The following is a 144,179-nucleotide window of genomic DNA, read 5'->3' on the forward strand; positions in this document are numbered from 1 at the left end:
TGTTCAGCTAAAGATACTTGTAGAAGGTTGGTGGTGTTTTCCTGATCCTATTACTACCGCAGGCAGCTAAATAAGCTACAAGTTTTTTTTTTGCGAGCTCTGCACTGTGTTCACCTAAAGCTACCTGTAGAAGGTTGGTGGTATTTTCCTGATCCTATCACTACCGCAGGCAGCTAAATAAGCTACAAGTTAGTTTTTTGTGAGCTCTGCACAGTGTTCAGCTAAAGCTACCTGTAGAAGGTTGGTGGTGTTTTCCTGATCCTATCACTACCGCAGGCAGCTAAATAAGCTACAAGTTAGTTTTTTGCGAGCTCTGCACAGTGTTCAGCTAAAGCTACCTGTAGAAGGTTGGTGGTGTTCTACTACAGGCAGGCAGTTGATTTTGCTAGCTGCAGTATCAGTATATATATATATATATATATATATATATCCCAGCTTAGTGCAGCTACAGGCCATTAGTATGTCTGGAAGGCCAACAAGGAGAGGCAGACAGTCACAAGCCAATTAAAGAGGGTAGGCAGGCTCTGTGTCTAGAGGCAACAGTGCTGGTCATGGAGACGGTGCATCCTCATCAGCACGTGGCCGAGGGACACGCTTGGCCTTTTTTTCAGCAGCTGGCCGTGTTGAGCCGCAACATGCGGAAGACTTGGTCGAGTGGATGACCATGCCGTCCTCATCCTCCTCATCCTCTCTCACCCATGCTCAGGGTACTTTGTCTGGCAAAGCAGCTGCCAACACAGCCTCTTCCCTCAGCTCAATGGCATCAGTGACTCCTTCCCTTGCCCCACCATGTCCTCCTGAGGTGTCCCTCGAACTGTTTGACCACAGTGTTGGGTACATGCTCCAGGAGGATGCCCAGCGTTTAGAAGGCTCTGATGATGATACTGAGCTAGATGAAGGCAGTAACGTGAGCACGGACAGAGGGGGTGCCCAAGAAGGACAGCAATCTGGCAGTCATGCTCCCCCTGCTGCAGCATACTGCCAGGTTTGCTCCAGTGATGAAGAGGGAGGGGATGATGAGGTCACTGACTCAACGTGGGTGCCTGATAGGAGAGAGGAGGAGGAGGCACATCACCAACGAGGCATGATGCCCTCCAGGGGCCAGCCTAAGGGCAGCACACTGCATCACACCCCAAAGCTCCGCATGTGCAGGGCGCTGCTGTCTCTGCGCGTTATTCCAAAAGTTCTTTGGTGTGGGCCTTTTTTGAGATGAGTGCATCAGATCGCACCGCTGCCATTTGCAACATATGTCTCAAGCGTATCTCGCGTGGCCAAAACATCTTCCGCTTGGGCACCACATACTTGACCAGACATATGTTGACCTGCCATGCAGTTCGTTGGCAAGCGTATCTAAAAGACCCACACCAAAGAACAAAGAGGACCTCTCCTTGCTCCTCATCAGCTGAGATCTCCAACCCCACTATACCTTCAGTCCTCTCTGAGACCTGCACTGAGAGGAATGAAGGTGTAGAATTAGGTGTGTCACAGCCAAGTACTTGTGGGCAATCTGCTTTCGGTACATCAACGTCAGATTGTACCAGGCAAATTTCCCTGCCCCAGCTGCTGCACCGCCGAAAGAAGTTTGCTCCCAGCCATCCACATGCCCAGCGGTTGAATGCTAGCTTGGCAAAATTTCTAGCACTTCAACTGCTGCCTTTTCAGTTGGTAGACTCGGCCGTGAGTTTGTGGAATGTGCGGTTCCTCAGTAGCAGGTACCCAAACGCCACTTTTTCTCACGGAAGGCGATTCTGGCTTTCTACTGGCATGTGGAAGGCAATGTCTTGGCCTCGCTGGACAGGGCGGTCAGCGGTAAGGTGCATATTACCGCTGACTCATGGTCCAGCAGGCATGGACAGGGACATTACCTAAGTTTCACTGCGCATTGGGTGACTCTGCTGGCAGCTGGGAAGGATGCAGGACAAGGTGCAGTAGTGTTGGAGGTTGTTCCGCCACCACGCCTCCAAAATGCCACTACTAATGATTGTGACACACCTCTCTCCACCACCCCCTCCTCTTCTTCTTCCTCCATGGCCTCTTCCTGTGCTTTGTCCTCGGAACCAGTGGTGCTCCGTAGCCGAGGAGTCAAGGAGCTATGCAAGTATGCAGGCCAAAAGATGCCATGCGGTGCTTGAGCTGGTGTGCTTGGGGGACAGGAGCCACACTGGGGCAGAGGTTCTGTCAGCTCTGCAGGGGCAGGTTCAGAGGTGGTTGAAGCCACACCAACCTAAGGCAGGAATGGTGGTTTGCGACAATGGCACCAACCTCCTCTCTGCCCTCCGACAGGGACAAATGACCCATGTGCCCTGTTTGGCTCACGTCCTTAACTTGGTGGTGCAGCAGTTCTTGGGCAGGTACCCGGGCTTACGGGATGTTCTGAGGCAGGCCAGGAAAGTCTGTGTGCATTTCCGCTGGTCATATAATGCAAGTGCTCGGCTGGCAGACCTCCAAAAGGAGTTTAACCTGCCCAAGAACCGTCTAATCTGTGACATGACCACCAGGTGGAACTCAACGTTGGCCATGCTGCAGTGGCTGCACACGCAGCAGAGGGCCATCAATGAGTACCTGTGCGACTATGGCACCAGGACAGGGTCAGGGAAGCTTGTTTTTTTTCCCCACGCCAGTGGGCCATGATCAGGGATGCATGCACTGTCCTGTCATCATTTGAGGAGGCCACGAGGATGGTGAGCAGTGACAGTGCATGCATCAATGACATTGTCCCCCTTGTCCACCTGTTGGAGCACACGCTGCGTGGAATAATGGACAGGGCACTTGAGGCAGAACAGAGGCAGGAAGAGGAGGACTTCCTTAGCTCTCAAGGCCCCCTTTATCCAGACAGTGTTCCTGCGTGCCCGCCGATCACACAGGAAGAGGACGAGGACAAGAAGGAGTGTGTCAGTATGGAGGTGGAGCCTGGCACTCAGCATCATCATCAGTCTTTAAGAAACACATGGACTTGTACGTGGCTGGGAGGAGGTGGCTGCGGACCATGTCATCCTTAGTGACCCAGAGGACTCTGGACCGAATGCCTCAGCAAACCTATGCTGCATGGCATCCCTGATCCTGCAAAGCCTGTGGAAGGATCCTCGTATTCGTGGTATCAAGGAGAAGGACCAATACTGGCTGGCAACCCTCCTTGATCCACGTTACAAGGGTAAGGTTGCGGACCTTATCTTGCCATTGTAGAGGGAGCAGAGGATGAAACATCTTCGGGAGGCCTTGCAGAAAGGTCTGTGCAACACGTTCCCAGAGACTGGGAGGTTACAAACTCCTGTTTCTGGACAACGTGTTGCTGAGGCTTCGGTCAGTCAAAGAAGGAGCGGTGGAGAAGGTGGCCGTCTGACTGATGCGTTCAGACAATTTTTTAGTCCGCAGCCCCAAGGTATGATCGGTTCCAGCAACCATCGCCAGCGTCTGTTTTACATGGTGCAGGAATACCTAGGATCAAGATCTGACTTGGACACCTTTCCCACCGAAAATCCTCTGGTTTACTGGGTCTTGAGGGTGGATCACTGGCCAGAGCTTGCACATTATGCAATTGAGCTACTGGCCTGTCCTGCATCCAGCGTTCTTTCGGAATGCACATTCAGTGCTGCTGGAGGCTTTCTAACCGATCACAGGGTACATCTGTCCACCGACTCAGTTGATCGACTGACCTTCATAAAAATGAATCAGTCTTGGATTACCACCAGCTACCAAGCACCTGATGCTGATGTAACCGAATAATTTTTTTTGAAACCTCAGATCCCTTCAAAGACTGGCTATGCTGATGCTGAGTGACTATCCTGAGTAATTATCCTCTTCCTCCTCAATGATCACACTGATAGCTTTTAAGAACATTTTTGGTTCTGGGCGCCGCCACCAGTGCCTAAGGCCCAATTTTTCAGCCCCTGTTAAACAGGGGCATGCAATTACAATTTTTGATGCAATACATTGCAGCAGGGCTCCTTCCTGCATTCCAACTAGAGTATCTGTGAGGGGTGGCAGTGTTGTGGCACCAGCACCAGTGCCTAAGGCCCAATTTTTCTGCCCCTGTTTAACAGGGGCATGTAATTACAATTTTTGATGCAATACTTTGCAGCAGGGCTCGTTCCTGCATTCCAACTACAGTATCTGTGAGGGATTGCAGTGTTGTGGCACCAGCACCAGTGCCTAAGGCCCAATTTTTCAGCCCCTGTTTAACAGGGGCATGTAATTACAATTTTTGATGCAATACTTTGCAGCAGGGCTCATTTCTGCATTCCAACTAGAGTATCTGTGAGGGGTTGCAGTGTTGTGGCACCAGCACCAGTGCCTAAGGCCCAATTTTTCTGCCCCTGTTTAACAGGGGCGTGTAATTACAATTTTTGATGCAATACTTTGCAGCAGGGCTCGTTCCTGCGTTCCAACTAGAGTATCTGTGAGGGGTTGCAGTGTTGTGGCACCAGTGCCTAAGGCCCAATTTTTCAGCCCCTGTTTAACAGGGGCGTGTAATTACAATTTTTGAGGCAATACTTTGCATCAGAGCTCGTTCCTGCATTCCAGGGGTTGCAGTGTTGTGGCACCAGCACCAGTGCCTAAGGCCCAATTTTTCTGCCCCTGTTCAACAGGGGCATTTAATTACAATTCTTGATCTAATATTTCACAGCAGGACCTGTTTTTGCACCCACCAAGAGCAAGTGAGGACTTACAGTGTTGTGGCACCAGCACCACCACCACCACCAAAGGCCCAATTTTTCTGCCCCTGTTCAACAGGGGCATGTAATTACAATTCTTGATCTAATATTTCACAGCAGGGCCCTGTGAGGGCTTACAGTGTTGTGGCCACAACAACACCTAAGGCCCAAATTTCTGCTGAGTATATAGGGCAGGCCCCTACTTTCAAACATCCAACTTACAAATGACTCCTACTTGCAAACGGAAGGAGACAACAGGAAGTGAGATGAACCCCTAGGAAAGGAATTTCTCTCCTGTAAGAGTTAATATGGGAAAAAAATTTCTCCTTTCCACTTATGCTTTATCACTAGGGATGAGCCGAACACCCCCCGGTTCGGTTCGCACCAGAACCCGCGAACGGACCGAAAGTTCGCACGAACATTAGAACCCCATTGACGTCTATGGGACTCGAACGTTCGAAATCAAAAGTGCTCATTTTAAAGGCTAATTTGCATGGTATTGTCCTAAAAAGGGTTTGGGGACCCGGGTCCTACCCCAGGGGACATGTATCAATGCAAAAAAAACTTTTAAAAACGGCCGATTTTTCGGGAGCAGTGATTTTAATGATGCTTAAAGTAAAAAAAAAAAAAGTGAAATATTCCTTTAAATATCGTACCTGGGGGGTGTCTATAGTATGCCTGTAAAGTGACACGTGTTTTCCATGTTTAGAACAGTCCCTGCACCAAATGTCATTTTTAAAGGAAAAAATCTCATTTAAAACTGCTTGCGGGTTTAATGTCATGTCAGGTCATGGCAATATGGATGAAAATCAGTGAGACAAACGGCATGGGTACCCCCCAGTCCATTACCAGGCCCTTTGGGTCTTGTATGGATATTAAGGGGAACCCCGCACCCAAATTAAAATAAGGAAAGGTGTGGGGCCACCAGGCCCTATATACTCTGAACAGCAGTATACAGGCGGTGCAAACAAGACAGGGACTGTAGGTTTGTTGTTAAGTAGAATCTGTTTGTAATTTTGAACATTTTTAACGTGTTTAGCTCCAGCCAAAAAATCTTTTCTAAGCTTTTTGGAAAACATAGGGAAGGGTTATCACCCCTGTGACATTTGTTTTGCTGTCTTTCCTCCTCTTCAGAAGATTTCACCTCACTTTTTTGTCCCAATGAAAAATGTTTTTTGAAAATTTGGGTTTTTTTGTGGAACAAGGATTGGAAAGCATCAGTGGAAAGGAGAAATTGTTTTCCCATATTAACTCTTACAGGAGAGAATTTCCCTTCCTAGGGGTAGATTTCATCTCACTTCCTGTTGTCTCCTTCCGTTTGCAAGTAGGAGTCGTTTGTAAGTTAGATGTTTGAAAGTAGGGTCCTGCCCTATATACTCAGCAGAAATTTGGGCCTTAGGTGTTGCTGTGGCCACAACACTGTAAGCCCTCACAGGGCCCTGCTGTGAAATATTAGATCAAGAATTGTAATTACATGCCCCTGTTGAACAGGAGCTGAAAAATTAGGCCTTAGGCACTGGTGCTGGTGCCACAACACTGCAACCCCTCACAGACACTCTAGTTGGAACGCAGGAACGAGCCCTGCTGCAAAGTATTGCATCAAAAATTGTAATTACACGCCCCTGTTAGACAGGGGCAGAAAAATTGGGCCTTAGGCACTGGTGCTGGTGCCACAACACTGCAACCCCTCACAGACACTCTAGTTGGAACGCAGGAACGAGCCCTGCTGCAAAGTATTGCATCAAAAATTGTAATTACACGCCCCTGTTAGACAGGGGCAGAAAAATTGGGCCTTAGGCACTGGTGCTGGTGCCACAACACTGCAACCCCTCACAGACACTCTAGTTGGAATGCAGGAACGAGCCCTGCTGCAAAGTATTACATCAAAAATTGTAATTACACGCCCCTGTTAAACAGGGGATGAAAAATTGTGCCTTAGGCACTGGTGGTGGCGCCCAGAACCAAAAATGTTCTTACAAGCTATCAGCGTGATGATTGAGGAGGAAGAGGATAATTACTCAGGGATAGTCACTCAGCATCAGCATAGGCAGTCTTTGAAGGGATCTGAGATTTCAAAAAAAATTATTCGGTTACATCAGCATCAGGTGCTTGGTAGCTGGTGGTGATCCAAGACTCATTCATTTTTATGAAGGTCAGCCGATTGACCGAGTCGGTGGACAGACGCACCCTGTGATCGGTTACCACGCCTCCAGCAGCACTGAATGTGCGTTCCGAAAGAACGCTGGATGCAGGACAGGCCAGTAGCTCAATTGCATACTGTGCAAGCTCTGGCCAGTGATCCATCCTCAAGACCCAGTAACCCAGAGGATTTTTGGTGGGAAAGGTGTCCAAGTCTGATCTTGCCCCTAGGTATTCCTGCACCATGTAAAACAGACGCTGGCGATGGTTGCTGGAACCGATCATACCTTGGGGCTGCGGACCAAAAAATTGTCTGAACGCATCGGTCAGACGGCCACCTTCTCCACCGCTCCTTCTTTAACTGACCGAAGCCTCAGCAACACGTTGTCCAGAAACAGGAGTTTGTAACCTCCCAGTCTCTGGGAACGTGTTGCACAGACCTTTCTGCAAGGCCTCCCGAAGATGTTTCATCCTCTGCTCCCTCTGCGATGGCAAGATAAGGTCCGCAACCTTACCCTTGTAACGTGGATCAAGGAGGGTTGCCAGCCAGTATTGGTCCTTCTCCTTGATACCACGAATACGAGGATCCTTACGCAGGCTTTGCAGGATCAGGGAGGCCATGCAGCGTAGGTTTGCTGAGGCATTCGGTCCGGAGTCCTCTGGGTCACTAAGAACGACATGGTCCGCAGCCACCTCCTCCCAGCCACGTACAAGTCCATGTGTTTCTTGGGACTGATCCCTTAAAGACTGCTGCTGATGCTGAGTGCCAGGCTCCACCTCCATACTGACACAATCTTCCTCCTCCTCCTCCTCCTCTTCCTCCTCGTCCTCTTCCTGTGTGATCGGCGGGCACGCAGGAACACTGTCTGGATAAAGGGGGCCTTGAGAGCTAAGGAAGTCCTCCTCTTCCTGCCTCTGTTCTGCCTCAAGTGCCCTGTCCATTATTCCACGCAGCGTGTGCTCCAACAGGTGGACAAGGGGGACAGTGTCACTGATGCATGCACTGTCACTGCTCACCATCCTCGTGGCCTCCTCGAATGGTGACAGGACAGTGCATGCATCCCTGATCATGGCCCACTGGCGTGGGGAAAAAAACCAAGCTCCCCTGACCCTGTCCTGGTGCCATAGTCGTACAGGTACTCATTGATGGCCCTCTGCTGCGTGTGCAGCCGCTGCAGCATGGCCAACGTTGAGTTCCACCTGGTGGGCATGTCACAGATTAGGCGGTTCTTGGGCAGGTTAAACTCCTTTTGGAGGTCCGTCAGTCGAGCACTGGCATTATATGACCGGCGGAAATGCACACAGACTTTCCTGGCCTGCCTCAGGACATCCTGTAAGCCCGGGTACCTGCCCAAGAACCGCTGCACCACCAAGTTAAGGACGTGAGCCAAACAGGGCACATGGGTCATTTGTCCCTGTCAGAGGGCAGAGAGGAGGTTGGTGCCATTGTCGCAAACCACCATTCCTGCCTTAAGTTGGCGTGGCGTCAACCACCTCTGAACCTGCCCCTGCAGAGCTGACAGAACCTCTGCCCCAGTGTGGCTCCTGTCCCCCAAGCACACCAGCTCAAGCACCGCATGGCATCTTTTGGCCTGCGTACTTGCGTAGCCCCTTGAACGCCTACGGAGCACCGCTGGTTCCGAGGAAGAGGCCATGGAGGAAGAAGAAGAGGAGGGGGTGGAGGAGAGAGGTGTGTCACAATCAGCATTTTGGAGGCGTGGTGGCGGAACAACCTCCAACACTACTGCACCTTGTCCTGCATCCTTCCCAGCTGCCAGCAGAATCACCCAATGCGCCGTGAAACTTAGGTAACGTCCCTGTCCATGCCTGCTGGACCATGAGTCAGCGGTAATATGCACCTTACCGCTGACCGCCCTGTCCAGCAAGGCATGGACATTGCCTTCCACATGCCGGTAGAGAGCCGGAATCGCCTTCCGTGAGAAAAAGTGGCGTTTGGGTACCTGCCACTGAGGAACCGCACATTCCACAAACTCACGGAAGGGGGCAGAGTCTACCAACTGAAAAGGCAGCAGTTGAAGTGCTAGCAATTTTGCCAAGCTAGCATTCAACCGCTGGGCATGTGGATGGCTGGGAGCAAACTTCTTTCGGCGGTGCAGCAGCTGGGGCAGGGAAATTTGCCTGGTACAATCTGACGTCGGTGTACCAAAAGCAGATTGCCCACAAGTACTTGGCTGTGACACACCTAATTCTACACCTTCATTCCTCTCACTGCAGGTCTCAGAGAGGACTGAAGGTCTAGTGGGGTTGGAAATCTCAGCTGATGATACGCTTGCCAACGAACTGCATGGCAGGTCAACATATGTCTGGTCAAGCATGTGGTACCCAAGCGGGAGATGTTTTGGCCACGCGAGATACGCTTGAGACATATGTTGCAAATAGCAGCGGTGCGATCTGATGCACTCGTCTCAAAAAAGGCCCACACCAAAGAACTTTTTGAATAACGCGCAGAGACTGCAGCGCCCTGCACATGTGGAGCTTTGGGGTGTGATGCAGTCAATGTGCTGCCCTTAGGCTGGCCCCTGGAGGGCATCCTGCCTCGTTGGTGATGTGCCGCCGCCTCCTCCTCCTCCTCCTCCTCCTCCTCCTCCTCTCTCCTATCAGGCACCCACGTTGAGTCAGTGACCTCATCATCCCCTCCCTCCTCATCACTGGAGCAAACCTGGCAGTATGCTGCAGCAGGGGGAGCATGACTGCCAGATTGCTGTCCTTCTTGGGCACCCCCTCTGTCCGTGCTCATGTTACTGCCTTCATCGAGCTCAGTATCGTCATCAGAGCCTTCCAAACGCTGGGCATCCTCCTGGAGCATGTACCCAACACTGTGGTCAAACAGTTCGAGGGAATCCTCATGAGGACATGGTGGAGCTAGGGAAGGAGTCACTGATGACATTGAGCTGAGGGAAGAGGCCGCTGCTTTGCCAGACAAAGCACCCTGGGCATGGGTGAGAGAGGATGAGGAGGATGAGGACGGCTTGGTCATCCACTCGACCAAGTCTTCCGCATGTTGCGGCTCAACACGGCCAGCTGCCGAAAAAAAGGCCAAGCGTGTCCCATGGCCACGTGCTGATGAGGATGCACCGTCTCCACGACCAGCACTAGACACAGAGCCTGCTTGCCCTCTCTTATTGGCTTGTGACTGTCTGCCTCTCCTTCTTGGCCTTCCAGACATACTAATGGCCTGTAGCTGCACTAAGCTGGGATAGAACACCTGTAATTTTCTTCAGGTAGCTTTATATACTGTAACCAGACAAGCCTGCCTGTCAGTAGGAAGATAACAGGAACGGATCTAGCTGAACACTGTGAGCAGGACGCACTGTACTAAATGTAAATAGTCTAGCTGCCTGACCGTGGTACTAATAGGATCAAATAGAACACCTGTAATTTTCTTCAGGTAGCTTTATATACTGTAACCAGACAAGCCTGCCTGTCAGTAGGAAGATAACAGGAACGGATCTAGCTGTACACTGTGAGCAGGACGCACTGTACTAAATGTAAATAGTCTAGCTGCCTGACCGTGGTACTAATAGGATCAAATAGAACACCTGTAATTTTCTTCAGGTAGCTTTATATACTGTAACCAGACAAGCCTGCCTGTCAGTAGGAAGATAACAGGAACGGATCTAGCTGAACACTGTGAGCAGGACGCACTGCACTAAATGTAAATAGTCTAGAAGATAACAGGAACGGATCTAGCTGAACACTGTGAGCAGGACGCACTGCACTAAATGTAAATAGTCTAGAAGATAACAGGAACGGATCTAGCTGAACACTGTGAGCAGGACGCACTGCACTAAATGTAAATAGCAGGAACGGCTCTAGCTGAACACTGTGAGCAGGACGCACTGCACTAAATGTAAATAGCAGGAACGGATCTAGCTGAACACTGTGAGCAGGACGCACTGCACTAAATGTAAATAACAGGAACGGATCTAGCTGAACACTGTGAGCAGGACGCACTGCACTAAATGTAAATAGTCTAGAAGATAACAGGAACGGATCTAGCTGAACACTGTGAGCAGGACGCACTGCACTAAATGTAAATAGCAGGAACGGATCTAGCTGAACACTGTGAGCAGGACGCACTGCACTAAATGTAAATAGCAGGAACGGATCTAGCTGAACACTGTGAGCAGGACGCACTGCACTAAATGTAAATAACAGGAACGGATCTAGCTGAACACTGTGAGCAGGACGCACTGCACTAAATGTAAATAGCAGGAACGGATCTAGCTGAACACTGTGAGCAGGACGCACTGCACTAAATGTAAATAGCAGGAACGGATCTAGCTGAACACTGTGAGCAGGACGCACTGCACTAAATGTAAATTGCAGGAACGGATCTAGCTGAACACTGTGAGCAGGACGCACTGCACTAAATGTAAATAGTCTAGAAGATAACAGGAACGGATCTAGCTGAACACTGTGAGCAGGACGCACTGCACTAAATGTAAATAGCAGGAACGGATCTAGCTGAACACTGTGAGCAGGACGCACTGCATTAAATGTAAATAGTCTAGATAGAAGATAACAGGAACGGATCTAGCTAAACTGAATACAGTGTATATATATATATGCAACACCTGGGATGCATATATATACACAATACACTGTAAGTGCAGCTAACTGACTGACTGTTCTGCCTAATCTATCTAACTCAAATCAAATGACACTGTCTCTCTCTCTCTCTCTATCTCTCAGCACACCGGAACACACACTACACAGGGCCGCCGTGCAGGCGGCCTTATATAGTGTGGGGTGTGTACTAAATCCCCTGAGCCATAATTGGCCAAAGCCACCCTGGCTTTGGCCAATTACAGCTCTCTCTACTGACGGCGCTGTGATTGGCCAAGCATGCGGGTCATAGTGCATGCTTGGCCAATCATCAGCCAGCAATGCACTGCGATGCCGCAGTGAATTATGGGCCGTGACGCGCCACACGAATTTGGCGCGAACGGCCCATATCGTTCGCAATTCGACGAACGATCGAACAGCCGATGTTCGAGTCGAACATGGGTTCGACTCGAACACGAAGCTCATCCCTATTTATCACCAATCCTTTTTTCACAAAAAACTCCAAATTTTCAAAAAACATTTGTCATTGGGACAAAAAGTGAGGTGAAATCTTCTGGAGAGGAGCACAGACAGCAAAGCAAATGTCACAGGGGTGATAACCCTTCCCTATGTTTTCCAAAAAGCTTAAAATAGATTTTTTGGCTGGAGCTAAACACGTTAAAAATGTACCAGTTCAAAATTACAAACAGATTCTACTTAACAACAAATCTACAGTCCCTGTCTTGTTTGCACCGCCTGTATACTGCAGTTCAGAGTACAGAGCCTGTATACTGCTGTTTCCTTTTTTAATTTGGGTGCGGGGTCCCCCTTAATATCCATACAAGACCAAAATGGCCTGGTAATGGACTGGGGGGTACCCATGCCATTTGTCTCACTGATTTTCATCCATATTGCCAGGACCCGACATTACATTAAAGCCGCAAGCAGTTTTAAATGACTTTTTTTCCTTTAAAAATGACATTTTGCAGGGACTATTCTAAGCACGGGAAACACACGCCACTTTACAGGCATACTATAGACACCCCCCAGGTACGATATTTAAAGGAATATTTCACTTTTTTTTTTACTTTAAGCATCATTAAAATCACTGCTCCCGAAAAAACGTCCGTTTTTAAAAGTTTTTTTTGCATTGATACATGTCCCCTGGGGCAGGACCCGGGTCCCCAAACCATTTTTAGGACAATACCAAGCAAATTAGCCTTTAAAATGAGCACTTGTGATTTCGAACATTTGAGTCCCATAGACGTCAATGGGGTTCTAACGTTCGTGCAAATTTTCGGTCCGGGGGGTGTTCGGCTCATCCCTAGTTATTATCTTTACTGAAACAGAGACATAACATTCAGGGTTTATGTACAGGGGCTTCAAAGAAGAACTGCAGTCTGTTGACATAATTTGTAATAAAAACATCTTTGCCATTCTGAAGCTTCCCTCCAGCCACTTTGCATATTATTTTATATATACTGTGATTCTGTACTTGCCAAATATGCTGCAGAAATCTCCCTCCACTAAGTCTGGCTGCATCCATTTTAACTGTGGGCAGCTGAACTTCCTGGATTTACACAGACACACAGAGACACACCTCCGGCTCTGCAGCTCTCATTGGCCCTCTTATGACTCATCCCCCCTCTTATCCAGGCAAACTCTCACAAGAGGGAGAGAGAGAGGTGTGCATGATGTCATAACAAAAAATGTTTTACTATCCAAAGTTAAAACAACAAATGCAGAGGATTTAATAGATGGAAAGATGAAAAAATTACTGAAGTTCCGCTTTAAAGAAAATCAAAGAATGAACAAGTTTAGAGGGGTGCTGTGAACCAGAGTCCAGCCTGCTCCAGGAGCTTTTTGATGAAAACAGAATGGAACACTCTGACAGTGCCTGAAAGGATTATTGAACCATATGGGCAGCCCATCCTGTTCTATCCACTTGCATCAGCCTCTGTTCAGCATTACTAGTGGTGGTGGGTATGATGCCCATAAGCTGTATTGAAATCTTCACACTGCTTTAAAGGACTCCGGAGCAGCCAAAGCACAGGTGCATTAGGACAGTTAAGATAAATTTTGCCACATTTTTATGCTTGAAAATAATAATAATAGAGGTAACAGCAAATGTACTGTAGACACCTTATATTCTTTACGTTAAATGACTGTTTCTAGAATGTTTATGTTTATCATTTTATTCATTTAAAATCAATGACATTTAAGTGCTAAGCACTGTGTTAATATATAACGTAAGCACTAGGTGTCTTGCCCCCCGTCCTCCCCTCCAGGTCCAAGCGCGAGGTCCCTTGCAAGTGCGATGGACGGTGGATCCGCCTGGAGGGTAGGAGGGGATGTGCAGAGCCGGAGTGGTCGCTGCACGCAAATGCTTTTTAACCACTTCCCTACCCGGCCATAGTAAAATGACATCCACAGATGGGATCTCCCATCCTGGGTGGACATCATATGACAGCAAGAGCTTCTAGGGGGCGCGCTGCGTATGCCCGGCAGCCGCGATGTCCGCCGGGCACCCGCGATTGCCAGTTAACCGGGCCGGGTTAACACAGATCCACGTCCTGTCAGTTGAGAGGAGACCGACCTGTGTTCCCAGTATAGAGGAACACCGATCGGTCTCCTTTCCTTGTGAGTCCCGTCCCCCTACAGTTAGAATCACTCCCCTAGGAAACATTTAACCCCTCGTCTCCCCCTAGTGGTTAACTCCTTCCCTGCCTGTCACATTTATACAGTAATCAATGCAATTTTATAGCATTGATCGGTGTATAAATGTGAATGGTCCCCAAAAACTGTGTCAAAAGTGTCCGATGTATCTGCCATAATGTCGCAGTCATGGAAAAAAAATCACGATCGCCGCTATGACTAGTAAAAAAAATTAATAAATAATTATTTTTTTAAAATGCCATAAATCTATCCCGTATTTTGTAGACGCTATAACTTTTGCGCAAACCAATCAATATACGCTTATTGCGATTTTTTTTTTACCAAAAATATGTAGAAGAATACGTATCGGCCGAAACTGAGGAAAAAATTAGTTTTTTAAAAAAAAATTGGGATATTTATTATAGCAAAAAGTAAAAAATACTGTGTTTTTTTCAAAATTGTCGCTCTTCTTTTGTTTATAGCGCAAAAAATAAAAACCGCAGAGGTGATCAAATACCACCAAAAGAAAGCTCTATTTGTGGGGGAAAAAAGGACATCAATTTTGTTCGGGTACAATGTCGCACGACTGCGCAATTGTCGTTCAAAATGCGACAGCGCTGAAAACTAAAAATTGGTCTGGGAAGGAAGGGGGTGAAAACGCCCTGTATTGAACCGGTTAAACAATCTAGGTTATGTGATACATCCTCACTTTTTCATCTACTTAATGAATCTAATTTCCCCTGAAGAAGAGCAGAATGGGTCGAAATACATTGGGGTATTCATGTGGATATTAATGTTGATAATGCAATTGGCAAACTATGTTATCCTGAGGGTTTCTTTGCCATGAGTGATGTTCTATGCTGTTGTTTGTAACGTGAACCAGAGTTTGTATTTTATAATAAATCTACCATATATTTGAACCTATCTATAATTTCTAATGTATCCAATATTTCTATACAAATGTTTAAATGTTTTGCTGCTTAAAAAACCCCTGGGGAAACTTTTTTGAACTTTTATATATATATATATATATATATATATATATATATATATATATATATATATATATATATATATATATATATATATATATTTATATATATATATATATATATATATATATATAGTATCTCACAAAAGTGAGTACACCCCTCACATTTTTGTAAATATTTTATTATATCTTTACATGTGACAGCACTGAAGAAATGACACTTTTCTACAATGTAAAGTAGTGAGTGTAAAGCCTGTATAACAGTGTAAATTTGCTGTCCCCTCAAAATAACTCAACACACAGCCATTAATGTCTAAACCGCTGGCAACAAAAGTGAGTAAACCCCTAAGTGAAATGTCCAAATTGGGCCCAATTAGCCATTTTCCCTCCCCGGTGTCATGTGACTCGTTAGTGATACAAGGTCTCAGGTGTGAATGGGGAGCAGGTGTGTTAAATTTGGTGTTATCGCTCTCACTCTCTCATACTAGTCACTGGAAGTTCAACATGGCACCTCATGGCAAAGAACTCTCTGAGGATCTAAAAAAAATAATTGTTGCTCTACATAAAGATGGCCTAGGCTATAAGAAGATTGCCAAGACCCTGAAGCTGAGCTGCAGCATGGTGGCCAAGACCGTACAGTGATCTAATAGGATAGGTTCCACTCAGAACAGGCCTCGCTATGGTCTACCAAAGGAGTTAAGTGCAAGTGCTCAGCGTCATCTCTAGAGGTTGTCTTTGGGAAATAGACATATGAGTGCTGCCAGCATTGCTGAAGAGGTTGAAGGGGTGGAGGGTCAGCCTGTCAGTGCTCAGACCATATGCCGCACACTGCATCAAATTGGTCTGCATGGCTGTCGTCCCAGAAGGAAGCCTCTTCTAAAGATGATGCACAAGAAAGCCCGCAAACAGTTTGCTGAAGACAAGCAGACTAAGAACATGTATTACTGGAACCATGTCCTGTGGTCTGATGAGACCAAGATAAACTTATTTGGTTCAGATGGTTTCAAGCGTGTGTGGCGGCAACCAGGTGAGGAATACAAAGACAAGTGTGTCTTGCCTATAGTCAAGCATGGTGGTGGGAGTGTCATGGTCTGGGGCTGCATGAGTGCTGCTGGAACTGGGGAGCTACAGTTCATTGAGGGAACCATGAATGCCAACATGTACTGTGACATACTGAAGCAGAGCATGATCCCCTCCCTTCGGTGACTGGGCCGCAGGGCAGTAATCCAACATGATAACGACCCAAACACACCTCCAAGATGACCACTGCTTTGCTAAAGAAGCTAGGATAAAGGTGATGGACTGGCCAAGCATGTCTCCAGACCTAAACCCTATTGAGCATCTGTGGGGCATACTCAAACAGAAGGTGGAGGAGCGCAAGTTCTCTAACATCCACCAGCTCCGTGATGTCGTGATGGAGGAGTGGAAGAGGACTCCAGTGGCAACCTGTGAAGCTCTGGTGAACTCCATGCCCAAGAGGGTTAAGGCAGTGCTGGAAAATAATGGTGGCCACACTAAATATTGACACTTTGGGCCCAATTTGGACATTTTCACTTTACATTGTAGCAAAGTGTAATTTCTTCAGTGTTGTCACATGAAAAGATATAATTAAATATTTACAAAAAATGTGAGGAGTGTACTCACTTTTGTGAGATACTGTATATACATATATATATATATATATATATATATATATATATACTGTATATATTGTATTTATGTATATATATATATATATATATATATATATATATATATATATATATATATATATATATATATATATATATATATATATATATATATATATTTGCAGGCTGGATGATGGCTCTTTACACTGCATCAGATAACTTTGTAACAGGCACAGCACATGTGCATTAAGACATTTAAGATGAAACCTCACATTTTTATTCTGGGAAAGAATAATACAAGTAATAGTAATAATAATAAACATAGATGCCTTACATGTCTTACATTAAAATGACTATAATGTAAATTCTAAATCAATTACATTTACTGTAGTTTGTAAGTACAATGTTTTTTTTTTTCTTTTTGAAAAAAAAGAAAATATATTTATATTGTAATTTGGATGAGAACATACCTTTAAATTCTTCCTTTATAGTATTCCATTGATCTATAAAATGGATCACTAAAGTAATTTTCAAAACCTTCCTTTAAATGTAAGGAAAGCTCATATAGCGCTTAATGAATATTGTGATTATCCAGTCCCTCTCTTGTATTTGGCTGGCACATCATTATAATGCCAACCACTGATATTTTGTTCTTATAACTACCTCCCAAAGCACCAAAGTGAACTCATTAGATCCTCATTAAAAGGGGAGAAAGCTCAAATAAAAGTTGATTAAACATGAAATAGCACCGTGATACATTTTCAGCAATAGTTTAATGGACTATGCCATAAAAAGAAGTCAGAAGATTGGCAGTTTATGTACATAAGTCACCCAACTTACTGAAAGCAGTGCTCTGTCACTTGTTATTAGTACTTTCAGGCTCCATGATGGTTCTATAAAGTTCACCTTTACACTTTTGCTAGCACTGACATATTTGCTGTCCATTCTCCAAGTTCTTGGCCATATGTGATTAATGTCCGTCACATTTTGTATTTCTTTGCTTTGTCCTTGTAGCCCTTTCCATTTTCTCTATTTCACTGATCTCTATGTGTGATTTCAATGCACAGGGGGCTCCCATATGTTAGAAAAAAAATGGGTTCTGATTGGCCTACTTACTGGCAATCCTGTACAGTGCTGCTCACAGCAAACATGGAGGAAAGATTGATGTTACTATATTATTATGTTACTCATCCTTCACACACCACCAGATTTATATATTGAAATTTAGTAGGCATAAAGCAATCATTATATGCTTTGTTTAACCACCTTTATTATGCTAATGTATTTCAAACATCATTTTCAGTTTTCTTGCATCTATGGCTTTCATTAAAAAAAGGCAATTCTGAAGGTCCTTGTTTGGGCACTTCACTCAACAGGCATGGTCCATTTATGATCACCATTGGTAAACCTGCTATGAATAATGACACTCAGATGACTCAGGGGTGAATGAATGTGGAGACTAGAGATACTGGAGATCAGCAGTTCTAAGATAAAAAAAATAAATAAAAGTAGTTGTAAATCTTTGAAATGAGAAATTAACTAAGCATATCCTTCTGTAGTATGTAATTCCCTCTATCCAAAGCACCTAGTGCGATTTCTGTGTCCTGATTAACAGCCTTAACTGTGCATGTTTCCCAATGAGACTGTGTAGAGGAGGGTGTGTCCTCTCCTTCCACTCAGGTTTCAGATTACACTCAGCTCCCTGCTCTATGCTGTGTGACAACAGATACCCTGCCTTCTGTAGTTGATAAATGCTGTCTAATTCTGTATTTTGGAGGGCTATAGAGGAGAGAGGGATGCAAATAATCAGGTACAATGCATGTAGAAGGATTCGTTTAATCTCCGTGTATCACCTGAGGTCAGTCACCTCACTGAGTATATGTAAGGGTTTACAACCACTTAAAAAAAATAGTATATGTTGTATATCTTTGTGATCCAAAAAGATTCCAAAAAGATGTCTCCAGGATGTAGTGCTTGGTCCAAAAGCACAAAGATGACATTGGCATTTCCTTATACATCTGGTACCTGGTGGAGATACTGCCCCAATGGAAATACCAATAGGGAAACGCCATCTATGTGATTTTGAACCATGAGCTACATTACAGAGACATCTTTTTGGACTGTTTTTGGATTCTTTAACCTTTACTCTATCAATTAGACCTATTGAAGGGGATATATCCATTCTCCTCTGCATAATTATATATACCCATAAGTGTGGTGGGTTTTGCCTGATATGCAGTGGTCATAGTTCCACCTCCCTGGTTCAGGCTGCATGTACTCTTATTACTTTTTGACAGAAATCCATGTCAGTTCTCCCTGAGGAAGGTCTTTGTCCCTGCGAAATGCGTCAGTGACTTTTTGTATGAAATACCCACCATACCATCTGAGGATCCTTTCATCTGTAACTGATGATATATGTAACTGCAGTTCTTTTGTTTAACACTTATGTGTTAAGAATGTTTTTGGTTTTAAACTCTTTTAATCTGTTTGTACCAATAAAAATGTGAATTTAAATTTTTGGTTCAATGGATTCAATGTTCTTCTGTGTCAAATATGCAGGGATGTGGTACCAGTAATACCATGTGAATAATAGAGATTGCATTGTCACAGTTTCCTTCCCATTTTTTATTCTCACATTATAATAATGTCTGCTAATCGGTTCTGACATCACAGTTGTGCAATCTCACTTTGGGTCTGCTGTAAAACAATTAAGAAAAACAGCCCCCTTTTTTTTTTTATTTGCTCTGGTACAACAACAGTAGAAAAAACAGTTATAATAATGCAGTGGCGGCTGGTGGTCAAAATGTTTTTATTTTTTTTGAGCGGGGGGGCGACAAGCAGACCTGGCCACCTCAATCGCACCTCCACCCCCCCCACACACACACACACGTGATCGATAGCCATACCTTACTGCAGTAGAGGTGCGGGGAGGAGGACGAGGTGGCGATGCTCTGCTGCATCCGAGAGACTGCTCTTGCCAGGGCATTGCTTCTCCACCCGGCCAAACAGGAGGCGGGTCCTGAGACCCATCCTAAGACCCGTGCTAATCATATCTCAGGAGCAGCTTCCTGATTGGCTGGGAGGAGAAGCAGAAAGACATCATCGATCTGCACCCCGAGCCCACTCTTTTTGAAGCCAATTAGAGCCTCTATTCACGTGCTTAAAAAAAAACAACCCACATTGAAATCCATGCGTCCAGCACCCTGCATGGAGATTAGGGGCTGGGTGCATGGATCGGGGGGGGGGGGCGCAGCGCCCCTGCGACACTACTGGGCAGGCCGCCACTGTAATAGTGTTTATTTTTTCTCACCCTCCACCCCATGTTTCCTGTGATAAGGTCGACTGACAATCCATTTTTGATTCGATCTCCTCTGAACTAGTCCAGGCAGCAGCCACATTGTGACTTTTTGACTGAAATAAAATGTCTTTTGATGTGCATGCAAAGGGAGGAATTTATTATACAAAGGGATACATGTAATTACCCAGAGAATTAATTAAAATAAATCCAAGCTTAATTGCTAAAATCTCATATGTTTTATCATGTATGTGCCATTCTTGTTTTTTTAGTCGTTAAAATTTAAACCTGGTGATCCCCTCATTAACCACCTCAATATCAGGCACTTTTACCCCCTTCCTGCCCAGGCCAATTTTCAGCTTTCAGTGCTGTCACACTTTGAATTACGTGGTCATGCAACGTTGCACCCAAATGAAATTTTTGAGACAGATAGAACTTTCTTTTGGTGGTATTTAATCACCACTGGGGTTTTTATCTTTGCTAAACAAAATGAAAAAAGACCAAAAATTTTGAAGAATTTTTTTTTCTTAGTTTCTGTTATAAAATGTAAATAAGTAATTTTTCCCCTTCACTGATGAGTACTGATGAGGCTGCATTGACGGGCACTGATAGGCTACACTGATGAGGCTTCACTGATGGGCACTGATAGGCTACACTGATGAGGCGACACTGTGATGGGCCATAGCTGGTCACATTACATCTTGTATAGTCATGTATAGTCATGTCATGGGGGCATACATGAGTGGCCCATCCTGATGGATGTCATATGACATCCAGTCAGAACAGTAAAGGCCCCGCCTGGCCATCATTCTGCTATAGGCTGGATGGAAGGTGTTAAAATAAAAATAAAGGCTTTTTTTTTTATTTACTTTTGGATAGAGTAGAGAGAGATTAGAACACCTGTCAAGTTTTTGTTGCTGTCCTGCCCTGACATTTTTCATGTTTAACATTATCACTGAGAGTGAAAGTTTTGCCTTTACATCTACTTTGGGGGGGGGGGGGCTTGTTTATATGTGGTGACAACTTTGTCCCAATTTTGCTCTTGTGCTGTCACTCTATTGAGCCCTTGCTACAGAGTACAACTGGGGGAATCCATAGTGGAGAAGGATCTGGGGGTTTCGGTAGATCATAAGCTCAATAATAGCATGCAATGCCAAGCTGTGGCTTCCAAAGTGAACAAAGTCCTTTCTTCTATTAAGAGAGGTATGGACTCCAGAGAGAGAGAGATATCATTTTGCCCCTGTACAAATCATTATTAAAACCTCATCTGGAATATGCAGTTCGGTTTTGGGCACCAGTTCTCAAAAAGGATATCAGGGAACTGGAGAAAGTGCAGAGAAGGGCAACCAAACTAATAAGAGGTATGGAGGAGCTCAGCTATGAGGAAAGATGAGAGGAACTGAATTTATTCTCTCTTGAGAAGAGGAGATTATGGGGGGATATGATCAACATGTACAAACACATAAGTGGTCCATATAGTGAACTTGGTGTTGGGTTATTCACTTTAAGGTCATCACAGAGGACAAGGGGGCACTCTTTAGGTCTAGAGGAAAAAAGATTTAATCTCCAAATACGGAAAGGTTTCTTTACAGTAAGAGCTGTGAAAATGTGGAATATACTCCCTCCAGAGGTGGTTCTGGCCAGCTCAGTAGATTGCTTTAAAAAAAAGTGTAAATGAATTTAAACCTCTAACAGCACTACACTATTATATTATTTAAAGAGGCAGCTCTTAGATTTAGATCCATATTTAGTCCATAGGCGCAGTGGTGGAACTTCAAGTATAGGCGGAGAGAACTTGTTGTACTAATAGTCTTTTGCTTTAAAAAAAAGGCCTGGATTCTTTCCTAAATGTACATATAATAACTGGATAATAACATTTATAGGTAAAGCTGATCCAGGGAAAATCCGATTGCCTCTCGGGGGATCAGGAAGCAATTTTTTTCCCTGCTGTAGCAAAATGGATCATGCTTTGCTAGGGTTTTTCACCTTCCTTTGGATCAACTGTGAGTGAAGGATTGTGTATATGGGATTGTATATATTTTTTTTTTTACTGGTTGAACTAGATGGACTTGTGTCTTTTTTCAACCTGACTAACAATGTAACTATGAGTTCTAGTGGATGTGCCAACAGGCATGGTCCACAGCTGTCACTATCAGGAAGCCAGTCCATAGCAATGATATGCAATGATGTGCATTAAGACAGGAAGTGGATAAAAGCGGCTACAGAAGATCAGCAACACTGATATGAAAGAAAGGCTATAAAATAATATAAAGCAGTATTTTGTTGAAAAAAGTAGTATTTTCGGTGTGCATGGTGATTAATTAAAACGTCAAATTTCTCTACATTTTATTTACAGTAGATTATAGAGTAAGCATGCACACACTGTTAAATAGTGATAGCAATATAACAGAAAATGTATGTTTAGAAAGGGCACTAGGGGTTCTGAGTTTATAATCCAAGCTACAAGGAATGCTACCAGGGCCTCATCTTAGGGTAGAAGGAAAAGCCACTATGTGCTAATAGATATAAAAACAGATATTTATACTGGATGTATCTAGGGAGGGAATACGAGCAAAAGAAAAAACAAATCAACACACAAGAGGTTCCATATTACATTAAACATGGAAAAAAATATTTAATATATATGCTTCCAATGTATCTGTGAACTGTAAAAAAAAAAAAAAAAAAAACTCCACCTGTTTAATATAAAAGTCACAGGGAGGGAGGCACTCACTTGTCTTGAAATGTAGAGTCATATGTCTTTACGAAGTGCAGCTCATCTTTATCTCGATAATGATGAATTGTGCCTTGTCAGAACTGTGATATATTAAAATCTACAATTCTACATTTCAAGTAACCAGGTGTGTTCCCAAACAAAACACCCCAATCAATAAAATACAAGGAGTTACAGCACGGAGAGCATGTCTTATATCAAAGAATACAGTAACTTCAGGCATGCCTGCCCTTTTTGATTACTAACCTGCACTATGCAGTGGAAATGGAGATGTGAGTGCAGATCCTAAATAGCTTCCATTTATACAACACATCCGATATTAAGGAGGTGTAGCCACTTATTAACCCATTTAGAGAATACTCTTGTTTATAAAAAAGTATTGTATTGTATTTATTTGACATTTTTGTTTGGGAACCAACTTTGTTGCATGCATACATGATTGCTGGTGCTGTCCACCCACCTAGACGTTGTGTATTTTTCCACTGTGGACATACAATGTTGGATTTTTGTCTATACCTCATTTCATTTTCAGCTGTGTCTGTTTCCCCCATATTGGTACTGTGGGGTTGATTTACTAAAACTGGAGAGTGCAAAATCTGGTGCAGTTCTTCATAGAAACCAATCAATTGCAGTTATTTTTTTTGGCAAAGCTTAATTGACTACACTGAGGTTAGAAGCTGATTGGCTACTGTGCACAACTGCACCAGATTTTGCACTCTCCAATTTTAGTAAATCAACCCCATATATATTAATGCTGTTAAGAGTATGCTATAGTGACAAATAAGAGCATGGCAATCTGGCCAGCTGTGTCAAAGTGATACCTCTCTGGTCAGCTCCTACTCTTCCTTGCAGATTGCCAAATTTTTATTGCTAAACAGCATACTCTTAAGAGTATACAGGCATATAGCTGGAGGTGAGCTACAGACCAAAATCCAACAATGCATGTCCACCATAGGAGAAAACACAAAGTATATATACTGTGTATAACTCCTAAAACCCTGTGAAAAGTGCATGCAAAAGAAATAAAAATGAATGTGATGTGATCTAAATATATCTTCGGATATAATTCTAAATTCTCCTTGTTGATCGGATTCCATTAAAAGATCATAAAGAATGAGGGAGAAGTCATTTACAGATGGACTACATAGTGGGTTTCCCATACAGTGTGCATCCAGGAATTTATTAATGTGTGCAGGGATCATTTAATGTTTTAAACAGACACACAAACGCATACACACGCCCACACACAAACACTTACTGGACCTGAGAATTGCTAATCATAATAATAATTAAGCAGCACCAAAACCCTTAGTTCAGTATAAGGGTGTGTGTCCAGTTACTCAACTAGAAAAACTCAATGTTTAAAAAAATGTAAATGTACAACCTATTATACATACCAGTGTCTGTCTTGGCATCCCCACAATCCCACACCATCCGTCCCACTGCACTCTGTATGGAAGTACACACACACACATACTGGACCTGAGAATTGCCAATAATAATAATTACAATGCACCGAAACGCTAATTTCAATATAAAGGAAGGTGTCTCCACAATTAGTCAACTAGAAAAACTCACAAAAAATAAAGGATATAAAACCTACTATTGGTTACTGAAAAATATTTATTTGTGTAGAAAAATGTATATGTACAACATATTACACATGCCAGCATCTGTCTTGGCACCCCCATAATCCCACACCTTCCCTCCCACTGCCTCCTGTATGGAGAGTTAGACACACACACACACACACACACACACACAGAAAAACTTAATGGACCTGAGAATTGCCAATAATAGTAATTAGGAAGCACCAAACCCATAAATTCAGTATAAAGGGAGGTGTGCCCACAATTAGTCAACTAGAAAAACTCACAAAAAATAAAGGATATAAAACTTACTATTGGTTACTGCAAAATTTGTATTCATATGGAAACATTTAAATGTACAGCATATTACATATTACACATACCAGTGTCTGTCTTCTTGGCATCCCTGCAATCCTACATTCTTCCTCCCAATGCCCCCTGTATGAAAACATACGCACACACACAGACATAAATAGTACTGTATATATTACTAGAACTGCTATAAACCTGTGAAAATTGTATGCAAAACAAAAGCAGAATAACAAAAATGAGTGTGAGGTAGTCTAAATATATCTTTGGGCTGGTATAATGTATATATATATATATATATATATATATATATATATATATATATATATATATATATATATATATATATATATTAAAATTGCGTTCAACAAAAATGCAGAACAAAAATGAATGTAAGGTGGTCTCAATACTTCTTGATACCATTAAAGGGTCACAAAGTAATAATTTACAGATGGACTACAGATGAGATATCCTTTACAGTGTGCTCCGTGGAATTCATTAATTGAATGTGTGCGAGAAATGTATCAACTATTGCTTTTATAAGAATAATGTAAAAATGATATATATATAGATATATATCTATATATCTATATAGATATATAGATATATATCTATATATATCTATATATCTATATATATCTATATCTATATATATCTATATATCTATATAATATATATATAGATATATATATATATATATATATCTATATATATATATATATATATATATCTATATATATATATATATATAGATATATATATATATATCTATATATATATATATATCTATATATATATATATATATAGATATATATATATATAATATCTATCTATATATATATATATATATATATAATATGCTATAACTCTATTAATTGCTTGAAAAAGTAATGTATTATAATAAAAATGAATGTGGTCTAAATACACCTCGGGGCTCATAAATTCTTCTTAACGCCATTAAAGGAATGTAAAGCTTAAGAAATGAGTAATTTACACATGGACTACATGGTGTTTTTTCATTAGTCTGGAGGTCTCCTTTAACCATCAGGGTATGTGTTCTGTGCTGTGGTGGTTGATGAGCCTCCCTTGTCATATGGAGCACAGTGTTTCCCATTTCCCTCCGATTACGTGTAATGAAGCAGCAAAGTAGTGCTGTGGATAGTAGTGTGTGCTGAGATGTGCATCTTTGTCTTTGTCAGCGGTCCTGCCCTGCGCATGAGTCAGTGTTCTAGGCAGAGAGAAGAAGGTGTGCCACAATTGCTGCTCTGGCTCCTCGGCTAGACCTGTGGCGGTCATAGTAGCGGAGCGCTGAGCTGTGGGTCATTGCTGGGGATGCGGAGAGCTGGACTGCAGCCAGCCTCAGGCGCTCCGATGGATTTCCCGTCCGCAGCTAACCTGACTTCAGCACCTTGGACAGCAGCCTCATAGAGAACAGCGCCGGGCGCCTCCTCCAGCACCAAGCCATGGGTCTACCAGGCATTTAGGGAAGCCACCCTGGTCTCCATCCAATGAGGCAATCCCCGCTGATGGATATAAGCTGAGAAATGCCCTTGCCAGAGATTCTGCTGGCCGTTTTACTCATTGTCGTGTTTGTGGTGTCCCTACTCGCTAACCTGCTGGTGCTGATCTGCTTTTTGTACAGTGCCGAGATCAGGAAGCAAGTGTCTGGCATCTTCCTGGTCAACCTGTCCCTGTGCAATCTGCTCCTGACTATACTCAACATGCCCTCCACTTTCCTGGCCATGCTCAGCCACCAGCAGCCCTTTGGTGACTGCCTGTGCAAGGCTCTGGGCTTCTTGGAAACTTTTCTGACTTCTAACACCATGCTCAGCATGGCAGCACTCAGCATAGACAAATGGATCGCTGTGGTTTTCCCATTGAGTTACACCAGCAAGATGAGGTATAAGGACGCTGTGATCATGATGGGCTACACCTGGCTGCACTCTCTCACCTTCCCCTTGGTTTCCTTGTTCCTCTCTTGGTTGGACTATAGCAGCATGTATGCTTCTTGTACCTTACAGGTGCACGAAGCTCCAGAGAAAAAACGCTTTATGGTGTTCACCATCGTTTTTCACGCCGCCAGTTTCGTGCTGTCGCTGGTTATTTTGTGCTTCACCTACTTAAAGGTGCTGAAAGTGGCGCGATTTCACTGCAGGAGGATAGACATTATCACCATGCAAACACTGGTGCTGCTTGTAGACATACATCCCAGGTAATTCACTTATGTTTACCTGTTTACAGATGACTTGTGGTTGAATTTATATCTAATACATACTCCAATTTTTATACTCAGAAGATAAAACTTGCACACACAAGCACTAAATAAGTATTAACTGTTAATCTCCCACAAATATAAAGAGAGAAACATTTCTGGTATTTGTACTATACACCATCTTTTTGGAGAAATAAATACAAAAAGAGATTCACATTTTAGAGATATGTATTATACGCCTTCTCCAGCCTTTCTCAAGTAGGCTTCCTCCAGAGGTTAATAGGGGTTCCTTGAGCAATGAGTGATGTCTGCCTCTCAGATAAGTAACCACTGTCTCTAATGATCTTTTTAGCTATCTATAAAGGGAATTTTTCCTTCAAAGCACCAAGGTAGAGAGACCATTCTCCCAATGACCACCTATATAAGGGGACCTCTTCTCCAATGACCACTAATGAACGTGGGCACTACAGGGATATGTATTATTCACTTTCTCTCTCTAGCACATGCTTTCTCAGTTAAGGGTCTGTGGAAGCCTAAGGTTCCTCCAGAGGATGCTAGGGGTTCTCTGAGCAAGGAACAATGTCTGCCTCTCAGATAAGTAACACTGTCTCTAATGATCGTTCTAGTTATATGTAAAGGGAATTCTTCCTACCAAGCACCAATGTAAAGGAGACCTTTTCTTAATGCCCACCTATATAAGGGAACCCCTTCTAAACTGACCGCTAATAAAAGTGGGCCCTACAGGAATAAATATATTATTCACTTTCTCTCTTTAGAGCATGCTTTCTCAATTAATGATCTGTGGAAGCCTAGGGTTCTTCCAGGGGGTTTTGTTGAGCAAAGAGCATTTTCTGCCTCCCAGATAAGCAACTACTGTCTCCAAAGATTTGTTTAGCTATCTGTATAGGGAATTCATCTCACCAAACTCTGGTGGGAATTCTCCCAATGACTACAAATATAAGGTGCCCTACTCCACTGACCATTAGTGAAAGGTGGCACTTCAGGGATATGTACTATACATCTTCTGTCTTTAGACCAGTCACTATAAGGCCGGGTTCACATTTATGCGAATTGAATGCGGGTTTCCCCACATCCAATTTGCATAGCAGGAGCTTGTGACCGGCTCTCTAAGGGGGCACTTCATGGCTATGTACTATAGACCAGCCTTTATCAGCCATGGCTCCCATGGGTTGTTAGGGATACTATGAGCAATGAACAATTTCTGCCTCTAAGTAAGTAACCACTGACTCCAATGATCTTTTTGATCTATCTGTAAGAGCACCACTGAACACCAGTGTAAAGGGGCCTTTCTCCCAATGACCACCAGTGTAAAGGTGCCACTAATAAAAGGAGGCACTCCACTGGCCACCAAAGTGAGGAAGCACTACAATTTTCATTGCCTGTGTTTCTTTTTTGGTCATTATTATTATCATGGCATTCATTATTTTATTATAATTAATGTTAATAATATATTATCAGGGGTTTATTGAGACTTAAAGGTTATTTGAAGGGTTCCTCATTGTTAAATAGGTTGAAAAGGGTTGCTCTAGATAAAAACATATACATACCTACAAAGAGAGCAAAAGTTTGGGTGTATGTACTATATATATATATACTGCAGTGGCAGTGCGTCCATAAAGGGCGCAGGAGCGCCGCCCCACCTCTCCTGTCACTCTCTAATCATCATAGATAGATTCATGCATTGAATGAATCTATCTATGGTCACTGCTGACACCCCCTATTCAGGTGCCCGGCCCATTTTCTGGCGCCGGGCATCTGAATTACACCGGCAGGGGTGTTTTTTGGAAGCACCTGTTTAGAGCCATAGGCTCTAATAGGCGCCCAAAAATGTGAGAAGCGGGCTCAATGCTCTGCCTTCACTTCTCACTCAGCTGTATGTTAGCAAAGCGAAGGAATTCGCTTTGCTAACTTTGAACCGCCTCTCAGCCATTCAGGTTGCTGGGTCTGTGTTACCTGTCACCTGATTGGCTGAAATGACAGGCACTGTGATTGTACACCTATCAGGCGTCCAATCATAGCAGAGGACAAGAGGAGGAGCCAGGAGAAGACATCGGGGTCGGGGAAGAAATGGAGGACACCGGACACCGCTTGCTGCCTGCTGCCATCACCCGCTGCCCACCCGAAACAAGGTAAGTGCCGGGCAGACAGCGGGGGGCACAGTGGCAGCGCTTGGGGCACAGTGGCAGCACTTGGGGCACATAGGCAAAATTTGGGGCACAGTGGCAGCACTTGGGGCACAGTGGCAAAATTTGGGGCACAGTGTCAGCACTTGGGGCACAGTGGCAACATTTGAGGCACAGTGGCAGCACTTGGGGCACAGTGGCAACATTTGGGGCACAGTGGCAGCATTTGTGGCACAGTGGCAGCATTTAATGGGCACAGTGGCAACATTTGGGGCACAGGGGCAGCATTTGATGGGCACAGTGGCAGCATTTGATGGGCACAGAGGCTGCGTTTGATGGGCACAGTGGCTGCGTTTGATGGCACAGTGACTGCATTTAATGGGGGCACAGTGGCTGCGTTTGATGGGCACAGTGGCTGCGTTTGATGGGAAAAGTGGCAGCGTTTGATGGGCACAGTGGCTGCGTTTGGTACAATGGCTGCGTTTGATGGGCACAGGGAGGCTGCAATTGATGGTGGTTTTTTTTCAGAATTTTTCAATTTGTTTGCACCCCCCAAAAAATTTTGAGCACCAGCCGCCACTGATATACTTTATATATGAAGTATTTACCCACACACAGTAAACATTCATATATGTAAGCAAATGCCATCTAGCCATCATATAGCAATGGGTAAAGTCAACAATCAGTCATCATCTTTTTCCATGCAGAGACAGTTTTGCTTTTAAAACAGGTGAGGTGAAGATTACTGTTCAACACTGAAACAGGTAAGGTGAAGAAGATGATGGGTGTCTTTGGAATATAGCACTTTGCCTAATACCATTACACTTCACACTCTATAAGTCAAATCCTTATTAAAATATAGCAACAAAGCAAAAGGATGGGCACTGGGCAGTTGCCATTAGCTTCCTTCCAGATTTCAGCTTTTAAAAATGTAAAGCCATGATCACAAAGACTGATAGTTTCCAAAAGCTTGCAATGTTTTACACATGACTATTTACATTGTATTTTAAAGGCAATTGTGTTATAATAAAGAGGGTGTCAGAGAGTAGATTAGGAGATTCGTTTTGGCAGAAATAACACAGCAGTTGCACTTTTTAAATGGACAGAAATGAATAATAGTATTATAATGGTCAATACTGACTCATATATTACCAGAAGAAATTACCAATCAATGCTATTGGAATATATTTCACAGAAATACTAGTGATGATTTGTTATACATTAATTACCATCTCAGGGTAGCAGCAGAAATAAGGTTACTTTATAGTGTAGGAATTAAATACTTTGCACAAAATTAACAATAATTAAAAGCAAACCCGTGGATATGAACACTATACAAAGTATTAAAGTCAGAGGCTGTTATATTGATAATAGTTATTGTGTGCTTTACTATACTAGGGAAATAATGTAAATTATGTTTCATTTAGTTTATAAAACACGGGAGCAGTCAGTTCATTTTGACTTATTTTGTAATGTACCACACCACAGTGTTTCTGAAGATTAATACAGCATCAAATGAGAATTGCAGTATAGAGTAGAATTTTATGATCCGTGTTTAAAAGCTTTACTCTGCCGTATCACATAAAAATTGTACTTCATCATTCAGCATTTGGTTCTTATAGTTTATACACAGTTTCATATATATTGATTTTAAAACATTGTAATTAAACCAGTGTAAAACAAACAGTAATGAACCCTACTGTGCTTATTTGAACAGCAGATAATGTATTTGCATTGTTATACATGGAGTTACTTGCTTCCTTAATAGCGCTGTTGTATGGATTGCACCTTCGGAATACTCTAACAATTTTAACATTTGCTACATTTTGCTTAGTTTTATCTTTCTGATTATATTTATTTTGACAGCAAAATCATCAAACATGCAAACAGCATTTAATACCTCTCTTGTTCCATTATGGTTAATGTTTCTCCTCCTCCCCCACTGTATATTTGCAATTACGTATGCTAAGAGGGAAATGTAGACTATTATTTGCTTATCTGCACTGCCCTATGCACCTAAAGACATGTCCAACTATATTTGTGGCAAAAAGGCCATTTCAAAGAAAAGCGGATCCTGTGTTTAGTTGGGCACCCCTATTATTAGTAGTAATGTGAGGCAATTCTCACCTTCATGACTCCAACACCAGGCCTCCCCTCCTACTGATGTTTAAAGTATTTGTTGGGCTGAGGGCTGGTTCACACCAGCCACTATATTGAAACACAGGGAGTAGTGTGTGGTGTGGTGGGGCCGAGATCAGAAATCAGATTGGTGCATCACACTGTTTCTTTTTTTTTTAAACAAACTTTACTGATATGTCGCACAGACATTTCATAAAGTTCAATTGCCGCCCCGTGGTGCGAGGCAGTGGATTGCCTCATACTGCACTGATAAAAAAATACCAAAAGCAGTACAGCACACCACTGGAACACAGTGGTGTGAACCGGGAACACATAGGAGACATAGGAGGCGTAACCAAAACCCTCAGGGTCCCCAGTGCATGAAACCATAAAGGGCCCCCCTGACCCCATCTCGGGGTCCTTCCCACTGATCCAGGACCCTTTATTCCCATTGTGGGGCCTTTTATTATGGTCCCACCCCTTCCTGCATAGTTGCCAACCTTTCCAATAAATGTTCAGGGATGCATTTTTTTCTATGTGTTCAGCCAGCCATTGTAGGTGGAGAACATATCTTAATTAGGGTGGGCCATTTAAAATGGGCATGGTTCTACAAGAGCTATCTAATGCCATACCCCTTTGCACATCTCTATATCCCCCAGAATTCCTACGTACCCCTTTAGCACACCTCTATACCCCCTGCACATCTCTGTACCTCCCAATTAACCCCTGTACCCCTAGCACACTGCTGTAAACCCCCCCCCCCCAGCACACTTCTGTACCACTTTATTCATCACTGCACTTCCTACACACCTCTCTGCACCTCCCAGGATCCTCTGTAACCCCTGTAACCCCCCCCCCAGCACATCACTGCACGCCGATACACCTCTGCACCTCCTAGCATCCTCTTTATCCACCAGTATGCCTCCATATACCCAGCAAGCCTTTGTAACCCAGCACATCTCCACCCCCACACACACACACACACACCTCTGCACCTCCCAGCAATGTCTGTATTCTTCCAGCACACCATTGTACACCACAGCAAGCACCCCACACACCCCTAAGGCCCCTTTCACACAGGGCAGACCCATAAGCGGGATCTGCTTGCACAGCGGGTGATCTCTCCTCTGATTCCCGTTGAGCAAACGGATTACAGGTCCATGTCCACTCCACTGACGCTGAGTGGACACAGACACAGCCCACTGCTATCTTCGGGGTGGTCGAATGGAAATGAAATGGACCACCTGTCCATTTCCTTCTGACTGTCATCTGATCCATCTGATGGATGGGGAACTTTTAGCACATAGGATCGGATTGGATGGCTCCATAGAGAGCTATCGATGGGCCGATCTGGTCCACCTGAAAGACAGACAGATCGACCCGATCAGTCCACCAGTGTGAAAGGGGCCTAACACATATCTGCTCTGTACCCACTTGATGTACCCCCCCCCCACACATACACACACACACTTTCCCAATATACACAACAGTGTATTTCCAGCACAGTCAGATCACCCCATGGCCACTCACCGCACATTGAACAGCAGCTCTATGGTGCCAGCAGTATCTCTCCCTGCACCTCAGTTCACTTCAGCTGCAGTTCACTATGCAATGGGGGGGCCGGGAGGGGTCTCTGACCAGGGCTGATATAGACTTCAGTGTACAAACAGAGTGACTCGCTTGTATACTTAATCTGGTGCCTGCCCGGGTCAGAGGCCCCTCACCTCTCCACTGTATAGAGCGGGAGTGAACTGCTAGTCGGAGGGACATTCCACGGACACCACAGAGCTGCTGATCGCCCCCTCCCACCCCTCTACACTGCATAGTGAACTGCTAGCCAGAGGTAGAGGGGGAGATGCTGGGTCTTGGGGCTCCCCCACAGTGACAGAATGACAGGACCCGGTCGCAAGGGTGACTGCTGCAACCCTGGTGTTCCACCACTGATAGGAGACAATGAATTTTGCTCTGTTCATGCAGTGTGCCTGTGCAGCAATAGCCACCCAACGCAGTCCCACCACATGTGGTGTGAACCAGCCCTGAAGTTCATTCAAAAATAATAGTGTTTCTATGAGGAATCATACAATTTTATAGAAAACCAGTGCTTTGCCAATGCATTGTGAAGCAACAGGTTCACTTGAAAGTGGAACTAAACTCATCAATTTAACTGTTTCCCAAAACATTTACATTCAAGGAACACCATAAATGAAAAGCTTGTACTTTCAAACAAATTGTCAAGCCATCACATGTCTGGTGTCGTAACTGATCACATGTGCAGTACCATGGCAACTGCTGATCAAGCAGAGCCTAAGATGGCAGCTTCCTTGGCTTTAAAGGGTAGGAGAGTTTAGTTCCACTTCAGTGGCCCCCTTCCAGCAGTACATACCCACCCTTACTTTGCTTTTCTATTGCTTTATTGGCCCAGAGCAAAGAAAATACCTGAAACTGGCTATAGGAAATAGTGTCACTCAATCCTGTTCCTTTCATGTAACAGTGGGTTTGCTTGGCCTAGTGTTGTGACATGGGGGCAGGAGACAACTCTTTGTAGACCCCTTATAGAGTAAATAAGAGCTTGAAAATGAACCCCACCATCCAAAGTTTACTACTTACCTGTCCTCGATCCACATAGCTGTGGGGTCCATGGGAGCTGCACATCCCCTCTTTAAAAACGATTCTGGGTGAGCTGTGCAGTAGATTTGAAATTCATCCCTATGGGAAGGTCATCAACAATTTAGCCCAACTATTAAACTATTTCCCATAAGAATAAATAGGGACTCTACTGTACTGCGCATCTGCTGTTCAGCCAGCATGCTTAATAAAGATGGACCAGTGGTTTTTGTTAATGATGGACCGTTAAGTGGAAGACTTTGGGAAAAGGCAGGGGCAGTTTGTAGAGGGTTGGAAAAGATTTTAAAAATGATTTAAGTGCTGTATTCATTCTTTGCTCTTGGTGGCTGAATAAAGTGGCAGGAAAAGAAAGAAACTATGTGCAACATTAAATGACTTTGTCAGCAGATGGTGCCATGTGAGGAGGTCTTTGATGTGTTGCTACAAGGAGAGGCCCTGAACAGAAAGAGATTTCCAATTTATTTGACATCAGATTTAAAACAGATATTCTTAGATACACAACATGAAATACCTGTTAAGCTGAGCAGTTCCGTTGCAGTAATCTCTTTCTTGTCCAGTTTATACAAGTACCACAGCATTATAATGCAGGAAATGTTGAGAGAAAACAACCTGTTGCAGGTCCATTAAATAAACTGCAAGGATTTTCGCAAACTGCATTGCAGATTCTTACCTGCTTATGTTTTGCATGCATTAAGACAGGCCATTTCAATGACTTAAAGCAAATATAAAGACATATACTGTATAATGCCTCATTTAACTCAGATATTTATGAATTAAAAAAAAATTAACCATATTTTATTAATCTGTTTTATATTACCCTTTTGTAAATTATTTTATAGCTTGATTCTAATGGGTAGATTAAGTGGCAGTGCTGTAAGCAGGTCAGGGCTTGACACATTGTACAGTAGGGAGATAGGGCAGGATTTATCAGTGTGTTGCTGCTACTTTACTTTCCAATAGGGATGAGCTTGAACATCGGGTGTTTTCCCGTTCGCCGAACAGCGAACATCATGGGGTGTTCATGGGAAATTTGAGCGCCGCGGAATGCCCCATGATGCACTGCGAGATTGCAGTGCATTGCTGTATGATGATTGGCCAAAGCATGCACCTGACCTGCATGCTTTGGCCAATCACAGCGCGCTCTGCTGTGAGAGCCATGATTGGCCAAAGTGATTGGCCAAAGACAGGGTGCCTTTGACCAATCATGGCTCAGGGGGACTAAGTCCATACCCCACACTATATGAGGCTGTATGTATATATATATATATATATATATATATATATATATATATATATACTCTGTATTCAGTGTAGCCTATACAGACACCCCAAAAACTAATTTCAGGGAGGTGTGGCATTAAGCTTAAGCCATGCTACATATTGGGTGTGGCTTAAATGGTGTGGTTTAATAGAGTCTAAGATGATTTGCATAGTGCAGAATGTAGTAATGTTAAATAGGGAATATACAGTGTGGAGTGTATGGCAGTGGGTAGTATGTGCATGGGAGGAGTGTGGAGTGTACAGCGGTGAGTAGTATGTGCAGGATGGTGTCAGTAGGGCAGTGGATGGTGTCAGTAGGGCAGTGGATGGTGTCAGTAGTTCTTTATTTTTATTATTATTTTTTACAATTGTATTTTTTAAATTATTTTTTACAATTTACTTTTTTATTTTTTGTTTTTCACAATGATTCTGGGTGGGTGGGGGAGAGGGGGCGGGGTAGTGGACAGTGTCAGTAGAGCAGTGTGTCAGTAGTTTTTTGTTTTTATTATTTTCTTAATTTTTTTTACAATTTTGTTGTTTATTATTTTCTTTAAATCATTTTTTTAAATATTTTTTTCGCAGTGATTCTGGGGAAGGGGTGGAGAGTATGTGGCGGTGATGGTGTCAGTAGGGCAGTGGATGGTGTCAGTAGTTTTTATTTTTACATATTGTTTTTTACAGTTTAATTCTTTTTTAATTAACAATGCTTTTGAGGGGGAGGAGGTTGGGGCAGTAGACAGTGTTGGTAGGGTAGGGGGGTGGTCTCAGTAGTTTTTTATATATGTTTTTGAAAATTAAATTTTTTATAATTTTTGTTTCCAATTTAATTTTTTAAAAATATTTTTTGCATTTATTTTTTGCATTTATTTTTAATCAAACCTGTTGGGGGGGGGGGGGGCGAGGGCTTTGGTGAGATATCAGGGGTCTAAACAGACCCCTGACATCTCCTCTTTGAGACAGGAAAAGAGACCGAGGACATTGATTCCCCAGTCCTTTTCTCAGGACTGAAAAAGAATGGACAAAAGACAGAGGCTCCTGTCCATTCATAAACTGAGCAGAGTAACACACAGGTTACTCTGCTCAGTTTTCACATAAGCGATCTCACATGAGACTTGGGATGTCTGCCTATATATACAGTGCATTCGGTGGTTTACAGTATATAATACACTTCAGGCGGTGTATAAATATATATATATATATATATATATATATATATATATATATATATATATATATATACAGTTTAATATATATATACATTATATAATACACTTCAGGTGGTGTATCAATATATATACAGTCTAGTATATATATATATATATATATATATATATATATATATATACTCTGAATTCAGTGTAGCCTATATATACAGTGCATTCGGTGGTTTATAGTTTCTAATACACTTCAGGTGGTGTACACAGTATATAATACAGGATGTACAGTTTCTAATACACTTCATGTGGTGTACACCGTATATAATACTGTTCGCATGTTCTGCTGCGAACCGAGCCGTGGGGTGTTTGGCTCATCCCTACTTTTCAAACACAGGTTGGGTTGTCTATGACTAAACTGCATTGTTAAAACTGTCTGAAAGAAAATGAACTTTATTTAGTCAAGACAGTTAACATTTACTGTATTTTGTATGTAAATTCAGCTATTGGCTATACTTCCTTTTTAAAAAGACATTATCATGTTACCCTGAATCCAAATACACAAACATATGGGACACTGGATTCAGATTTTCTAAGGGTCACTGAAATTGTCATTGGCCACACTGGCTCCAGTTCAGCAGTTCTTCACAAAATGGGGACTATCGCCAGGAAAAGGGAAAGGACCCAGAGTTAGGAACCTACATACATGCTACCTAGTTCCAGCCTGTATACCTAAATTTGCATCACATATTCCTCAGCCTGTTTTCTCGGATGCGGTGAGGTAGGTACAAACCTCCATACAGTGCAAAAAAAAAAGTATTCACACCCCTTGAAATTTTCCACATTTTGTCATGTTACAAATAAAAAGGTAAATGCATTATATTAGCATTTTATGTGATAGACCAACACAAAGTAGCACATAAATGTGAAGTGGAAGGAAAATGATCAATGGTTTTCAACATTTTTTACAAATAAATACGTGAAAAGTGTGGTGTGCATTTGTATTCAGCCCCCCTGATGTCTCTACCAGCTTTGCACATCTAGAGAGTGAAATTTTTGCCTATTCTTCTTTGCAAAATAGCTCAAGCTCTGTCAGATTGGTTGGAGAGCATCTGTGAACAGACATTTTTCAAGTCTTGCCACAGATTCTCAATTGGGTTTAGGTCTGGACTTTGACTGGGCCATTCTAACACGGCCATTTTTTGGTAGATTTGCAGTTGTGCTAATCTCTTTCCATTTTCAGATGATGGATTGAACAGTGCTCTGTGAGATGTTCAAAGATTGGGATATTTTTTCTTATAACCTAACCCTGCTTGAAACTTCTCCACAACTTTTTCCCTGACCTGTCTGGTGTGTTCCTTGGCCTTCATGATGCTGTTTGTTCACTAAGGTTCTTTAACAAACCTCTGAGGGCTTCACAGAACATCTGTATTTATACGGAGATTAAATTACACACAGGTGGACTCTAGTTACTGGATTTTAGTTAGGGGCATCAGAGTAAAGGGGGCTGAATACAAACGCACACCACACTTTTCACATATTTATTTGTAAAAAGATATTGAAAACCCTTTATCATTTCCTTCCACTTCACAATTATGTGCCACTATGTGTTGGTCTGTAAATGGTGGTCATGTTCTTTAATCAAAATGTACTGAGCAGAAGTGTTTGGTATGCTGTTAACTCTATTTGGGAAAATCATATCCCCCACATCCCACTGTAGCTCTCCTCAACAAAAACACAGCAGATCTCACAAAGTTGCAATTCAAATTACTATTGCAGATTATCATCGCTGATAAACAAACAGCCACTAAGGCCTGAGAGACCCTGAAGCTCTTTCTCACAGAGACCAAAAATAAAATAACACAGGTCATGATCCAGGAGAAAATAAAGGCAACCTTACAAGATGGAATACCCAATGAGAGCACCAAACAAACGTCCAAGGTTTAACTAACCAAATTGATTCATAGCAGAAAAAAATCCAACACGTTTCGGGAGCCTAACATGCTCCCTCTCCATCGTTCTTTTCACTCACGGTGGAATACACACTCGCTCTCCTGAGGGTTTCAGAAAAGTGTCTTTGCCCCTAGAGGCTATACTAGTCATTCCAGATGCTAGAACATAGGCACAATGAGATATGTTTGTCCCCTGAAACCTTTTGGATTTTTTCTGCTATGAAGCAAATTTATATTATATATTTAATTCATATATTTAATTAATTAAAAACCTTAGTCTCTTGCATGTTGCAAGCGCTGTTGGTCAAGTTAGTATAATTGGGGTGAGGAGCCCTTTACAATGCCACCATCTCTTTGCCCCATTTTGTTTTGTAAGTTGAAGCTGTCATGTAATCTGAGTTAAGTGGGAGTGTTTAGTGGACTGATTGGTGTTTCAAAAATCTATAATCAATCCAACCACTGTAACAATAAAAATACTGCTGGGAGATGCGGCGAGCCAGTTACAAGATATGGAAATTTGGTTTCCATAAATCTCTATACATGTTTTTAAATAAAAGAGGAATTGACATTATATGTATATATTGTAACCTTTATAGTGCATACATACAATTTTATAAACCAGCGGTATAATCAGAAGCATTGAGAGCTGAGAGATAAGCCGAGTCAGGTCACTAATGAACAAAAAAATAAAAACATTTTTGAATCCTTGTAGCATTTGTATTTAACAGAGTTACTGTTTGGAAATGAACTGTGTCTACAGAATGCAACTTTATGTACTAATTATGTGTACAGAGTGCCGCATAAAATGGCTTTCTATATGCACTCACATCTGACTACACATTGATATGCTGCCCTACAGCAATAAATATTTTACCTCTACCAGTAGGGCACAATGACCTGAGGGATAAATAGATAGATGGAAAGTCAACTCTGTCTAAAGAATGCAATTTTATGGACAAATAATGTTTACAGGGTTCCCCATATTGCTCATAAACAGTTTTCTATATGCACACATGGCTTCATACAGTAAACATTAGCACTCCATGGCAAGGAAAAGTACACCAATCCCCATTGGGCACACATGATTTCCATTTTATAGCATAAACCAACCAAGATATATAATAAATAATATTTACAAAAATACATTATATAATCATCCCCACCACCACCCTTGCCTTGTAACACTGAGTTTATCAGAAAGGATGACTTGGAATACTAAAATTTGCTAAATGTTTGTTTTACAGTTTTGGGTTGACAAGTGTGGTTTAAATTATCCACTAGCATTCTATATTTAGGAAGTCCCCAGCTTGGCACTGTGCCTTGTGCATCAAAATGTCAAGCAAACCTGTCACATTATTCCTGCTGCAATCTGCAATAATATGTTATTAAAAGAATAAATACAGAAACAAGAGTGAGACTTCACAGATGGGGGCCCAGAACTGGGAATTCAACTAAAGAGAACTAGCTATTGGAGTCAGTGGAACATACGTTGTAAAAGATGCTCATGGGTGATTCAGCGTACCCATCACCCAGGATTGAAATGTTAATTTTGAGTGAGCCTGGTTGTATTTGAATTCTTGGAGCAACTATTTTTTATGTGTATTCACTTTAAGCATGCTGAGTTGTAGTCACCTTCTGGCTCAAGGGTATTGCTATATTTCCACCAGATATTTTGACATTCAAGTCCCCTTACTTCTATCTTCTATCCTTTACTGTGTAATCATACATAGTATCTGCCTTGCAGTGTGAAGCAGAGATGTTTGAGTGAGCAAAAGAGAAGACGGCAACGGGCGACAAAGAAAATCAGTATTTTTATAGGGTCTTTTGTGGTGTGCTTCGCTCCATATGTTATCACAAGGTCAGTATATTTCATTTTTTGTTGTTTTAATGAGTCAGTGTCTATCATCTGTTATCACTGTCTATGAGTTTTGGAGAAAAAATGTGTGCCGTATTATCGAAAATAACGGTCAATGTTATTTACCTTTTTTAAGTTTTGATGTTTTAAATTGTTGATATATACTTGTTTTATTATTATTATATAATTTTTCAAATACATTTTTAATACTTGATACACCCATGACATTGAATTTGTGGAGCACTCAGGGTTATATAAAGATAAAAACTCAAAAGTATCTTCTGCCTTTGTGACTATACAGTATCTCTCTAATTATAACTACATATGGGGTATACAGAGCAGTGGGGGGTTGGATAGGTGAGTAACTACTCTGACTCATTCAGCTGTGTTTTATCTGAGCTTTATTGATCTCTGAAAACAAGAAACTCCTTCACCAAAGCTGTTCAAGGACGACTTTGCTTTTAGAGTTTCCCTTTAAATCTTCCCCTACTTTTTCAGTGGAAGGTTCCTACCTAAATAATGACCTTCAAACCCACATCAGAGATCTTCGCTTTGTGCCCCTACCCAATGGCACCTACCCAATGCTTGCACTGCCTTTGCATAAAAAGACACTACCTCCATTTAGCTCCTAGTCTATGCATTTCTTAAAGGTAGGCACAAGTTATGAGTGAATAAGCAAAAACGGCTCCACCACCAGTTTACCTAACCCATAGTCCCATCTGTCCGATGATCATTTAACATTTAAAGTGGTACTAAACTCTATATGTGTAAGAAAATGTTAGTTGAAGAAGACCAGACTTACATAATATGCATATTCTTCTTAAAAAATTTACCTGATTTTGTTATCCAGCTGGGCCTCTAACCTCTGCCCCCACCTCCTAGTTAGTGGGCATATGTGCTCCTGGCCAGCACTGTGTGTGTCTATTAGAGTTGGACAAACAGTTGGAGCTAAGGCCCTTACCCGAGGATGCAGCTTGGCAGGACAGGAAAGGTTGGGAAGACGAGTGAGTGCCCCCCAAACCATACCAGGCCACATACCCTCAACATGGGGGGGTGCTTTGGGGTAAGCATCATGTCCCCATGTTGTCTTCCTGACAACCCTGGGCAGTGGTTATGGGGATCTGCAGGCAGATAGGTATAGGGTTTACTCCTCCCTTTTCCTCTCTGTGCCTTGAAAAAATATTCATACCCATTGGCATTTTCCATATTTTGTCATGATGCAATCAAAAATGTAAATGTATTTTATTGGGATTTTATGTGATAGACCAGTACAAAGTGGCACATAATTGTGAAGTGGAAGGAAAATTATAAATGGTTTACACAATTTTTTACAAAAAAAATTTGAAAAGTGTGGCGTGCATTTGTATTCGGCCCCCTTTACCCCTCTAACTAAAATCTAGTGGAACCACTGTATATACAGCATCTCACAAAAGTGAGTACACCCCTCACATTTTTGTAAATATTTTATTATACCTTTTCATGTGACAACACTAAAGAAATGACACTTTGCTACAATGTAAAGTAGTGAGTGTACAGCTTGTATAACAGTGTAAATTTGCTGTCCCCTCAAAATAACTCAACATACAGCCATTAATGTCAAAACTAGTTCAGCTGAAAAGACAGGTCAGAGTTTAGGATTACACCTAGTACCCTGGCATGAGGAATGGGATTAATGGTTACAAAATTGATCTTGATGGAAAAGTCATGGAGGAGGACACGGACGGTGGGGGGAATATTCTTATTAAAGTATGAAAACTGTGCCTGTGCTCAAACTATATATGGACCTAACTGTACCTATTATTTATTTCTTGTGATACTTAAATTGTTTTTCCCCCAATATTATAACTATTTCAATTTTTCTTTAATACTATTTTTGTTTTTTTCAATTTTAATTATTTTCTGTTTTTACGTAATTTAACACTTATGCCCTGTACAGACGGTCGGATTTTCAGACGGAAAATGTGTGATAGGACCTTGTTGTTGGAAATTCCAACCGTGTGTAGGGCTCCATCACACATTTTCCATCCGAATTTCCGACACACAAAGTTTGAGAGCTTGCTATAAAATTTTCTGACAACAAAATCCGTTGTCGGAAATTCTGATCGTGTGTACACAAATCCGATTTACAAAGTGCCACACATTCTCAGAATAAATTAAGAGACGAAAGCTATTGGCTACTGCCCCGATGTACGTGTTTTACGTCACCGCGTTTAGAACGATCGGATTTTCCGACAACTTTGTGTGACCGTGTGTATGCAAGACAAGTTTGAGCCAACATCCGTCTGAAAAAATCCATGGATTTTGTTGTCGGAATGTCCGATCAATGTCCGACCGTGTGTATGGGGCATTACTCTTTCTACATGGGAGTAACTGTTGGGCTTCATAAAACACAGACTATGTACACCCCTCACATTTTTGTAAATATTTAAATATTTTATTCTATCTTTTCACGTGACAACACTGAAGAAATGACAATTTGCTACAATGCAAAGTAGTGAGTGTACAGCTTGTATAACAGTGTAAATTTGCTGTCCCCTCAAAATAACTCAACACACAGCCATTAATGGCTAAACCGCTGGCAACAAAAGCGAGAACACCCCTAAGTGAAAATGTCCAAATTGGTGTGATCACTCTCACTCTCTCATACTGGTCACTGGAAGTTCATTATGGCATCTCGTGGCAAAAAACTCTCTGAGGATCTGAAAAAAAGAATTGTTGCTCTAAAGATGGCCAAGGCTATAAGAAGATTGCCAAGACCCTGAAACTGAGCTGCAGCATGATGGCCAAGACCATACAGTGGTTTAACAGGACAGGTTCCACTCAGAACAGGCCTTGACATGATCGACCAAAGGTGTTGCACATGCTCAGCGTCATATCCAGAGGTTGTCTTTGGGAAATAGACGTATGAGTGCTGCCAGCATTGATGCAGAGGTTGTAGGGGTGGGGGGTCAGCCTATCAGTGCTCAGACCATATGCCGCACACTGCATCAAATTGGTCTACATGGCTGTCATCCCAGAAGGAAGCCTCTAAAGATGATGCACAAGAAAGCCCACAAACAGTTTGCTGAAGACAAGCAGACTAAGGACATGGATTACTGGAACCATGTCCCGTGGTCTGATGAGATCAAGATTAACTTATTTGGTTCAGATGGTGTCAAGCATGTGTAGCGGCAACCAGGTGAGGAGTACAAAGACAAGTGTGTCTTGCCTACAGTCAAGCATGGTGGTGGGAGTGTCATGGTCTGGAGCTGCATGAGTGCTGCTGGCACTGGGGAGCTACAGTTCATTGAGGGAACTATGAATGCCAACATGTACTGCGACATTATGAAGCAGAGCATGATCCCCTCCCTTCAGGGACTGGGCCGCAGGGCAGTATTCCAACATGATAACGACTCCAAACACACCTCCAAGATGACCACTGCCTTGCTAAAGAAGCTGAGGGTAAAGGTGTTGGACTGGCCAAGCATGTCTCCAGACCTAAACCCTATTGAGCATCTGTGGGGCATCCTCAAATGGAAGGTGGAGGAGAGCAAGTTCTCTGACATCCACCAGCTCCGTCATGTCATCATGGAGGAGTGGAAGAGAACTCCAGTGGCAACTGTGAAGCTCCGGTGAACTCCATGCCCAAGAGGGAGTGCTGGAAAATAACGGTGGCCACACAAAATATTGACACTTTGAGCCCAATTTGGACATTTTCACTTAAGGGTGTACTCACTTTTGTTGCCAGCGGCTTAGACATTAATGGCTGTGTGTTGAGTTATTTTGAGGGGACAGCAAATTTACACTGTTATACAAGCTGTACACTCACTACTTTACATTGTAGCAAAGTGTCATTTCTTCAGTGTTGTCACATGAAAAGATATAATAAAATATTTACAAAAATGTGAGGAGTGTACATAGTCTGAGTTTTATGAAGCCCAACAGTTACTGCCATGTAGAAAGAGTAAGTGTTAAATTACGTAAAAATGGTATGCTACTATAGCGCAAAAACAGAAAATAATTAAAATTGAAAAAAAACAAAAATAGTATTAAAGAAAAATGTAAATAGTTATAATATTGGGAGAAAAACAAGAAATAAATAATAGGTACAGTTAGGTCCATATATATTTTGGACACAGGCACCATTTTCATACTTTCGGCTCTGTATGCCACCAGAATAAAATTAAAATAAAACAATCCAAATGAATTTGAAGTACAGAAATTCAGCTTTAACTTAAGGGGTTGAACATAAATTTCAAGTACAAATTTTAGGAACTGCAACCATTTTTATGCACAGTATGTAATTGGTAAAATGACTATAATCAGAAATAAAATGTTAATTTTTAATATTTTGTTGATAATCCTTTACTGGCAATGACTGCCTGAAGTCTGGAACCCAGGGACATTACCAAAGACTGGGTTTCCTCCTTTCTGATGCTTAGCCAGGCTCTAACTGCAGCTGTCTTCAGTTGTTCTTTGTTTATGGGTCTTTCTGCCTTTAGCTTTGCCTTCAGCAAGTGAAATGCTCAATTGGGTTGAGATCAGGTGAGTGACTCGGCCATTGCAGAATATTCCACTTCTTTTCCTTCAAAAGCTCCTGGGTTGCTTTTGCAGTGTGTTTTGGATCATTGTTCATTCATACTGTAAAGTGCCGTCCAATCAACTTTGCTACATTTGGCAGAATCTGGGCTCACAGTATATCTCTAAACACTGCAAAATTAATCCGGCTGCTTCTGTCTTCTGTCACATCATCAATAAACATCAATGACACAGTGCCACTGGAAGCCATGCATGCCCATGCCATCACACTGCAAACTCCACCATCTTTTACAGATAATGCTGTGTGCTTTGGATCATGAGCTGTTCCAAGCCTTCTCCACACTTTTTTCTTCCCGTCGTTCTGGTACAGATTAATCTTAGTTTCCTCCCTCCAAAGAATGCTTTTTTCAGAACTGGTCTGGCTTTTTTAGATGTTTTTTGGCAAAGTCTAATCTGGCTTTTCTATTCTTCAGGCTTATGAATGGTTTGCACCTTGTGGTGAAATCTCTGTATTTGCTCTTGTGAAGTCTTCTCTTGATTGTAGACTTTGACAATGATACGCCCACCTCCTGGAGAGTGTCCTCCAGTTGTCTGGATATTGTGAATAGGTTTTTCTTTACCATAGAGAGAATCCTGCGATCATAGACCACTGTTGTCTTCCATGGACGTCCAGGCCTTTTTATGTTGCTAAGCTCCCCAGTGCTTCTTCTTTCCTCAGAATATACCAAACTGTTTCTTTGGCCACTCCTAAAGTTGCTGCTATCTTTCTGATGGATTTGTTTAGTTTTTGAAGCCTTACAATGGCCTGTTTCACTTGCATGGACAGCTCCTTTGAACGCATGATGTAGGTTCAGAGCAATAGATTCCAAATGCAAATACCACACTTAGAATCAATGCTAGACCTTTTACCTTTCTTTAATTGATAAAGAAATAATGAAGGAGTAGCCCACACCTGGTGATAATACAGCTTTTGATACAATTTCCAATTACCTTTGGCCCCTTGAAAAAGAAAAGGGGGATGGCTATTCTTAAGAGCTGTAATTCCTTAACCCTTCCTCCGATTTGGATGTGCATACCCTCAAATTAAACCTGAGAGTGTGCACTTTCAGCCCATATCCATTATATACCTATAGCTTGAATATGTTTTGGTAACTACCTGAAAAAAACTAAAATTGTGCACGTGTCCAACTATATATGGACCTAACTGTATATCACAATAAGAACAGAGAGAGGCACACCGCTCCAGGCAAACTCAGGTGCAGAATGGATCACAGGTGCAGACCTCGGCTCACCACCGTGGAAGACGAACAAGACAAGGAATTGGTCGCACACTGGAACTCCAAATGATCTCAATGTCATCTTTATTGTCAAAAAAGGGTTGGACAGATGCAGGCAATGGTGGACGTTTCACAAGCGATAGCTTGCTTGTTCACAATGTTTTTTGTGAACAAGCAAGCTATTGCTTGTGAAATGTCTACCATTGCCTGCATCTGTCTGACCCTTTTTTGACAATAAAGATGACATTGAGATAATTTGGAGTTCCAGTGTGCAACCAATTCCTTGTCTTGTATATCACAATAAGCGATGAATCATGAAAAGATCTTTGTATTATAATTACCCTTCCAATATGGCTGCTGGCTTACAATGCTCATTACCACTAAAGACCATTATGAGTCCCCTAAATTGGCTGTCTTTCCAAAATGGCATCTTGTTTGGGTGAAGTTGCATCTTGGCATCCCTGAGGTCAGATGATGAGGTGTGATGATGAGCATCTCTCTGAATGGATGGGCGTGTGTGTGTGTGTGTGTGTGGCTAAAGTGTCCGGATCTATATGAATGAAGTGTGATGAGTGTGTTTAAAGTGTGTGTAGTCTTCCTATCCTCGTCCTATATACCATTCTGAACAATAAGCTCATAAAAATTTAATAAGTCTAGCTCAGAAGGTGGAACTTCTTTTAATTGGTTCATGTGGCTAAATATTAATTTGTTCTTTGTTCAAACATTGTCTCTCTTAGCTGTCAAGTGTCACTCTGTGTAACAATTTATTTTAAAAAACACACTTCCCTTCATAGGGGTACTCACGTTGTGTAGGTGCGTGAGTGCACCATCCTAATCAAGGTTATGCAATATAAGGAACACTAGTACGGCATGCGGTGTGGTATATCCTTCTCATCTGCTCCTCTGTGCTGGCCCCTCCCCATACGCGTGTTCGGCACAGGGATCACATGCCTTCATCAGGGATCCTTGATTTGGATGGTGCACTCACGCACCTACACAATGTGAGTACCCCTATGAAGGGAAGTGTGTTTTTTTAAATAAATTGTTGAACCTATTACACTATGGAGTTTATTTTTTTCCCTATTTTATGAATCGTGATGATATTTGAGCAAATTGGAGGTCAGCGTCTGTATACCCCTTTGAGCCGAGGAGTGGCTCCCATGCGTTTTCAGACATAGTTTAGTTACTGTGTCACACGCTTAGAGGTGAGCGCATTTGCCATTGGGGGTCACTGGAGAGCACTGAAGCATGCTTTATATACCTGTATACACGATTTTGGATGAGCACGATGGATAACATTGATGATGGACATTATATCTATGCACTTTGAATTTTGTCATTTATGAATATTGCGTTTATGAACTTTATGAAATTTATATATTATTTCACTGGAGGAGTGAATACACTTTTGATACTTTTATGAGCACTTGGACTTTATATCTTATGCATGTTGCACTTTAATTATTTATCACCGATTGATAGCACATATGATTGTTATAATTTTTATATATTTTTTTTATATATTTTTATTTGAAATTTTTATGCTCATATTTGCTTTTTGCACATGGTTACTGATCCTTGGTTTAGCGCAGACACAGTTTTTTGATTAACTTTATCACTTACACGGATATGAAACGTAGTTAGTGTTTGCTGCTTGCCTTCATTAGGACATCCACCCTAGAGGCATTAACCCATTTGTGGCTCGCAAGACCTTTCTATAGTTTTCCACTATATAACTACACAAGTCCATCTAACTATACATAGTGCCTTCAACCTTCGTGTAAACGTCAATCAGGGGTTATCTTTACACTCTATTTGGGCATTGGGGGTTATTTACTAAAGGCAAATCCACTGTGCAATACAAGCGCACTGCACGTGCACTTGGAAGTGCAGTCGCTGTAGATCTGAGGGGGGACATGCAAGGACAATAAAAAACAGCAGCTTTGCTTGCACATGGTTGGATGATAGAAATCAGCAGAGCTTCCCCTCATTTTAGATCTTCCCCTCAGATCTACAGCGACTGCAATTCCAAGTGCACTTGTAGTGCACAGTTGATTTGCCTTTAGTAAATCAACCCCACTGTGTATTTTTGCTTTGGAAAGTCAGTCTTTATTACTGGTCCAAGGATCATCAAATAAATTTCATTTAGCAAACATAAAAATAGACTTATCCTTGGCTTCAGGTGAGGAGGAAAAATACACATTCATTGTTTTTCTAACCAGTTCTGTAGGCAGGCTTGTTTAACCTCCCTGGCGGTATGATTATTTCAGATTTTAGGTGCTGAAAGCGGTACAGTTATTTTGCACAGAAATTGGCGTTTTATATTATAGCCCTGTAATTCTTAGGAATAATTCACTTAAATCTGTCCAAACCAGAGTCTAGTAGACATCCCGGGTATGATAAAGTTTGAAAAACAAAACAAAATCTAAAATTATAATATAATAAATAACTATAAGTAATTATAACAAATAATAATATAATAATAATAAAAATTATTCAATAATGTAATCAAAAACACTGAAATTTGCTCTGTTGCAGAATTGTCGCTTTCGTTACTTTTAGTGTTTGGTGACGGATTTCCCCACAAATCACTATCACTCAATTCTGCAAGTGATTCTAATTTATTATCGCTGTTTTCTAGCTGGTCTAAAGCCACTTTTGATGTAAAGGGACAGTTTTGGTTGCTATGGACAATCTCCTGTTTCCAGGCAGAAAGAACAGTTTTTATAATATAAAACTGCATGCAGGACACTGGGCAGACCACTAGGGACAAAGGGGATGTGTAATTATTTGATACAGTACTGTAATCTGTAAGATTACAGTATACTGTATCTGTACTGTGTGTTTTACTTTTTGAATTTGGCGCCGAACTCCGTCCCCGTGCGTTGCAACGCTCGCAGGGAACGGAGCTCGGCACTGTGAAACGAGCGAGACACGGCGGCTCGCAGATCACAGCGGGGAGACATCGCAGGCTCAGGGATACTGCTTTTGGTATTGAAAATCCACCCCGAGCCAGACTCGGGAATACCGCTAGGGGGGTTAAAGACCCCCAACAAATTGAGAACAAAACAGAATGTCTTTGTGTGACACTTACATGACTTCAGACCTGGAATTAACCCCCTTAATATTTTGGCCTAACCAAAAATGTTTTCGTTTTAAACGTCCATGTCTCTAAAAATGAAATTATGGAAATATAGCTATTCTTTCACAGCAGTTTTGGCAACAGCCAGCTTCCAAAGCAAAGAAGGTTGCAACAAAGATCCTGAAGCTCTGAGAAAAATCATCTGTTGGAAGATGGGGGAAGATGGTGCCATGCAGGACTCCTACAGATTGTCAGTGTAAGCTTTCTGCCCGTACATGATAGGGGCAGTTAGTTTCACAAAAACAGGAAGACTCAATGAACTACTAGAGCTCATAACTACAGTAGATTCAATTAGAATTTCAATTAGAATTTCCGAAATTCAAATTGAAATGCAAACTTAATTTTACATCGAATCCCAGACGAAATCGAACTGTAAACATGTTTCTGAAATCAAAGACTGTGTGTGTTAGTAGAGTACTATATCAAAATAATGCTGTTTTAGTTAAGCCAAAGGTGATTTAAAGAGTCATTGTTATCATTTGATGAAGATTTTTTTTTTGTTTGTTCACTTTGCCACATTCGAATCAGAAAAAGAAAAATCGAAAGTTTGATTCGGCCGATTTAAAATTTAGTTTCGAACGTTTCCAATCGAAAAAATTGGTAAATTGGAAAAAGACATAAATTGAATTCCTACTATGAATTCCAAATACAAATCCCAAATGCGAACTGAACGAATCAACCAAATGTAACAAAACAAATTAACTACATTAAGCGAATCCAAACGAAACAAAACATGCACATGTCTACTCTCAACAGCACCCTGGTAGTACATTGATAACTACAGACTGACAGCTGAAAAGACTGTCAATACTTGTAATTTATTAATTCACAGGGATCTTTCAATCAATGACGCGGCTGTGTGGGCAGAGCCCCACACGGTTGCGCTCTTTTCAAATAGTGACAGCAGGTATGGGGAAAAAAATCCCGGCTTGCTGTCACAGGAAGTGCAGAGATCGGGAGCAGCTGCAGGATCGGGAACATGTTACAAGTTACACTAAAAATGGGTGCAACATGTAACATGTTCCCAAAGGTAAACTTATCCTTTAATGCTTGCCCATTTACTGCATACTATTAAATTAAAGGCTTGTTTAAAAGGGATAGCACATATAACAATAAAGTGAAAAAGAAATTATGTATGCAAAACAATATGATTCAAATGCTGTTTGAGCAGTAAAAGCAAAAACTCCAGGCAAACAGACTAAATACACAGTTGAAATGCATGTACTGTATGTAAATTATTTTGACTACCCAAAGTTTTGTAATTAGTTTCAGTTAGTCTTGTGATTAACACAACTCTGCCACACTGCACAGATAAGGCGGCGACAACACTATGTCAGTATGCAAGAAAGATCCCCCAATATAATGGGATTATAACGTCCCAAAATGGAAAAGTAAAGTCATGTGTAGACAAAAGGTATATATAAAAGATATAACAAATTTATTAATACATTTTAAAAACTGACATACAACAAGAAAATGCTGGTGTGCAATAGAAAAAAGCCATAGGTACACAACAAATATGCGTATATTAGCATGATGGTATAAGCATATTACAGCTGAGCGATAACTGCTGTGAATCCTGAAACTCCAGCGCGTTTCATATTAAAGATTCCTTCTTCAGGGTCTTGATAGAAAGAAGCAGTGCAATTGTTCTATAAACAAACAGAGATATGTAATAACATACATCCTCAAAAAAGGTGTAAAAATATATTGTACATGTCTTTGTAATTTTACATTGCAGTATATACACACACACACAGTACACTTTCTGTACATGTCCTAAGATGGTACAAAGTGTAAGTACACCAGTCAACATAGATTTTAGAAGCCAAATGTGTCATCCATCAACCCACCAAGAGAGCATGTATGCTGCCAGAGAGATCCAGATGGAAAGAGGCCAAATACAAGAACCGATATAGGATAGTAACAAGCCTGTGTGGCAAGGAAATAAGACAAAGACTAATATGGTATGAAGACACCAAAACAAAAAAAAAAGCGATAATGACTTTTGCCTCAATTGCAAAGTGCAGTACCCAAAAATGCTATAGGAATGCAATAAATTCATCCACTATTTTAGTTATGATGCTAAATAAATCTAGCTATGTCAGTATAACAGCTTTCTGGACAGTAAATCAACAGTGTAAAATCCTATTTTGTTAAACAATAGACAGATTAAACAGAAAGAAAAAACCTTTTAACAGATACAATAATATATAGTTGTTGGTGTTTAAGCTGGAGTGTCCCCAACTAAATGTTGTGTTTTTGATAACAGGCTGTGGCCAGCCTGAACTTTGTTTATAGATGTTGTCAGGACTCTGATTACTTCTGCCTGCTGATGTTTAGTTGTCTCCAGTAGTTAGTGCAAGAAGTAACAATGTTTTGCGCTATGAATATTTATCTGCATTAGTCAATCACTGAGTGTTTTATTCCAGTGATATGAGCTGAGAGGAGAGTATAAATATTTTGAGCAACCTTTCAGAAGGGTCTTTACCTTACCTCCTGGGCTTTGACCTAGTGAAGATGCTACAATGGGACAGGCTTGTCTTGGGGCATGGGCCCTGCCAGGACCTGAGCCAAGGCTCAAGGAGTCTAAGCTGGCCTGTGTTGAGGTCTAAAGAATCAGGAAGATTGATACCTGTTTGGAACATCTTCATCTTTATCTTCATCTTCAGCTATGCTGAAGAATGTCCAAGAGAGCTTAGGCGAAGCTGCAGCCAGATGAACATTGAATGGAGGCTCATCTGTGCTCTAAGTGAAAGCAAACAAATAAATATGTAGACAAGATGAACAATAAAAGTGCTGAGTGCTGAGAAAATGAATATAGAACTCAAAGATGATGAATGAGCAACAATAGCAATGCAAACAAATAAATAATGTAAACAATATCAAGTTCTAAGTGCTAAAAAATGGATATCAACTCAATGGCAAATAATATCATAAATCCAGGTGAAGAATATCCTATATAAAGCATATAAAAATATATAAAAAAAATATAAAAATGAAGTGCTAGTGACAGAGGTAGAAGTCCAAGTAAACACAAGTCCTCAAGCGGATAATAATAAGCAAAGTGAGAAAGTGAGGTGCTAGACTCCAGTTAACACTCTGTGCAGATGCAGTAATGTGAACGGTGACTTGGTGACTTTTTTCTTTCTTCAGTGCAAACACACTTCTGTGTGCGATAGTCCCTTACCTTATCGCCGTAAGGTAACAGCGTAAAAGTGGACAGTACCAATCCAGAAATCCGGGATCCTGCAATGGATCACAGTAGGGGCTTCTACTTTGTGCACATCAACAGCGCTGGAAATCCTCCCAAGTAGGTTTATAAATGGTATGTAGAAAGAGAAAGAAGGGGTCCCGAATCGTGAAGTATGTAAAACTAGATCATTTTCTTCATTACAGCCAATGCGGGTACTCACATTTAAAAAGTAGGATAAAAACTAAACACCACGAGCGGCAAGCTCGCAATCTAACATCACTTTCCGTGCCTGTCCGGAAGTGACGTCAGATTGCGAGCTTGTCGCTCGTGGTGTTTAGTTTTTATCCCAACCAATGTCATTACGTCTCAGTGATTCAAGAGCCCAGAGTCTGCAGAACCGGAAGAAAGACCACGTGAAGATGGATGCCCTGTCAGTGATGACAGCACACCACTGGAGGTCTTCATTTCAAGGTAAGTCTTTCATAATGTGCTAGTATGTGATGCATACTAGCACATTATGACTTTACCTTGCAGGTTGTTTTTTTAGGGGAAAAAAACTGACTCTTCATCTCCCTCTCCCAGTAAATATTTTCCCCCACCTAGCAAAAATCCCCCCTCTATCAGCAACCAACCCTTTCCTAGTAAGACACCCCCCCCAGAAGACTTACCTCAGAAAAAAAACCCTCCCACCGAATGCCCATCTCAAATCAAACACTTACTAGACCTCATATAGAGTGGGGCACCCAGAGCAAAATGAGGGGAAATTCTACTAGCAGTTTGTGCAGTTAAACTACTAATGGTTTAAAACCAATTGTGAGCTGTATATGACTTACAGTTACAACTCAGATAAGAATGAAGATGGACAAAAAATAAAGAAAACATCAAGTTTGAGCCCAGTTTCAGAGCATCCTCAATGCATTCCAGACTAACATCCAGTTTTTCTAATGTGTGAGATCAGTAAACCTCTGAGAACATCTTTTGAGTGTAAGCTGTTTCATGGTCCAAAGAAATAGATCTGACACAGGTGCCAAGGACCAAGCAGTACAGACGAGTTCATGTAGTTATCAGTGGCATTACTGGCCCTTTGTATAGATCATTATTGAAGTAGAGGAACATGAAAACTGCAGAGTCTAGTAAAAAAAAATAAATAAAAAATCAGTGAACTTTTACATGATTCTAGAATCATTGCTGTCTTAGTTACTTAAGTAAGTAAGTTAAGTAATAGTAAAATCTTTAGTACATTTTTTTAAATGGGCCCCCTGCAGATGTTCCATATGTTCCATAGTATGCACTGCATACTAGCACATTATGACACAATTACCTTACAAACGGAGCCCTCCAGTGCTGAGCTGTCACAGGTTCAGTGCTTCCATCTTCGCCCGGTCTTCCTTCTGGATTCTTCTGTCATTTTAGGCCTGACGCTGTCTGCATTATGCAGAGTGTACTGTGCATGCGCAGTGACATAATTGCCTGGAGCTGATCTAAATATCAATATATGGCACAATTTTGGTAGATATTCACGGTATCTACAGGTAAGTCTTACTATAAGCTTATCTGTAGAACAGAATTATTTGAAAATATTAATACAACATTAGGACCCTCAAAGGTGCTGTAGCTTCTGGTCACATGGCTTTGTAATTTAAAGTGGTAGTAAAGTCTTATTGGACACTTGTACCTATAGGTAAGCTTACAATAAAGCTTACCTGTAGTTACAAGGAATATCTCCTAAACGTATACTGATTAGGAGATATTCAGTGTCTCTGAAGCCAGTGACGTCACTGGTGCGTGCTCGCTGAAGAAACGGCATACTCATGCTGTTCCTTCAGAGCTCTGTGTTGTGGCCAATGTCATTACGTCTCAGTGATTCAAGAGCGCAGAGCCTGCGAAACCGGAAGAAAGATCATGTGAAGATGGAAGCCCTGTCAGTGGTGACAGCACGCCGCTGGAGGTCTTCATTTCAAGGTAAATCTTTCATAATGTGCTAGTATGTGATGCATACTAGCACATTATGACTTTACCTTGCAGGGAGAAGATTTTTTTTTTTTAGTTAACTTTCCTTCCATTTTAAAAAGATCTCCCTCTGTATGCGAGACAGGAGGGAGCCCCCTGGTTTGATTGAGAAACCCCTGGCATGCATGCTTACAGTACTAAACAGTTGGGGCTCCCAGAACTGTAGATTACAAATAACATGTTGTCACTTTTTTTTTTACTGTTGTCCCTCCCTCTGATTATTGCACTTTCCACTAATATATGACCTGTGGCAGTGGAGCTGTTTGCCCTGGAAAATGGGATGGAGCTTAGAGGGATGAATCAGGGCTTTGCAGCTATTTAATTGTAAAACAATACTTTTCTTATGCTTAGGAGACTTGCTCCACTATGAAAGCCAGGAGCTTAAAGAGACCCAGTCACCTCACCTCTCCGACCCACTTATATTAAACTTTACTGCACTATCCCATTGTTCCTTCCTTCATCGGTGGCACTGCTAAATTACTGGTAATTTAGAGCTACGGGGAAGCATGTGACCTCCCGTTATCTAGTGCAATGTCACATTGCAGAGGGGGTGACATCAACACTCGCTTTTAAGCTCCAATACCATCCATTCACCTTACACATGGGACTTTGCATCAGCAGCAACCAAGGAAGGGGCGGCAGGGGAATAATATTAAGATTGGTATAGGTAGGTCAGATGTAGATTTTAAAAGACCCAATCACTTTGCCCTTAATGGGGTCTCTTTAAAGCAATTTTCCGCTCTCGATCATATATCCAAACTTACAGCCTGAATGCCACACAGCACCCTTAGTTAGTGGCATTTTCTTTACCCTTTATCCTTGCAAGAATTTTGACTCCCTAGAAAGCAGGGCAATCTAATATGTAAATCACAAAATTTGCAGAGAAAGCTAAGGGGTAGCCTGCCCCCTCCTCCCTACAATAGCTTCTCACTGAGGCCACTAATTACTTTGAAGAACCAGTAGAGAGTTCTGGAAAGAAAGAGGGGGCAGGCAACATCCCTGTAAAGTTTATTTGCAGCAGTTGACATTTTTATGTTGGAGATCAGAGTGCCCTAGGTTTTAGAGGTCCCAGGATACTCAAAGATGTGTACAAATGGCCAAACCTAGGTATCTAGCTTGGCTCTGTGTAGGTATAGGGTTGCTTTAAATTATATAATACAAAATAAAAGATGATACAAAAGAAAACCTACGTTAGACTTACCGGTAACAGTATTTCTACAAACCTTCCAGGACGGCACACCTGAGAGATGAGGGCTCCTCCCTACAGGAAACACAATCAACTGACAGCTTGTTATAAGTCCCCATTCTTCCCCTTGATCCCCAGTTTGTAATAAAGTAATCCCAAACCAGTTCACAAAGAGAATCATTCCACATAGGTACTCACCACCTAGTGTTTACTCATTTTCCCTCCATATAGGGCAGGAAGTAGGCCTGCTGTCCTGGAAGGTTTTTAGAAATACCATTACCGGTAAGTCTAATGTAGGTTTTCTCCTATCAGAAAAAGGAAAGGGATGGTCGGCACTCAGGATGACATCCAAAATAGTATTCCTTAATTAAATACATGTACTGAGCTGCAAAGATGACTAAGGACTAATGTCCGAAACGTGTAGACTGTTTTACAGCTCTGTACATGTATTTAATAAAGGAATACTATTTTGGATGTCATCCTGAGTGCCAACCATCCCTTTCCTTATTCTGATATGTTGGAGGTGTCAGCAGCCTCAAGGTCCGAGCACCGGGCGGAGCTTTTATGTGGGAAGGTTGCACCACCTATACACTTGTTTTCCTTGGAGGTGTTCACCTATCACCTTCCAGGACAGCACACCTGAGAGGATAATCAAGTAAACACAGGCCTACCTTCAAGGTGGGTCCACAGCTTGTATGACCTTCAGGCAGAAGGCCAAGTCTTGCTGTGACAACACTTGCACACAGTAGTGCTTCAGGAACATATCCTGACTGGATCAGGTGACCGCGCTGTGGATTTGTTCCCAGGAGGCCCCTGCTTTCTCAGCCCAGGAAGTTGCTAGTGACTTGGTTGAATGGGCCTTAATCTTTGCTAATGCTGAGACCCCAGAACCCTCATAAGCCAGGGAGATAGCTCCCCTGATCCAGGTAGGCTACGACAGTGGCGTTGTCGGAGCTGACCTGAACCCCTTGCTCATGATGCTTCCTTGAAAGGATTTCAGGGCTTCTCTCACCACTTTGAGCTCCCTGTAGTTGGATGACATCCGACCGAGTGAGCTGTTCCATTGACCTTGGGCTTTCTCCTTTCCTAGGTGGGCCCCCCACCCCCAGGAGCTGGCATCGGTGGTAACCTTTACCAGATCCCACTGCACCCATGGTCACCCCCCCTTTAGGTTGACGGGCACTGTCCACCATTCTAGGGAGGATAGGACATGAGGGATGAGTAATATCTCCTGGTCCAGGGACCTCTTTTTGTCCCAAGAGGACAGGAAGAAGAAGTGAAGGACTCTTGAGTGAAGTTGCACCCAGACTATGGCCAGTATACTTCCCGACAACAGGCCCAGAGTTCTTAGCACCTCCCTTCTGGAGCGTTACAGGGTTTTTATCAGGTCCCCACCTGATGAAGCTAGTTTTGCCACCTTGTCCTTTGGCAAGAAGAGCTTCTGTAGTTTGGTGTCTATCAGGTAGCCTAGAAAGGTCTTGACCTGTTCTGGTTTGAGGGAGGATTTTTCCATGACTGACATAACTTTGTTGGTGTCTGAACTGACTTGGGCGACTGATGGTCCAGAGATCAGTAGGTTGTTCAGGTAAGGAATCAGAGATATACCCTGGAGATGCAGAAAGGCTACTGCTTCTGTTAGGATTTTTGTAAAAATCCTTGGGCTTGCTGTTAACCCGAAATGGGAGGGCTCTGAACTGCCAGTGAAAAATCTCATCTCCGACGACCACTGCAAACCTCAAGAATGCATGATGATCCACGTGAATTGGAACATGCATCCTTGAGGTCCAGCGTTGTCATGAAGGCCCCCTTCATGAGGTTTTTGCGTATGGAGCAGATACTCTCCGCCATAAATTTTTTGTATTCCAAGAACTTGTTCAGGTTTCTTGGGTTTACTATAAGCCAATACTTTCCTGACAGCTTGCGAACAATGAATACATGGGAGTAGAATCCTTGATATCGTTGTTCTTTTGGTACGGGTACCACTACCTGCTGTTCTACTAATTCCTGGATACCATCCAGAAGGGCTGATCTTTTCAGGGCATCCCTGGGGGGGGGATATGTGAGGGGGGTTTTGCAAAAAACTCCAGGCGATAACCTTCTTGCAGGATCTGGCAAATGTAGGCTCTGTCTGATATCTTTTCCCACTGAGGGACAAAGTGAGACAGCCGACACCCCCCCCCCTCACCCTGATCTTGGCGTCACATTGTTTCTTTGGCACAGACCTTGGGGGAGAAAAACAATAAATTGTTCTTATACCTTCCCCTACCATAGCCCTACCTCCTGTTGAGCTCTTTTTTGGCTCTATGCTGCAGTTGCCCTGGGGGGGCCATGAACTTTTTTTTTTTATTTTTCCTTCTTGGGTTTTGCTGGGGATTTTTTACCCTTTTCTGAGGATCTAGCCAGAACATCGTCCATGCCCTGGCCAAACAGCAGTGAGCCTTGAAAAGGAAGTCCGCGTAGTTTACCCTTTGATGTAACATCTCCTTCCCAGGCCTAAATCCAGACAGCTCTTATAGCTGAGTTGATTAATGCAGCCGTCTTAGCCGAGGTTCAAGGTATGCAACAGCTTTTCATATCGCTGATAGGGAGTCAAGGATGTCATCTGATTTGGATTCCTGTGACTGATGTTTGGTCAGCTTCTCCACCCAGAAGTGCGCATTCCTGGCTACACAGGCTGCCGCTAAAGCTGGACCCATGGCTGATGTATTTGCATCCCAAGCCTTCCTAAGGAGGGATTCTGATCTACGGTCCATCAGATCTTTAATACTGCCTGCATTCTCAAATGAGAGGTCAGACTGCTTGGTGACTTGAGACAGAGCGGCATCTAGCTTTGGGAGCTTCGTCCTCGTAACCCTCCTTAAAGGGAATTCTCCCTTTTCAGGTTTTTTGTCTGACAATTCTCCTTTCAGGTTCTCTCCATTCCTGTAGGATCAGATCCTTTAGGGATTGATGGAGTGGGAACACCCTGGATTGAGCCTTGCTCAGCCCCCTGTATACCTTATCCTGTGCAGAAGTCACTCTAGGGGTCTCTGGGATCTCATCCATGGCATATATTGCCTGTAGGAGCCCATCCATATCCTCCAGGGTAAAGAGGTATCTCCTTAACCTGGCATCCTCCTGTGTCTCGTTTAGCTGGTCTGGATCCACCTCCCCATCTGAACTGTGGTCTGACCTGACTTCCCATTTCCCCCTCATCCTCCTCTTCCTCCTCTACTTGGGCTAGAGGTAGTGACTGTGAGGGTGGGAGGAGAGTACTGGGGCCCCCTCCGGAGAGACTTTTCTGGGATGATGGGCACTCTCTAGGGGCAAGAGCCTCTGGGTCAGGGCCCTGGGCTGTTGACTGCCCTATGGCTTTATGGAAAGACTTGACTGTTGCCAGCACTTCCGTCTGCATAGATGAAAGGAATTTCTTCATAAAGGCAGAAGCCTCTTTCCCTGCTAATTTATTAATACATGTATAGCAGAAGGGCTTGCAATGGGATTTTTGGAGCTTATCCTTACAGTTCCCACATTTTTTGGAGGAGCTATGCCCTGTTGTGGCAGGAGGCTGGGGCCTCCTGGGTTCGGCTGGGGGGTTCTGTAAGACAAGAGGTAGAGCATACATGTAATTTGCTCTGTTTCCCCTTAACTGTGGGCTTGTACTGGGAAGGGGGAGGGTAGCGTGATTAGTGAGGCCCAGCCTGTCCTGGCTGGTCCAGGAATTCTCAAACCCCTTAGAGCCAGGGCGACCTGTGAAAAGGACAAGCCTGCAGGTTAGTTCAGCCCTCTCTGGCTTAACTAAAACCTGTCTCAACAGGGGACCATCTGACCCTCCCCGGTCATTTGGTCTTTAAACAAAATAAACATGCTGCTGTGTTCGGAAGAAAGAGAATCCTGTTCTGGGGATCAAAGGGAAGGGTGGGGATTAATAACAAGCTGTCAATTGATTGTGTTTCCTGTAGGGAGGAGCCCTCATCTCTCAGGTGTGCTGCCCTGGAAGGTGATAGGAGAAAGTAATGTAGCTCTTAAGTTGCACATTGTATATATTTCTTAACTTACTGTGCCATAAAGAAAACTCTATCGCAATCAGTAAATCTTCAGACTGGGCTCTAGTAATTGTCTGTCCATTGGATGTGTGTGTGAGTGATGGGTACCTTTATACTGATTTATACTGATACAGATATCTTTGAACAGTCAATTTTAAAATGTATGTAAACGTTTTCATCATTTTAAGTAGTCTAGGAGATGGTTTAAATCATTTATCTGTGTCGTGCCATCTGTGTTCTTTTGGACAGGTTTCTCTTAACATCCCTGGCCCATGGACATGACAGGACATCTCTCTAAAGTGAGCAAAATGCCCACTTAGTAGTTTTGGATTTTTCATCCCTTTCAGCAGGGGCATTGGTAGGTTGCAAAAAGACCAGGGGCTTCAGCCCAAAGTCCAAGACCTTGGGCACAAGTGGTGGGGGGTTATTTGGCTGGGCGGTGGGGTTGTGTGGCGGGGGGGTAAGCTCACCTGCTGGTTGCTGCCTGGCTTACCAGTGACCATCAATGCTGACCACTAAACTCACCTGCATGACACACTGACCATTACACTGACCTACCTACCTGACATACATACACTGACCTACCTACCTGACATACATACACTGACCTACCTACCTGACATACATACACTGACGGTAATGACATACTGTACATATACTGACGGTAGTGACATACATACACTGACCTACCTGACCAGGAGACAGACTTCATGTGTCCTGCAGCAGCTCAGCCATGGTGTGCAGTGTGCCCATCATCATCACAGCAGGCAGCCAGAGGAGGAGAGGAGAGCCGCCCACCCGAGCGGGGCCCCATTGTAATTCCCACTTTCTGGAGCCTGTAGTGCCTATGATGGATTTCACACGTCCCGCGGTCCAGGCATTGGACCAGTGGGATGTCCATCATAGGTGCTGCAGGCTCCAGAAGGCGGGACCTGCTATGTCACTGGGCCGCACTAGGCGGCGCTCTGGATCAGATCGGTCATTGGCAGCGGCGCTCGGGGCTAACAATAGGATGGTGCATGCCTGAGACCCGGGGCTTTTTGGGGACCCATTCAGGGCTCCACCCCCCCCCCAGCCCCCTCTCCCGACGCCACTGCCTTTCAGTCTTGGTGACAGTGGTCAACAGGGAAAGTTAATTTATCTACAAGGACACAGACAACAGTAGAAACTTAACAGGGGGGGGGGGGGTCTAAGCTCAAACATTCTAAGCTAATGATCTCCAAACTGCAGTCCATGGGCCAGATGGGTTGGGTCCTTTGCTTACCTTTATCAAGCCCTTGTGGCCATATTCCTTCCACTGGAGCATATTTTCTCCCACTGACACCAAAAATTTGCGCAATTTCTCCCACTCTTACTATCAATAGGTCACTATTTCTCCCAGTGACCCAAATAATAGAACATTATTCCTCCTCTCAATTGACTACAGACACTAGTTAATTTTTAACTCCCACAGACACTTTCTACTCACACTGCTTAGCCCCACTAAAGTCTGAAGAACAGTGACCTGGTATTTTGAAAGTTTGGGAACCAGAACTGATGCTCTAAGCCAGGGGTCTCAAACTGGCGGCCCTCCAGCTGTTGCGAAACTACAAGTCCCATCATCACCCAAACATTTTTCATTAGTGGAGTGCAAAAACATTGTGAATTTTGCAAATAATACAATGTAGTACATCTTACTGGCCTGGCTTGGCATGAGAAGATACGCTGTTCTTTATCTGAAGTCAGTTAATATATGTAAAAATTAATATTATATTATTCTAAATAAAAATGATATTTACCAAATTTACAACATATAATTTTTCGGTGGGCAAAAAGGTTTTGATGCAAATACAGTTCCTCTTGAAATATTATTTAACATGGGGGATCGTTAGCTCCGTGGTAGATGCATTATTGTGCAGTGAGTTCACGTCAGACAGGCATTATAGTTAAAGGCCTGGTAGCTCACATTTATTAATAGGAAAAAACAAAACAAAAAGTCCAACAGAAGCTTACCCACATAGGGGTCTTCTCCAGCAAAACACACAAAAGCCAATGAAAGTGCTAACCAACCTGGCTACTCTTCAGCAGCACTGCTGCTATAGATACTGGTGCCTCAGACCACCAGTTCATCCAGGCCCTTCCCACCCAAGACTTTTAAGGATCTCCAAACTGCAGAGTCCCATCCGGCGATAGCAAAAACTGGAGAAAACTACCAGAGCAGTTTTCTCCATTTAAACTCTACACTTTGCAGTCTTGCAGTCCGCAGATATGCAAACTCTGTGTCCCTTTTCTCTCCATTTCCATAGGGACAGAGCCTCTCTCTGTCACAATCAATATATTATAAAAGAATCCTTTCTATAAAAAGATGATTGAGGATTTTATTATTTAGTTTTTCTATCCTGTTTGGATTATTTGATGCCACAAAGACTGCTGCAACATGGAACAACTGCATGTATTTCTACAACATTCTAGGTTTAAACTGGCAAGCCTGTTTTTCTTGGCAAGCTGTTGAAGTGCTACAGATTTGTTGTTTCATAAGTCCTCTACCATAGCAGATTTGCTGATTAAAATCCGTAACCCGTGAATTGACCTGAAATTTGCTTTTGTGTATTTGTAAATGCTAATCAGAGTGTGTGTGATTCAGAGATTCAAAGAGAAGTGGGTGTGAGTTTTGTGCTTCTGCTAATCCACAACGTGTTCAGTTTATTTTACCTAAGGGGAATACAATTAGTGATGAGATACAGACCATATTCTTTAGATTTGGAGAGGTCCACATTATCTGTGCATGAGACACAGTCCAATTGCCTATCCAGGAATTTCTTTTTTTTGCATCATCAGTCTCAACTTTCTAAAGTGCATTCGTTCATGGTGACATTGTCACACTATAATGATGATTACATCATCTCAATGGCCATGTCCATGACCACAATGGCATTTTTAATTTGGCTTCAATTTTTGGATTTTTTTTCTCATTTAATTCAGAAAAATGGTAAATGCCCATACTTCAGAAAACAAATAAGGCATGAAATTTAATACATAGGGGGTTGAATTAATAAAACCAGAGAGTGCAAAATCTTGTGCAACTCTGCATAGAAACCAATCAGTTTCCAGGTTTTTTTTTGTCAAAGCCTTATTGAAAACACTGAAGTTAGAAGCTGATTGGCTACCATGCACAGCTGCACCACATTTTGCACTCTGCAGTTTTAGTAAATCAACCCATTGTATATCTGCATTTTTTGATTGCAATAACAGAAGGGAGATTTATGCTTAAAGTGGTTGTAAAGGCAGAAGGTTTTATATCTTAATGCATTCTCGGCTTCATGTCTGAATGGACACAGGGAGCTGTGGCTCAGGCTCGGGTGCCCCCAGAGCAAGCTGCTTGCTCTGGGGGCACTCAACAGGAGGGAGGGGCCAGGAGCACTGCAGAGGGACCCGAGAAAAGGAGGATGCAGGCTGCTCTGTACACAGAGCAGGTAAGTATGACATGATTGTTATTTTTAACTAAAAAAAACAAGACTTTACCATCACTTTAATTCAAAGAGAAAAGGCATTCCAAACCTTGGGATGCGAACTAAGTTGGTATCATATGACAATGTATAATAAATTCCAATGTGGAGTTTTTTTTTTTTTACTTTTTCACATATTCACATACAGTAATCACTACTTTATAGTGATTATGGAAATAACGATTATGTGAATATGTGAAAAAGTTAAAAAATTCCATTGGAATGTATTTTATATAAAGTTTTTTAGACTCTGGTAGGAATGAGATTGGGCATGGGGGCATGTCATGCCTCATATGTGATAAACACTTGCATTTTTGTTTTGGAAGAACTGCTTGGCAGAAAAGCTAATGATACCCATTTTGTCTTACTGTAATCTCATATACTTAAACGGATGTTCAGGACAAATGGCCAAGGCAGATTGCATGATCTGAGCCAAAAATTAACCCACACAGATTCATCTTTAATATTTAATGGTGAGCACTATTGCCTTCCAACACTAGAGTTGTCGGTTTGGTTCACAGTGGAGATCCAGATTATTTTTTTTAGGTTCTGTCACTACTTATGTGGTGGAGGGCCTACCTTGGAGTTCTTTGTTTCTAGTACCCCCAAAAATATGCAGAGAAGCATGTTGTGTATGTATTTGATTGTGCAGATGCGGCAGGGGCTTTAGAAACTAAAACACTTTAGGGATAATGACTTTATGTAAATAACTGTAATTACTCAGAAAGAGTTGTGCAGTATGCTAGTGCTAAAATAGAGGAAAAAAATAGGGGGAAGGGGGGTTGGTTCAGTTTATCAGTATAGGGACTTCTACCAGTTGAACTAAACTCAGTGTTACAATATTTACTGATAACTTCGGTCTTGATTGAAACACCAACAAGGCCTTCTTACAGTTGTATAGAATTTCTAAAGAGAGAACTTGTTATAATAATGACATTGATGTGTGCTTATCCCACAAGAATTCAGAATGTGTGATACACACTAATTAGGATTTGCAGATGCACGTCTAGGGAACCCCAGTTTAGTTTCTGAACAGTTGCCCTTAAATGGAAATCAACATTTGTTTTAACTGAATATACATTCTGGGTTATAACTGGAAAATCCTCCTGAATGTAGTTTTACAACAATACTTTCCTAGAAATCCAATCAACATTTGTAATTCTAAACTACTGTTCATTTAGCTCCATAGTAATAACCAGTTGCCAGTGGAATCATTATTTAATCTGGAAATGCTTACTTTGATGAAGTAATTTAGTAAAGGAGTAGAAACTATTCACTTTGCAGATGGAATGTTTACAGGCCTGTCTGCGTCTTCCTCAATTCCTTGCAATCAACTTGGTGTCAAAGCCCTGGAGTCCACTCTTTTTTCACTGCAACTACTATCCAAGTAATGGCCACATACCAATGACATTCAGCCTCTACAGTTAAATCACACTTGTTTAATAGTAAAAGTAAATAGAACAAACATAGTCAAAACATAGCCAAAGTTCGGTAACTAGATCGGACAGTCAGACAAGCCAGAAAGTCAGGAGGCCAGGGAACAGTGTAGTGGAACAGTAAGCAGGATCTGGAGCCAGAAGGAATGTCATCCAAGCAAGTCTTTAACAGGAACGAAAAGATAGTCTCTGTGATGTTGACCAAGGCGAAGGCAGAGATCACCTGGGCTGGACGGCTTAAGTAGGCAGGACTGACAAGCAGGATATCATCAATAGGGATGGGTTGAACACCCCCCTGTTCAGCAGAACATGCGAACAGGCAAAAAATTCATTCGAACACGCGAACACTGTTAACCGCTTCAGCCCCGGAAGATTTTACCCCCTTCCTGACCAGAGCGTTTTTTGCGATTCGGCACTGCGTCTATTTAACTGACAATTGCGCGGTCGTGCAACATGGCTCCCAAACAAAATTGACGCCCTTTTTTTCCCACAAATAGAGCTTTCTTTTGGCGGTATTTGATCGCCTCTGCGATTTTTATTTTTTGCGCTATAAACAATATAATAATAAGAGTGACAATTTTGAAAAAAATGCATTATTTTTTACATTTTGCTATAATAAATATATCCCAAAAATATATAAAAAAACTTTTTTTTTCTTCAGTTTAGGCCGATTGTATTCTTCTACATATTTTTGGTAAAAAAAATTGCAAAAAGCGTTGATTGATTGGTTTACGCAAAAGTTATAGCGTTTAATAAATAGGGGATAGTTTTATAGCATTTTTATTAAAACATTTTTTTTTACTAGTAATGGTGGTGATCAGCGATTTTTATTGTGACTGCGACATTATGGCGGACATGTCGGACATTTTTGACACATTTTTGGGACCATTGTCATTTATACAGCGATCAGTGTGATTAAAAATGCATTGATTACTGTGTAAATGACACTGGCAGTGAAGGGGTTAACCACTAGGGGGCGGGGAGGGGTTAAGTGTGTCCTAGGGGAGTGATTTCTAACTGTCAGGGGGATGGGCTGGTGTGTGACATCACCGATCTCTGCTCCCAATGACAGGGAGCAGAGATCGAGTGACACTTGTCACTAGGCAGAACGGGGAGATGCTGTTTACATCAGCATCTCCCCGTTCGTCCTCTCCGTGAGGCGATCGCGGGTATCCCCATGGCGATCGAGTCCGTGGGACCCGCAACCCGACTCACGTAGCTCCCGGCCGGGGCGCGTGCGCGCCACCTGTGGCGCGCACGCAGTGGCACGGTGGAGAATTCAAATGGACATACAGGTACGCCCATTTGCCTAGCCGTGCCATTCTGCCGACGTACATCGGCGTGCGCCGGTCAGGAACCGGGTTAAAGTCTATGGGACACGAACGTGAAAAATCAAAAGTACTAATTTTAAGGGTTAATATGCAAGTTATTGTCATAAAAAGTGTTTTGGGGACCTGGGTCCTATCCCAGGGGACATGTATCAATGCAAAAAAAAAAGTTTTTCAGGAGCAGTGATTTTAATAATGCTTAACCACTTAAGCCCCGGACCATTTGGCTGGCCAAAGACCAGAGCACTTTTTGCGATTCGGCACTGCGTCTCTTTAACTGACAATTGCGCGGTCGTGTGACATGGCTCCCAAACAAAATTGATGTCCTTTTTTTCCCACAAATAGAGCTTTCTTTTGGTGGTATTTGATCACCTCTGCGGTTTTTATTTTTTGCGCTATAAACAAAAAAATAACGACAATTTTGAAAAAAATGTACCCCTACCGTTTCACAAAAAAAGTGTCAAAATGTTAAAAAAGACAAGAGACGGTTTTTTATCAATTCCTTTATTAATGTCTTCTTCTTACCCCGCTTCTTCTTCCATCTTCTTCTGGTCTTCATTCGGTTTTCTTCCTACATCTTGTTCTTCCCCCACTTCTTCCTCTTCTTCCTCCGATCCTCTGCCTCTTCCTTTGGTCTTCTCATCCGCATCTTTCTCTGGCGTCTTCTTCCTTGCTTCGTTCTCCAAACGATCCCCATCCACGCTTCTGTTCTGGTATGGATTTTGAGGGTGACCCCCGCGCCATTTTTTTTTATTTTGGCATGGGGTTCCCCTTAATATCCATACCAGACCTGAAGGGCCTGGTATGGAATTTGGGGGGACCCCCACGCATTTTTTTTTTTTAAATTTTGGTTCGGGGTTCCACTTAATATTCATACCAGACCCAAAGGGCCTGGTAATGCACTGTGGGGGAACCCCATGCTGTTTTTTTCAATGACTTTTGTGAGTATTGCAGAGACCCGACAATTCATTATAGCTGCCGGAGCTACCGCTAGTACTTTTAAATTACTTTCTTTTCCTTTAGAAATATCATTTTGCTCTCGGACTGTTGTAAACACGGGAAACATGCGCCACTTTACAGGCATACTATAGACACCCCCAGGTACGAAATTTAAAGGAATATTTCACTTTTATTGTTTCACTTTAAGCATTATTAAAATCACTGCTCCCAAAAAAACGGTCTTTTTTAAACTTTTTTTTGCATTGATACACGTCCCCTGGGGCAGGACCCGGGTCCCCAAACACTTTTTATGACAATAACTTGCATATAAGCCTTTAAAATTATCACTTTTGATTTCTCCCATAGACTTTTAAAGGGTGTTCCATGGCTTTCGAATTTGCCGAGAACACCCCAAATTATTCGCTATCCGGTGAACGGGCGAACAGCCAATGTTCGAGTCGAACTCATGTTCGACCCGAACAGACAGCCCATCCCTAATCATCAACACTGTGGAGTCACTGTGGAGAGATAGGAGCTGGCAATTAGCCGATAGCTGAGCGTCCAGCTCAGAGAAAGAAGGGCTGAGCCCAGCCCTGACATAGTCCCAGTAAAGTGTGTATGCAGTAAATAATGCTGCTAGTTAGATGGCCAGTCCCTATATGCTCAGTCTCTGCTAGCAGCAACAGGTAAATGGCAGCAATGTTCACTCTCCAGTCTCGGCAGACTGAAATAGAAACAAAGGTCCCGCTGTTCAGATGTCAGCTTACTCCCGGATCTGCCTGGAAAAACTCTGGTCCTCAGCACACAGCCGTAGGCTTGTAGCAGGCTGATGTGCACACAGGAGTACTGATGTGCACACCTCGGCCTCCTCCAGCCAAAGAGGAAATCCCTTGGTATACAGCCTGTGAAAGTACATCTCTCTCTCTCTCTAATTGTAGTCCAACCCTCCATTAACTGCCATAATAAAGCTTCTTTGCCAAACATTATCTTTCTTAATTCAATACTGCCAACCATCAATCCCCTTGAGCCCCATCTGCTTGTATGCTCCCAGTGGTGGATGAAGGCGAAGTAGGGTTGACCCACTCAACTGAAGTCCAGTGGGAGCTCAGTGTCATAAATCACTCTCTTTCTCTAGCCGAGCACCTGTCTACAATGTTATTCCTTTTCATTCTGCAGCTGCAGTATTTTCTGTAAAATTCGAGTATGATGAGAAAGAAGACAGTTGTGAAAGCAGACACCTCTTATGAGGGCTATGGCTTTAGGTCACTCAGGATATATTGTACCAGAAAGTATACCCAAAGCACAGGGCTGTCTTCTTTTTGCAATTTTGTAAAAAAATTAGCCCTCTCAAGTATATTCATCTCCAGTAAGAGACATTTGAGGTGGGCATTAGGTTACGTGACGTAGTTGGACAGATAATGCGACTGTGTGCAAGCTGAAGAAATGAGAACTTACCCAGCCAGCCACCTCATTGAAATACCAATCATCAGAATTAACTGAATTAGGAATCATCAGAAAAGAGCAACCTACCCAGTGTGACACCAGAGAGAAGCTTGATGTCCTATGTTTAAAAGGAACTTACATTTTATACACCTGTTTTTCCTAGTTCACCATGCTGGAAATCAAAGTCCTCTCTCATTCCTACTTTGTTTGCAATAGGCTGCTGGCAGGGAGTGGAAACATGACCAGTCACCCTTCACAAGGCGATGAAACAGCAGTCTTTATTATAGGAAACTCCTGTAACTCCACAGAGGCAAAGTGCCAGAATTGTGCTGGATTACTACACAGATCCATCTAGAAAAAATATCTAGCAAACTAGACAACATACATAGTCCTATGTAAACAGTTGCTTCTCCCCCATTCACAAATTGCTTTGGTAAAAACTTGTTTTTAAATTGATACTAAAGGATTTTTTTTAATAACAAACATGTCATACTTACCTGCTCTGCAGTGGCGGCTGGTGCTCAATTTTTTTTGGTGTGGCACACCTGGCCCCACCCACCAACCCCCCATTGCAGGATCAATCACTGCTTTGCTCGCTCATTGCTGGCCAGGCCGCCTGCCAGCCCTGCACTTACTCCATCAAGGTTGCAGCTTTGAAGGCTTCCTTGCTGCATCTCCTCTTGAGTCCTGGTGGTCGCTTCTCCCCCAGCCAATCGGGTCTTAGGACTCCTGGCCAATCGAGTCTCAGGACCTGCTTCCTGATTGGATGGGAGGAGAAGCAGGAAGACATTAGCGAATATTTATTCGCTAATGTTACACAAGTGGGTGGGCTCGGGGCGCAGTGCTCTGTTCCCGAAGCCTCCCCCTTTTTGAAGCCAATTAGAGCCTCAGTCTCTAATCATGTGCTTCAAAATAAAAAAAAAACATTGAAATGCATGTGTCCGGTGCCTTGCATGGAGATTAGCGGCTACACTACTGCTCTGTGCAATGCTTTTGCACAGAGCAGCCCAAATCTACATCTTCTTGGATCCTTCATGGGCCCTCTGGGCTCCTCCCCCCTGCTGAGTGCCCCATAGCAAGATGCTTATGATGGGGACACTCGTGTGTTTCGCTAGCCCCGCTCTGTGTGTCCATTAACACAGAATGGGGTTTTGCCCTGGCCCCCACTTCCTCATCACTGGCTGTGATTTGACAGCAGTGAATGGCTCCTGCTAAAGTGTCTGAGCCAATGAGGAGGGAGAGAGCCGGGAGAGCAGTTGCTCTTGTGCACATAACTGGTAATTATTGAGGGGGGTGCTGCACACAGAAGTTTTTACCTCCATGCATAGAATGCATGAAGGTAAAAAACCTTCAGACTTTAGAGCCATTATAACATTTGGAGAAGTAATTTGCAAAATCTAAATGACTGTACCAGAAATCAAGAAAGGAAACAAATATGAAAATAAGAGTGCATGATCTGCTGGTACTTACCTAGATTGGAGTTCTTGCTTTGGTATACTGAACAAAATTTAAAGTATATATTCTATCAAGCACCTAATTCTGTCAGCTCTGGCCCCCATTTTCTGTCAGCTCTGCGGTAGTATGTAAACCATCGTAGGTAGATAATTCTGCACAACACACAGAGCTATCACCAAAAGCTATTTTTTCTTATCTAATACTACAATCGCCACGCCAACCTTTCTTGAATCTAGGCCATGCATATATTTTACCTTGTTTGTCATATTTTTTACATGAACACTGTTTTTCTCTTTTCTAAAGATAATTTAACAGCTATTTATTTTGATTCTGAACCGTGAGTCTGCAGGGAGTTTTTAATGAGGGATTTAGCATATTGATTAGTTAACTAGCATGTTAAGTGTTGTTTGTGCCTGTTTGCCTAGAAAACATGTTTAGAATGATGGAATTTCATCGCAGTGACTGGTATGTGAATAATTTGCCTCGTAAATCCGGAACGAGGTGAGGGTTTTTACGGAATCTTTTTCATCAGTGTATTTGTGAGTGATGCCTTGAATTCACTAATGGCTTGTGGTAAAGAACAAAATGACTAAAGGAACACCTGAAAATCCTAAGCTTTGCAGCTGAAAGAAAAAATGTGCATAAGTAAACAAGAAAAAAAAAACCTACTACTTCTATATACCTAGAAACTGAGGCTGATTTCCTAAAAGATTTGAGAATGGTAAAACAATAAATTATGTAAATATTCACTTTAATTTTCCAAATATTAGTAGATGAAAAAAGTCAACACGGATTCGCTTTTCTCGTGGTTGGATAATTTTTTTTTAACAGTGTACGCTTTTATTAAAATCTGCAGAGTAAACAGACAAGTATAAAAGTACAAAGAGCATATAGAAACATGCATGAGATTAAAGTAGAAGTCCACCCTACGACTAAAATCCCTGCATCTACAGACATCCATGATCTAACAATAACCTATCTAGCCCTGTAAAGAAGAAATCAGTATACAGTAAAATCTTGAATTGCGAGCATAATTAGTTCCAGAAACATGCTTGTAATCCAAAGCACTTGTATATCAAAGCGAATTTCCCCATAAGAAATAATGGAAACTCAAATGATTCATTCCACAACCATTTATTCATAAGTTCTTCAGTTTATACTAGTCCATATAAAAATATTATAGCAATGTGATAGGTTGTGTAACCATAAAATGTCCATCCACAAATGGCAGCCTCCACAAGGGAATTATGCCCCGTACACATGATCAGACTTTCCGACAACTTTCTGAATTTTTGTTCGAAGGATGTTGGCTCCAACTTGTCTTGGATACACACGGTCACACAAATGTTGGCCAACAATTACGAGCGTAGTGACGTACAAGACGTACGTAATATCTCCATTACGAACGCTAGTTCTATCTCCGGCTCATACTTGATTCTGAGCATGCGTGGACTTTTGTCCGACGGACTTGTGTACACACGATTGGAAAGTCTGACAACAAACATTTGTTGGCAGAAAATTTGAGAACCTGCTAGCCAACATTTGTTGGTGTAAATTCCGACAACAAATGTTCGATTCCGCCAACAAGCTCACATCCAACATTTGTTGTCGGAAAATCCGATCGTGTGTACGGGGCATCAGAAGCAAAATCCAGCAGGAGCTACAGAGTATAAGAGAGAAGAGAGGCACCTCTTATGCTGCGTACAAACGATCGCACATTCCGAAACAAAATCCATTTTTTTTCCGACGGATGTTGGCTCAAACTTGTCTTGCATACACACGGTCACAGAAATCTTGTCAGAACTTCCGAACATCAAGAACACGGTGGCGTACAACACGTACGACGGCACTATAAAAGGGAAGTTCAGTAGCCAGTGTGCCACCTATTGGGCTTCTTCTGGTAATCTCATGTTAGAAGTTTGGTGAGAGACGATTCGTGATTTTCAACATCGTGGTTCGTATCTGGTTTTCAGTGCTTGCCCCCCCAAAGCGCAGGCGAGGTCTGTATAAAATATATGGAGTACTTTGCGGGTAGTGGGGCCATTGATATGCCAGAAAATTGTTAATGTGTGTAATGCATTACTGTTAAAAATATACATAATTTTCAGCACCATGAATGAATTTTGGTGAGTCACGAAAATGGCATGATTGTGGCAAATTATAAAGCACTGTGGGAGTTATTTACTAAAGGAAAATCCACTTTGCACTCCAAGTGCCCTGCAAAAGTGCACTTGAAACTGCACTTGAAACGGAACTGAAAGTGCACTTGTAGTGCAAAGTGGATTTGCCTACTGGGCACTTAAACCCCCCTCCTGCCCAGACCAATTTTCAGCTTTCAGCGCTGACGCACTTTGAATGAGAATTGCTCGGTCATGCAACACTGTACCCAAATGAAATTTTTATCATTTTTTTCCCACAAATAGAGATTTCTTTTGGTGGTATTTAATCACAGCTGGGGTTTTTATTTTTTGCTAAACAAACAAAAAAAGATGGAAATTTAAAAAAAAAAAAAAATCATGTTTAGTAGTTTGTTATAAAATTTTGCAAACAGGTAATTTTTCTCCTTCATTGATATGCGCTGATGAGGCGGCACTGGTGGGCACTGATAGGCTGCACTGATGGGCACGGATAGGCACAGATAAGGTGGCACTGATGGGCACGGTTATGGCGGCACTGATAGGCACAGTTATGGCGGCACTGATAGGCACAGTTAAGGCAGCACTGATGGGGACAGATAAGGCGGTACTGATGGGCACAGATAAGGCGGCACTGATGGCCACTGATGGGTGGCACGGATAGGTGACACTGATGGGCACTGATAGGTGACACTGATGGGGGGCACTGATGGGCGGCACTGGTGGGGGGCACTGATGGGTGGCACTAATGGGCAGTGATGGGCGGCACTGATGGGCACTGATAGGTGGCACTGATGGGCACTGATAGGTGGCACTGATGTGCAGCACTGTTGTTGCACTGATGTGGGCGCTGATGGGTGGCACTGATGGGTGGCACTGTGGGCACTGATGGATGGCACTGATTGATGGCACTGTGGGCACTGATGGGTGACGCTGGTGGGCACTGGTAGGCAGCACTGCTGCCTATTGCTGTGTCATTGGCAGGGGCAGATGATCGCCGTGATTGGGACTGATGTCCCGATCACGGCCGCCGGTGATCGGGTTTTTTTTGTCCTCCTCACGCTGTCAGCGCGAGGAGGAAAAATAGCCAATTACCGGCTCTGTTGATGTCGCATGATCAGCTGTCATTGGCTGACAGCTGATCATGTGGTAAGGGGTCGGGACCGACCCCTTACTCTGATCTGTGATCAGGCGAGTCTCATAGACTCGCTGATCACCGAGCGCGCCGCACGCGCCCTGCAGGGGGCGCACAGGCCGCTCGTGCACGGGACCACGTCAATAGACGTCGTCCCTGCAATGTAGATCCGCGCTGTTGCCGTCATTTGGCAATGGCCCAGATCTGAAGTGGTTCTATTACCCCCATTTCAGTGTAAACACCAACTTAGTCCAAAAAATTATATTGAGCATTGAAAGAAAAAGCCACACATTGTTGAGTAGAAAACTTTTTACTCTGTGCGCATTCACATGTGTGTTAGAAAATGGTTTTTGAACAAACCCACATATTTTAGTAATAACGTTGTTTTTGACAGTACAAATAGCCATTTTTGTGTTAAAACAGGCATGTTTAAAACCATACAATACACAACTTAGAAACTTACAAAGTTCAACTTTGACAAAGTAAAGGCAATATCCGACATTAGTATGTCCAAACTGTGTCGATATTGCCTTCATCAGATGTGGTGATGTCACCCCTGTGAAAGCCAAATTTTGAAGATGCACACAAATTGAGAGTCAAATTGGGGATTTCCCTCCTAATTCCATGCCTAATGTCAACATGTGCTAGCTCTCATCATGGGAATCAATGGACGTGTTTCCGGGGTGCAACCCCTTCCTTTCATCTACTTTAGTTGCGAGAAAGGGGTTGCGCCCCCAAAACGCGTACCTTGATAACCCGTGATGGCAGATAGCACATATTGACACACTGTGCGCATCTTCAAAATTTGGCTTTCTAAAAAATATATATAAAAAAATATTTAAAATGTGTGAAAATAATAAAAATACAAACAAACTGGAAGAATTTTGGGGTGTTTTAGATTCTGCCTAAAACATCAATGATGTTTTTGAGTCTTTTTTCCACATCATTAATGTCTTCCTTTATTCTTCTGTAAATCATGATTGCACACATGATCTCCCCTATGAGGACGTGTGCACTTGCACTTCTTCCACAGCATCCACATCACCTAAAATAAAAAAACACACCATGTATTATAAATATGCAGGCATCCATCTATTACCTGAAGCTGTGGTCTCAGATGCTCACCTGTTGTGGTCACTATTTCGCCCACTTCCTAAACCTCTCCTTCCTCCACATCTTCTGGTTGTGGTGTGGGGATGTGCTTTTCTTTAGTAGGTGGGAGGTCCCTGGTGTCCTCAGATGTGCATAAAAAAAGGTATACTTAGCACACAGATATTTGAGGCCAGAAATAGTAATATGGAAAATTGCTTGGAAGTGTAGTATAATTGTCTTTTTTGGCAGAGTTCCAATCTGAAGACATTATTTTTTTTCCCTTTATAAAGGTGGAATACTTACCTTTTTTGTACAATTCTCCTACATGGAGACACCCCTAGTATCCACTGGAGCACCTGTGTGGGACACCCTAAAAAGTTTGTTCTGGTGTCCCACACTAATGCTCCTGCGTCCAGATGTGTAAACAGCTGCTGAGTGTCCTCTGCTTACACTGAATCAAGCCCATCTAGACAACAATGTCATAAACTTCTTTTAATATAAATAGGCCTAAACAAACCTGGATCTGCCGAAAACATCCTGGATTTTAACCTGGATCTGCCGAAAACATCGTATTAGTGGGCGAACAAACGATGTTTACTACGAACGATTACTGTGCCCACAAACCTGAAACTTGCCATTTTAAACTGTACAACAGTAAAGAAAAGCACATGGAGCAGCATACAAGTAATAATAATAATAGGAACACACGACAACTACTTACTTTTTTGAAGAACTCTTTTTATGAAAGGGTTTTCTTTGAAAAAGTCAGTGACGCAACACGTCAGTGAAAAGAGCCGTGGTGACGTCATCTTCTGGTCGCGGCTGAGATCGGAAAGTTCCTGTTTACTTATGCTGTTTATCTGTTACATCAACTGTAAGTTACTACTAATTATATTAAAATTGTTATTGAAATACTGCACCATGGAGCCCTCCTCTTCCTTTTTCATGCAATTGAGCGTTGTTACCCTGAGAGTTTAATTGCTACTCTTTGCTTCATTGAAGCTGCTGGAGATCCTAGGACATCATGTGACTGTTCAGTAAAAAAAAGGTAAAAAAAGATTGATATCCCCCTGAGGAAGACACGCGACAAGCCCTGTGTTGCCACATGTAGGGGAGGGGCCAGGGCGGTGGAGGAGTCAGCACACACGCTCTCTGAGCAGCTGCTGTTACATAAGTTTTCAAGCCTTTTTACATTGGATTTTACTGTCTGCTGTAGTTTGGTGCCCTGGAAGCACCATAAAAGTGTGAGTACGCTGACGTTTTATCTGCAATAAATATCATGTCTAAATGATATTACACTATCCAGCCTTTTTTATATTTTTGAACCGAGGAAAGCATCATTGGATTTACCTATCATTGAACTTCAACATCAACTTCTTTCATTGTGGTTTGCTTAATATAAGTATTTTTATCACCTTGTACTGGGTTTTTGTTTGGAGCACTGTTATTATTGTTCTGTGATGCATATATCATTTGATATAATATATTTATGAATCAATTATTTTACTTTTTTAACACTATATATCACCCTCACCTGGCACTTTATCACCTTTCCCCCCCCTGTGTGAAATGGTAATGGGGTACAAATGTAACCCTACCTTTTCACAAAAAAGTGTAAAAATGGTACAAATGACAAGACATGGCTTGGGACAAGTCCTTTATTAAAAAACAAAAACATTAAAATGTTCCACGAAGTCCATTCATCTTCTATCGCTCCGCCAACCAGGCCACAGGTAGCCCCCCCAAAGCACCTTGACCCCATGTTGATGGGGACAAGGGCTTCATCCCCACAACCCTTGCCCAGTGGTTGTGGGGGTCTGTGGGCGGGGGGCTTATCGGAATCTGGAAGCCCCCTTTAACAAGGGGACCCCCAGATCCCGGCCTCCCCCCGTGTGAAATGGTAACGGGGTACAAATGTACCTCTACCAAAAAAGTGTCAAAATTGTACAAATGACAAGACACGGCTTGGGACAAGTCCTTTATTAAAAAAAAAAGTCCCACAAAGTCCATTCATCTTCTCTCGCTCCGCCGATAGACTGAAAAAGAAAAAAAAACAAAGCTGCGATGACCCACCTCTATGGGAGGCACCCGCCATATGACGCGTCTTCGCCTTGACAATTCTTATATAACTGAGGGCGGGGCCACACGGTAGCGTTCCTGGGTGACCCTGCCCCCATCTGACGCACGGGGACTTCCCTATGGCTTTCCTGGGGCGTCAGAGGGGGCGGGGCCACCCGTTTACATAACCTGGTGGCCATGCCCCCTCTGATGCCCGGGAAAGCTATCAGCTATCCGTCTTGACTCCTGTGACACGTCACCTGCTAACCAACCTGACCTTGTGGATCCACTGACCTCTGCCCAGTCTAAAGGTCCTGTGCTGGATGGTTGGCTCATCTTTAAGGGTCGGGGGCCCCTCATTAGAGGGGGGGTAATGTCAGGAGCATCTAGTGCTCCTACTCCTGATTCCAGCATCCGGGGTTTTGGCTATGGCACTCTCCTTGTCTGTCTGTCCACTGCAAGGTGATTGATTTGATCAGTCTCTGGGTGGAAACCAAACCACCAGAGGAGGTGATAGGGAGAGAAGGCTACTGGGGAGATAAGCATGGTGGATTTTTAGATTAGAATTTAGATCACCTCAGGGGTTAAACCTGAGGTGGGATCTGGATTTTCACTTTGTTGAATTCTCGTTTTCTACGGTATTAATATCGATATTCAATAATTCATATTGATGAGAAAAGTTCCAAGAAAGTCCGTTCAGTTCCTGTGTAAAAACTCAAACATTGATTTAATAATAAAATAGCAAAATATTACAAGAACAATATCAAAATGTAGAATGTAAAATTATCAATAATTTATTATATTCTTAGGATGAAGATTGAATCAGATACATGTCTGTGTGTTTGTGAAGCTGTACCAGCTTCCTTCAATATCTTGTGATGTGTCATGTGTACCAGCAAATCTCTCTGTTTAACTCCTTTTACTCCTAAATTCAGCCCCCACCTTCTTCTAAAATCTGACCCTTCCTTTCTACAAAGGCTTGGTTTGTCTTATAGTTCCACAGAAAACCGCGGGCTTTTAATGAAACATAGTTCCACTCCCACCTTACACAAGGGTGAGGCTTGACATTCGCAGCAGAACATGCGAACAGGCAAATAATTTGTTCGAACACGCGAACACCGTTAAAGTCTATGGGACACGAACATGAATAATCAAAAGGGCTCATTTTAAAGGCTTATATGCAAGCAAAAAAAGTTTTAAAAACAGCCGTTTTTTTTCAGGAGCAGTGATTTTAATAATGCTTAAAGTGAAACAATAAAAGTGAAATATTCCTTTAAATTTCACACCTGGGGGGTGTCTATAGTATGCCTGTAAAGTGGCGCATTTTCCCATGTTTAGAATAGTCCTGCACAAAATGTCATTTCTAAAGGAAAAAAAGTCATTTAAAACTACTCGCGGCTATAATGAATTGTCGGTCCCGGCAATACAGATAAAATAAGTCATTGAAAAAAACAGCATGGGATCCCCCCAGTCCAATACCAGGCCCTTGGGGTCTGGTATGAATATTAAGGGGAACCCCGAACCAAAATTAAAAAAAAAAATTTGTGGGGGTCCCCCCAAAATCCATACCAGGCCCTGTAGGTCTGGTATGGATATTAAGGGGAACCCCATGCCAAAATTTAAAAAAAAATGGCGTGGGGGTCCCCCCAAAAATCCATACCAGACCCTTATCCGAGCACGCAACCTGACAGACCGCAGGAAAAGACGGGGGGACGAGAGAGTGGCCCCCCTCCTGAACTGTACCAGGACATGCCCTCAACATGGGGAGGGTGCTTTGGGCTAGCCCCCCAAAGCACCTTGCCCCCATGTTGATGGGGACAAGGGCCTCACCCCCACAACCCTTGCCCGATGGTTGTGGGGGTCTGCGGGAGGGGGGCTTATAGGAATCTGGAAGCCCCCTTTAACAAGGGGACCCCAGATCCCGGCCTCCCCCCTGTGTGAAATGGTAATGGGGTACAAATGTTCCCCTACCATTTCACAAAAAAAGTGTAAAAATTGTACAAATGACAAGACATGGCTTGGGACAAGTCCTTTATTAAAAAATAACAAAATTTAAATATCCCACGAAGTCCATTGATCTTCTATCGCTCTGCCAACCAGGCCACATGCCCTCAGCATGGGGAGGGTGCTTTGGGGTAGCCCCCCCAAAGCACCTTGACCCCATGTTGATGGGGACAAGGGCCTCATCCCCACAACCCTTGCCCAGTTGTTGTGGGGGTCTGTGGGCAAGGGGCTTATCGGAATCTGGAAGCCCCCTTTAACAAGGGGACCCCCAGATCCCGGCCTCCCCCCGTGTGAAATGGTAACGGGGTACAAATGTACCCCTACCATTTCACAAAAAAGTGTCAAAATTGTAGAAATGACAAGACACGGCTTGGGACAAGTCCTTTATTAAAAAAAAAAAATGTCCCACAAAGTCCATTCATCTTCTCTCACTCTGCCGATAGACTGAAAAAGAAAAAGAAAACAAAGCTGCGACCGACCCACCTCTATGGGAGGCACCCGCCGCATGACGCGTCTTCGCCTTGACAGTTCTTTTATAACTGAGGGCAGGGCCACATGGTGGCGTTCCCTGGTGACCCCGCCCCCATCTGACGCACGGGGACTTCCCTATGGCTTTCCCAGGGCGTCAGAGGGGGCGGGGCCACCTGTTTACATAACCTGGTGGCCACGCCCCCTCTGACGCCCCGGGAAAGCTATCAGCTATCCGGCTTGACTCCTGTGACACGTCACCTGCTAACCAACCTGACCTTGTGGATCCACTGACCTCTGCCCAGTCTAAAGGTCCTGTGCTCGATGTCTGGCTCATCTTTAAGGGTCGGGGGGGGCCCTCATTAGAGGGGGGTAATGTCAGGAGCATCTAGTGCTCCTACTCCTGATTCCAGCATCCGGGGTTTTGGCTATGGCACTCTCCTTGTTTGTCTGTCCACCTGCAAGGTGATTAATTTGATCAGTCTCTGGGTGGAAACCAAACCACCAGAGGAGGTGATAGGGAGAGAAGGCTACTGGGGAGATAAGCATGGTGGATTTTTAGATTAAAATTTAGATCACCTCAGGGGTTAAACCTGAGGTGGGATCTGGATTTCCACTTTGTTGAATTCTCGTTTTCTACGGTATTAATATCGATATTCAATAATTCATATTGATGAGAAAAGTTCCAAGAAAGTCCTTCAGTTCCTGTGTAAAAACTCAAAAATGGATTTAATAATAAAATAGCAAAATATTACAAGAACAATATCAAAATGTAGAATGTAAAATTATCAATAATGTATTATATTCTTAGGATGAAGATTGAATCAGATACATGTCTGTGTGTTTGTGAAGCTGTACCAGCTTCCTTCAATATCTCGTGATGTGTCATGTGTGCCAGCAAATCTCTCTGTTTAACTCCTTTTACTCCTAAATTCAGCCCCCACCTTCTTCTAAAATATGACCCTTCCTTCCTACAAAGGCTTGGTTTGTCTTATAGTTCTACAGAAAACCGCAGGCTTTTAATGAAACATAGTTCCACTCCCACCTTACACAAGGGTGGGGCTTGACATTCCTGAAGAGTGGCCAAAAACAGTGTGTAAACCTATTTTAACATATACAACATAAGTTTCCTTTAACTTCTAAATCAAATACTACATATATCAGTATGTATATTATATTCATTCAAAACACAATGTTAATAAAAATATCATAATCAAGAAATACTGTAGTATAAAGAAATTATATTCTTAACTAAAATATTGAACTTTTACATCTTAAAGTATGTAAATCCTTCCTTCTCACAGATGGGGAAAGGTGAGGAAAACCAACTAATTATTGCCATATGTGAGCTCTCCCAAGAAATGCTTATGAGCTTATAACAGCACATACTTTCACAAGTATAAAAATCTATATAAATTCACCCTTTCCATAAATAAAAGATATAATAAATATATATATATATACAATTCAATTTTATATGTAAGATCTAATCCATTCATTCGTTTGTTAATTTTTGTTAATAATGAATATTAGATATTCATTTCTTTCGTTCTTTCTTTTTTAAACTTTCTAACACACTTACATTAGAATGCCTCTCCCCAGAGCCTCCTATCGTTTTTCTTCCTTCTTTTCTTTTCTCTCTTCTGGGGTCTTTTCCCATACCTGGATTATTATTTTCATCTTTTTTATTTAATGTTTTTTGAATTTTATGGTGTGTTTGCTTATGCATATGTGTATACGTGTATGAATATATGCACTTGTGTGTGTACATGCGTGTGTGTAAATACATGTGCACATTTCCCCAAGCCTGCCACACTCTTACCACCCACATCCAAGGTAAGGACAGCGGGTGGTGGTGGGGGAGTGTGTTAGTGCCGCGGGGGGGAGTGCTGCTCCACCGATGGCCCAGGGGGAAAAATTCAATTTGGTCTCATCTGATCAGAGCACCATCTTCCACATGTTTGTTGTGTCCCCCACATGGCTTCTAGCAAACTGCAAACGGGACTTCTTGTGGCTTTCTTTCAACAATGGTTTCTTCTTGCCACTCTACCATAAAGGCCAGATTTGTGGAGTGCACGACTAATAGTTGTCCTGTGGACAGATTCTCCCTCCTGAGCTGTGGATGTCTGCAGCTCCTCCAGAGTTACCATGGGCCTCTTGGCTGCTTCTCTGATTAATGTTCTCCTTGCCTGGCCTGTCAGTTTACGTGGACGGCCATGTCTTGGTAGGTTTGCAGTTGTGCCATACACTTTTCATTTTTGGCTAATGGCTTGAACAGTGCTCCGTAAGGTGTTCAAAGCTTGGGATATTTTTCTATAACATAACCCTGCTTTAAACATCTCCACAGCTTTATCCATGATCTGTCTGATGTGTTCCTTGGCCTTCATGATGCTATTTGTTCACTAAGGTTCTCTAACAAACCTTTGAGGGCTTCACAGAACTGCTGTATTTATACTGAGATTAAAATATACACACAGGTGGACTGTATTTATGAATTAGGTGACTTTTGAATGCAATTGGTTCCACTAGATTTTAGTCAGGGGTATCAGAGTAAAGGGGGCTGAATACAAATGCCCGCCACACTTGTCAGATATTTATTTATAAAAAAAATTGAAAACCATTTATCATTTTCTTTCCACTTCACAATTATGTACCACTTTGTGGTCTATCACATAAAATCCCAATACAATACATCTATGTTTTTGGTTGTAACATGACAAAATGTGGAAAATTTCAAGGGGTATGAATACTTTTTCAAGGCACTGTATATATACCCTTTCCCATTATGCTCCACTGGCAATAAACCTGGTTGGCCAGAGAGATAAAAAGTTGCATAACCCAGCCTATTGGATCTTCCCACTATTGACAGGGACACTCCCCAGCAGCAGACAGTAGTACACAAAAACCTTAAAGCGGAGCTCCCCTCAAAAGGACTTTCTTTGTTTTTTGCAACACTACACTTCTTTTTTTTGGGTGAATGGGTTTTAAAAATCTTGTAAAAAAAATGTATGTTTATATTTTTAAAAGAAATTGTTGTACTCTGGTGCCTATAAAGTTCATGGTCTTGTAAAACTTTATACATCTGAATTGGATTTGTTTTAATTGTATTTTAGTCTACTAAAATCTCCAATACATTTTAGTTGACTGAAATCAGATGGGTTTAATGGAAATGCATTATTTAAGCATGTCTCTAGAATTGCCAAACCCATTGTATACTCCTGAAGTAAAAATCTAATAACATGGTATTATTTATGGTATTAAGGTTTGCACATACACTACAGACATAGATTTAGCTGTTGTGATATATAACATCTTTATACCTTAAACCAAGTGTCATAAACAAATAAAAATATTGCTTTGCGACAAACAGAAGTGCAGCTTTAAAATATATATAAAAAAATGTAAATTCTATTGACTGTAATACCATTGCACATATTACCAACATTAAATATTAAGAAAACATTTTTTTCAGCAACTTACTAGATCCCCCCAACTTATTCTTATGTGGTGGTGCAAAAGTGCAATACATGTTTAAACTTTAATGTACTAATATTATAGGCTAAGGATGAAATTGTGTTACCGATTTAGAAAAGGCAGAGGGCGCCAAAGAGATAGTGTGAATGAGTGTAATGTGTGGAACTGCATAAGAAAGGGAAAGGATTGATGGGAGACTGCGTCTCTCAGGGAATACAGCTTGCCGATAGAATCAGGGGGCTGGGGCTTTAACAGAAAGATAAAGCACCAAGGAAAACGGAAGTTCAGGTGGGTGAACATCCCTCTCTCACATTTTTGTTCCATTTCGTTCGTTGACAAAAATTGGAATTGATTTTCATCATAGCTTTCATCAGTTGACTTTTTGTCAATTTGAATTCTATTTTAGATTAATTTCATCAATAAAATTAACACTGACTACAGCCCAGCAACACTAAATTAGAATAGGGACACTATTGCTTATGGCAGGGTCTCTACAAGCTACTATCATTTTTTTTTATTCTGTCAAAGACTGTTATTCTTAGTGAGAGATAAACTTTTAATGGAAAAAAAGTGACTTATGCATTCTTAATATGGTATAATTTCCCTTAAATACAGGTTAGTGAGGAATTTTTAAATGTTCTGTCACCTTGTGCTATTCTCTGTACTTTTTTGCGAATGCTAATATGAAAATCCCTTTCATTTCTTAGTATGTGTAACTGTGCATGAAATGACTCACACGCTGGGTGAATTTTCAATACTGTAAGAATGGTTAGAAAGTACTCTTTTTTTTTTTTAGCTCAGAGCTGACTATGCCTAAGTCATGCATGTCTTTGACCAAAATACCTTATTTTCTGCTCTCTTGTTCTCTCTAGGTTGATAGAGCTTCTTCCGTACGTAAAAATAAACAACTACTGGGGTATGGCAAGCAAGTGCCTTGCATACAGTAAAGCTGCGGCTGATCCTTTTGTTTATTCCCTTCTCCGTCAGCAGTACAAGAAAGTCCTACTCAACATTGTCAACAGGATACTGAAGAGAGAACTGTATCCTTCATCTGGCTACAACAGCTCTTTGGACACTGAAAATGACTATTGCTTGCACAGAACAAACTAAGAAGCCTCCTGACATCTCTAACACAGCTCTGGACAAAGTTTCAGCACTTTGGGCATTAAGGCGCCTCTTTCGCTAAAATAAGGTCTCCTTGCAAAGAAAAAATGTAAAGTATATCTAAACCCAAGAATGAAAAAATTATATATTTTAGCTTACCGGTCCTTAGATGAAGTAACCGCATTGGTTTTGTTTTTCAGGTTACATACAGTACGTTCTCCACAAGTACAGAACATACCCAAAATTATATATGTCTGACCATGCTAAGTGCAACATCCCATATGTAGAACCATACACAATTAGATAAGATTAGGGACTTTTTAGGTACTTCACACAAATTATTATAAAAATACAAATTTATTGATCATACAAATTCATTAAAACCATCATATAAAACCAACAGCGGATCATCCACAAACATATACTTACAGAGACCTTTCTAACACCTATGGGTGATAACCACATGTGAATAGATAAACCCTGTTTGAATTTTTCAAAAAATCTTTATCAGGGGGAGATGATGCTCGATCTGGAATCTATTGGTCCCTATTAGGAGCTTATTTTTATTTATGCCCCTTTTCTACTATGCCCCTTTCATATAGAAATCCATATATATTTCTATGTTGTAAATTGGGCTTGCTTTGTCTTTCTGGATCCCATTTAGTAGTAAGCTCTATGTAGTATTGGCATGTTATTCTAGTCTATTTTGCACTATTGACTAATATAAAGTAATATTTAAGGCATTATGTACAGGAAAGTCCTGTGAGCACCCCCTTGTGCTCCCCTGGCCAAACACTCCTATGTGGAATTGTGCTTCATTGACACATTGGGGCTGATTTACTAAAACTGGAGAGTGCAAAATCTGGTGCAGACAATCAGCTTCTAACTTCAGCTTGTTCAATTAAGCTATGACGAAAAACAAAACAAAAACTGGAAGCTGATTTGGCTTCCATGCGCATCTGCACCAGATTTTTGCACTCTCCAGTTTTAGTAAATCAACCCTTTGGGACTTTCAGCTGTATCTTACTGTGGACTATATGTATATGCTGTAAGTACCACATAATGACATGATAACCATTGCTTTTCAATTTCTGTATGAGAATATTATTATATTTCTGTATTGACATTCCAGATTGACCATCATCTTCCCCTAATGAAGATTTTTCGAAAAATTTAAACAAGTTGGGGTTTATCTATTCACACGTGGTGATTATCACCCATGGATTCTGTTTAATGATAGACTTGGGCCTCATCCAAAAAGATACAGACAAATATATTTGGTAAATAATGGGGGGAGTCCCCAGTATCCTACAATGACGGACTATAACAGCCTCCTCTCTTTGGTCGTTATAGTTCGTCATTGTAGGATCCTGGGGACTTCCCCTGGTATTTACCTAATATATTTGTCTGTATCACCCATGGATGTTAGGATGGTCTCTGTAAATATACCTTTGTGGATGATCAGCTGTTGATTTTGTATCATGGTTTTATTGAATTTGTTTTATCAATAAATTTGTATTTTTTATATTTTTTTGTGCACTGTGCCTAATTAGTCACTAATCTTATCTAATTGTGCAATTACAGAAAATACCTTTTGCTCCTGCCAGAACCTATGCACTGAACTGAAATCTAACACAATATGATCAGCCTTTTCAGTTCTCTTTTGTGGACTACAGAACTCCTTCTCCTTTTGTTAAGGGGATAGGAAAGTGTTTGCAGTACAAATGAGGAGTGCGGCCTCTGTGGCAACGTTGCTTCATCCTAGATACAGTAGAGTGAGTGAGCGTTGTCCTCCTAGGACAGGAAGTGTGTAACTCACAAGATCATTATAAAAATAAGAGGAAAAAGAAAGAGCTGCACTTAGCCTCTGGTCAGTTGTGGAATGAAGAACACCAGTACACAGGCAAAAGTTTCTGTTAACCTTTGAAGTTCAAATCCAAACAAGAAGATAGCCGGCAACATGGTAATATCTTCAATGATAGTTCCTTTATTTGCTCACATAATAATAATCCAATCCAAAAAAAAGCCTCTTTTTTGGAAAATATAGGGAAAAAGCATGAAAAAAGTGAATGCTGTCACCACATTAAGGACTTGTGAGCTGCAATATATTACATTTTTGTTCCTGACACACAGTAATACATACCTGCCCCACTGCAGATTACCATTGATCTTCACTCTTTTAAAGAACTAAAGCTTAATGAAGATTCTTCTGCATCCATCACACTTTCAGAAGGGTCAGGTGCATAGTCCCCCTAGGCACTGTGGTTTGCCTGCTACATCACTACAGTGCCCTGTTGTGACAGAGGGGCCAATTAATCAAATCACTGGCCAACCAAGTGTAGTGGGAAACAGAGCATCCAACAATTTAAAAATTTTGCCAAAGTTGTATTTGTATTTTTTTTTTTAAACAAGCATTAGCTCTTAAAGAGAGCAAAGATCAGCTGTGGAACAGGTAAGTATTAAGTTTTTCTTTACAAGGAGACCTTATTTTGAAGTTTTTATAACACTTGCAGAGTCCCTTTAAAGTGCGCAAAGAGGTAGGTAGGGAAGACATCTTTTTTTTTAATGTATATAAAGAACATATAGCGTATTTTTAAAGGGTGAAATTAAACTCCACCTCTTTACATCCTTATAATCCATGCCATAACTTCTGCCCACTTTTCATGTCAAGCAAGGATTAAGAAGCGTTTCACATTGATGTTCTGAGATGGTGAATGACAGTTGAGTAGGTCACAACTAATGCTGGTCACACAAGTTACTATCACCATGAAGTTCAATAGCAATATGTTATCATTTATTTTTTTTCTCCTTGCAATAGTCCTAAACAGATATTTTTTTTCTGTTTAATAGAAATGAAATATATCTTTATTGCATATTGTAATTGTCTTAATATTAGCCTCTTGAAATCCCCTGTACAGCAGCACTCTCACTGGGAGAGTGAGGAGCAGCACTAAGAGCCAAGCAGGGGTCCTGCATACATGTGCTTATGGGAGAAAAGTGAATGATGCCTCATTAATATGCTGCTACTTTTTGTTATTCAAACAGCAGGCTGGAGATATGTTCTTGACCTTGCTTTGCCACTGTTGTAATGAGTGAGAGTGCCTGGTTCCCAAGACTGGCAGCACAGAATTACAAATCCTTTATATTGTCACACTTGTACTTGAACTGATTGTTTTGCAGCCTGACTAGATTTCAGCTTTAATATTCCATTTAAAAATGAATTATCCCATACTGTTATGAAAACACAATATACCAATGGCACCAAAAGTTTTCTGCACCCAATACAATTCTGTAGGCTGCTGGCGTTATATAACTGACATTTCATCTGATTTAATCTAATCTGTTCATAAAATGTTTGGATTGGATTTGTTGAAAGCCTACAACCCTAAGAAAACTGAAATTAAAGTAATATTAATCCCAAAACCAAAAATGTAACGTCTAGGTAAGTCCTCTCTAAATGTATATAATGGTGAATATGTTCCAGTGTTGGTTTTTCTACAGATTAGGGTAAAACTACAATGGACAGAGGTGTCACAATGTACAGAGGTGCATGGAGTATGGTTTTCATAACTACACTATATTACCAAAAGTATTGGAAAAGCCTGCCTTTATACACACATGAATTTTAATGGCTTCCCGGTCTTAGTCCGTAGGGTTCAGTATTGAGTTGGTCCACCCTTTGCAGCTATAACAGCTTCAACTCTTCTGGGAAGTCTGTCCACAAGGTTTAGGAGTGTGTCTATGGGAATGTTTGACCATTCTTCAAGAAGGGCATTTGTGAGGTCAGGCACTGATGTTGGAGAGAAGGCCTGGCTCGCAGTCCCTGCTCTAATTCATCCCAAAGGTATTCTATTGGGTTTATGTCAGGACTCTGTGCAAGCCAGTCAAGTTCCTTTACACAAAACTCGCTCATCCATATTTTTATGGACCTTGCTTTGTGCACTGGTCCAAATCATTTAATGGAGGGGGGATTATGGTGTGGGGTTGTTTTCCAAAGGTTGGGCTTGGCCCCTTAATTCCAGTGAAGGGAACCCTTAAGGTGTCAGCATATCAAGACATTTTGGACAATTTTCTGCTCCCAACTTTGTGTGAACAGTTTGGGGATGGCTCCTTCCTGTTCCAACATGACTGCACACCAGTGCACAAAGCAAGGTCCATAAAGACATGGGTGAGTAAGTTTGGGGTGGTGGAACTTGACTGGCCTGCACAGAGTCCTGACCTCAACCCTATAGAACACCCTTGGGATGAATTAGAGCGGAGACTGCCTGACCTCACAAATGTGCTTCTGGAAGAATGCTCAAACATTCCCATAGGCACACTCCTAAACCTTGTGGACGGCCTTCCCAGAAGATTTGAAGCTGCTGTAGCTGCAAAGGGTGGGCCAATGAAATATTGAACCCTATGGACTAAGACTGGGATACCATTAAAGTTCATGTGCGTGTAAAGGCAGGTGTCGCAATACTTTTGACAATATAGTGTATGTACAATAGTATGTCACTGAGACCTCTGACCTCGTTGTTTAAAAGATTACTAGTTCTCTTGATAACCTAAATATTAAATTCTGAGGTAACTGCTTTATGTGTTGTATATATAAATATATATACAGTTTATTGTATATGGTGTGTGTGTGTGTGTATATATATATATATATATATATATATATATATATATATATATATATATACTAACTAAAACATAAATTAGATAAAATAGCTGGATTGCTTTTTTATATGGACTATTTGTACTATTTTTCAGACGTTAAAGGACCTTGGAACAATTTACAGGTTGTGAAAAAATCTTTATTTTATTGCTCCTAACAATAATAACACAAGAAAAGCCTTCACCCTAATGTTAGCACTGTTTGTAGGCTGACACCTTGCCATAAACACAGTGGTTCTCTGGGAGAATTAGTGTTCTTTATTGTTATTTGCAATATCACTTTTCACATGCCCCAACACTTGGGAAAATTCATAGTTCACTGTTTAAATAAAGCCCAGGAAATGGGTAAGAAAAGATCCTTCTGTGGATATTATACATTATATAGTATAGCAATTACAAACAAAAAACTTAATTTTGTTTTAGGTATATATATCTGCATTTTTTTATAATAGTGCAAAACAATGTACAATGGCTAAGTCCTATTCTATGGCGAAAATAGTTGTTGCTGTATAGCACTGATCTCATTGCCTAAGGCCAGTACATTTTGATATCCGCAAACTAGGATAGTTTTGGTGTAAGAAGAGTTTTGTCAGTATTGCTGTGATCTGTTGTGGATTTGCTATGCAAACGTTGAGCAGCATTTATTACGCTGTACGGCTAAAGTTTGTGGTAATTTAACTATCACACTTGTATAGTCTTGATGCCAAAACTATAGGCATTAAAAATTATAAAGTTGCCCCCCCCCACACACACACACACACACACACACACACACACACACACACACACACACACTTTTGCAGCTGTAACAGCCTCCACTCTTCTGGTAAGGTTCTCCAAAAGACTTTGCAGTGCAACCATGAAAATTGTGACCATTTAGACAAAAGAGCATTTGGGTGGTTATGTACTGATGTTGGATGAGTAGACCTGGCTTGCAGTCAGCATTCCAATTCTACCCAAAGGTGTTCGATAGGGTTAAGGTCAGGGTCTTCTGTAAGCCACTTGAGTTCCTTCACACCAAACTCGTCCAACCATGTCTTTATGGAGATGGCTTTGTGCAAAGGGATGACAGTCATACTAGAACAAAAAAAGACCATCTCCAAAATGTAGACACGAGGTTGGAAGTGCCCAATAGTCTAAAATGTCTTTGTATACTGTAGCATTAACGAGTGTCCGCATACTCTTGGCCATGTCATGTAGGTGTGATGTTCAGGCAATGTAGTGTATATAAGCCAGTCACAGACAGAACCATAAGGCTCATTTCAGGTGTAACTTCTAATGGTGACATTGAAGACCTCAGGTCTTCTCAGCTACATCTAAGAGACACTGCAGTCAAGCTCCTGAGGGGTAACGCATAGTGCAGGGGACAGGATTTAACATGGAGATTTGGAAAGCAGTTTTAGAGCTATGAAATTGTTTAAACTATTTAGGAATTCTACTCGGACAAACAAGGTGAACATACTGGACTTTTATATTGTGTAACTATGTAAAATACTATGTAAAAACATTACCTGTGGAAAAGACCTCTTGCCAGTAAATGGAAAAGAGACAACACATTTTGAATTGCTAGTGCTTTATTTATAAAACAAGAGGGTTCTATGAACACTGGTGTCTTCACGTGTACTGTATATTATTAATATGGACTTACAGATACATGTTTCTTAGAAAAGAGTATATTATTTTTGCTAAACATTGTAGTTCATAGGCTGCAGAATACTATGGTGTCCTTGGATTTCTTTGTGCAGCTTATTTTTTAATGAGTAGATATAGAAGAAAATTGAGATCTCAGGCTTTCAATGTATTCGTACATCCTGGCTTTCTGTATTTGTACAAATAGACTCCAAAGAAAGGTTCATTCCTCACAAAAACCTAGTTTAATTGAATGTATTGTCATTTCATTTTGTTGTATTTAGTATTATATTTGTACTTTTTTGAAATTTGTGTATACTATTCATTATAGAAATTTTGTATTTAAAAGCAAAATTACGATTTGGTATATATAGGTCTTATTTTGCACTAACCTATTATATTAACCCATCGAATCTCAATTTCCTAATTTAAGATGGGGCTGTTAAAAAAGCAGCTTTGTAAATGGTATTGTTGATCTTACTACCTTATACCTGTACAAGCTCTTAAAAAAAACATTTCACATATGCATATAAACGTAAAACACCAGTAAAACATTAATGCTATATCTGAAGAAATGGATTTCTGAAAGTTCTCAGTTTAAGCAAAGATGTAAGGTCCTACAAAGTGTAACGCTATAAATATTGGTAAAATGCAGGCACCAATCACCTGTGTTATTTCCTTTGTGCCTTGGAAGGTTCCTGGATCCCAAGTTCAGACTACAGGGCCTTGACTTTTTTCCAAATTGACACTGGACACCATGCTCCACTAGTGCTAAGCCTTACACTAACCATTTAACAGTCCAGTGCAAGATCCCCTACTTGCCATTGCCAATGAAGACTGGGCATTGAACTGGAAAAAAACATGTATGTCCATTTATACAGAAAATAAAAGGGATAGCAGATCTTTAAGATACCCACATGATATTATATACTGTAAATAAAAATAAATCAACGTTTATTAGTGTCACCCTAAAAAATCTTCATTGCTCACAATAACAGTTATACCGCATGTACTATCAAGGATTTTCCCCCTCCAGCACTCATTAGCCATCTTGTTATTGATAGATTTCAAGTGTGTCAATATGGCGGTGGAATGAGCTCTCCCAACACGTAATTCTGCTTCTTCAGGAGTGTAGTTACGACTAATTCTGCAATAAGCATTAAGAAGATGCATAATAGCTACAAGGCTTTACAAATACATATTTCACTGTTATCACAATTTTCATATTGTATTCATTACATACTTTGATGGCTGTAATCTGTACCAGAATATGGTCACCAAAAGATACCCCTTGCTCGTGGTCTGCCATGACACTAGTCATGAGCCAACTAACATCAGTTAGGTTTCCAATTCATCCCCCAAATCTTTGCTCTTAAACATGGTTCAGTTGACTAGCCATTAACTGTGATACACAACTGAAAAAGTAAACCAACCACACATTTATCATCTGTATCTCCTATAATGACCCAAGTATACAATATCAACTTGGGGACGGCGCACTGTAGCTTTACTGCTACAGTATGGGCCGGCTGTGCAGAATCATGTATATATACGTCACTCTGTTTTTACGGGATGGCTGCCAGCACCCGCTGATCGACAAGGAGGAAGACAGGACAGAGTTCTGTCTATATAAACAATACAGAGCTCCGCCCTGTCAGCGGGGATGTGCCATCACATCCATTAGTGAAAGCAACACACAGTACACACATAAACACTGGTTAGGCACACATTTAACCCTTTGATCGCTCTAGATGTTAACCCCTTTCCAGCCAGTGTTATTAGTACAGCGACAGTGCATATTTTAGCACTAATCACTGTATTAGTGTCACTGATTCCCACAAAGTGTCAGATTGCCTGCCATACTATCGCAGGTTCACCATAAGTCGCTGATTGCCACCATTACTAGTATAAAAAAACAAATAAACAAATAAAAATTCCAGTATATATACCATAGTTTGTAGACACTATAACTTTTGTGCAAACCAATAAATATACGCTTATTGGGATTTTCTTTACCAAAAATATGTAGCAGAATACATATTTGCCTAGATTTTTGAGAAAATTCGATTTTTTAAATGTTTTTATTGGATATTTTTTTATAGCAGAATGTAAAAAACATTGGGTTTTTCCCCCCAAAAATGTGTTTATAGTGCAAAAAATAAAAAAAAACAGTGGTGATTAAATACCACTAAAAGAAAGCTATATTTGTGGGGAAAATTTTACATAAATTTAATTTGCGTACAATGTTGCATGACCGCGCAATTGTCAGATAAAGTAACACAGTGCCGTATAGCAAAAAAATGGCCTGGTCATGAAGGGGGGTAAATCTTCCGGGGGATATAGTGGATATGATGTGAAAAATATAAAGCAAATATACCGTGCTGTCTGCAACCAATGTAAAAAAGCAGCTAGCACAGCAATAGATCAATTGCAAAAAATGAAAACATGTGAACAGTAAGTGCAGCGCTCAGAATAGATCTCAGAATAAACTGAAAAATAATATATATATACATAAAGTGCAAATAAATGATCTAAGAAGAAACTCAAGCATATATATGGGGACAATGTGTATAAACACTAAAATATACGTGTATGATAGAACAAAAAATTAATGTACTATGTGACAATCAAAATATGAGTGAATGATGTCCAATAATGTGAAGAAAAAAATTATTTTGAAAATAAATTATAGTCCTTAGTGTTTGGACAGGTGAACCAAACAATAAATTGTAGATATCCAAAACGTGGTTCAAAATAACTGACACTTGAACTGGATAATGATGTGACAAAGGAAAGTGTGCCCAAACTTAATGATAAGTGATCCAGCACCAGAGAGTCAAAAGGCTTACCGAGCAATTGAACCCAAATGAGTGTACACCACAATCAGGCTTGTAGGGCCACACACCCAGGGGAAACTGTCACAGAGGACACAACTTCCAACCAGAAGACCAACTCCAACAATGGACCTCAATTGGATAGGTAATAGACAGAGAGCCACATGGATAGTTGCTCCAATAGTACAAATTTATGAAATGGAAGAAGTAGGCACATAGCGTAATCTCATTTAAATCGGAAGTAATTTATTCAATAAAAAAAGGAGGAAATACTCTCACATTTTAGTAGATAAAAAAACACTTAGGACTAAAACAGTGACTTCAGCAGAGCGTTCTGATGCGTTTCGTCCTAAAAGACATCATCTGTGGTTATATAGTGAATATAGCAAATAGTATTATGATTGTCTTAGTACTACCTTCAAACATATGGATAATACTCAAACTCGACTTCTCTCCTCTCCTTTACCCTCTCTCCTCTCCCCTCCCCTCCATCTTACACAAAGCCTTGGAAGGTTGAATCAATTACATGAAATGCCTTTTTAAGAAATTACCTGTTAACATGCATATATTTAGAGACACTGGTGTTTATTTACTAAAGGTAAATAAACTGCATTTTGCAAGTGCAGTTGCACTCCTTTTCCCCAGAGCTTAGTAAATGTGGTAAAGCTCTGCTGACTTCCATCACCCAAGCAAAACTGCTGTTTTAATTTTCTTTGCACTTGACTGAACATTTTTTACAAAGCGAAGCCATACCACATTAACATTTACTTAGAAAAGTGCACAGTTTATTTGATTTTAGTAAATCCACTCCAATTTGTGAATCGTTTGGTTATGGATTAGCTCCAGCAGGGCAGAGTATATATATATATATATAATATTGCTTTCTTGAATCTCAGCAACCCCAATTTCCAGTTCGTGTGCACTCTTTATAAATGCTGACTCTCTAACTTCAACAGTTTAATGCTCTCCATATCTACTGCCTCTGTCCCAGAAAAAAACAGGGTGGTTAGACCACACAAGACTGGGACATAGAATGACAAATTACAAGGTAGTATACATTTCTGGAAGGACCTCTCTCTGGCTTTGGTTAGATACATTGCTAAGCACGGTAGAGGAGTTTATAAAGGGTAGCTCAACTAGAATTTGTCTTTCTAGAATACCAACACAGGCATTATGGGCAGGCTCAGTTGAAGAAGAAACAGTACATGAGGAAGTCAAATGTTTGATTACCCTGCTAGTGGAAGTTTGATTTATAGAACAAGTTCATATTTATATAACCCTTCATGCCCAATCCTTCTCCCAAGCATAGTCTCCTTAATACAGTTACCTCCACCCCTGTTCCCAGAGGTCAGTGCTTACCTCCTCTCACTGTTGCTCTTGCAGTACGGGTATGTTCCATTCATGTCTATAGTGTCTTAGTGTCTGGCACTAGATTTTTACTGGCTAGGCTAAAAACAATGCAGGAGGTAAGTGATTGCATTGTGGAGATTAAGGAAAGGGGCTGGGAAGATTTTTATGTAAGCATGAACTTGTACTTTAAAGTGATAATAAACATTTAAATAAGTCCACTGAAGTGACTAGCCTCACAGCCTACACGCTGGTGAAATAAATCCTCCTACAAAAGCTGTACCTGTTTATCTGCATCGTTCTGTCCTCCACAACTTTTAAAAGTACATAGGTTAGACTGTATTTCTCTGCTTCCAGAGAGACAGCACAGAGCACAGAGCTGTGTGAAGCCTAAGATCTGAGTGGAGGAAAGGACACCCACACCCCTGACACCTCACCAAAAAACATGCACATTTGAGGCTGTCAGTTACCTGTTGTGTGCTGGGAGAAGGAAGGAGCATCTTCAAGAATAGACTAGTGACTGGAAAAACTGTCAGAATTTTGATTCTTAAGATGGCAGAGCAGAGATGGTCCACACCAAGTGCCATGGATTGAGGCTAGTTCACGCTATATGAGGATATGCTTTGTTCCTTTTTTATTTCAGAGGTTTACAACCACTTTAAGGGCAGCACGTATTTGGTCCCTACAGACTTCAAAAGAAGCTCCTGAAAAACACAAAAAAAAGTGATTTTTTTTTGCACAATTCCTTACATCTCCTTCTTCTAGTATTTAGCTTTCTATTTGATAAATCAATAACTCCTGAAAACCACAGGTACAAATGTGCACAAATAAACACTCCAAAAATGCTTGAAGAAGCTCAAGTGAAAACCTAGAATTAAATATTAAAAACTATTTATCATATGTTTTGGCTCTTAGTGAGAACACATGAAGCCATTCCTATAGACACAGTAGACCTGTTGTCTTATCTGTATGTTAGTCCTATAAACTGGCGTTACTTTCTTACAGCCACAATCATCAAGATTAAAGATTAAAACTGTGTTTGTAGGATGCAACAATCAAAAACACTATACACCTCTCTAGATTGGTCCACTTCTCTCTAACCCCACAGACACAGGTGCTGGTCCAGCTCATACCGCAGAACATGAACATCTAGCAGATGGATTACCACATACTGTTGTTGCTAAGATCCATAGGTTTATTAAAAAATCGAAAAAGTCCGAATAGCATAACACACAGTAAGTGTTGACACGTTTCACACTAATGGGCCCTTAATTAATTAGTGCGGTCATCCATCTGCTAATTGAAGCCTATGATGATCATCCTTGTCCTATCTTAACTACTGTCTTTGTAGGATGGGTTTGAATCTAATCATTGACTGTGGGAAAATAACAGTGATCTTTGCATAGTTTCAAAAACAGCAAAGTTTAAAATGTATGTGCCCTTTGAGAGACCGCAAAAACACAAGGGAATAATATTTAATAAATAGTGCTTGCAAAGTTGATTAATTACCTGTTCTGTTTTGCACAGTGGAATTAATTAGACAGGTGGAATTGGCTTGTAAATTGTTCCCAATGCTTAAAAAATTTAGAATTTCAAGTAGCTGTCAGAACAGAAATATGATGTTTGTCATTGCTGACTTGGTATAAAATAGAGCACCAGGGAAGTCGAGTTTTAGTGGGTTTAGATAAGTCACCTTAAAGCTACTTTCACACTGGGGCGTTGGGGGCGTCGGCGGTAAAGCGCCACTATTTTTAGTGGCGCTTTACTGTCATTTTTGCGGCTGTGAGCGGGGCGCTTTTAACCTCCGCTGATGGCCGAAAAAGGGTTCAAAGCGCCGCTGCAGTGGCGCTTTGCTGGCATTTCGGCGGCGCTGCCCAGGGGCGCTTTAGTTTCAACCCAGTGACTTAAAGTATTGAAGCAACAGAATCAGCATTACAGCCAGGACACAAGCACTTCAGAGCCTCAGTGAGATTGCTATTTTGTGCTGAAGAGATTGGCCAAATATCTTTAATTGATATTGACGTGTGCAAATGATAGGAGCATATTAAAGTCACTGAGAAAAAAATATGCATGATTATTAACAGTAACAAATAAGGACCTCATTTTAAGGAAGTGCTACAATTTAGAACCAACAAGAGTTTCCATTTCCTGGCGAAAATGGAGGGTGGGGCAACAGAATTTTCTTGATACCAGATGAGACATTACAATCAATTAAAATCATAATATTTTATTACAAATTGTTGGACATTACAAAATATCTAATAAAAAACACAAACCTAAAATGAACCCTCTATATGGCTGTACTACATCCACACAGTAAAAAAAACACTTGCACCAAGGATGCTAGTCCAAGGAAGAAGTGTGCATGTGGTCAGTCGGTCTCAACATGTTTTGTGGTACACCGCTTCTTTAGGAGAAAATTGAGGGAGTTGAGTATAAGAGTGAAAAATACATGCAACATAATACCAATAACAAATAATAATAGTTAATATGCATTTAATAGAAAAATAGATATGAATGTTGGGACATGTGGCCAAATCAACCCTTATCCCATAAGCCCAGTGATGTCTGCACCAAGAAAATCCTGTTGCCCCACCCTCTATTTTCTCTAGAATATGACATTAAGGCTACTTTCAGACTGGGGCGGGCGGGCATCGGCGGTAAAGCGGCGTTATGTTTAGCACCGCTTTACCATCATTTTAGCGGCGCTATTCGCCTGCTAGCGGGGCAGTTTTAACCCCAGCTAGCGCTATGCTGGCGGTTTGGCGGTGCTGCCCCATTGTTTTTAATGGGTAGGGGCGCTTTAGGAGTGGTGTATACACTGCTCCTACAGCATTGCAAAGATTCGGCTTGCAGGACTTTTTTTACCCTGCAAGCGCACCGCTCCAGCGTGAAAGCCCTCGGCTTTCACACTGGAGAAACAGGAGAGGCTCTTTACAGGCGCTATGCAGGAACTATTTTTAGCACTGTAGCACCTGTAAAGCGCCTCAGTGTGAGGTACCCACATCCTACAGGATGTGGTTACCGTTACACTTAACTTTACATACCCATTGTCCCCAAGCCTTTAATTACATTTACAAAAAATCCATATCATGTAATTGAATAATAAAAAATAGAATCCCAATGACTGCAATGGTCTATGAAAGTTGTGGAAAGAAAAGTCTGGTACTTTTTTTATTACTAGAAATTTTCAATGTATGTTATATTTTTGTGCTAAATTGTGATAAAAAAAAGTTTTATCTAACAATTTTATTTTCCACAAATATAAAATAAATAAGTGATAATAAAAAAAAAAACTATAAAAATAAAAAAAAAAATACAAAAATAAAAAAAGCCAAGAAGACGGTAGGTCGCAGTCTATCATTTGCATACATTATAAAAGTTGTAGCAAAAAAGGTGTGGGGAAATCTTGTAGAAAATGTTTGTGGTGGTTGAAGAATACATTTTTTCTGTCCCACAGCTAGGTTACTCCACCATCAAATAGCTTTTCTTTTGGACACTTTCATAAATGATGCCTACATTCATTCTTTTTCCAAAATATTGACTCGAAAGTAGATATTACTGTATTTAGGTGGGTTTATAAATATATACTAAAGGTATTATAGGAACTGCAACAGCAGTGTAGGATGTTTCTTGTGGAGGAGGAAAAATGTGTAAATCTGTTTAGATTGGATTTATTGGATCTATTTTGTGCCAAAAGAATTCTAATAAATGTTATTGCAAGAACCTTACAACTCCAGTCCAGTAATGTGTTTGTTATGTAACCATTAGGGATTTGGGTACAGATGATACCAACTATTATTTTGAAGATATTGTAACTGAAGTGTTTGTGCTGAAGACTGTCCCATAATTTCTGTAAAATAAAAATGTTTATCAGAGTGTTTTACATATTTTGTGTTGTCTTTTTTACCAATATTGCAAAATGACAAAAACAAAAAAATTTGTGAATGGCAAATCAAGTTTATAAAAATGGTACATAGGTACCAAGTTTGTTTAGGTAACTTTGTAACTAGCTCAACCTTTAGGCTCCATTCACATCTAGGCGTTGCTATTTTACAGTTGTTTTTCAGATGTTTTTTTCAGGCATTTTGCAGTGTTTATGTACAGGCATTTTGTCGCCAATGAAAAGCAGTAAAACACCTGTAATTTGCCAGAAAAGAAGCCCATGTACTTTTTGAGTGATAGACGTTTTGTTTAAGGCGACAGAACGCTCAGGGACCATTTGTCTTGTTGGGCGTTTTTAGAACTGAGGCTTAGAGCAGAAAATTGCCCAAAAATGCCTAGATGTGAATGGAGCCTTAAATTGCTAAAGGTGCAGCAGTGGTCATTATATATGAATAACTAGCCATATGTTGACCTACCTAACATAAGTTGATAATTACCTGATGTTGCCATTTGTGGCTGGACTGGGCAAAATTCTTATGTCTGTAGGTGACCTCTAAGGGGTTTGGCAACTGTTAATGGAAAAAATTGATTGGGCTGATCATAAGACCTGCCCTGTGCACTGCCATTTTCCCAAATAAACCAGCACTGTCCTCCTGCTCCCTGCTCCACCCCCTCTCATTTAACTAAAACCAATTGAAGCACTCCATAGCGATTTTGACCAAGGTTTGCACTAAAGGACAGCCAAATTGACGAATGTATGATCAACCTCCCGCAAAAGTCTACAAACAAATTTACAATTAATATACTTCTTTCAAGCTTTGTTACTTTTTATGCTTTGTTCCCTATTTTAGGACTCCATCATGTTGTAGATTATTCTGTTGGTTTCTGGCAAAACTAGGAAAAAAAGGAATGAAAAAAAAAAGGAGAGACATAACGTAGCTTGTGATTGAAAAAAACCCACTGTCTACAAACCTTTGTATGAATCATTTATCAATCTAGCCAAAAGTTACATGGAAACTTTAATCTCAGAAAAACAGAAACAGATGATGATTTACAACAGTGCTACACTTATATCAATAATATACAGCTGTATACGCCAGTGCAAACATCTAGGGTCTGACTCTTTGGCCTAGGTTACATGGGTTCCAGGAGAAGGCACTTGATGGGTGGTTTGTAAGCTTCAGGAATGCTCACTAAATGCTAACTTTGTTCCTGTAATTAAGGCAACTAGCACCTGTTGCACCTAACCTAGGAAGGTGCTACATGTTTTATAAATTGGATTTCTTATTTCATCTGCAACACCAAGCTTCTTTTCACCATAATTTACAGTTAGAATATTCAGTTTAGTTTATATCCAGCGCTACAGTTTAGTCAGCAGGCCCACAATTTTATAAAACACTTTAATTTGCATCTTAACAATGCTTTAAGGGAACAGAGTTTGGTAAAATTGTAACTGTCTGCAATGCTTTGGCAGCAAATAGAAACTTGTGTACATTATAAAAACTTTAGTATATGAAATTCCTGTGTTTGTTCAATTGAATGAAAAGGGGAAAAAATAACACATTTTGATCAAATGAAATACTTTTTGCTGCATCCTAGCAAAAAAAAAAAAAAGTGCTGTAACAGACAGTAATATATTTTAACGGTCCACCATATGTTTAGCTGTTCTTGTTTTTCTTTTAACATTTTCTCCCGGTACTCAGTAAAGGCTCTCAGCATTCCTGCATGAATGGTTCTTGTTCTGCTGTCTGCTACATTACTCTGACATACATACATACAGAAACTCCCTGAACTGGAAACATGAAGATTAGCATTACTTAGATAAAACATAGACACCTTGGGGTTGATTTATTAACAAATTGGCTGTGCACTTTGCAAAGGAAGTTGCACTTTGCAAGGGAATTTTCCTCTATGCTTAGTGAAGGTGATTTAATTTCACTTTGTAAAGAATACCCAATCATAAGCAAGGAAAATAAATAAAACAGCATTTTTGCTGGCACATGTTTGGATGATGGAAGCTAGCAGAGCTTCATCTCAATCAGTAAGCTCTGTGGATAATTTCCTTGGAAACTGCAGTGTCTCACATCCCGTGACCACGTCCTGTTGTGACGAAACGGCGTAGGGAGGAGGAGCTACGTCCCGACGACACCGCGATACACATACCCGGAAGACACGGGTTACTTTGGAGCCGGCCGGCTTTTTTCGATATGCTTGCTATTACCATGTTCCTGTAAGTGCAACTTTAATTTTATATATTTAATAAAACGCTGGTTTTATACTATGTGGAGCACTTTGTTTTTTGCATGGTGATATTTCCTTATTTGCGGAGGCTGGTGGGAGAGAGTCCCTGGACGCTGAGTGCCTGCCTTAAAGATCCCTGGCTGGGGTTGCAGCCATCCGCCCCCTGGGTCTCCTGTAATTAAGAGACCATCTCCATCTGGTAAGAGGCAGACATTTTTTTCAAGAGGTGGAGGTCTTTCTACGCACTCTACTTTTCACCACAGCAAGATTCTGTTTTATTATTCACAGAGCACTTGGAGACAAGCCATTTTTGTGTAATTTAATGTAACACGGATGGACTTTTAACATTATTGCTGAGCCACGGACTTTTTTTTGGGAATATTGTTATTATTTTTATTATTTTTCCTTACGTATCACGCTATACCTCTTTTTTTATAGATTTGTCACAATATCTTTCTTCCAAGTTATTGGAGATATTCACTTGTTATTGATTTGGTTTTTAATATTGCGTTTTTTCACATGGACATAGTCATTGCTTTCTGTGTCCCACCTAACTAATAGCATGTAGTTTGGTTTAACCTCAAAGTGTGTATTTGTATTGCTCAGCACTCTTATAATATTCATTTATAATATTCATTTATTCAGTTATTATCATTTATCCCCATATTTTTATGAGGCTTTTTTAGGCATTTGCCAGTTGTCATTTTGTAGCGCGACTTATTGATATATCTAATATTTATGGTTTACTACTTTTTTAGTCGCAGCTTGTATTAATTAGTGTAAGCGCAATTTTTGTTTTTACCTCTCTTGTACAGTGAATGGCCATTTTGCCTTTAGTAAATATATAAGTTGTAGCTGGTGGTTGCCAACATCCCAAAATTTCTAGAGAAAAAGAAGAAACCCTCATGGGTGGGACTTTAAACGGCACAAAAAAGATAAAAAGTTAAATAATTTGTCTTGAAACTTGTCTTGAAATTAAATCTAAAATTGGAACTAACACATTTTATTCACATCATAGAGTATAAAATACACATTACATACTATTAAAAAAGGGGAAAATGGCTATTTTCCACAGGAGTTACATTGACATTGCATACTAAATTTTGAAGATCCCCAAGCAGAACACTCCAAATGATGAACACATACAATATTTGCCTTTAGTAAATCAACCCCATTGTTTTTTTAGAAATAGGACTCAATTGACCTGATTTGTTCATTATCAGCAGTTGTTCCTATCAGCAGTTGAAAAAACTAAGGAATTATACATGACTGTACTGTAGTCATGAATATACATGACTGTAACCACTAAATTACATATCAACATATCAACTTTATTATCTTGGGTACTTCTTAAAGCAGAAATTCACTCTCTCAATTAAAGCGGAACTTTTCTGCCTCCCCCCTCCTCTACAGCTTTTGATACATGCATTTTTTTTTTTAGGCTAGGCAATCTAAGCAGAAGTCCCAACCCCCCGCAGCCTTTTATAACTTGTCATAGGTCCCAAAAGGCTGCTGGTCCACTCATACACTGCACGCATGCCCCCACAAGTAGTCACAGTCAGCTTCCCACACAAAAGACACAAAGGCTGGCGAAGAGCTGGCCTGGGTGAGGGTGGTGCTGCATCCTTGGACAGGTACATGTCCTTTTAGCAGCTACAGACTTTTAAGTTTTTGTTCCTAGGGTGAAGATCCTCTTTGACATGTTTAATGCTGCTAGCATTAGTAAATAGAAAGGAAAGTTTTAAACTTTTTTTTTGCAATTTTTTTTAGTTATTTCCTGGTTTACAAGCCTAGGCAAATGATGTCATATATCCCAGGAGTCTTCAGGAGGGGAGGAGGGGCGTTTTCAGCTAAGTGGAGAAATTGTATGTATGGTGGGACTTTAAATATATCTCCAATGAATATAATCACAACTAATATAAAAAAAACTCCTTAAAAATTATTACAACTTTATTTGCATGTTTAAAAACATATCATAAAAGTACACAATTTTGAATTACATGCCAATCCTACCACTACAGGTAGTGAAAGAACATAAGTTTAAAATACTCAGAGATCATATATTGTAGGTAAATGCGTTTCGGGGAATGATGCTTCCTCGGGAACTTGGCTTAGACAGAGTAATCACTAAAATGATATAAAAAATACATGTCAACTTAACAATATTATAACGGTGGATCTCTTTCAAAGCATCAAGAGATTATATAAGACAAATATAGATCAAATATACAAAATTCATAGAACCTATACCCGTCCAAGGAAGAGAGAGAGAGAGAAAAAAAAGACCTCCATGATTAAGGTAAAATGCCAAGAAATATAAGTACTTTAAATGATATTGTAATCCTCTTGAATATGGGCATGAGACATTCACCACGAATTGAGCAAGGAGGGTACACTGCTCCTGGCAAACCTCACCAGCCTGTGGGAAGACTCACTATGGAAGATAAGGGTGCCTACGAAGTGAGAAAAAAGAAATAAAAAAGATTCGGCCAGGGAAATAAGTATCAGCATCATAATAATAATCATTCCTCCTACCTCAATATATATCTCCCAAATTAGGTGGTACCTCCCAGAGGCTGCCACATTCCCCAGGCAGCCACCAATGAAAGAACGCAAGCCCAGGTGATGTGGGAGGGCTCCTCATTTACTTTGACCTAAAGCCACAAAAGAGGTCCAATGAGGGCTTCCAATGGATAGGATGATGTGGGAAGGCACCTCCTTCTCTTCAACCTAAAGCCACAAAAGAGGTCCAATGAGGGCCTGCAATCAATAGGAGGAGTGGATGAAAGGCCAGACCGGGAGTCACCTTAGATGGAACCCCCAATAGGTGGGCTTCCAAAAGTGATGCAAATACCCGGCCCGGCATCACATCTGGCTGCCAACCAGGGATGGAGCTATCTGGTGCTGCTTGTGTGATGCCGGTCCGGGTATCCGTGTCACTTTAAGAAGACTGCCTATTGCCGGTTCCATGCAAGGTGACTCCTGACACAGACTTTAGTCCCTGCCTCCTATCCATTGGAGGCCCTCATTGGACCTCTTTTGTGGCTTTAGGTCAAAGTGAGGGAGGAGCCCTCCCACATGTGTTCTATCATTGGTCGCAGTCCGGGGGATGTGAGAGACCTCTGGGATATACCACCTACTTTGGGAGATATATATTGAGGTAGGAGGAATGTTGATACTGTGATGTCATATTTTGTACACCATTAAAGCATGCTTGACAATTTTACACTTTTATGGTGAGTTTATTTTGGGGTTACTCTGCTGGTTGGAACATTTACTGTGAGCTGATGTCTTACTTTGGATTATCATTATTTCTTTTCATTAACAGCCACTGATACTTATTTTCCTGGCCATTTTTGATATAACGTTTGTGGGGTTTGATTTTTGAAATGCATGTTCTTCATGTTGTATCCCTATTTTGAGGTAAATACGGTACGTACTTGTGTTCCCATTGTATATTTTTGATTGTCAGGATCAATATACCTCCCTTGCTCAATTGGTGGTGAATGGAGGATTACAATATAATTTAAGCTACTTACATTTATTGGCATTTTGCCGTTACTTCATGGTGGTCTTTTTTTTTCTCTCTCTCTTCCTTGGATGGGTATAAGTTCTTTGAACTACTTTGTATATATGATATGTCTTATACTGTATAATCTATTAATGTTTTGAAAGATATATACTGTTAATTTGACATGTATTTTGTGTGACATGTGATTACTCTGTCTATGTGAGATCCAAGGTCCTGAGGAAGTGGCTCATCCTGCAAAATGCATCAACCTAAAATATTGTCAAAACCATGAATCAGACTGAGACAGAAGTACAGTTAAATCACACTTGTTTAATAATAATAAAAAAAGGTAAACATAGTCAAAACGTAGCCAGAGTTCAGGAACCGGAACAGATAGTCAGACAAGCCAAAACGTCATTGAGCCAGAGAGGAGCGTAGCAGAACAGCAAGCAGGATCTGGAGCCAGAAGGAATGTCAGCCAAGCAAGTCTTTAACAGGAACACAGGAGAGCGTCTCTAGAGATATAACCAAGGCAAAACAGAGATCATCTGGACTGGACAGCTTAAGTAGGCAGGACTATCATCAACAGGTGAGTCACTGTGGAGAGATAGGAGCTGGCAATTAGCCAACAGCTGAGCAGCCAGCTTTGAGAAGGAAGGGCTGAGTCCAGTCCTGACAGTTCAACCTGTACAGGGTGAGGATGAGGCACCGAGCCTGTAAAGCAGTTGCAGACCAAAGGTTTTATTATGGAGACATGAAATACATTTGAGATACGGATATTAGAAGGAAGGTCTAATGCGTAAGCCACTGGGTTAATCCTGCGAAGAATACGAAAAAGCCCAATAAACCGAGGTGCGAACTTCAGAGAGGGAACACGAAGTCGGAGGTTGCGAGATGACAGCCAGACCCTGTCCCCAACCTGGTAGGAAGGCGCAGGCAGGTGTCTGCGGTCAGCATGGACTTTACCTATCATTAGCATGTCGCAAAGCCTCCAGGACTTGTGCCCAAGTGGAATGAAGACCACAGAGATGCTCCTCTAACACAGGAATACTCTGCGAAACAAATGAATCAGGCAACATGGCAGGTTGGAATCCATAGTTCGCTATAAATGGGGACCATCGGGAAGCAGAATTCAAGGCACTATTGTGAGCAAACTCCACCCACAGTTGAGCAGTTGTTATGATGGTCAGAAATATAGCAATGTAGGAATTGCTCCAAGGACTGATTGGCTTGTTCTGCGGCCCCATTAGACTGCAGGTGATACGCAGAGGAGAAAGCAAGCTGAATTCCCAACTGAGCACAAAAGGCTCAGCAGAACCGGGACACAAACTGACTACCCCTGACCGAGACAATCACCTTGGGTAGCCCATGTAAGCGAAAGATCTACCGAGCAAAGATGGAAGCATCCTGTACATTTGTCTCCAAACTTTGTTTGTCCCACCCTTGCCTCCCTCACCTCCCATGCCTCCTGGTACTGAGTCAGTCTGTGAAGATGAACCCATGCACTTGGGCTTCACGCGTCGCTATGCGGATGAAAGAACCCTTAGGAGGAGGGAGAGATTGTGTCTTTATTGTGGCCAGGCAGGTCACTTTTTGAAGTCTTGTCCTACACATCCAGGGAACGCCCGAACCTTGAGGTCCTGTTATGGACAGACCTTAGGTGGCATTGTTTTGTCCCCAGTTATCCAGAAGGATAAGCCCCTGGTTTCGGTTACCCTTTCTTGGGCTGAGTCGTCCGTCGAGATACAGGGTCTAATACAGGGTCTAATTGACTCTGGGGCTGCAGGCCTGTTCATTGATGCTGCCTTTGTATCGAAGCACTCGATTCCGCTGCAGCTGCGTGACACTCCACTTGCCATTGAGGCTCTTGACGGGAGACCACTACAGCCTGCCCATGTGACTCATGAGACTGCTCCATTGTCCATGGTGGTAGGGGCTCTTCACCATGAGATAATCCAATTCCAAGTTATTTCCTCACCAAAGTTTCCGCTGGTTATTGGTTATCCTTGGTTACAGAGGCACAACCCCTCTTTTGATTGGCTCCATGCTGAGGTTCTCTCATGGTCGCCACAATGCAGTAAGACATGCTTCCAGAAGGTAGCCAAGGTCCTGTGCACCTCTTCACACTCCTCCCTGCCGGAGGAGTACCACGATTTTAACAATGTCTTTGACAAAGGTCAAGCCGGTAGTTTGTCTCCACACCAGTCATATGATTGCACAATTGACCTTCAAACTGGTGCCATACACCCTCGTGGCCAGGTTTACCCTTTATCGGTCTTGGAGGATAAGGCCATGGAGGCATATGTTGCAGACGCACTTTCTTGAGGTTTCATCCGTAAATCCTTGTCTCCTGCTGGTGCTGGCTTCTTTGTGAAGAAGAAGAGTGGAGAACTGAGACCTTGTATTGATTATAGGTGTCTCAATCGTTTCACGATTAAAAATGCCTATCCGATTCCATTGATTTTGCAGTTATTTGACCGCCTCTAGGGAGCAACGGTATTCACAAACCTTTATTTGAGAGGGGCATACAATCTCATGAGGATTAAGGAGGGCGATGAGTGGAAAACTACGTTTAATACCAGAACAAGCCATTATGAGTACCTCATAATGCTTTTTGGCCTTTTTCCAGGAATTTACTAACTATGTCCTCCGAGATTTGTTGCAGTTATGTGTGGTGGTTTATCCCGACGATATCCTCATATTTTCCAAGTCCCTGGAGAGCCACCACACAGATATCTGTCGTGAGCTTCAGAAACTAAGAGAGAACAACTTCTATTGTAAACTGGAGAAGTGTGAATTCCATCGTGAACAGGTTAAATTCCTGGTCATTTCCACTGCTGGTTTTTCGATGGACCCAGAGAAACTTTCAGCAGTACTACAGTGGCCCTGACCCGTGGGTTTACGTCCTCTGCAGCATTTTTTTGGCTTTCGCCTACTGTCAAAAACCATGAATCAGACTGAGACAGAAGTACAGTTAAATCACACTTGTTTAATAATAATAAAAAAAGGTAAACAGCGTAAACGTAGTTAAAACATAGCCAGAGTTAAGGAACCGGAATGAAGAGTCAGACAAGCCAAAACATCAGGGAGCCAGAGAGGAGCGTAGTAGAACAGCAAGCAGGATCTGGTGCCAGAAGGAATGTCAGCCAAGCAAGTCTTTAACAGGAACACAGAAGAGCGTCTCTAGAGATGTGACCAAGGCGAAAGTAGAGATCATCTGGACTGGACGGCTTCAGTAGGCAGAACTGACGAGCAGGATATCATCAACAGGTGAGTCATTGTGGAGAGATAGGAGCTGGCAAATTAGCTGACAGCTGAGCGGCCAGCTTTGAGAAGGAAGGGCTGAGCCCAGCCCTGACAAATATATGACCTCTGAGTATTTTAAACTTATGTTCTTTCACTACCTGTAGTGGTAGGATTGGCATCTAATTAGAAATTGTGTACTTTTATGTGATATGTTTTAACATGCAAATAAAGTTGCAATATTTTATTAGGAGTTTTTTTTGTATTAGTTGTGGTTATAATCATTGGCGGTATACTTAAAGTCCCACCATACATACAATTTCTCCACATGACTTTATCAGAATGATACTCTACAATGTAATGGGGCATACACACGGTCGGACTTTTCAGCTACAAAACGCCGACGGACCAAATCCGGTGGACAATCCGATCGTGTGTGGGCTTCCCTGGACTTTTAGCGGACTTTTCCAGTCGCAAATCTGACAGACTTTAGATTTGGAACATGCTTCAAATCTTTACGTCGTAACTCCGCCGGACCCAGAAATCCGCTCGTCTGTATGCTAGTCCAACGGACAAAAACCCACACTAGGGCAGCTATTGGCTACTGGCTATCAACTTCCTTATTTTAGTCCGGTCGTACGTCATCACGTACGAATCCGTCGGACTTTTGTGTGATTGTATGTAGGCAAATCCGTTCGTTAGAAAGTCCTCCGCAAGTCCGCCAAAAGTCCATCGAAAGTTTGTCGGACGGGCTGTCGGACTTTTGTAGCCGAAAAGTCCGACCGTGTGTGCGCCCCATTATAGTTGTTTGACACCACTTCCCCATTACTCATTTCTCTATTTCAGCTAAGCACACCCTCCTGCATGCATGTCTGGGCTAAGGATGGATGGATTCCAGGATGTAAAATCTACTCAAATTATCTGACTTTCCTCAAGATGACCACGGCCAGAAATGGTAGGAGGGTGTTTTTAACGTAATTTCTCAGCAAAATAAAGCATGGAGATATGAATGGATGGGGAAGTTTGCTTTAAACATTAAAAATGAATTAAATAGCATTTTTGGCTTGTGCTGCTCAAATGCTGTGTAGTTCCGCTTTAATCGAACTGAGTTGAATTATCAAGGGAAGAAAATGTTCACAGAGCTAAGTAATTACAATGAAGCTGTGTTCACTTCAATCAACCAACCACCCACAAGAATAAAACCTTTTTTTATAATAAATTTCCCTTGTACATGATTGGGTATAAAAAGTGAGTACAACTTCATGTTATTTACTAAGCTCTGTGAACAGTCACTTTTCTAACTGAATAAGCACTACCACTTTCATCTTCTACTTTAAGACACTCCCAGATGTTTCAAAGCCTCTCACTTGAGCTCTCTTTCCCCTGTTGTAGTAGCTCTGAGCTCAGCAATGCTGCGATGGAGGAGATACAAGCAACTTGATAGGTTTGCTCCTGTGAGGAAGAGCTTGAGTCGTAATGGCTGAGAGTGTCTTAGCAACATCTTAGCAAAAAGGCAGGATGGGATGATGTAATCTCTTTGAGTTTTTCAGCCAGGCTTCGGAAGGTACATAAATCACCTACATTTAAAACAAGGGCATTATTCAACATCAGTCCAACCTGCACTGTTTGTTTGTATCTACAGGCATCCCTTATCTGCATAGGCAGTTTTTTTGCTAAAGGTGAGCAAACCTTTTAACTCCTCACTTCCAATATGTAAGCTCCAAACCAATTTGCCAGAGCTTACAATCTCTCTCAGTTCCAGTAAGTTTCAGGAAGAAAGCCCAGCATTTATATCCACACCTTAAAGCAGCATTAAACCTAAAAACAAAAATGTATTACATTGAAGCTTACCAATTCCTATATTTGGCAGCTGTGTTCATTTTATTATTATTTTTTTTTTTGTTTAGACTTTTTGCCTTTATTTTCACCTGGTGATCCAGCAAGTATGACTGGGTTCACACTGGTGCAATGTTATACATTGCATGTGATTTGCACCACGCTGCTGTGCAGATCACATGCGATGTCTGTGCGATGCGAATTCAGCCATGCAGACTGTATGGCTGAATTTGCATCGGATTCACACCAAAATGATGCAAGACCCTTTTTTTGGTCCACACTAGAATCGGATTGCATGGGTGTTCACACCTATGCGATCCGATTCCAGCACCATTTGGCAGTTTGCACTGCAATCTGCGGACCGATCTGGGGGTGTCATTAATTTTGCATTGACACCCGCAGCGGTTTGCAGATGTCAGTGTGAACTGATGGCAGGTGACATGTGATGTGGGAACCCGCACTGGGATCGCACTGGTTCCCACATTGTATACATGGGAACCGGCACTCATTCTATTATTTTATTATAACTTACTTTATTAGACCAAGTTGTCCAGACAAAACAGCATTTAGAGGGTTTACAAACCATTTACCCCTGACAGGAGTGCTTACAATGGTCGGCTTTTTATTTTATTTCTGCAAATCTTTATCCCAGAAGTAAAAAAAAAAAAAAAAAAAACGTCTGCTATACGTGCCTAATGGAGTTTGGCTTTAATGTGTTAGTCAAGTCCATCTAAATCTGTCGTCTAATGCCGCGTACACACGGTCAGGCTTTTCGGCTACAAAAGTCCGACAGCCTGTCCGACAGACTTTTGACGGACTTTTGGCAGACTTTTGGCGGACTTGCGGCAGACTTTCTTACAAACGGACTTGCCTACATACGATCATACAAAAGTCAGACGGATTCGTACGTGATGACGTACACCGGACTAAAATAAGGAAGTTGATAGCCAGTAGCCAATAGCTGCCCTAGCGTGGGTTTTTGCCCGTCAGACTAGCACACAGACGAGCGGATTTCTGGGTCCGGCGTAGTTACGACGTAAAGATTTGAAGCATGTTTCAAATCTAAAGTCCGTCAGATTTGCGGCTGGAAAAGCCCGCTGAAAGTCCGCTGAAAGTCCGGGGAAGCCCATACACGATCGGATTGTCAGCCGTATTTTGTCCGTCGGCGTCCGTCGGACTTTTGTAGACGAAAAGTCCGACCGTGTGTACGCGGCATTACACTACTCTCTCCACAGACTGACAATACTGCTTTTCCAGGTGGGTGGAGGGATGGACGATTCAGTGAGTATTTACATGTTAAAAAAAAACAATAGCGCGTGTCCTGAACATGGAGCTGTGAGGACGTGTCTGGTCCGCGCTCCACTCCCACCGCCACTTACCCAGCAGCATACCCACGATCCCGGGCCCTGACACGTCCCAGGACATGTCACAAAGGCGGCGGAATACAGCCCACAACTCCGGGACAGAGAACGCTCAACGGGGGCAGCTGGCTTCATACTTTCCCGGGACCCGCGGTAAGGCCCCGGAAAAATCCAAGATGGCGCCGGTCAGTAAGACGGGGAAACAGCATGCGCCGGCACAGAAACAAACCACGCCACCCGCGCTATCCCTACAGCCATCACCCGGATCGGTGAGTGACTCTGTACCCCCGACATCCCCGGGATCCACTGTGTCCAGAACAGGGGGATCGGACATTGCTGACCTTATAGAGGAAGGGGACATTAAAAAGCACATCTGGTCCTTCCCCACTAGAGAGGATTTGGAAAGATTCACAGCCAGGGTGGAAAAGGCGTTTACAGAGGATATAGCACAACTTAAGGAGGACACCACACACCTGGGCAACAGATTGGAAGCTATAGAGCAAAGGCTGGATGAGGCTCTTCCCACTATGTCAGCATTACAGCTTAGGTGTGCAGCCCAAGATCAAAAGCTGGATTTATTACTGTCACAACTTGACGATTTTGAAAATCGCAGCAGAAGGGCAAACATCCGTATCCGAGGTATGCCAGAAGCAACCGCCCCAGGGACATTATCCCTTCCCTGCAAGGCATATTCAGGGAAATCCTGGACCTACCAGACACAGAACCCATTGAGATTGACCGCGCCCACTGAGCCCTGCGACCACCATCCCAAGATGCTGACAACCCGCGAGATATAATATGCAAGTTGCATAAATATACTCTCAAAGAACGAATAATGCAAAAAATGCGCAACAGACCTTATTTTGATTTCGATGGCGCCCACCTCTGTTTCTTCCAGGACATCTCCAGACACACGCTAATCCAACGTCGAGCCCTAAAACCTGTCTTGCTGGCTCTCCAAGAAGCGGGCCTCACGTACCGCTGGGGCTTTCCCTTCTACTTACAAGCCATTAAAGATGGCCGTTCAGCCACCCTGCGCACCGGAGATGACCTCCCTCACTTTCTCTCTGCCCTGGGACTTGGTAAAGTTGACTTTTCGGACTGGCGAGGGGACCATGCGATGGTGAACTTTCCAAATATTGAACTCCCCCAGCCCTGGACGCAGATGCCTCAAAGCCGAGGCCGCAGACGCAGTCGCCACCAGCAAGAGTCAGATGCTTCCCCTGACCCCTCTACACTAAGAGACTGATGGTAACGCCAAGATCCCGAATTGAGTCCTTACTCCCCTGTTTCGGAGGCACTCTTTATTATCAGATCATCTACAGATCTGGAACTTCCTTTATAGTTTGATTGTTGCTGTGCCTGGTCTGACTTGGTTCCGATAACGAACTTTGACTACATAAAGCTGGACAAGGCTCTCACCCGCATCCTGGAGAGACACGGTTGGAGGCTGTTTCCAGACCTCCTTAGCTGCTAGTTTTGCCCTCCCCGGGACTTCCCCAATTATACAATCCCCCCTAACCCCTATCATGCCATTTACACCCCCCGATCAACGGGTCACAAAGCAGCATTTATGAGGTGGGAGCGGGGCGGACCCTCTCTCCCTTCTCCCCTTCATGTCGGCCCACGTTCCCCCAGTAGGCTGCCCACGTTCGGGTATTAATCCCATTTGGGATACCAGACCTGAACAAAATGGGACCCCTGAGGAAGGGGGGCACATTGGTCCCAGTCTGTGCCTATACAGAACCATTGTTAGGTTCTCTTTATATTTAAATGTTGCATATGGTTATGCTGATGTTAATGCTTGTTTTAATTTTGTTTTTTCACTTTCCTCCTCTATTCTCTCTTCCCCCCCTGGCCTCTTTCTTGCTCTCCTCTTCCCTAACAGGATCTGCCCGATTGCTGTCGCCCACTCCGGATTCCACCCCCGGGACCGCAGCCGACCTACAACACCATTCTTCAATGACAACGGTTAAGGTAATCTCTTATAATGTCCGTGGTCTTTGCTCACCCTGTAAGCGGAGCAAGCTGTGGTGGGAACTGAAAAAACTCAGGGAGCAGATAGTTTTCCTACAGGAAACGCACTTCACACACCATTCCATACCCAAACTACCGACACATATCTATAGTCAGTGGTACCATAGTACCTCCCCGGTCAACAAGTCCAGAGGCACTTCCATAGCTATCCACAAAAACTGCCCCTTCCAATATTCAGAAGCCAAGATTGACCCCCTGGGATGATACGTCTTCCTGAAAGGGACCATTGCGGGTGCTAAATACACCCTCGCCAATATCTACTCCCCCAATTCAAATCAATTGACCTTCCTTGATTCAATCATAGAGCAACTAGAGGAGTTCAGAGAGGGGTCCCTAGTTTTAGGTGGCGACTTTAATGTGAGCCCAGACCCATCCCTAGATACTTCACACAACAGGCCCTCCCACTCACACGCATTCCTTAGGCACTTTCGAAAATCCCTCCAGACGGTGGGCCTAGTTGACTGCTGGAGGGCCTTACACCCCACAGAGAGGGACTACAGTTACTATTCAGTGGTATACAATGTCTACACACGTATAGATTTGATCTATTTCGACCGCCCGACTTTGGAGCTCCTTCAAAGCTCTTCCAAAGGAAACATAACCATTTCAGACCATGCCCCGGTTCAGGCCTCTTTTATCATTCCAACAGGCTCCCAGAAAACGTGGAACTGGTGCCTTAACGAATACTTATTAGATGACCCTGTAGTGGAAGCCCAGGTCTCAGACACGATAAAAAATTACTTTCGAGAGAACACAGTAGGAGATTTGAGTGAGGGTACAATATGGGAATGTCACAAGGCCGTTGTACGAGGCGAGCTTATTGCACAGGGTTCGAGATTAAAGAGAGAATGGCAAGCTGACTATAATAGAGTTCTTAATGCACTTCAGCAGGCGGAACTTAAACACAAAGCGGGAGGTACCTCAGAAGCCCTACGAGAACTAACGGAACTCAGAGACATATTCTCATGGCTGTTAGAACGACAGGCGCGTAAACAACTGCGACACCTATCCCACCGATACTACGAGCATGGTAACAAGTGCGGACGCATGCTAGCAAGAGCGCTTTGTGCAAAACGGGCCCAAATGCAAATACACAAACTTTGCTCCTCTACAGGTGATATGACATTCCATTCCTCCAAGATAGCAGAGGGGTTCCGTGACTACTACGCCGAACTCTATAATTTAGATGCGAACACAACCCAAGAAGGTAAAGAAAACAGACTGACCAAAATTCGAGACTACTTATCCACTAACGGACTGCCCTCCCTGACTGAAGACCAACTAGCTGACTTAGAATCCCCTATCACTACCACTGAACTTGAGTCCACCATCAAATCTTCACCCAACGGGAAAAGCCCAGGTCCTGATGGGTTTACTATAGCATATTATGATAAATTCTCCCCGTTCCTTATGAACCACATGTGTAAATATTTCAATTTCCTAGTAAAGGGATGCAGAATCCCATCTGAGGCTCTTTTAGCACACATCTCGGTTATACCGAAAGAGGGCAAAGACCCAACTGTCCCACAGAGTTACCGCCCCATTTCCTTACTGAATACGGACGTAAAAATCCTGGCAAAAATCCTAGCAAACCGACTGAAACACCTTGTCCCCCTTATAGTTCACCTAGACCAGACGGGTTTTATTGTAGGGCGCGAAGCTCAAGACAACTCAATCCGTGCGATTCAACTTATACACTGGGCTAAAACTAAAGAGGTACCCCCCCCTTACCTAATACTCTCCACCGACGCCAAGAAGGCGTTCGATTGCATAGACTGGTCCTATCTCAGAGAGGTATTAACCTCAATGGGGTTGGGCCCAAATATGCTTGCCTGGATACTGGCCCTTTACTCGGAACCTAGTGCACAGGTTAAGGTTAATGGGATTCTCTCATCCAAGTTCCCGAACGGGAACGGCACGAGACAGGGGTGCCCACTTTCCCCCCTCCTCTTCGCCCTGGCCTTAGAACCACAGCTACGAAGAGTGAGAGCAAACACAGATATTACAGGGCTGACTGTAGGCGCTGTGGAGCACAAACTCTCAGCCTACGCAGATGACGTATTGTTTCACCTAACTAGTCCCCTGGTCTCGTTGCCGGTCCTGATGCAGGAACTCAAAAACTTTGGTACACTTTCTAATTTTAAAATCAACTATAATAAATCGGAAATTCTACCTGTTAATCTGTCTACCCCCATGACAAATAGCTTAAAAGCGGCATTCCCCTTCACGTGGACTAACTCTTCTCTACGCTACCTAGGCATACAACTGACGGACAGCTTTGACACTCTATATACCACAAACTTCCCCAGACTCTTGACAGAAATTAAACAAGACTTAATACATTGGACTAAGACTGCCTTTACATGGATAGGCAGGACGAATATAATAAAAATGAACGTACTCCCCAGAAATCTGTTTTATATGCAGATGCTCCCCATACACCTGCCCAAAACCTTTTTTAAACAAGTATCCAACTTGATCACCACCTTCATATGGAGTTCAAAGAAACCGCGGATTGCTATGAAGGTGCTGAGACGTTCGAAACAATATGGAGGGCTGGGAGTCCCGGACTTACAGCGATATTGCCAGGCTATTGCCCTACAGAGAACTCTGAATTGGCACTTCCATGGACATTCCAAACTGTGGGTGACTATGGAAAAATATATGGCGGGCAGAAACTTGTCCTACGCTCTGTGGCTTTCGCGGGACCACAGGGGATTATCAGAATCTACGTCCCCATTAACGATATCCACGCTTGACACATGGGATAGAGTAAACAGAAGGCTGAATTTAGCCCCCCCTGTGTCCCCGCTGGCTCCATTGGGCGGTTTCCTCTGGTTCACACCGGGGGGAACGCGCAGGCTTTTTTGACAAGAACGCCAGCTGTGGCAAACTACTGAGAGATGGGAGACTTCTGCCCTTTGAGTCTCTGGGACATAGGCCAGGCAGCCCACACCTAAATTTCTGGAAGTACAGACAATTGCACCACTTTTTTGCAGTACATGCAACTCTATTAGAGATATCTCAACACTCTTTTGAGGGAATGTTTATACTGGAAGAACTGGTCCCCCACATGATCTCCGAACTTTATCAATTACTGGGGTCCTCGGCCTCTGCCTCTAAACCTACTTATATAAGAGCCTGGGAGAAAGACCTTGGGAAGGAGTTTTCCGAGTCTCAACTAACATGTATGTATCAATTCACACACTCCAGCTCACTGGACTCCAAGATGCAAGGCAAACTACAAATTGTTAGCACGTTGGTACAGAGTCCCATCTGACATGGCACGGATTTATCCTGCTAGTTCAGATCGGTGTTGGCGAGGATGCGGAGGCCGAGGCACCCTCCTACACTTGTGGTGGGAGTGCCCACGAATAACGATATATTGGCAGATGATTAAGGACCAGATCAAAGATATTCTCGGGATAGAGATCCCCTTCTCCCCGGAACACTTCCTCCTGCATATCCCTTCTGTACCAGTTAGTCGCTACAAAAAAAGCGCACTACCACACTTGCTTAACGCCGCTAAGCGTCTGCTGCCTGTCTTCTGGAAGAAAGAGCAGATACCGAACAAAGAGGAGTGGATACGCAGGGTTAGTGCAATAAGGGAAGCAGAGGAATGGGTGGCAGTGGGCAAAAACACTACAGTAAAGCACACAGCCATATGGTCAATATGGCAAGAACACTTCCAAGATACTTCTTATGTACCCTCTAGCCTGGACATGTCCCTACTAAAGTTAGCGGCTCCTACATTGGGTCATAGTGCCCACCCTAAATAGTCCCCACCACGGTTTCTCCCAAAGAACGAAATATGGATCACATATGGATTCATGTGTCCTTACCAGAACTAGAAGGCTGCCTGGGGGCGGATAGTCCGGAGTGGACGATCGGAGATGCACGTGTAAACAAGGTTTGATCCTGTCTACCTCTCTTTACCCCACCTACTCTTCTTATTACCCCTCCCCCCTTTCTACACTCTTCCTTTTTCTCTCTGCTCTTCCTATCCTATCAAGTGATGTTACTAATGGCACTGTTTGTTGATTGCACAGAGTGTTAGCAACTAACATAATTTACCAGATAAAGTCGAAAAGGAGATGCTCTCTTGGCCGGGGGGGGCCGTGTGGGCGGGGTGGGCCCTTGGGTCCGGGGGCGTGCCGGGGGAGGATAGATGGAGGCCTTGTGCCCCCCTCCTCCGGTGGGCACACCAGGCGGTGGTGGCTCAGTCTTGCCGCGGCTTGCCTCTCCCCGGTCTGGGAGATCACTATCGCTTAGGTTGTAGGATCTGCGGTGGGCGGTGGCTACAGCTGGTCTCCGCCCCCGGGGATCTGAAGACCTCAATGTAGCATATACTGGTACCACTAAAGACACAAATTCTCACGGTCTCAACAGATATCTTAACACAGCCCTAGACTATCCACCTCCCCTCTCTTCTTTTTTCCCTTTGTCATTTCTTCCCATCCTTTATTTATCTTAAATACATATATGCAGGTTATTGCTAATGTTGATATGAGAAAAAGTCTGTCACTAACGCAATTGTATTGAACTGTATTTGTTGAGATGTGATGGACAACAATAAAGAAAGTTTAAACAAAAAAAAAAAAAAAAACAATAGGAATTTAATAGTGCTCACTGTTATTTTAAAAAAGGATGAAAATTAGAAATCCACTCACATGTATTAAGACTAGACATGAGCCTATACAAAAAATGTAATCTGCAGGATGGATAGCAAAGAATTGGATCCTTCAATTTAATGAACATGCTTTTTAAAATAAACAGTGAGCACTATTAGATTCGCATTATCTGGGAGTGTCTTAGCAACATCTTATCAACAAGGAAAGATGGGGTTATGTAATGTCTGTGAGCTTTTCAGCCAGGCTTCGGAAGGTACATAAATCACCTACATTTAAAACAAGGGCATTATTCAACATCAGTCAATTCTGCACTGTTTGTTTGTATCTACAGGCATCCCTTATCTGCATAGGCAGTTTTTTGCTAAAGGTGAACAAACCTTTTAACTTCTCACTTCCAACTATGTAAGCTCCAAACCAACTTGCCAGAGCTTACACAGAGATAGGGACTTCTTCCTTTCTCCCATGTGACAGCACTGGGCCAATTACGAAGCACCAATACTGTCACATGAAAATAGGGGGTAAGCTCATCCATACACCAAAGTTCTGTTTACATTACTCCCAGCAGCTAAACAGAGCACCAGAGGAAGGGAGAAAAAAGTCCCTCCTAGATTGTAAGCTCTAATGAGCAGGGCCCTCTGATTCCTCCTGTATTGAATTGTATTGTACTTGTACTGTCTGCCCTAATGTTGTAAAGCTCTGCGTAAAATGTCGGCGCTATATAAATCCTGTATAATAATAATAAAAAGAGAATATATTCTGATGTGGCTGCATGGGGAGAATAAAGGATCACTTTATATCAACCACTAGTTTCCAATGTCTCCTGAAAACAGCTATTACAAATCTAAGTAAGGGAGACTGACTTCTCCTTCTGCATTGCCCATGGAGAAAAAAAGAAGTGCAATTGAGACACTATTAACATGCGGACATGAATGGCGAGAATGGCGAGATCTTATTACCAGAGCACCTGGCAGGGTGATGGATGATGTAGTCTGCTGTCAGCTAAACAACACTGACTGTGGACTCACGTTATGAGCATTGCATTTAGTGCATGTTGACATCGCATTGCTGTCTATTTTCCCTTTTTTTTATTACTGCAGGTGCCAAAGTATTTTTTTTGTTTTTTGCATCGCAGTGTGTTGCACTGGACTTAAATGCAGCATCTCTAATTTATGCCCAGTGGACATCAATGCAGCACGTTGGTATAAACTAGATGCAAGGGCTGTTCACTTTGCAAGGGAGTTTTCCCCCTAGAGAAGCGATGCCCAGAGCACATAGTGTGAATGAGCCCTCAAATATTAAGGGCTCTCCCTTTAAGAATGTGAACATTCATTTTTACAGCTGTCCTCTTTGTACAGTATGAAATGATTTTACTTCAGCCAGATACCATCTTCTGCTGTGGCATGTATAATGCATGCGATTATTTGGACAAAGAATAACGTGTTCTCTGATCCACTTGCCAGTTCATATTTTGTTCTCTTGGTTTAATGGGGATGTGTTAAATGGCTCTGTGTGCAGGCAGTCAGCAGGAGACGAAACCCCTCAGTCTTCATTAAGAGACAGACTTAGCTGCCAAAGCACACACGAAGGTCTAACAAGCTGGAGCTTGTTCCCTGCCAAGACTAAATTCACCAGCAATATATACAGCATCTAAAGCTACCTATGTACAAATAACAGGAGTTTGAAGAGACAGATTTTAAGTCAATTTTCCATTTATCTGAGAAACAGAACTTGTAAAAACGATCTCACCAAAAAATAAATAAATCTGTATAGTTGGATTTTTTCAGCTTAAGGTAATGGAATAATTGTATGCAATACACATGTGCACTTTCTGTACCTGGAAGCATTGTGTCATATTGTCTGGCGCCACTGCATGCATATTTTGTGAAAGTACGAATGTTTCTGGCCGAGAATATATTCACTGTTTACGAAATGATTCTTTATATGAAAGATCATTTACAAGTCTGTCTTATGTCCATGGGAAGCCTAAGAACTTTAATTGGCTAAACTCTACACCAAACGGTATATTTAGAACTAAACTCCTGGAAACGTCAAAATGCTCTCTTGCAGTGGGGCTGTGCCCATGTTGCAAGGGTTTTCTGCTTATTTAGGTCTAGGGAGCATGAAAAGGAAATTCAATTACCTGATCCTCTGCATCATTAGACCAGTACCCAAAACATCTTCTACTCTATTCTCCAGCGGTCTAAGATCCTGACGTCATCAAGACCAATAAAAGGTTCAAAGCTCTGCATTAAATGTGAGAATGGTGAGCATTCTGAGGGGAGTGCCATCTACTAGAGGAGCAAAAGATCAGGTAAGGAAAATGCTTTTAGGGCCTGTTTACACGTGCTTCAAAACATGGCTTTAGACACGTTTTTCTAAAGCTCTCTGAACTCCAGTCAAAGCCCCTTTCACTAAATAAAATGGTTTCAAATTCCTGTTTAAACCTTGCTTTTGCTTCCATTTGCTTAAAAATTTTACCCCATGTCACTTTAGTGGTGCTTCAAAGCCTTCATAGAAGTTTATGACAAAGCTCGCTTGAAGCACCTGCAGCTTTTGCAATTCTTTGCAAAATCAAGATTTTTTTTTCTTTTCTTTTTTTTTCACAAACTTGTTATGTTAGCAGGTTATTTCTCTCACACAGCTTATGCATAGCACAAATTACAACCAAAAAACAAATTTTGCTACTCCTCCTGAGCATGGCGATACCACATGTTTGAGACTTTTACACAGCGTGGCCACATACAGAGGACCAACATGCAGGGAGCATAAATTACCCATATCATTTCCTGACTACCTACCTCTTACACTTTTGAAGGCCCTGGAACACCAGGACAATGGAAACGCCCCAAAAATGACTCTATTTTGGAAAGAAAACAACCCAATGTATAATCTATGAGGCATAATGAGTCTTTTGAACATGTCATTTTTTTCTACAAGTTTTTGGAAAATGTGTAAAGAAAATGAAAATGCATTTTTTTTTTAACACAACGTTGTCCATTTACACAATGTTTCATAGCATGTACATACCAAAAATGACACCCCAAAATAGATTCTCCTACTCCCCCTGAGTACGACGATACCACATGTGTGAGACTTTTCCACAGCGTGGCCACATAGAGAGGCCCAACATGCAGGGAGCACCATCAGGTGTTTTAGGGGCATAAATGTCAAATCTAATTTGACTACCTATTACACTTTTGTAAGGCACTGTAGTGGCATGGATGAGAACTGATGTGGCATGGATGAGCATGAATGGGGATGGATGAGCCGTGGATGGGGATGGCTGAGTATGGGTGGGAAGACTGAGCATGAATGAGTATGGCTGGGTACGGCTGAGTATGGCTGAATATGGCTGGGTACGACTGAGTTTGGCTGGGTATGGCTGAGTTTGGCTGGGTACGGCTGAGTATGGCTGGGTATGACTGAGTATGGCTGAGTATGGCTGAGTTTGGCTGGGTATGGCTGAGTATGGCTGGGTACGGCTGAGTATGGCTGAGTATGGCTGGGTACAGCTGAGTATGGCTGGGTACGGCTGAGTATGGCTGGGTATGGCTGAGTATGAGTGGGTTTGGCTAGGTATGGATGGGGGTGGATTGGATGGCTGAGCATGGATGGATGGATGAGTATTGCTGAGTATGGATGGGTGACTGAGCATGGATGAATATTGCTGATTAGGGATGGATGGCTGAGCACGGATGGATGCTTATTGTTGAGTATGGATGGATGGATGAGTATTGCTGAGTATGGATGGATGGCTGAGCATGGATAGATGGCTGAGTATTGATGAGGATGGATGGCTGAGTATTGCTGTTTATGGATGGGATAGATGGAATGGCTAAGCATGGATGGATGGATGAGGCAGGAATTGTCACATATCAGCGCTGTGGGCACTACAGATCCAGCCCACAGCGCTGCTGCACCCTATCTCTCCCCTCTCCGCTCGCACTGTACCGATCGTTACAGAGAGGGGAGAGAGGAACCGGATATGATTCCGGTTTGTTTACAAGTGATCGTTCCGCCATTTGACGGAATGATCACATGGTAAACGGCCGCTGTCAGCGACCATTTACCGTAATCCGTTATGCGCCGGATCCACTATTCCTGGCGACACTGGGAGGATGTCAATGTACGCCCTCCCAGAGTTATCGAGCCACGCTGTAGCCACCATTCGGCTATGGCGCAGTTGGCAAGCGGTTAACAGAGGCATGTAATTACAATTTTTGATCTAATATTTCACAGCAGGGCCGTTCCTGCATCCAACAAGAATATCTGTGAGGGGTTATAGTGTTGTGGCACCACAACAACCACCCAAGGCCCAATTTTTCTGCCCCTGTTTAACAGGGGCATTTAATTACAATTTTTGATATAATATTTAACAGCAAGGCCCCGTTCCTGCGCCCAACAAGAGTAACTGTGAGGGGTTACAGTGTTGGCACCACCACTACCACCACCACCATCAAGGCCCGAACATTTACCCATCCGGCAAAAGCTGAGCATCATGTATAACAGTGGTATGACTTCTACTATTATACATGGCAGCTTCCCATTGTCAATGGTAGTTAAAGAGACTGGTGAGTAGGGATGAGCTAAACACCCCCCGGTTCGGTTCGCAGCAGAACATGCGAACAGGCAAAGAATTTGTTCAAAAATATGAACACCGTTAAAGTCTATGGGACACGAACATGAGTAATCAAAAGTGCTAATTTTAAAGGCTTATATGCAAGTTATTATCATAAAAAGTGTTTGGGGACCTGGGTCCTGCCCCAGGGGACATGTATCAATGCAAAAAAAAGTTTTAAAAATGTCAGTTTTTTCGGGAGCAGTGATTTCATACCTGGGGGGTGTCTTTAGTATGCCTGTAAAGTGGCGCATGTTTCCTGTGTTTAGAACAGTCCGAGAGCAAAATTACATTTCTAAAGGAAAAAAGTAATTTAAAGCTACTCGCGGCTATAATGAATTGTCGGTCCCGGCAATACAGATAAAATAAGTCATTGAAAAAAACGGCATGGGCTCCCCCCAGTCCATTACCAGTCACTTTGGGTCTCGTATGAATATTAAGGGGAACCCCAAACCAAAATTAAAAAAAAAAATTGCGTGGGGGTCCCCCCCAAATTCCATACCAGGCCCTTCAGGTCTGGTATGGATATTAAGGGAAGCCCCGCGCCAAAATTTAAAAAAAAATGGTGTGGGGGTCCCCCTCAAATTCCATACCAGACCCTTCAGGTCTGGTATGGATTTTAAGGGGAACCCCTCGCCAAAATTTTTTAAAAAATTGCGTGGGGTCCCCCCAAAATCCATACCAGACCCTTATCCGAGCACGCAACCTGGCAGGCTGCAGGAAAAGAGGGGGGGGCGAGAGAGCGATTCTCGATTTACACCTCCTCCCTGGGTTAGCTGATAGCCTCCCATGGCTTTCAATATAATTTCTACGCTGACAACTCACGTATCATTAATTTACTCACATCAGTCTGGGTCACACCACTTCCTGAAACTCAATCTATCTAAAACCGAGCTCATAATATTTCCTCCCTTATGTGCCCCTTCTCCTGACTTCTCCATCAAGATCAAGGGCACAACCATCAACCCGTCTGCCCATGCCAGGGTGCTAGGTGTAATCCTGGACTCTGAACCCTCCTTTCGGACCAACATCCAATCATGGTCCAAAGCTTGCCTCCTCAACCTCTGCAAAATCTCCAAATACACCCCTTTTTATTACTAATGACACCGCATACTGTAACTTCTAGTCATCTCTCGCCTTCGACTACTGCAACTCCCTCCTCATTGGATTACCTTTACATAGGCTATACCCCTTCAGTCCATCATAAATGCTGCTGCCAGACTCCTCCACCAAACCAACCGTTCAGTGTCTGCTACCCTGCCAATCCCTTCATTGGCTGCCACTCACCCAACCAGTTAAATTCAAAATACTAACAATAACTTTCACAATTCGGCCCCCAGCTACATCAATAACCATGTCTCAAAATACCAACCAAATCATTCTCTTTGTTCCTTCCAAGACCTCCTGCTCTCTAGCTCCCTTGTCACCTCCCCCCATGCTCGCCTCCAGGACTTTTCCTTAGCCTCATCCATCCTATGGAACTCCCTACCCCAATCTGTCCAGCTATCTCCTACTCTGTCCACTCTAGATTGTAAGCACTAACGAGTAGGGCCCTCTAATTGCTCCTGTATTGAATTGTATTCTAACTGCTGTCTGCCCTCATGTTGTAAAGCGCATGTAAACATGTAAACTGTCGGTGGTGTATAAATCCTGCATACTAATAATAGTAGTAATATAGCCTACCCACTGCAGAGATGTCCTGCATAACCACTGGCCACTGGGACAATGTACAAAGTCTGTCGGAAATTAGGTAAACAAGATGGCAGCCAAAGGTCTCTCACCACTGATGGCTATAATTCTGGTCGTAAGTGGTCCCTTGGTGGCCGACAAAAGGGTTTTCCCTCTAAAGGCAGTTTTCTGCAGCTATAGCAGTCAGTAATGGCTGGAAACATGTGTTGCTCGGGATAACTGAAACACTGAAAGTACACTGGAACACTTTGAGACAGTAGCACAGTCTCTCTTCATTGCAGCCAGCAGCTCTCGAAACAGCAGTATCCTGCAGACTTATTCCTGCATATAGTTCAGCAAGTGCAGCAGCAGTCATAGGGAGCACTCAGTCCTGTTTCCCACTTACAACATGCTCCCTATGTATATAATGTACTGTTCATGCACTACCTCCCGCTCCTTTGTTTCCATCCTCCACTGGTGGTGGGCAGGGCTAAGCAAGACCAGTGGCCAATCCAGACCTCTTTTCCTGCTCAGCCAGTCAGAGTCCTTCTTTTCCTTTGTTGCCAGGGAAGGTCCTGTTTTGCTTCAGCAGCAAAACCAGAAATCTCTCCTGCGCTCAGGTATTAAGTTCCTCAATGTGTGGTATGACCGAATGCCTCAGTGGTAATTGCCGTCTTGCAGCTCTCCTCAGAATAATGGGTATTCATAGACTACAAAAAAAGGAAAGAAAGGAGGGCGCACCGACCTAGTGCATTAACACTGGTAACATTTATTAAAAAAGTTAAAACAGCAAATGAATACTCACAAACGAGCATGAAATATCAGGCATAGACAGTAGCTGCAGGTGAGCAGAATCAAACATCAAAGAACCCTGGGCCGGACATCGGGTAGATGGGGCAATGGCTGACGCGTTTCTGGGGAGAACCCCTTTCTTCAGAGCCTAGACGGGTAATGGCTCATACCCCACAATAGGAATAAAACTTTTAACTCTTGTTAAAAAGAGTTTAACAAGACTCATGGCCACTCATTAAAATTAGAAGAAAAGAGGTTTAACCTTAAACTACGTAGAGGGTTCTTTACTGTAAGAGCGGCAAGGATGTGGAATTCCCTTCCACAGGCTGTGGTCTCAGCGGGGGGCATCAATAGTTTCAAGAAACTATTAGATAAGCAATATGGTAACTATATTAAGGTGCGCTACTAATGTCACAAACAAACGGACTGAGGGAACTACCTCAGCCTGGATGTGTATGTGAATTATACCCTAGAGCAACAATAGTAAATAACAAAAAAATTGTAACAACACAAATGTTGGGTATTGCACCTTCCAGTGAGGTAATATGTGAATGATTACAATGTAGCAAAAAAGTCCACTGAAGGAATAGATAGTTGAAGGAAGACAAAGAAAGTCCTGCAACATAAATATATGTGTATGCTTCCTGGGTAAATTAATCCTTTCTCTGTGAACCAGACTCTTGTGATAGAATGAGAAAAGGTCCGTACCAGATCCGTGGGACCCCTATCACGGGGGTCTTATGAGCTCATAGAGTATCCAGGAACAGCTGATAAGATCCTCTTACTCAGTCATCCATCCACCCGGGATCCTCCACTGGCATCAAGGTAGCGGTGTAAAGACATCCCATACACTGGAGCAGCTGATCAGACTCACTCCTTCACAGGCGCTGTTTAGTTCTATGCAGCCGGACTGTCTTGAATAGTGACTTTCACCGTATGTGAATTAAAAAAACAAGAGAAACTCCATAGTGTATTAGGTAAAAACTTCTTTAATAAAACAAAGACATGTCCGGCATCCAAAATGTTAGCAGAAAATCAAAAAATACGGAAAGTTTTAGTGACACTGCTGCATTCAGGCTAGTCAGCTGCTATGTAGTGACATCAGGTTTCTTGGCTCCCCCTACGCTGCGTTTCTCCGTAAGAGGCATCGAATCTGTGAAAATATCCAAACTAGGCCCATAGTGTCAATATTTTGTGTGGCCACCATTATTTTCCAGCACTGCTTTAACCCTCTTTGGCATGGAGTTCACCAGAGCTTCACAGGTTGCCACTGGAGTCCTCTTCCACTCCTCCATGACCACATCATGGAGCTGGTGGATGTTATAGACCTTGCACTCATCCACCTTCCATTTGAGGATGCCCCATAGATGCTCAATAGGGTTTAGGTCTGGAGACATGCATGGCCAGTCCATCACCTTTACCCTCAGCTTCTTTAGCAAGGCAGTGGTCATCTTGGAGGTGTGTTTGGGGTCATTATCATGTTGGTCATGCTCTGCTTCAGTATGTCACAGTACATGTTGGAATTCATGGTTCCCTCAATGAACTGTAGCTCCCCAGTGCCGGCAGCACTCATGCAGCTCCAAGACCATGACACTCCCACCACCATGCTTGACTGTAGGCAAGAAACACTTGTCTTTTTACTCCTCACCTGGTTGCCACCACACACACACATCAGACCACAGGACATGGTTCCAGTAATCCATGTCCTTTGTCTGCTTGTCTTCAGCAAACTGTATGTGGGCTTTCTTGTGCATCATCTTTAGAAGTGGCTTCCTTCTGGGACGGCAGCCATGCAGACCAATTTGATGCAGTGTGTGGCGTATAATCTGAACAATGATAAGCTGACCCCCACCCCTTCAACCTCTGCAGCAATGCTGGCAGCACTCATACATCTATTTCTCAAAGACAACCTATGGATATGACGCATGTGCACTCAACTTCTTTGGTCGACCATGGCAAAGCTTGTTCTGAGTGGAACCTGTCCTGTTAAACCGCTGTATGGTCTTGGCCACCGTGCTGCAGCTCAGTTTCAGGGTCTTGGCAATCTTCTTATAGCTTAGGCCATCTTTATGTAGAGCAACAATTCTTTTTTCAGATCCTCAGAGAGTTATTTGCCATGAGGTACCATGTTGAACTCCCAGTGACCAGTATGAGAGAGTGAGAGCAATAACACCAAATTAAACACACCTGTTACCCATTCACACCTGAGACCTTGTCACATGACACAGGGAGGGAAAATGACTAATTGGGCCCAATTTGGACATTTTCACTTAGGGGTGTACTCACTTTTGTTGCCAGCGGTTTAGACATTAATTGCTGTGTGTTGAGTTATTTTGAGTGGACAGCAAATCAGTGTTGTCACATGAAAAGATATAATATTTACAAAAATGCGAGGGGTGTACTCACTTTTGTGAGATACTGTATGTATACAGTATATGTGTGTGTATATATATATATATATATATATATATATATATATATACTCTTTGAAGTGGTTTACCAGGGTTATGGCTAAAGCTACCAGCCATAAAATCTGTATTATTTTTTTCAGCAGGCGATATTCTTTCTGGATTGCTTCCAAAGACTCCAAAGACATGCTGGTAGGTTTATTGGCTTCTGTCCAAAAATTGGCCCTGGTGTATGGGTGTGAGTTGGGGACCTTGGATTGCAGACCCCTTGGGGGTGGGTGTGTGTGGAGCGCTGCGTAGATTGATGGCGCTACGTGGGTACCTTAAATATATATATTAAAAAAATTAATAAATAATATAGTGGATGGGCATCTTGATGGGACGCAATGTGCGGAGATGGGGACAATTGTAGGTGCTCACTCAGGTTGAACTGGATGGACTGGTGTCTTTATTCAACCTTACTAACTATGTAACTATGTAACTATGTAAGAAGCCACTGGATTGCTTTTAAAAGCAGCAGGAGGGTTCAGCCCCCCCACCGCTCGCCGGTGTTTCTCAGGCATACCGTTCTTACTGGCGAGCCCGGAACGTTCCGACAGTTTGGCAGCTGGCCATAGAGGTGAACAGAGACCAGATCTTCTCTGATCACTTCTATGATCTAGGAGGACCGGAGCGACATCATGAAGTAAAAGATGAATTATTTTTTGATCTTTTGCTTTCAAAGATAGAGGAGATATTTGGGGTGAGTTAGATGGGTGACAGTCAGGAAGGATAGAGGGGGAATTGCCAGGGAGGCCAATCCTGGGCTGGAACATCCCAATAAGTACGCTCCACTGAGTGACATTGGTGAAACTAGTCAAGGACCAGCACTGCTGGAGCTGAGGGACTCTCCTAGCTGCCAGGGAAAGAACTCCTCCAGTGAGAAGGGGAAGCCAAGGGAAAGGAAAGACAGATTCTGGTGGTAGGGGACTCAATTCTTAGAAGGACAGAAAGGGCAATCTGTAACAAAAACCTGAAGTGCCGAACTGTATGCTGTCTACCGTGCGCTCGGGTTCGGCACATCACAGATCCTGTGGACAGATTAGTGGGAGGGGCTGGAGAAGACCCGGCTGTCATGGTGCACGTTGGCACCAATGACAAAGTCAGAGGCAGATAGAGTGTCCTAAAGAACAATTTTAGGGACTTGGGAGCTAAATTGAGCAAAAGGACCTTCAAGGAAGTATTCTCAGGAATACTAACGGTACATTGAGCCACACCAGAAAAGCAGAGGGAGATTAGGGAAGTAAACAAGTGGCTGAGGAGCAGGTGCAGTAAGGAGGGGTTTGGGTTCCTGGAGGACCGGGCCAACTTCTCTGTCAGCCACCAGTACTATAGAAGGGACAGACTGCACCTAAATAAGGAGGGTGCAGATCTGCTAGGAGTAAAGATGGCCAAAAAGTTAGAGGGGTTTTTAAATTAGGCGATGGGGGGGTCCAGAGGTAGAGATAGTCAGTGTGGAACATAGTCTCATAGGATTTTGTGGGAATTTCAGAGACTTGGTTCAACAGCTCTCATTATTGGCTGGCAACCATTCAAGGGTATACCCTTTATCACAGGGATAGAGAGGGTAAAAAAGAGGGAGGGGTATGCCTGTATATCAAGAATAATGTACAAGTGAATGTGAGAGATGACATCACTAAGGGAGCTAGGGAGAGGGGGAATCCTTATGGGTAGAGCTCCAAAGGGATGAAGCTAAGGGGAAAATAATACTGGAGGTATGCTATAGGCTCCATAACCTGAGGGAGGAGGGGGAGGCGGACCTCCTATTACAATTTGGATTAGCAGCAAGGATGGGAAGTGTTATCATAATGGGGGATTTTAATTATCCAGACATAGACTGGGCGGAGGGAACCACGCATTCGTCTAAGGCTTGCCAGTTCCTAAATGTCTTGCAGGACAATTTCATGGGTCAGATGGTAGATGTACCAACTAATAATAAAGCTTTACTAGATCTACTAATTACCAACAATAAAGACCCGATCACGGATGTGGAGATATGGGGCAATTTAGGAAACAGCGATCACAGGTCAATTGGCTTCAGTATAAATCACACAAATAGGAAACATAAGGGAAATACAAAGACACTGAATTTCAAAAGAACCAACTTCCCTAAACTACGAACCTTGCCAGAAGATATAAATTGGGATAAAATCTTAGGAACAAAGAACACGGAGGAGAGATAGGTTTGCTTTAAGAGCATATTAAATAAGGGCATTAGCCAGTGCATCCCATTGGTTAATAAATTTAAAAGAGCGAACAAAAGTCCTGGATGGCTTAATGCCAATGTAAAAATGCATATAAAGGCAAAAGAGAAGGCCTTCAAAAAATACAAGGTTGAGGGATCAGCATTCAAACTTTATAAAGAATGCAACAATAAATGTAAGGGTAAAATTAGGGCGGCTAAGATAGAACATGAAAGACACATAGGAGAGGAGAGCAAAAAAAAATACCAAGAAATTCTTTAAGTATGTAAACAGTAAAAAAGGGAGGACAGATCATATTGGCCCCTTAAAAAATGAGCAAGGACATCTGGTTACAAAGGATGGGGAGATGGCGAAGGTATTGAATTTAATCTTCTCCTCAGTCTTCACAAGGGAATTGGGGGGCTTCAGTAACCAAAATTGCATTGTTTATCCTTGTGACACATCACAGGAAGCACCCTTATGGCTAACAGAGGACAGAATTAGAATTAGACTTGGGAAACTTAACATTAATAAATCACTGGGACCGGATGGTATGCACCCGAGGATGCTAGGGAACTCCTCATTTTTACTGACAGTCTACTGACTGGAATGATACCAGCGGATTGGAGAAAAGCCAATGTGGCACCAATATTTAAAAAGGGCCCAAAATACATCCCTGGGAATTACAGACCAGTTAACCTTAAATCAATAGTATGCAAGCTCTTGGAGGGGATGATAAGGGACTATGTACAAGATTTTAGTAATGAAAACTGTATCATTAGCAGTAATCAGCATGAAATCGTTCTTGCCAAACCAATCTATTAACCTTCTATGAGGAGGTGAGTTGCCATCTAGATAAAGGAAGGCCCGTAGATGTGGTGTATCTGGATTTTTCAAAAGTTTTTGACACAGTTCCCCATAAACGTTTACTGTACAAAATGAGGTCCGTTGGCGTGGACCATAGGGTGAGTACATGGATTGAAAACTGGCTACAAGGGCGAGTTCAGAGGGTGGTGATAAATGGGGAATACTTGGAATGGTCAGGGGTGGGTAGTGGGGACCCACGGGGTTCTGTGCTGGGACCAGTCCTATTTCATTTGTTCATAAACGACCTGGAGGATGGGGTAAAAAGTTCAATCTCTGTATTTTGGACAATACTAAGCTAATCAAGGTAATAAGTTCTCCGCAGGATGTGGAAACCTTGCAAGAAGATCTGAACAAATTAATGGGGTGGGCAACTACATGGTTTAATGTAGAAAAATGTAAAATAATGCATTTGGGTGGCAAAAAGTGATAAAAAAATGAATAAAAAATTAAAGGGACGTTGTAAAAAAAGAAAAGAAAAAATAAAATAAAAGAAATAAAATAAAAAAAATGCCCCCTTCCCTCCGTGCTCATGCACAGAAGTGAACGCATACATATGTTGGCAAGCATATGTACGTGATGTTTGCACCACACATGTGAGGTATCACTACAAATGTTAGAGGGAGAGCAATAATTATAGCACTAGACCTCCAAATTGGTAACCTGGAATACATTTTAAAGCGTCGCCTATGAAAATGTTTAAATATCATAAGTCTGTCGCCATTCCACAAGCATGCACAATTTTAGAGCGTGACATGTTAGGTATCTAGTTACTCTGCGTAACATCATCTTTTATACTTCACCAAAAAATTGGGTTATTTATTGTGGTTATCTTTTGCATTAAAATTCATTAAAGTGTATTTTTTCCCCCAAAATTGCGTTTGAAAAACCCCTGCCAAATACCGTGAGACATAAAAAACTACAACAATCGCCATTTTATTCTTTAGGGTCTCTGCTAAAAAATATGTAATTCCTAGCAAAAAAAATATTGATTTTTACTTGTAAACCAGAAGTGCCAGGACAGGCTTGGCCCTTAAGCCAGCCCTCTGCTACATAAACAAAGACACGTGGGTCTCTAGGGTGACATAATTGACCAAAAATGGTCTTGTCCATATACTGTATGATCATTGGATGAACACACTTTTCGTTTGTAAGTGTCAGTTTTCCTGTAGTATGCTGTATACATCATACAGATGCACCACTTCACAAACAATGTCAGGGCCAGTGGCAGCTGATGCTGTACATTTTTTAGGGGGGGGCAGCAAACAAGACAGCTATCACCACCCCCGGTCGGTTGGTCCACCGGGCGGTCGGTCGCTCATCCATTCCCACACCAGCCCCGCACTTACCCCGTCTAGCAGCTTCAGCTCTTTCCGCTTCTTCCTGCATCTCCTCCTCTCCCGCACGGCTTCCTCCTTGGCTGCTTCACCCTGCATCTCCGGCTTTATGGCGGCTTCCTCCTCGGTGGCTTCCCTCCTCCTTCCCCCAGTGGCCAATACTGCAATATTGTGGCAGACAATTGAACTGACATTTTGCGGGAGCCCGTGACACTAATACCGTGATCAGTGCTAAAAATGTGTACTGTTAGTGTACTAATGACAATGGCTGGGAAGGGGTTAAACATCTAGGGTGATCAAAGGGTTAACTGAGTGCTTAGCCAGTGTTTTTGTGTACTGTGTGAGGTGCTTTTGCTGGGGGAAGTGATGAATTTTATTCCCCGCTTTGCAGGAACACAAAATCCATCCCTTCCCCCCTGTCAGAACAGAGATCTGCCTTGTTTATGATCAGCGGGTGCTAGAGGACATCCAGTGCCCGGCACTCGCAGATTGGCTTCTGCTGCATTTAATCACAGCAGAAGCAGCTCGCCAGTGGCATGCGCGTGCCCCCTGCAGGCAGAAGTGCAGATTCATAGCTGCCCTGTAGCAGTAAGCAGTGCTATGGGGTGGACGGTAAGTGGTTACGTTTATACTAAGCATGTTTAAATTTACTTACCGTTGGAAGTCTGCTCTAAACATCAATTGCTCTTTTGATAATATAATACTTTCTAAGGTTAGTTTTGACATTTTCACAGCTAGTTTGGGGTCATGTCTCTGTTCTTAAAGTGGTTCTAAAGTCCTAATGTCCTACATTAGGGTAAAAAATGCCCCACTAACTGTTCTACCCACCCCCTACCCTAAACACTTACCTGACTCCTATCACCACTCCAGCGCTGTCCCGGATGCAGCACTGCTTCTCTCACTTCCTGGTCTCAAAGAAGACACAGAGGGCAGCGGGAACCATAGACTCCTGCTGCTGTTACTCAAACTCCTGCGAGTTTGCATGGGTGTCTATGGACACACACAGCCCAGCTCAGGTGCACATGCACATGGGTCCCCCATAGCATTTGGCTTGTTAAGGAGGCACCCAAAGGGAGGAGAATCGAACAGCGGTAGCAGGGAACTTCAAGAAGAGGCGGTAAGGATTGCTCTGTGCAATTATGTTGCACATAACAGGTAAGAATAACATATTTTTATTTGCATTTATGAAAAATAGCCTTTAATACTACTTTAACCACTTGCTTACTGGGCACTTAAACCTCCCTCCTGCCCAGACCAATTTTCAGCTTTCAGCGCTGACGCACTTTGAATGACAATTGCGCGGTCATACAACTCTGTACCCAAATGAAATTTTTATCATTTTTTCCCACAAATAGAGCTTTCTTTTGGTGGTATTTAATCATAGCTGGGATTTTTATTTTTTGCTAAACAAACAAAAAAAGATGGAAAATTTTGAAAAAAAAAAAAAAAATCATGTTTCATAGTTTGTTATAAAATTTTGCAAACAGGTAATTTTTCTCCTTCATTGATATGCGCTGATGAGGCGGCACTGGTGGGCACTGATAGGCTGCACTGATGGGCATGGATAGGCACAGTTAAGGCGGCACTGATAGGCACAGTTAAGGGGGCACTGATAGCCACTTTTAAGGCAGCACTGATGGGGACAGATAAGGAGGTACTGATGGGCACAGATAAGGCAGCACTGATGGCCACTGATGGGCGCTGATGGGTGGCACTGATGGGTGGCATGGATGGGTGGCGTGGATAGGTGGCATTGATGGGCACTGATAGGTACCACTGATGGGGGGCACTGATGGGTGGCACTGATGGGGGGCACTGATGAGAGGCACTGATGGGCACTTATGGGCACTGGTAGGTGACACTGATGGGAACTGATAGGTGGCACTGATGTGCAGCACTGTTGTTGCACTGATGTGGGCACTGATAGGTGGCACTGTGGGCGCTGATGGGTGGCACTGATGGGTGGCACTGATGGGTGGCACTGTGGGCACTGATGGGTGGCACTGTGGGCACTGATTGATGGCACTAATGGATGGCACTGTGGGCACTAATGGGTGACGCTGGTGGGCACTGGTAGGCGGCACTACTGCCTATTGCTGTGGGGGCAGATGATTGCCGTGATCGGGACTGATGTCCCGATCACGGCCGCCGGTGATCAGGTTTTTTTTTCCTCCTCACGCTGTCAGCTGACAGCTGATCATGTGGTAAGGGGTCGGGACTGACCCCTTACTCTGATCTGTGATCAGGCGAGTCTCATAGACCCGCTGATCACCGAGCGCGCCGCGCGCGCCCTGCAGGGGGCGCGCAGGCCGCTCGTGCACAGGACGTCGTCAATAGACGTCGTCCCGGCAATGTAGATCCACGCTGTTGCCATCATTTGACAATAGCGCGGATCCGAAGAGGTTAAGGTTTGATTTATATTAAAGGGACTGACCTTCTCCAAATCTTGTTCACATTCTTAACATATTTAAGGGTTCCAGTCATATCCCCCTTTCCCTCCTTTCCTTGAGGCTCTACATAATATGTTTGTTCAGTCTTTAATGATATGTTGTATCCCTAAGGCCTAGCATCATTTTTTTTACCCACCTATCTTAGCAATATCTTTCTGTAAGTGGGGTCTACAGTACTGGACACAGTATTCAAACTAAAGATCGCTGCAGAGGAATCAGGACCTTCTTTCTCCTTTTGGTAATACCTCTAGTGATAACTAAAGATCAATATAATGGAATCAGGACCTCCTTCCTGTTGCTGGTGATAGACTAGTAAAAACTAAAGATCTATATAGAAGGATCAAGACCTCTTTTGTTCCTTCTGGTGATCCTTGTAGTGACAACTAAAGATCTATATAGAGGAATCAAGACCTCCTTTCTCCTGCTGGTGATCCCTCTAGTAATAACTAAAATTCAATATAATGGAATCAGGACCTCCCTCCTGCCGCTGGTAATCCCTCTAGTGAAAACTAAAGATCTATATAGAAGGATCAAGACCTCCTTCCTCCTTCTGGTGATCCTTGTAGTGATAACTAAAGATCTATATAGGAGAATCAGGACCTCCTTCCTCCTGCTGGTCATCCCTTTAGTGTAAACTAAAGATCTATATAGAAAGATCAATACCTCCTTCCACCTTCGGGTGATCCTTGTAGTGATAACTAAAGATCTATACAGAGGAATCAGGACCTTCTTCCTCCTTCAGGAAATCCCTTTAGTAATAACTAGAAAAGAAAGAAGAGAAAGAATTGGTCTGGTGTCACCCGTAAGACACCTCCATCCCAATAAAGTACAACAAAACACAGAAAGGAATGAATGCCAAGCCGATAAGATTGTACATACAGTCTAAAAATTGTCATTGCATGTACAATTATATATAAAATATAAAATGCAGTATACACAAGCATCTATAATAACCCTACGTGTTTCGCGAGACAAGGTTCGCTTCTTCAGGGTGGATGCATGTGTGATGTATCTAAAGTAAAAATACAAAATAAAACAAATAGATATATGCACAATGATGATAATTATGGCAGATGGTTACAGTGGTCAAAAACTAAACTAAAGACCATCAATAATGGGATCAGGGCCTCCTTCCTCCTTTTGGTGATCCCTCTAGTGAAAACTAAAGATCTACATAGAAAGAACAAGACCTCCTTCCTCCTTCTGGTGATCCTTGTAGTGATAACTAAAGATCTATATAAAGGAATCAGGACCTCGTTTCTCCTGCTGACGATCCCTCTAGTGATAACTAAAGATCTATATAGGAGAATCAGGACCTCCTTCCTCCTGCTGGTCATCCCATTAGTGAAAACTAAAGATCTTTATAGAAGGATCAAGACCTCCTTTCTCCTTCTGGTGATCCTTGTAGTGATAACTAAAGATTTATACAGAGGAATCAGAACCTTTTTCCACCTGCTGGTGATCCCCCTAATGATGAATAAAGATCCATATAATCTATATAGATAAACCAGGGTCTTCTGCTTACTATCAAGCACGTTTTTTTTGGTAGAAGAAACTCTAATTATCTCTTCTGCCATAAAGCTCTTTTTCTGCCTGCTATCATTTTTTTTCCTAATTGGAAACTGGCTGCCACTAATGCACAGCTCAGTGTAAAACCACAGCATCTATACAGGGTGGGGGTGTAAGGGTGCTTGCATTGCTAGAGGAAGTATTTTGAAAAGTGTGCCATAAATAAAGTAAAAAAATGCTGTACATCATAGCAGGAGTTCTATTGATTGCAATTAGGTTTAGTAACACTTTAGCTTCAACCTTGCGCTCAAGAGCTTGCATATTGAATGCTGAAGGTGGTCTTGTTACTGGGTCTGTGAATTATTGCTGTATGTGGCTATAGACAGGCACATTTTTTTAATGAGAGACAAAATGTCTATCTGCAGTTGCATCATCTGGGGCCACTGTGATATAACTTGCAAATGTAGTCCGTATCAGTATGCCTACAGTTAAAGCTTCATGTTGTTTTCCCTGTACAATTTGAAGACTGATGTCCACTGTCACTTTGGGGCATGTATAAACTGCTTTGTGAGATAAAGCAAATCATCATTGCAATTTTGCCATAACTATAAAGTGCCTGTTTGATTCTTCCATGCATTTGCCTGACTGAGATCTGTTTGATGCATACTTGGATGTTCTGTTTGGAAAATCCAGGTCTCTATTACATTTGCCATATTTAAGCCAATGTTAAAGAAAGCCATTATGAATATAATCAGGGGCTCCATTTGCCATTTGTAGTTTGTGAATTGGTTTTGTAAAAAATTAGAAAAAAGCTGCTGCATCCTTGGCGTCACTTTTACCCAGTTGCCGACCGGCCATAGCCGAATGACAGCTACAGAGCGGTCGGATAACTCTGGAACTATGGCGTCCTCCCAGAATTGCCTGCTCCCTGGGGCGTACACCGAGAATGTCCGTGACCCGAGAACCCGTCGCATCACAGATTGGGGTAAAGGGTCAATCCCAGAGGCCCTTTACCACGTGATCGCTCCGTCCAATTTGAGTAGTGCCCCATCAGTGCCAAGGAGTGCCCATCAGTGCCACATCAGTGACCAGGAGTGCCCCATTGGTGCCAAGGAGTGCCACATCAGTGCCAAGCAGTGCCACATCAGTGCGCAGGAGTTCCCCATCAGTGCCAAGGAGTGCCCCAGGGGAGCCACATCTGTTCCCCAGCAGTGCCACATCAGTGCCCAGGAGTGCCACATCTGTGCCCCAGGAATTCCACATCTGTGCCCAGGAGTGTCACATCTGTGACCCAGCAGTGTTCTACAGTGCCAATAAAGTGCCCATTAGTGCCAATACAGTGCCCATCAATAAGTGCTCATCAGTGCCACCCTATCAGTGGATGGGTAGTGGATGGGTAAAAAAAGAAAAATGCATTTTAATTTTCTTTCCACATTTTTCAAAAACATGTGGACAAAAATGACATGTTCAAAAGACTGTTTATGCCTTGTAGAATATACTTTGGAGTGTTTTCTTTCCAAAATGGGGTCATTTTGTGGGGGCGTTTCCATTGTCTTGGTGCTCCAGGACTTTCAAAAGTATGATAGGTAGTTAGGAAGTTAGGCAGTTATATGCGTAATTTATGTCCCTAGAACGCCTGATGTGCTCCCTGCATGTTTGGCCTCTGTATGTGGCCAGGCTGTGTAAAAGTCTCACACATGTGGTATCACAATGAGGAGTAGTAGAATGTGTTTTGGGGTGTAATTTGTGGTATACATATGCCTAGTGAGAGAAATAACTTGTTAATATGACAATTTTGTGGGAAAAAAATTGAAAAAAAATTCATTTTGCAAAGAATTGTGGGAAAAAAATTACAACATGAAATAACTTGCCATGCCTCTTACTAAATAACCTTGAATGTCTACTTTCCAAAAAGGAGTAATTTGGGAGGTATTTGTACTTTCCTACTTTCCTGGCTTGTTAGACCCCTTTCACACTGGGGTGCTTTTCAGGCATTTTAGCACAAAAAATAGCGCCTGTAAAGCACCTGAAAAGCAACTCAAGCCATCCCAGTGTGAAAGCCCGAGTGCTTTCACACTGAAGCCGTGCACGTGCAGGATGGGAAAAACGTCCTGCAAGCAGCACCTTTGGGCCGGTAACTTAACCACTTGCTTACCGGGCACTTAAACCCCCCTCCTATCCAGACCAATTTTCAGCTTTCAGTGCTGACACAATTTGAATGACAATTGCGCGGTCATACAACACTGTACCCAAATGAAATTTTTATCATTTTTTCCCCACAAATAGTGCTTTCTTTTGGTGGTATTTGATCACCTCTGCGGTTTTTATTTTTTTGTTAAAAAAATGTAAAAAGACTGAAAAAAAAAAAAAAAAAAAAAATATTGTTTTATATTTTGTTATAAAAAAATTAAAACAGGTAATTTTTCTCCTTCATTGATGTACGCTGATGAGGCGGCAGTGATGGGCACTGATAGGCGGCACTGATGGGCACTGATGGGTGGCAGTGATGGGCACTGATGGGTGGCAATAATGGGCGCTGATCTGTTACACTGATAGGCAGCACTGCTAGGTGGCACTGATTGGCACTACTGGTGGGCATTGATAGCTGGCACTTGTGGGCACTGTTCGGTGGCACTTGTGGGCACCGTTCGGTGGCACTTGTGGGCACTGTTAGGTGGCACTTTGGGCACTATTAGGTGGCACTGTGGGCACTGTTATGTGGCACTGTGGGCACTGTTAGGTGGCACTGTTAAGAAGCACAGATGAGGCAGATGTGCCTCTTCCTCTTCGGGACCTTTGTCCCTCTCATCTGAGCCGGTGATCGGCTTTTTTTTCTACTCACGCTATCAGCGTGAGTAGAAGAAAAAAACTATTACCGATCTTTTGTTTACATCATGTGATCGGCTGTCATTGGCTGACAGCTGATCACATGGTAAGGGGCCGGGACCGACCCGTTACTTGGATCGGTGATCAACCGAGTCTCAGTGACTCGGTGATCACAGCGCGCTCGGTGCTCCGCTACCAATGCAAAAACGGATGAAAAACTGACCATTTGTCAGTTTACATCCATTTTTCATCCGATCCATTTTTTTGACGGATGAAAAATAGAGCTTTCATTCGCTCAAAAAAATGGATGTTGACAGAAGCGGATGAAAACGGATGAAAATAGATGATCATCCGTTGTCATCTGTTTTTCCATAGGAATTGAGGTCCATTTTTCATTCGTCAATGAATGGATGAAAAACGGACGAATGATCTGTATTTGTGAAAGGGGTCTGTCTCAAGAAATGAGATAGGCCATCAGGTGTGATCAATTTTCAGTGATTGGCACCATAGCTTGTAGACTCTGTAACCTTCACAAAGACCAAATAATATACACTGATTTTGGTTATTTGTACCAAAGATATTTAGCAGTATAAATTTTGGCCAAAATGTACAAAGAAAAATTACTAATTTGCTAAACTGTATAATGGAAACGAAGAAAAATTCATTTTTTTTCAAAATTTTCGGTCTTTTTTTATTTATAAGCACAAAAAATAAAAACCTCAGTGGTGATTAAATACCACTAAAAAAAAGCAAAGCTCTATTTGTGTGAAAAAAAGGATGCAAATTTCATATGGGTACAGTGATGCATAAGTGAGTGATTGTCATGCACAGTGGTGTAGTGGTTAGCACTCTCACCTAGCAGCAGTAGGGTTGAGGGTTCATAATCCTGACCACAACACAACCTGCCTGGAGTTTGCATGTTCTCCCTGTGCCTGTGTGGGTTTCCTCTGGGTATTCTGGTTCCCTCCCGCACTCCAAAGACCTGCTGGTAGGTTAATCAGATCCTGTCTTTAAATTGGCCCTAGTATGTGTTTGTAAATGCGTGAGGACCCTTCGGGGTAATGTACCGTGCTATATAAAGATGCAACTCAACTCATTCAAAATGTGAGAGCACTGAAATCTGAAAATGAATCTGGTTACGAAGGGGGTTTAAGTGTCCAGTGGGCAAGTAGTAAAAGTACAACTACTAAATTTCTTTGGTGTAAACCTAAGGATAATGCCAGGGATGCCATACTCCATACACCAGGATGCCAGTAATCTGGTCTAAAGGCTCTATGAAGACTTTTAGAAGAGCCAGTTGAGGAAGAATTGTTGGGCGTGAAACTCTACTGGCAAACTGAATATTATTTTCATATTGGCAAAGAAGAGAGATGTTTATTTTTGGCAATCATAGAAAAACATTGCTAATCTGAAATAGCATTTAGCCCTCGTTCATATTGAATACAACTTTGAAATAGTGCGACTTCATCTGAGCGGCACAACTTCAAAGCTGCATGTCCATGCAACTTCGGGTGCGACTTGAAAGACATCTGTGTGGCTTCATGCAGTCGCACTTCATGAAGTCACACCCGAAATTGGCAAAAGTAGTGCAGGAACTACTTTTGCAAATCAATGTGACAAAGTTGGCATTGCACCAATTCGAACTGTGTCATTGTCAGCGATAGGCTGCGACGGCGACTGTCAAATCAGGACAAAACATGACAAATCAGTTCACTGTGAACAAGGGCTGAACATAGGAATGCACAGGGGGTGTGCCAGGTGTGCCTGGGCACACCCTAACCACTATGTGTGGTGCCGATTCCCCCTACAGCCCAGGCCCCTCATTCTTGTTGGCCACCCGCCCTGCAGTGCTGCTGGCTTCCCTGCTCTCTTCTAGGCTGTTGCAGGGGATGTTTCAGGATGGAGAGCGTGGGAAGGGGCTAGTAAATATGTAATTTACCGGCCCCTTCTTTTTCTAAATGAACACAGTTAACACACTTGCTCACTGTGTCCATTCATAACTGAAGCATAGTAAACGGTGTGTACTATGTTCCAGTTTGTGAATCAACAGGAAGCCACACAGCACAGTGCACTTCCCATTCATTTACTGGCCCGTGCAGCTCAGGCTGCAGAGAAAGGCGTGTGTGTTTGAGCTTTGGGGTGCACACCCTAATGCAAAAGGCTGCGCACACCTATGGGGCTGAATCATAGAGTAGCTTGGGTAACAGTTGACATTAATAGAATTTTCCTAAAAATATAGATTTTTAAGTAAACTGGAGTGTTTCTTCATGTTGTAGAGTGCTGCGTAAACTGTTGGCACTATATAAATCCTGTACTGTATAATAATAATAAAGATCTTGACCGGCTGCCTTTAACAAACACAAGCATTTTCCATAGATGACATAAATGTGTAAGTGGAGCCACCTGGTGGAAGTTAGCGGCATTACAGCTGATTCAACAGCTACTGCTTTTAATTAAGCTGTGTTTGTTTTTGTTTATTGATTTCTCCTTAGTTACATAAAAATAATGACTGCACTGAGACTAAATGAAAATTACGGGGGAATAGCTAACAAACATGTAGAAATTGCCGACCTTCCACCCATTAAAATCTATTGTATTGCAGCCAAGCCCAGCAGAGAGAAGGGAAATATCTATCTTGCCTCACAAATCTGGGAATGAGTGGGCACCATCTCTCATCTCAGATCAATCAGGTCACTTACCTCTGTGTCCGAGTCCAAGAAAGAAGAAACTATGACAGATAAGTCATAGAAACTATAAATTAATTTTAGAAAAGGTTTTTTGATTTCTAAAGTAAATCATGACTATAATTATGATAAATAATATGGTAATTAACTTAATAAATCCAATGTATAAACTGCCTTTAATGATAAATGTAAGTGGCAGCACGTTCTGATGTCAGAACACATTGAAAATAATGCTAATGTACATGTCACGATACAGTCACTCAGTATAATTAGGATTGGGTCGAACGACCCCCTGTTCGTTTCACACCAGAACTTTAGAACATCACAAAAGTTTAAAACCGAATAACAAACCCCATTGAAGTCTATGTGATCCAAACTGTAAAAAATCAAAAGTGACCATTTTGAAGGCTTATATGCAAGTAATTGGGCATACAATGGTTATGGGGGTCCGGGTACTGCCCTGGGGGACATGTATCAATGAAAAGAAAGTTTGTAAAAAACGTAATTTTTAAATGAGCTGTGATTTATTGATGCTCAAAGTGAAAGCATAAAAATGAGAAATAACAAAAAAAAAAAAAAAATGAAAAATTCCTTTCAATATAGTGCCTGGGGGGTCCCCTTAGTCTACCTGTAAAGTGGCAGATCTGTACTGTGTATAGAAGCTGCTGCAGCAATCATTGTATTTACAAAGCCAAAAAAATGACATTTTCCCTGCAAGCTTTCTTTCTTTTGTAAGCTTGAGAGGCTGGAGGCGAGCATGGGAGGAGGTGACAAGGGAACTAGAGAGCACCAGGTCTTGGGAGGAACAAAAAGATCAGTTTGGTTGGTATTTTGAGACTAGGTTAGTGATGTAGCTGGGGCAGAGTTGTGAGTGGCTTTGCAAGTTATTGTTAGTATTTTAAATTGAATTAGTTGGGTGATTGGAAGCCAGTGGAGGGATTGACAGAGAGGAAAAGCAGACACTGAGCGGATGGTTAGGTGGATGAGTCTGGCAGCAGCATTCATGATGGAATGAAGGGGGGATAGACTATGTAAATGTAATCCCGCGAGGAGGGAGATGAAGTAGTCCAGGTGAGAGAGAACCGGGGAATGAGCTAAGAGCTTTGTGGTATCATTGGTTAGGAAGGGGCGTAATCTGGAGATGTTGCGGAGGTTGAGGCACCTAGATTTGGACAGCGATTGGACAGTGACAGGGATTGCTATAAAACATACCCAATAAAAAATAAATAAATAAATAAATATAAAATTTCTTTCTACATTTTGGCCAAAATGTATTCTGCTACAGGTTTTTGTTAGAAAAAAATCCCAATAAGTGTATATTGATTGGTTTCCGTGAAATTTATAGCACCTAGAAACTATGGAATATATACTAGAATTAAAAAAATTTTATACTACTAATGGCGGCGATCGGCGACTTATAATGGGACTGCGATAGTGTGGCGGACAATCTGACACTAGCTCATACTGAGTGGGAACTGACTGACTAACTGCCCCTGACATCATCAGTGGCATTAATACAGTGATCAGTGGTAATACTATACACTGTTACTGTACTAATTACACTGGCTGAGAAGGGTTTAACCTCTAGGGCGATCAAGGGGTTAAATGTGTGCCTAACTATGTGTAATGTGTGCTGCTTTTTAACCACTTGCCGACCGCTGCATGCTGATATACTTCGGCACAATGGCAGCGGTTGGCCAAATGGGCGTACCTGTACGTCCCCTTTAAGAGCCAGGGCTAGCAGGAGCACATGCACACCCGCCGCTTACAGTGTGACCGTGCCCGCAGAACCGGCAGACTCTATGTCCGCTGGTCTCCCGGCAATCATGTCACAGAGCCGCAGAACAGGGAAGTGACTATGTAAGCAAGGCAATTCCCCAGTCTGCCTTGTGTCATGACAGAGATCACTGATCCCTGTCATCAGGAGCAGTGATCGCTGTCATTGTGAGTTGAAGCCCATCCCCCCACAGTTAGAATCACTCCCTAGGACACACTTAACCCCTTCATCCCCCCTAGTGTTTAACCCCTTCCCTGCCAGTGTCATTTACACAGTAATCAGTGCATTTTTATAGCATTGATTATTGTATAAATGAGAATGGTCCCAAAATAGTGTCAAAAGTGTCCGATGTGTCCGCCATAATGTCGCAGTCCCGATAAAAATCGCAGATCGCCGCCATTACTAATAAAAAAAAATTAATAATAAAAATGCCATAAAACTATCCCCTATTTTGTAGAGGCTTTAACTTTTGCGCAAACCAATCAATATACGCTTATTGCAATTTTTTTTTACCAAAAATATGTAGAAGAATACGATTGGCCTAAACTGAGGAAAAAAATAGTTTTTAATATATTTTTGGGGATATTTATTATAGCAAAAAGTAAAAAATATTGCGTTTTTTTCAAAATTGTTGCTCTTTTTTTGTTTATATCGCCAAAAATAAAAACCGCAGAGGTGATCAAATACCACCAAAAGAAAGCTCTATTTGTTGGAAAAAAATGACATCAATTTTGTTTGCGTGCAACGTTGCACGACCGCTCAATTGTCAGTTAAAGTGACGCAGTGCCGAATCGCAAAAAGTGCTCTGGTCAAGAAGGGGGTAAAATCTTCTGGGGCTGAAGCGGTTAATAAAGATTTCTCAGTTTCTCATCCCTGCTTTGCAGAGATAAGAAACAGAAGAAAAATGATTCCCTCTGTACAGAGCTCTGTGTTGTTTACCAACACAGAGCCCTGAGCTGTGATTGCACACCGCCGATCAGCAGGTCCTGGCCATGCGCGTGCCCTAAACCCAAAAGTAGGCAGCTTAAAAATTCCTGTAAATAGCATGCCTGGGGAGTGCCCTTATCCTGCCCGTGAGGTGGTGCACCAGTAGGATGTATACTGTACAACTTATGTACTACAGCAAAAATGAAAAAAAGAAATAAAATGCAGTTTAAATAGCCAGAAAATGACAACTTCAGCTGCTTTACATCTGTTTGTAAATAAAGCAGCTGGGAATTCCTTTCATCTATAGAGTCCCTTATATTTAATGGGGGAAACCCCACTCAAAAATTTAAAAGTGAGGGGTGCCACCAAAAATCCTTTCCAGACCATGCAAGCATGGTCTGGCTGGTCCAAAAAAAAGGGGGGGGGGGGGGGGGGGAGAGTACCTTACGCTCTGAGATATACCAGATCATATGCCCCCAACATGGGGGGGGGGCTACTTTATTAATGAGGACAAGGACCTCTTCCCCCACAGCATTGGCCTCGTAGTCAGGGGCCAGGGAGCATATTGGAATCTAAAAGCTTTTATCAATTACGAAGCCCCCAAATCCTCCCCACCGCCATGTGGGGCTGTAATTGGTAAATTATGACAGACTGATTTTAACAAGTCCTTTAAAAAAATCCCACCATGTGCTAGACAGGTTCATGACAAAAAAATAGTTTCATTTAGTTTCATTTAGATTTGTTAATCTAGTTATTTTGTTTTGTTAAATTTGGTTGATTCGTTCAATTCGTATTCTGGATTCATATTCTGAATTCAAATTCGGAATTTTGTTAGAATTCACCGATATTTTCAATTTGACACGTTCAAATCGATAAATTTTGAATCGGTCGAAACGAAAATGTTATAATTTTTTCGATTCAAATGCGGTAAAGTAAACAAACAAAAGAAAAATTCTCATCAAATGATTACAATGACTTTTTTAATCACCCTTGGCTTAAGAAAAACAGCATTATTTCGAAATGGTACTATAATAACACACGCAGACTTTGATTTCAGAAATATGTTTACAGTTCAAATTCAAATGGAATTCGATGTAAAATTCCATTCACATTTCAATTTTAATTTTGGAAATTCGGACAAATTTCATTTAGTTATTCGGAGTATTTGGTGAACTTTGTTTATACTGTAATTCGGGTATTCAAATATATCTGAATCTCCGAATAACGAAAATTTTTTATAGTGTTTACAAGCTCTTTAAGCACACCTAAATATCTTTCAGGCCTTGTTAACATGGGCATACACCCGTATGAGGGTTTTATTTTGCCTGCACAGGATGCACAGATGTTCTGCATGTAAGCGGGGTTCATTTGGTGGCCCACGTAAGCGTATTTCTCTTTTAAAGTCCTTCCAGGAAGGACGATGATTTAATTTCCTTTCTGGCAGGATCCCTTAAATTACCTTGGGTGTAGCTTAGTTCAATTAGTTGTTTGTTATGGGAAGAAGAGGAGCCATGGGAGAAAGAACTATCTAGAGACTAATGCCGTGTACACACAGGCAGACTTTTCGGCAACAAAGGTCCGACGGTCTTTCTGACGGACTTTCGAATGAACGGACTTGCCTACACACGATCACACCAAAGTCCGATGGATTTGTACATGATGACGTATGACCGGACTAAAATAAGAAAGTTGATAGCCAGTAGCCAATAGCTGCCCTAGAGTCAGTTTTTGTCTGTCGGACTAGCATACAGACGAGCGGATTTTTCGACCGGACTCGAGTCCGTCGGAAAGATTTGAAGCATGTTCCAAATCTAAAGTCCGTCAGATTTTCGACAGAAAAGTCCGCTGTAGGTCCGATGGAGCCCACACACGGTTGAATTGTCTGACGGATTCGTTCTGTCGGACCAGTCCGGGTCGAAAAGTCCGCCCATGTGTACACGGCATGAGATGAATCTTTTTGATCCCCCATGGAGGGTTTCCCCTCAAACTGGCACATAGGTACACCACCATACTCACAGAGACTTGCTATAGCTATCTGAACGGATGCAGTGCAAAGAGGCTTGTGAGAATGCTTGACACTTTGTTGAA

General features: G+C 42.2%; 1 protein-coding gene across 1 annotated transcript; it reads left to right on the top strand.

The window, feature by feature from the left end:
• The first annotated feature begins 25,683 nt into the window (after positions 1–25,683).
• Positions 25,684–84,322, top strand: GPR78 (G protein-coupled receptor 78). The gene is made up of 3 exons (XM_073610815.1): positions 25,684–26,777; positions 39,775–39,888; positions 82,564–84,322. Exons 1-3 carry the CDS (start codon positions 26,110–26,112, stop codon positions 82,799–82,801), a joined length of 1,020 nt encoding a protein of 339 aa, XP_073466916.1. The 5' UTR covers positions 25,684–26,109; the 3' UTR covers positions 82,802–84,322.
• The last annotated feature ends 59,857 nt before the right edge of the window (positions 84,323–144,179 follow it).

Source organism: Aquarana catesbeiana, linkage group LG01 (genome assembly GCF_042186555.1).
Source record: "Aquarana catesbeiana isolate 2022-GZ linkage group LG01, ASM4218655v1, whole genome shotgun sequence".
In the NCBI taxonomy this organism is placed as follows: domain Eukaryota; kingdom Metazoa; phylum Chordata; class Amphibia; order Anura; family Ranidae; genus Aquarana; species Aquarana catesbeiana.

Excerpts from the sequence above, each read along its gene's own strand:
- GPR78 (XM_073610815.1), top strand. The coding sequence starts at position 26,110 with ATGCCCTTGCCAGAGATTCTGCTGGCCGTTTTACTCATTGTCGTGTTT. Across the intron at positions 26,778-39,774 it reads CTTGTAGACATACATCCCAG|TGTGAAGCAGAGATGTTTGA; the intron begins GTAATTCACTTA and ends TCTGCCTTGCAG. Across the intron at positions 39,889-82,563 it reads GCTCCATATGTTATCACAAG|GTTGATAGAGCTTCTTCCGT; the intron begins GTCAGTATATTT and ends TGTTCTCTCTAG.